The sequence below is a fragment of the Hyperolius riggenbachi genome, chromosome 5 (assembly GCF_040937935.1).
Source record: "Hyperolius riggenbachi isolate aHypRig1 chromosome 5, aHypRig1.pri, whole genome shotgun sequence".
NCBI classification, from domain to species: Eukaryota; Metazoa; Chordata; class Amphibia; order Anura; family Hyperoliidae; genus Hyperolius; species Hyperolius riggenbachi.
This window is the reverse complement of record NC_090650.1, coordinates 408,614,670-408,758,848: the sequence shown is the minus strand read 5'-3', so window position 1 is coordinate 408,758,848 and position 144,179 is coordinate 408,614,670. Positions and strand designations below refer to the sequence as shown.

At 47.6% G+C, this 144,179-nt stretch overlaps 1 protein-coding gene across 2 annotated transcripts; it reads right to left on the bottom strand.

Annotated features, from left to right (window-relative positions):
• Positions 1 to 48,919: 48,919 nt before the first annotated feature.
• SLC30A8 (solute carrier family 30 member 8) lies at positions 48,920 to 134,454 on the bottom strand. Of its 2 annotated transcripts, none has more exons than XM_068237950.1 (8): positions 134,358 to 134,454; positions 81,599 to 81,789; positions 74,116 to 74,262; positions 69,354 to 69,507; positions 66,044 to 66,230; positions 63,704 to 63,809; positions 59,580 to 59,714; positions 48,920 to 49,700 (listed from the first exon to the last, which is right to left on the bottom strand). In XM_068237950.1, the coding sequence occupies exons 1-8, from the start codon at positions 134,399 to 134,401 to the stop codon at positions 49,555 to 49,557; spliced, it is 1,110 nt and encodes a 369-aa protein (XP_068094051.1). In that variant the 5' UTR covers positions 134,402 to 134,454; the 3' UTR covers positions 48,920 to 49,554. The 2 variants fall into 2 exon arrangements, with proteins under 2 accessions (XP_068094051.1, XP_068094050.1); XM_068237949.1 differs by lacking the exon at positions 134,358 to 134,454 and adding an exon at positions 101,344 to 101,556.
• Between the last annotated feature and the right edge of the window lie 9,725 nt (positions 134,455 to 144,179).

The following is a 144,179-nucleotide window of genomic DNA, read 5'->3' as shown; positions in this document are numbered from 1 at the left end:
ATTATTATTAACCACTTAAGGACCGGGGCTGTTCTGTATGATCTGCGCTGCGTGGGCTCTGCAGCCCGCAGCGCAGATCGTGTGCAAGGCAGGGCGATCAGACTTCCCCCCCCCTTTTTTCCCCAATATGGGGATGACCTGCTGGGGGGGGTCTGATCGCCGCCGCTCTGTGTGGCCGAGCGGGGGGGCTCTTCAAAGCCCCCCTCCGCAGCGATATTGCGCGCTTCCTCCCTTTACCTCCCTCTGTCTTCCCCTCTGATGTGCGCAGGACGAATATCCGTCCTGCGCTGGATAGGATAAGCTTCAGCCTATCAAATCACGGCGATCCACGGCCAATCAGAGGCCGGGGATCGCCGATCTCCGTCACTGATGTAAACAGCGGGGATTTCTTCGCCGCGTGTTTACATTATGCGTGCGAGCCGCAATCGGCGGCTCGCACACTGTTCACGGAGACAGTCTCCGTGAACTGGCATGGACCGTTTCCACGCAAAACCACAAACGACCAGCCGCCGCCTATCGGCGGTAGCTGGTCGTTAAGTGGTTAAACCTTATTTATAAATCGTTAACACGTTACACAAAATAGTGCACATGTAGGGATAAATATAAATATAGCAGATGAGCCACTGAGTCCATATGGTGCTGGAAAAGAGCACACGGGGGAGGAGGGCCCTGCCAAATAGGCTTTAGGAATAGGAATTATGGAGCAGAGTGGTCTGTATGCGCAGATGGGCACTCAGTATAACAAGTTATAACTCTTTACTGAAGAAAATGTGAAGAGATATATCATACACCACCATCAGGATATGCAGCTTACTTAGAACAGAGATCACCACAGAGTACAGGAAATCACAATACCATAGAGATCATTTCAGCACTTTTCATTCACAGGTTGCTGTAGTATACTGTAGTTTTGGTAATAATATTGTTAAATCCAACAGGGAAGACATCTGGCTACCTATACTGAAGGAGGGGGGTGGAGTATATATATGGCTCTTTATACTGTAGGGAGGTCGGCATCCGGATTGGTTGAGATGCTCTTGATCAGAGGGCGGCTGGTGACGGTGGGCCCTGGCCGGTAAAAAGTAGTAATCTGGCCCTGGCTACAGACCTCCATACTGATTAGTTTGCCATACCTGCCACTTGACCCATGTTTCCAAACGCTTGGCGATGTCATAACCAATTGGCTGCACCGAATTTCAGATCGGCTTAAATCTTGGCTTTGCATAACTGTGCCAACCTCACATCATAGACTTATAGGGCTGGAACCCACTAGGAATTGCTGCAGTGCTTTAAATTCGCCGCAGTGCTGTGTGCAGCGTTTCCTCGGATGATTGCGTTAATGTTTCCTGGTGATTAGAAGTAAATTAGTAAACTGTACAGCGCTTCTGATAAGCAATTCACATGTTTTTTCTTTCAATAAACTTTATTATACTTACCAAGTGTACCAATGTCCGGCTTCTGTCCGTAGCCCAGCCCCCTAAAGGAAGTGGTCACAGGCTTCTCTAGGACCAATCAGAGAAGCGCCTGTAACCTCTTCTGCCAGAGGTTAGGGCTACATCCGACCACTTGGTATATATAAATACATTTATTTAAATTTATTTTAAATTTGGGGGGCTCTTCCCCCAGATCGCTGCAAAATCACTTTTCAAAGTAATTTTGCAGCACTACTATACATAGCATTGAGCACAAATGCCCTTAAAATATTGCATGTCCTGCGATTGCGATTAATCTAAATCGCAATTTTACTAGTGGGTTCAGCACCATTTATATCAGAGGTCCACAAACTTTTTCGGTCAAAGGCCAGGTCGGTCAGACTGCTGGGGGGCCGGAACATACATAAAATGATGTTGAAAAACATTACATTGAATCTAGGTATTGATTCCCCCCAGTCATGCCCGGAGGAGACCTCCCAGCAGCAGCCATTCAGCCATGCGTTGCCAGAAGAACATCTTTGTGCACCAGACAGTGAAGCATACCCAGGTGACAACCTACCGTCCAGTTGGACAGCAGTGTCACCTGATGCAGAATTGGATTGGAAGTCAGCGAATGTCTGCTCACTGGCTTCTACAGTATGTAGATGGGTGGTGTCAGCATTGCTATTCTATATGCGGGCCGCTGATATTTAAGGGTGCAGTGGGCCACATCTGTAAGTTATATATTTTGGTTTGGGGGGCCAGTGAAAAAGCTTCGGGGGCCGTGGTCCTTAGTTTGAGGACCTCTGATTTAGATAAATTGACAAAGTGCTTTTGGCAATCGCTGGTGATTGTTGGCAATCCCAAAATGCTGCCAAAAATGCCCTAGTGGGTCCCAGCCCTTCCATTCATACATTGCATATTTTCAGTGGCGTAGCTAAGGAGCTGTGGGCCCCGATGCAAGTTTTACATGGGGCCCCCAAGCACACTATAGATAACAATTGATGCGTCACACCAAAACCTGCCAATGGCAACTACAGTGTCAGAGGTGCAAGAAGGGGATGGGGAACAGCTTGTTAATGATTACTACTATTCAAAGTATCTATAGAAGTTATTATTATGAGCACAGGACCAATAGAGAGCTAATACTGTAGTTGAGGAAGGGCCCTTCAGGGTCCCTCTGGCCCAAGGGCCCCGATGCGGTCGCTACCTCTGCACCCCCTATTGCTACACCCCTGCATATTTTCTCCGGCACACGACACAGGATGGGATTATACCGCTCAGATGATTTGCTGTCCCCCGATGGCCAGCGATATTTCAGGTACTCATTTCCTCATTCCGGTAAATCCAAGGCGGTTGGCGTTCCGGACACATTAAGCTTATTACAAATGATTCACCCAGAGGTTTGTGTTCTCACAGTTATTATACGTTTCTGGTGGTAATTATTCATCTCCTGCAAGAAGTCCTCCCCAGGGGAGAGCAGGGGGAAGCGACCCTTATATAATGCGCAGATATTACTGGTGACAATCTGCATATTCTGTAGGATAGGGGGACAATTTTCTGTGATTTCCAGAATGAGATATTATAGATAATTACATATGCAGCGCTGCTCGGCGCTCAGGTCAGGAGGGCCGGAGAGGAGAAGTAAAAAGCGGGAATTTCACTTTTCCGCAGAGAAAATGTAAAGCTGATCTCCAGTATGTGTTAAGTAACGCTCTTAGGTAAATCAGTCAGAGCAATTAAAGGGAACCTAAAGCAAATGAAAAGTTTCACTTTCCTGCTTCTACCAGCCCCCTGCAGCAGCCCTGTGCCCGCGCCATCACTGAGCGATCCTCCATTCCCCCATGCCGATATTCTTACCGAGTTATTTTCACAAAAATAAATACAGTTTTCTTTGCTGCAAGCGAAAATAAGCTAGAATCAGTGGTGCTCAAATACCCCTTTTAAAAATTCGAATTTGGTCGAATTCGAATAGTAAATTATTCGAGGTCAGTCGAATATTCGAGTCGAATATTTTTTACTATTCGATTCGACCTCGGACTTCGAGCTCACTATTCGAGTCGGTATTCGAGCTCACTATTCGAGCTGACTATTCGAATTGGCCCAAAATAGCTTCCAACACTTGTTTTGAGGGTGAATGATGCAAGAAACATCTTTTTTTCCAAGTAACAACAGCAAGTGATTATGTGGGGATGTTCCTTTAAAAAAAAATGTGGAAAGAGAAGTTGTGTCCTTAATTTGGTTCAGTAGTGTAGTGTTACTGTATATACTTGTTCTTCTTCTTCTTTATCTTTCTTAATCTTCTTCTAGATCTTCTTCTTCTTCTTCTTCTTCTTCTTCATCATCTTCTTCTTCTTCTTCATCTTCATCTTCTTCATCTTCTTCTTCATCTTCTTCTTCTTCTTCTTCATCTTCTTCTTCTTCTTCATCTTCTTCATCTTCTTCATCTTCATCTTCTTCATCTTCATCTTCTTCATCTTCATCTTCTTCTTCATCTTCTTCATCTTCTTCATCTTCTTCATCTTCTTCTTCTTCTTCTTCATCTTCTTCTTCTTCTTCTTCATCTTCTTCATCTTCTTCTTCTTCTTCTTCATCTTCTTCATCATCTTCTTCTTCTTCTTCATCTTCATCTTCTTCATCTTCTTCTTCATCTTCTTCATCTTCTTCTTCATCTTCTTCTTCTTCATCTTCTTCTTCTTCATCTTCTTCTTCTTCTTCTTCATCTTCTTCATCATCTTCTTCTTCTTCTTCATCTTCATCTTCTTCATCTTCTTCTTCATCTTCTTCTTCTTCATCTTCTTCTTCTTCTTCATCTTCATCTTCTTCATCTTCATCTTCTTCTTCTTCATCTTCTTCTTCATCTTCTTCTTCATCTTCTCCTTCTCCTTCTTTTTCAATATCGTCTTCTTCTTCTTCTTCACGTATTTCTCTTTTCAAATTTTTTTTTAAAGAAATGCAGCTATTTTTGAGCGTAACAAATAGCTGGTGGGCGCACGCATGTTGGAAGCGCCATTGTATGTGCTCCCTGGCAGTGGAAACACAAAGACAGCAGGAGGTAAATTCAGCAGCAGGAGGAGGAGGATGAGTGTGTGGCAGCAGGCAGTCAATGAGGCAGGCAGCTCGCCGTGACATAATAGCCCTGGTACCTAGCGGTGATACCAGGGCTGTAAATAAACACAACAGGAGGTCCCAGACAGCGGTCGTGCAGCCCACATTGTGTCCAATACACAACTGGGACAACACAGTTTTCAACCCGGGCACCTCAGAAAAATTAAACCTTTTTTTTTTTTTATTGGTTTTTTTTGGTTTTGGTTTTACAACCAATATAGCTATTGTTTTGACGTAATAGCTGGTGGCAGAGTGGCAGCAGAAGGTAATTCTGTGTACCCTGGCAGTGGGAAACACAGACAGACAGCAGCAGCAGGAGGAATGGAGGAGCAGTGTGAGCAGCTATTGTTGTGACGTAATAGCTGGTGGCAGAGTGGCAGCAGACGGTAATTCTGTGTACCCTGGCAGTGGGAAACACAGACAGACAGCAGCAGCAGGAGGAATGGAGGAGCAGTGTGAGTGTGGCAGCAGGTAGGCAGCGTGACATAATAGCCCTGGTACCTAGCGGTGATACCAGGGCTGTAAATAAACACAACAGGAGGTCCCAGACAGCGGTCGTGCAGCCCACATTGTGTCCAATACACAACTGGGACAACACAGTTTTCAACCCGGGCACCTCAGAAAAATTAAACCTTTTTTTTTTTTTATTGGTTTTTTTTGGTTTTGGTTTTACAACCAATATAGCTATTGTTTTGACGTAATAGCTGGTGGCAGAGTGGCAGCAGAAGGTAATTCTGTGTACCCTGGCAGTGGGAAACACAGACAGACAGCAGCAGCAGGAGGAATGGAGGAGCAGTGTGAGCAGCTATTGTTGTGACGTAATAGCTGGTGGCAGAGTGGCAGCAGACGGTAATTCTGTGTACCCTGGCAGTGGGAAACACAGACAGACAGCAGCAGCAGGAGGAATGGAGGAGCAGTGTGAGTGTGGCAGCAGGTAGGCAGCGTGACATAATAGCCCTGGTACCTAGCGGTGATACCAGGGCTGTAAATAAACACAACAGGAGGTCCCAGACAGCGGTCGTGCAGCCCACATTGTGTCCAATACACAACTGGGACAACACAGTTTTCAACCCGGGCACCTCAGAAAAATTAAACCTTTTTTTTTTTTTATTGGTTTTTTTTGGTTTTGGTTTTACAACCAATATAGCTATTGTTTTGACGTAATAGCTGGTGGCAGAGTGGCAGCAGAAGGTAATTCTGTGTACCCTGGCAGTGGGAAACACAGACAGACAGCAGCAGCAGGAGGAATGGAGGAGCAGTGTGAGCAGCTATTGTTGTGACGTAATAGCTGGTGGCAGAGTGGCAGCAGACGGTAATTCTGTGTACCCTGGCAGTGGGAAACACAGACAGACAGCAGCAGCAGGAGGAATGGAGGAGCAGTGTGAGTGTGGCAGCAGGTAGGCAGCGTGACATAATAGCCCTGGTACCTAGCGGTGATACCAGGGCTGTAAATAAACACAACAGGAGGTCCCAGACAGCGGTCGTGCAGCCCACATTGTGTCCAATACACAACTGGGACAACACAGTTTTCAACCCGGGCACCTCAGAAAAATTAAACCTTTTTTTTTTTTTATTGGTTTTTTTTGGTTTTGGTTTTACAACCAATATAGCTATTGTTTTGACGTAATAGCTGGTGGCAGAGTGGCAGCAGAAGGTAATTCTGTGTACCCTGGCAGTGGGAAACACAGACAGACAGCAGCAGCAGGAGGAATGGAGGAGCAGTGTGAGCAGCTATTGTTGTGACGTAATAGCTGGTGGCAGAGTGGCAGCAGACGGTAATTCTGTGTACCCTGGCAGTGGGAAACACAGACAGACAGCAGAAGGGCAGTACACAGCAGCAGCCCACTGTAGGTGTGAAATGTGTGGCTGCAGGCGACGTAATAGTCAAAGTGAACCAGGCTGGCTTAGTGAGCAGGAGCCAGGAGGTGGTAAAGGGTGGTAAGGCACATTAACGATGGTACTAAGTTCCGGCAGCCAGTTCATGTCCCCCTCTCGCCGACAACAGGGGCCAGGAACTCGCCTTCCACCCACGCCTGGTTCATCTTGAGAAACGTCAGTCTGTCCACAGACTTGTGAGACAGACGTGAGCGTTTCTCGGTGACCACGCCACCAGCTGCACTGAAGCAGCGCTCGGACAGCACGCTGGAAGGGGGGCAGGACAGCACTTCCAGGGCGTACTGCGCCAGCTCGCTCCAGATCTCCATGCGCTTGACCCAATACTCCATGGGATCAACAGGGGCATCGCTGTCAAGCCCGCTGTAGGACCCCATGTAGTCAGCCACCATGCGGGTCAGGCGCTGGCTGTGACCGGAGGAGGATGCTGCTGCATGCATCTCCTCTCTAGTCACTGCTGCCGGAGCCTCTACAGTCCTGTAGAGCTCGTGGCTGAGAGACTGCAGGTCTGTGGGGCGCTTGCTGCTGCTGGATGCAGGCACCTGCTGCTGCCTCTGTGCTGGCTGCTGGACAGTGGGGGTGGAAGGCTGGGGGAAGGCTTCCTCCAAGCGCTCAACAAGGGCCTGCTGCAAGCTCCTTATTTGTTGCGCTGGGTCTCCTCCTGCAGGCGGCAGGAACTGGCTCAACTTCCCCTTGAGGCGTGGGTCCAACATCATGCTGATCCAGATGTCCTCCCTCTGCTTCATCTGGATCACCCTGGGGTCCCTGCGCAGGCACGTCAGCATGTGCGCTGCCATTGGGAAGAGGCGGGCCACGTCTGCTGGCACATCGACGTCAGTGCTGTCCTCCTCATCCTCCTCCTCTGCTGCCTCATCCTCTCTCCACCCCCGCACCAACTCAGCTGCACTGCGCTGATCCCCCTCATCAGCAGCCAGGTCAGGGACCTCCACCAAGTCCTCCTCCTCCTCCCCCTCAGAGGTGGACTGTGCAGCTGCTTGCCGCTCCTGCTGGTCCAAGGCTGCCGCTCCCTGTGCCAGCAAAGCATCGAGTGCCCTGTTCAGCAGAGAAACCAGGGGCACCCACTCGCAGACCATAGCATGGTCCCTGCTCACCATGTTTGTGGCCTGCAGGAAGGGAGCCAGCACTAAGCACACCTGCTGCATGTGCCTCCAGTCATCATCGGGGACGATGGACGGGATGTTGCTGGTCTTGTCCCTTCTCTGAGCTGCGGAAACAGTGGCCAGGGCAAGGTAGTGGTTGACAGCGTGCTTCTGTTCAACCAGACGCTCCAACATCGCCAGGGTGGAGTTCCAGCGAGTCGGAACGTCAATGATCAGCCGATGGCGTGGCAGATCCAGCTCCTTTTGCACGTCTTCCAGGCTCGCACAGGCTGCAGCCGAGCGCCGGAAGTGACGCACAACGTTCCTTGCCGTTTCCAGCAGCTCGTCCATCCCCTGGTAGGTGCGCAGGAACTTCTGCACCACCAGGTTCAGCACGTGGGCAAGACAGGGGATGTGGGTCAGGTTTCCCCTGTCTATGGCAGCAACCAGATTGGCCCCATTGTCGGACACCACCTCTCCGACTCTGAGGCCTCTGGGGGTCAGCCAAATCCGCTCCTGCTCCTGGAGTTTGGCCAACACGTGGGCTGCCGTCAGCTTGGTCTTGCCAAGGCTGACCAAGTGCAGCAGCGCTTGGCAGTGGCGGGCCTTCACACTGCTGCTGAGGCGGGGGGTTTGGCCAGGTGTGGCGGAGGATGGCAGAGGATCGGAGGAACCCGCTGCAGTTCCCCTGACCCTGCGGGGTGGCACCACCCACTGTGTTGCTGCTGCTGCTGTGCCCGCTGCTGCTCTCCCATCCTCACCCCCTTCCACCAAGCTGACCCAGTGGACAGTGAAGGACAGGTAGCGGCCTGTCCCGAAGCGGCTGCTCCAGGAGTCCATGGTGACGTGGACCCTTTCACCAACCGCGTGCTCCAGCCCTCGCTCCACATTGGCCATCACAAAGCGGTGCAGTGCAGGAATGGCCTTGCGGGCGAAGAAGTGTCTGCTGGGGAGCTGCCAGTCTGGGGCTGCACAAGCAAGCAGCGCCCGCATGTCGCTCCCCTCCTGCACGAGCGTGTACGGCAGGAGTTGGGAGCACATGGCCCGTGCCAGCAAGCCGTTCAGCTGCCGCACGCGACGGCTGCTGGGAGGCAGAGCCCTAACCACCCCCTGGAAGGACTCGCTCAAAAGGCTCTGGCGTGCCTTTTTGCTGGCACGGGAATCAGCAGACGGAGCAGAGGAGGCCACTGAGGACTGGCTGCCAGAACAGGCCTCAGTGTCGGCGGCAGGAGTTGCAGAGGGGGGAGGAGCAGGGCGTTTCCGCACTCCTGCTGGTGCTGCTGGAGGAGCAGGAGGGCGGGTGGCTGCTGTTGCTGCTGCTGCTGCTGAAGGCTGTGCAGTGATGGGATTGGTGCCACTGCCAGCACCAGATGCCTTCAGCCTCTGGAACTCCTCATGCTGGTGGAAGTGTTTCGCAGAAAGGTGGTTGATCAGCGAGCTGGTGCTGAACTTCAAGGGGTCTGCACCTCTGCTCAACTTCCGCTGACAGTGGTTGCAAGTGGCGTACTTGCTGTACACTGTGGGCATGGTGAAAAACCGCCAGATTGGTGACAAAAACATCCCCCTACGGCATGGAAGCGCTGCTGCCTGTTTCCCTGTGGTGGTTGGGGGGGGGGGGGGGTCTTGGGTGCGGCTGGTGGTGGTACTGGCTGATGCTGCTGCTGCTGCTGCTGAGCCTGAGACACCAGCAGGCTGTGGGACGCTGCCAATGCTTGCAATGATGCGCCTCCTTGCAAGGCCCACAACCGCATCCTCCTCCTCCTCCTCAGAGCTGCTGAGGACGACATCCTCTGGATGTGTTGGCACCCAGTCTCTGTCTGTCACCGGGTCATCATCATCATGCCCCTCCTGAAACATGTCCTGCTCTGATGATGACCCCCCAAACTCCTCTGCTGATGCATGGATGGGACGCTTGACTGTCGCCACAGTCTTGCTGTCCAATCCCTCCTCCCCCAAAGTGCCCATCAGCATCTCCTCCTCCAAATCGCCAACAACAGCATTCAATTGACTCATCATGCCTGGGGTCAAAAGAGTGCTGAATGAGAGGTCGGCGACTGACGGTGAACTGGCCTCCTCCCCAGACCCTGCTGGGCGGCTGCTGCGAACAGGGGTGGTGGTGGTGGTGGTGGTGAGGGTGGAGGCCTCGGATGCAGAGCTGATGGCGGGCTGCTCATCCTCCGTCATGAGTTGCACCACAGTGTCTGCATCCTTTTCCTCAATGGGACGTTTCCGACCCGGCTGGAGGAAAATGGGAGCAGGTGCTACACGCTGCTGCTGCTGTGTCTCTGCAGCGTGAGTTGCAGATGCTCCTCCTGGGCGGCGCCCAAGGCGTCCACGGCCAGTGGCTATGGGAGGAATGTTAGCCACTGACGCTGCTGCTGCTGCTGCGGAACTGTGCATGGTGGCGCGCCCGCGGCCGCGGCTTGCCACAATGCTGCTCCCTCTCTTCCTGATTCCCTTGCTGCCCTTCCCCTTGCCCAAACCGCGCTGGCTGCCACTTCCAGACATCTTCAATGTTTTGGGCGTATAGACAAAAGTTTTGTAAAAGGGCGGGTGAAAAGTGGGGTACTTTAATGGAGTGGGTTGGTTGGTGAGGTGACTGAGTGAGTGTCCCCTAGTACAGTAAGTAAGTATTAACAGTCAGGAAGTACAACTAGCAGTTACAATAATCAGTAGTAGTAATCACAAGTAAATTTAGTGTGTGTACACTCAGACAGTGAGTGCACGCACGCAGGAGCTAGTAGCCTATGGACACAGTGACTGAGTGTCCTAGACTCCTAGTACGGTAAGAGTAAGTAAGTAGTAACAGTAAGTAGAACTAACTAATAACAATAATCAATCAGCGATCAGAAGGAAATGGAGTGTGGGTGGTGTGTGTGTACACTCAGACAGTGAGTGCACGCACGCAGGAGCTAGTAGCCTATGGACACAGTGACTGAGTGTCCTAGACTCCTAGTACAGTAAGAGTAAGTAAGTAGTAACAGTAAGTAGAACTAACTAATAACAATAATCAATCAGCGATCAGAAGGAAATGGAGTGTGGGTGGTGTGTGTACACTCAGACAGTGAGTGCACGCACGCAGGAGCTAGTAGCCTATGGACACAGTGACTGGGTGTCCTAGACTCCTAGTACAGTAAGAGTAAGTAAGTAGTAACAGTAAGTAGTAGAACTAACTAATAACAATAATCAATCAGCGATCAGAAGGAAATGGAGTGTGGGTGGTGTGTGTACACTCAGACAGTGAGTGCACGCACGCAGGAGCTAGTAGCCTATGGACACAGTGACTGAGTGTCCTAGACTCCTAGTACAGTAAGTAGTAACAGTAAGTAGTAGAACTAACTAATAACAATAATCAATCAGCGATCAGAAGGAAATGGAGTGTGGGTGGTGTGTGTACACTCAGACAGTGAGTGCACGCACGCAGGAGCTAGTAGCCTATGGACACAGTGACTGAGTGTCCTAGACTCCTAGTACAGTAAGAGTAAGTAAGTAGTAACAGTAAGTAGAACTAACTAATAACAATAATCAATCAGCGATCAGAAGGAAATGGAGTGTGGGTGGTGTGTGTACACTCAGACAGTGAGTGCACGCACGCAGGAGCTAGTAGCCTATGGACACAGTGACTGGGTGTCCTAGACTCCTAGTACAGTAAGAGTAAGTAAGTAGTAACAGTAAGTAGTAGAACTAACTAATAACAATAATCAATCAGCGATCAGAAGGAAATGGAGTGTGGGTGGTGTGTGTACACTCAGACAGTGAGTGCACGCACGCAGGAGCTAGTAGCCTATGGACACAGTGACTGAGTGTCCTAGACTCCTAGTACAGTAAGTAGTAACAGTAAGTAGTAGAACTAACTAATAACAATAATCAATCAGCGATCAGAAGGAAATGGAGTGTGGGTGGTGTGTGTACACTCAGACAGTGAGTGCACGCACGCAGGAGCTAGTAGCCTATGGACACAGTGACTGAGTGTCCTAGACTCCTAGTACAGTAAGAGTAAGTAAGTAGTAACAGTAAGTAGAACTAACTAATAACAATAATCAATCAGCGATCAGAAGGAAATGGAGTGTGGGTGTGTGTACACTCAGACAGTGAGTGCACGCACGCAGGAGCTAGTAGCCTATGAACACAGTGACTGAGTGTCCTAGACTCCTAGTACAGTAAGAGTAAGTAGTAACAGTAAGTAGAACTAACTAATTACAATAATCAATCAGCGATCAGAAGGAAATAGAGTGTGTGTTGTGTGTGTACACTCAGACAGTGAGTGCGCACACGCAGGAGCTAGTAGCCTATATGAACAGTGACAGTGAGTGTCCCTACGGGTACAGTAAGAGTAAGTAGTAAGTAAGTACAACTAACAATAATCAATCAGTAATCAGAAGGAAATAGAGTGTGTGTACACACAGACAGTGAGTGAGTGCACACACGCAGGAGCTAGCTAGTAGCCTATAAACAGTGACAGTCAGTGAGTGTCCTACTCCTAGTACAGTATAACTACAATACTATTAGTAAAGGACAGCAGAAATACTGGTATAGATGATGAGAGAAATAAACAGAGGACAGCTGCCCACAGAGGCAAGGCCCCCCTGAGGCCTAAACCTGTAAGCTTGCAGCAGCTGCCTGTCTCTAATGTAACACACAAGCTACTAACTAAAATACAATGTCTATCTAAATAACAACAATACAGGTGTATATGGCAGGTGTAGGTGAGCAAAAACGCTAGGTAAATGAACACAATAGAGCACTTGCTAAGCCAAAGCACAAAGGAGCAGATCTCTCTCTGTACAAGTCTCAGGCAAGCATGGAAAACCCGAACATGGCGGCCGCTATTTATAGGGTAGGGGCTGGCCAGGGTCCCCCTCTGTGATTGGCTGCCGTCAGAGGGCCTGGGAGCCCTCTGATTGGCTCTAAGCACATCAATCTGGGCTATGACGCTATTCGAGCTCGGTACCGAGCTCGAATAGCGCCGGTTTGCTCGAATAGCTCGAATAGTGAATGGGCTATTCGAGTGTTCTCGAATAGCCCATTCGAATAGCTACAGCTATTCGGAGCTCGAATACCGAGCTCGAATAGCTGAAAAAGAGCTCGAATATTCGAGCTACTCGAATATTCGAGCTCTGCTGAGCACCACTAGCTAGAATAATTTAACTTTTTTTCTTTTTTGCTTGAAAAGCTAAAAATGTAGTGTTTTTGGTTTGATTTTTCGCTTCCTGTAAGGCCTAATATGGGGAGAGAGAGAAAACATTACTTGCTATAAATGTTTGCGTTTTTTCGCAAAGCACATTTAGATTATGGCAGTTATTTTTGAAAATTGGTATTTGGCCGAAAATTTGGCACTTGTTTTTTACATTCGCTATTTGGGCGAAAGCGCAAGTAACACTGCTGCTGAACGCGCTCCTGCAAATGTGCAGTACACCCACTAGAACATAACCAACAAGCTCTTGTTGAATATTTTCAGAGGGACCCTGCATGGGAACAGTGGGCTCCAAGATGGATCAGGAAGCCTTTGGACTATCTAGAGAGACTTCCTTCTTCTGAGATAATGATCCATTTTTTTTCTTGATACAGGTGTACTTTTAAATTACCATCTACCCATTTTTTAATGGAACTTGCAGTTGTGTATACACATTCTATATAGCACAGTGTGCTACATACTCTGTGGTTCGATTTCCTGCAGGTATCTCCCTAGGCATCTGCCTACTTTGTCTGTGCTAAAAACAAAACTGCCTGTATACCTCCTTCACTCAACAGAACAGAAATTGTTTTATCAGTGATAAAATGTTTTGCAGAACAAAAAAAAAGTTGGTGGCTAAATTTTCTTTTTCCACGCAGGTTTGTCTTCAGGGCATCACAGGGAGGGACTGCTGTAAGGGGCCCCAATGAATCTGGGACACGGCGAACAGTGCCACAAGCGGGCCACAGCTGCAGTCTGTGTCTGTCCCTGTCTGCCCTTCTGACTGCCAATTAATGTGGTGAGAGTTGTCAGGAGGCTCAAACAGGAGTTACCTGTCAGTTGGTTAGTGATTAAAGTAAACCTGAGAAAAATGGGAGAAAAGGACTTTTACTAACCTGTAGAAATGGCCCGAACGGTTCATCCGGCAGGTAGTTCGCTCGGATATCAGCTATCCGCTACCCGCGGCGGGTGCAGACACATAGAGCGTTCGACCCGCCTTCTATACCTCTTCATTGGGCTAAACTTTGACCCTCTATATTACAGTCAGGAAACACATGGCAGCCATTCAGGCTGCACTCACCCACAGACCCCCGACCGCCCTATAAAAAAGCTGCAGTGTTGGCCATGTTTTCACTCAGCTAATCTTGATATAGTGAGAGGAAGGGAGAGACATTTGGAGATAGGGAAAGCCTTAGTTAGGCTGTTGTTAGCTTGCTCCTCCCTCAATGTTGTTGCTGAAAGCACCCCACAAAAAGCTCTTTTGAGAGCTAATATTCTTCTGATCTGTTTTTTTTTTTTTTGTGTGTGTTTGTGACCACAGACAGGGATAGATACAGCCCTGTCGCAGCTGGGCCTAGTTGCTGACTGTACAGTTCAGCAAGGCCCAGCACGCTCTGTATTACCATTGCATATCTTTTCACTGTATTTGTGATTTAACTTACTAAAGCATAGCTGTCTTTGTGGGTGACACTGCATACATAGAGCACAGACAGTTGCCAGCCAGGCTAGCTGGGATTTGTAGTCCCACACTGGCAGCACACTGTATTACCACACCATTGCATATCTTTTCACTGCATTTGTGATTTAACTTACTAAAGCATTGCTGTCTTTGTGGGTGACACTGCATAGATAGAGCCCACAGACAGTTGCCAGACCAGCTTCGATTTGTAGACCCACACTGGCAGCACACTGTATTATTACCATACCACACACAGTTAGAGATGGCCTGAACGGTTCGCCGGAGAACTTGTTCACGCAAACTTAGCTGGCTCGAATTCGCGGTGAACCGCGAACACTTAGCGAGTTCGACCCGCCCCCTATACTACATCATTGGGCTAAACTTTGACCCTCTACATCACAGTCAGCAGACACATGGCAGCCAATCAGGCTGCACTCCCTCCTGAAGCCCCCTCCCCCTTATAAAAGGCAGCAGCGTCAGCCATGTTCTCACTCAGTCTGCTGCTGTATTAGAGAGAGAAGGGAGAGACATAGGAGAGATAGGGAAAGCGAAAGGAGGTCTGTTAGATTGCCCCTTGCTGATATTTGTTGATGAAAAGCACCCCAAAACTGCTCTTTTGAGAGCTAATGTTCTTCTGATGTGTTTTTTTTTTTGTGTGTGTGCCACTGACACTGCATATACAGCCCTGTCTGTCGGAGCTGGCCCTTGCTAATTGCTGTACTGTGCCAGGCCCAGCACATTCAGTGCATACCTTTCACTGCCTCTGTGTGACTGCACTTTGTATTATACCACCAGCAGTCAGATCAAAAAAGTGTTCAGTACCTCACCTTTATTAAAATGAATGAGGCATGGATCCCGGAGGGCTACTGCCTGCCCGAAGACTAAGTCAGTACCCGCACACAGCATCTCTGCCTGCACGCCGTGTGACTGCCTGCCCCATGACTACGTCAGTCCCCACACAGACAGCATCTCTGCCTGCCGGCTGCTGCTGCCTGCCCAAAGACTAAGTCAGTCCCCACACAGCATCTCTGCCTGCCGGCTGCTGCTGCCTGCCCAAAAACTAAGTCAGTCCCCACACAGCATCTCTGCCTGCAGGCCACTTGACTGCCTTCTCCGCCACCACCAACAGGGTCTAGGACTCCAGGTGGATTCCTGAATTTTTATGGCCGCTGCTGCGAGCAGCGGCTGCTACCAAACATAATAATTTTTCTGGTGCGTGTTCATATTTAATTTTTCTGGCTGCACTGCAGTTGCAACAACAAAACAAAAGGCGTATGCATGTGTCAATTCCCCTTCATGATCGTTACCTTGCTGCGGTGAAGGGGCCTGCGCAATGACCGGGTATATGAGTGTGTTGGGGGGCACACCTGACCAATGATAACAAGGTTGTTGCTTCATTGTGGACAGTTGTTCCGTCATTGAGCTACCTCAGCCCGGCGACTATATGGGCTTGAAAACCGCTATCGCCTGCTCTCTCGCCATGGTGCGCACCAGTCCAGCACGGCCGTCACTACACAAACAGCTGTTTGCGGTGCGTTACACAGTGAGTTTGGTGTGTCAGTGTGAAGCAGAACTCTAATTACACTCCCTGATTGAGGTATACACATGCAAGATGTTTTAAAGCACTTTATGCCTCCAATTTAGCATTGCAATGTGATTTCTACCCTTAAAACGCTGCTCTGCATCAAATCCTGATTATTCCCCAGGACTTTTGGCGTGTATTCCACTCCGCCATGCCCCCCTCCACGTGTTAGAACCCTTGAAACATCTTTTCCATCACTTTTCTGGCCAGAATTAATGTTTGAAGTTTTGAAAGTTCGCCTGCCCATTGAAGTCTATTGCGGTTCAAAAAGTTTGTAGGTTCGCAAACTTTTTCGGAAGTTCGAGGTTCGCGAACCAAAAATCGGAGGTTCGAGCCATCTCTACACACAGTGAGTTTGGTCTGTCAATTTAGAAATGTAATGTGATTTCTGCCCTTTAGGGATTATAACCCGGCTCTGCGTCAAATCCGTAAGTTTCCCCAGGACTTTTGGCGTGGATCCCACTCCGCCACGCCCCCTTCCAGGTGTTAGACCCCTTGAAACATTTTTTCCATCACTTATGTGGCCAGAAACAGTGTTTTGTAGTTTTTAAAGTTCACCTCCCCAATTGAAGTCTATTGCGGTTTGCCTGAGTTCGCCGGCCCGTGGACTTTTGCGGAAGTTCGTGTCCGTAGTCCGCGGACCCAAAATCTGAGATTCGAGCCAGCTCTACTTACCTGGGGCTCCTTCCAACCCCCTGTTGTTTGTCAGCTCCCTCAATACCCTACCGGTCTGATCATTTGTGCTCCTGTGAAGTCTGCAGAATCCAACTGGGTTGCAGGGCACTGCGCATGCACTCTTCTGAGCCGCACCCCTTCTTCATCATGCTACCAAAGATGTGATCATTTTGCGCAAGTGCAGTTACAGGTAGCTGGAAGGGCATTTCAAGAATTACTATTGTGGGAACTATAATAAGGAACACTACCACGGGTCACTGTAATAGGAGGCACTATAGAGGAGGAACATGGATTGGGGGCTAAACAAGGTGACTGTTACAGTAAAGATTTAGCCACGCCTTTTAAAGACCGTGCTACCTGCAATATAAATACCCATTAGCTCCCCTAATACAGGGGTCCCCTGAGATCCAAAAATTATTTAAAGGGCTCCTCCAGGGTGATAAGGTTAAAGGGAAGGTCCAGGCAAAATAAAAAAACAAAATCCACTTACCTGGGGCTGCCTCCAGCCCCTGGCAGCCGTCCTGTGCCCTTGTCGCAGCTCCAGTGGCTCCCGATGCCTTGCGCTGCAGAAGCCGTCAGGATTGTACTGCGCCTGCGGTGGAACGCACAACAAGCCGACCAGGAAGCCAAACTGGCGAGGTTGGCTTCTGCAGTGCAGGACACCGGGAGCCTCCGGAGCTGCGACAAGGGCACAGGACGGCTGCCAGGAGCTGGAGGAAGCCCCAGGTAAGTGAATTTTGGTTTTTTTATTGTGCCTGGATGTATCCTTTAAAGAGACACTGAAGCGAAAAAAAAATATATGATATAATGAATTGGTTGTGTACTATGAATAATTACTAGAAGATTAGCAGCAAAGAAAATATTCTCATATTTTTATTTTCAGGTATATAGTGTTTTTTCTAACATTGCATCATTCTCTAATATGTGCACATTACACAACACTAAGCATTCAAAATTATTCTTTCAGAGCAGTCTGTGAACTAATGACACCTCCTCTGGCAGAGAAAAAGTAAATAGTTAATGAACAGTTGAGATAATAAAAGTCAGAAAACAGCCCTCTCCACGACTTTGAAAGTTGTAGAGATTAATGGCTTTTTTGTATAGAGATAACAACTGGAGTTTCTTAACTCTTCCTGTACTGGAAACACATACCTCCCAACATTTTGAGATGAGAAAGAGGGACACTTAAGCCACACCCCTAATCACGCCCCCATCACACCCCTAGTCACGCATACCATAAAGATTTCATAAAAAAAGTATGTAATTTTATAATTTAAACTACACTGGTCCTTTTTATCCTGGTTAATTTTCCTTCATAGCACATGGAAATAAGAAATCTATGACTTTAAAGGATGAGTATAAAGTTTAGAGTCAATTTAACACATTTTTCAGTAGGTCTGTTCATCAGTTCTGTGAGAGAGACAAATGAGGAGGAAAGAGCGACAGGGCTCCCAAAGAGGGACAGTTGGGAGATATGGGAGAGGGGGACACACAGCATGGCAGCGGACACACAGCATGGCAGGGGACACTGGAGAAGGGGACACACAGCAGGGCAGAGCAGGAGACACAAGAGAGGAAGACACAGAAGGGCAGGAGACACTGGAGATGGGGACACACAGCATGGCAGGGGACACTGGAGAAGGGGACACACAGCAGGGCAGAGCAGGCGACACTGGAGAGGAAGTCACAGAAGGGCAGGGGACACTGGAGATGGGGACACACAGCATGGCAGGGCAGGGGACACTGGAAATGGGGACACACAGCATGGCAGGGGACACTGGAGATATGGACACACAGCAGGGCAGGGGACACTGGAGAGGAAGACACTGCATGGCAGGGGACACTGGAGATGGGGACACACAGTAGGGCAGGGGACACTGGAGAGGAAGACACAGCAGGGCAGGGGACACTGGAGAGGAAGACACAGCATGGCAGGGCAGGGGACACTGGAGATGGGGACACACAGCATGGCAGGGGACACTGGAGAGGAAGACACAGCAGGGCAGGGGACACACAGCATGGCAGGGGACACTGGTGAGGGGGACACACAGCATGGCAGGGGACACTGAAGAGGGGTACTCACAGCATGGCAGGGGACACTGAAGAGGGGTACACAGCATGGCAGGGGACACTGGAGAGGGGGACTCACAGCATGGCAGGGGACACTGGTGAGGGGGACACAGCATGGCAGGGGACACTGAAGAGGGGTACACACAGCATGGCAGGGGACACTGAAGAGGGGGACTCACAGCAGGGTAGGGGGCACTGGAGAGGGACACACAGCAGGGCAGGGGGCACTGGAGTGGGACACACAGCAGGGCAGGGGACACTGGAGTGGTGGACACACAGCATGGCAGGGAGGGGACACTGAGAGGGACACAGCATGGCAGGGAGGGGACACTGAGAGGGACACAGCATGGCAGGGAGGGGACACTGAGAGGGACACAGCATGGCAGGGAGGGGACACTGAGAGGGACACACAGCATGGCAGGGAGGGGACACTGAGAGGGACACAGCATGGCAGGGAGGGGACACTGAGAGGGACACACAGCATGGCAGGAAGGGGACACTGAGAGGGACACAGCATGGCAGAGAGGGGACACACATGAGGCAGGGGTCAGAGCACTTATCAGTTGTGTAGCAAGGAACTGCAGGGTGTAATAAGTTCTGCAGGATCTCTCCTGCACTGTGCAGTCACTGTGACAAGTACCATGCCAGGCAGCTGCACTGATTCACTTGCCTCCTCCAGCAGGTTTCAGCTTCCTGCTTCCTCTCTCTGTCTGCATCATGTGCTCTGCTGTAGTGTTGTCCGGATCATGAACGATTCGGATCTTTGATCCGAATCTATTTTATGAGTCGATCATCCGAATCATCAAAATGAGTGATTCGGATCGCAAAAGGGGCGGGGCCAGGAGCGACACGCCCCCTCTCAGCGGGAAAGCGGGGTCCTGGAAGCAGAGCAGAGATGGATCGCTCTGTTGGAGGGGACTCAGCCTTGCAGGGACAGGTAGAGAGGACATGGGTGCCACTGCCAGATATGTGTAGAGAACACATACTGGCTGCAATGTGCTGCTCATTATAGGCTGGCTGTTCCGTAGTGCTGCACAGTGACCACATTGGAAGCTTTTGGCTCAGCTCAGCACAGCTCAGTAACTTTGCAGACAGTGTGATTGCTGGGCAATTATATAATCCTCCTGCACTCGGCACTAAACAGCTGCACTTATCTTTGGGGAATGCTTTCTTTCACTGTGCGACGTTTTCTTTCAAAGTGTACAGATGAACATATAGGTGAACTATATGTAAAGCATATGACTTCAGCATGTGGGTATTACGTGCAAACATTTCTGCTCTCTGCTCGTCCCTCCTCCCATCTCTGTCCACTCCCTGCCCTCTGTCCATCTTCTCCCCTTCTCTGTGTGCCCACCCCCTCCCCTTCTCCTGTCCACAGACCTGTCCTGCTGTTCATTTCACCCCCGAATGCTTCTGGTAGTAAAATGATCCGAGATTCGGATCAAAGATCCGGATCTCTTCAATGATCCGATTCGAATCATCCGGATCATTGAAAAGATCCGAACTTCCCATCTCTACTCTGCTGGGTCTCTGAAAAAAGGGGCGGAGCTAGACGGAGCTCAGTGTCAGTCCACACAGCCAATTAGCTTCAAGCAAGCCACAAGTGTGTGTGTGTGAGATCAGCAGGCTGTCTCCAGAGCAGGAAGAGAGACAGCAGTTATGGGCATTGAGGCAGAGCAATGTAATTATCCAAAGGGCACCTGGTGTACCTGCTAAAACGGGACTTAAGGAGGAGTGGGCGGGATCCGGGAAGAGGGGGCGGAGCCCGGGATAGTCCCGCCCAAATCGGGACTGTTGGGGACTATGGAAACAATTAGACTGATGTATCTGATCTTAATGTTTTATTTCTTAGCTGTACTACACATACAAATCATAATATCATAATTTTTTTTTTCGCTTCAGTGTCTCTTTAACCACCCTGGCGTTCTGATTAAATCGCCAGGGTGGCTGCGGGAGGGTTTTTTTTAAATAAAAAAAAAACTATTTCATGCAGCCAACTGAAAGTTGGCTGCATGAAAGCCCACTAGAGGGCGCTCCGGAGGCGTTCTTCCGATCGCCTCCGGCGCCCAGAATAAACAAGGAAGGCCGCAATGAGCGGCCTTCCTTGTTTTGCTTAGATCGTCGCCATAGCGACGAGCGGAGTGACGTCATCGACGTCAGCCGACGTCCTGACGTCAGCCGCCTCCGATCCAGCCCTTAGCGCTGGCCGGAACTTTTTGTTCCGGCTACGCTGGGCTCAGGCGGCTGGGGGGACCCTCTTTCGCCGCTGCTCGCGGCGGATCGCCGCAGAGCGGCGGCAATCAGGCAGCACACGCGGCTGGCAAAGTGCCGGCTGCGTGTGCTGCTTTTTATTTTACGAAAATCGGCCCAGCAGGGCCTGAGCGGCAGCCTCTGGCGGTGTTGGACGAGCTGAGCTCGTCCAGACCGCTCAGCAGGTTAAGAAACACTGATCCAGAGACTTCACTCTACTGAGAAAAGTATCCTTTTTTTTCTTTTTGGAAGAGGAGGGGACAGGCTTTCCTGCCTAGGGGCACCCAAATGTCTAGAAACGGCCCTGTGTAAAATCTGTTGGTAAAGGGGAAAACTTTGTAGGCCGGAGATCCTCAGATCTCTTTAAGTAAGCTGAATCAATAACGGATTATAAATGCATTATTGATCAGGGAGCCGTTTGCAGTCAGTTTGGCCTCTTTATCAGTTCCTGTAGCCTTTAATGCGAGGCATCTACCCGTGGCCGGTATTACCACACCGCCCGGCGCTGTACTCTGAATAAACAATCGTATTTGCCGAGCCGCGTAGGCATCGTGTGATTGAAACATCCGCCCAGCTTTGTCTCCCGGCTTCATTCTTTGATAGAATTGTTGCGTAAAGTTTTCTACACTGAAGTCCGGAAAGCAGTCCGTTCTGTTCCAACATCTCCCTCGCTTCATTTTGATGTCTTGACTTTGTTATTTTTAAAAGGTCAACAATTTGTTGATCCGTGATAAAAAAAAGGAAGAAGGGAGGAGAGAGGGAGAGAGCCAGGCCGGGAGCTTGCAGGAATGAGCAGACACTTGGATCGGCTATTGACCGATTTTCTGTGGAGCGTTTAATAATCCCCGCAGTGCTGGCCCCTTCAATGTGCTATCACACAATCGCAGGGAGGGAAGGCAGCAGCTGGGTTTCTCAATGCTTCCAGGTTTTGTTTATTTCTGCTGCTCGGCGCCAATGAGCCTTGCCGCACCGGCAAAATCCTTAAGGAGCCATTGGTGAGAAGAGGGGAAAATTAGTCCATAAGTTGAGTAAAAGTTAAAGGGGAATAGCATTCCAGTAGCAGAGCCTTGTAGAGTTGCGGTACTGACTTGCTGAAGTCAGGGTCACATGGGCCATTAGCATACGCTGAGACCGTTGTTGCTTAAGGACGTATTCGCACAGATGATCTAGGCGTGCAGTTTTCACCGAGTGACCATCACCTCCTGCTGGTGGAGAGCCTCTGAAGTCATTGGGCACCTAATGGGCTACAAATTCAATGGGGCGCATGTAACAAACTGAACGTTAAAGGAGGCACATGTAATGGGCTGCAGATTTCATGGGGCTTGCGTAATGGTCTGCAAATTTAATAGCGCATGTATGAAGAATGTCTCATTTAATGGTGCATGTAAAGTGGTACAAATGTGTTGGTGGAGGAATTTCACGAGATGCACGCATTGGATGCAGGCTGGTATGTGCTTTCAACTTTCGTTACCCGAAACTGATTTACAGAACATTTTCGGTAGCAGTTTGGTGATGAGCCCTGTACAGACACACTGCTGATCTCCTGGCTGGGCATGGGTTATTACGGCATGATTTCTGCTAAGGCTCATAGGCCATAGTCTACGACAGCTGCCGAACAAGGGAGCTGCACATGAAAGAGAGGGGCTGCTGTACATGGATGTTACACATGGAGGAGGGGGCTGCACATAGAATAGGAGAGGGGCTGCTGTACATGGATGTTACACATGGAGGAGGGGGCTGCACATAGAATAGGAGAGGGGCTGCTGTACATGGATGTTACACATGGAGGAGGGGGCTGCACATGGAATGGGAGGGGGCTGCTGTACATGGATGTTACACATGGAGGAGGGGGCTGCACATAGAATAGGAGAGGGGTTGCTGTACATGGATGTTACACATGGAAGAGGGGGCTGCACATAGAATAGGAGAGGGGCTGCTGTACATGGATGTTACACATGGAGGAGGGGGCTGCACATAGAATAGGAGAGGGGCTGCTGTACATGGATGTTACACATGGAGGAGGGGGCTGCACATAGAACAGGAGAGGGGTTGCTGTACATGGATGTTACACATGGAAGAGGGGGCTGCACATAGAATAGGAGAGGGGTTGCTGTACATGGATGTTACACATGGAAGAGGGGGCTGCACATAGAATAGGAGAGGGGCTGCTGTACATGGATGTTACACATGGAGGAGGGGGCTGCACATAGAATAGGAGAGGGGTTGCTGTACATGGATGTTACACATGGAAGAGGGGGCTGCACATAGAATAGGAGAGGGGCTGCTGTACATGGATGTTACACATGGAGGAGGGGGCTGCACATAGAATAGGAGAGGGGTTGCTGTACATGGATGTTACACATGGAAGAGGGGGCTGCACATAGAATAGGAGAGGGGCTGCTGTACATGGATGTTACACATGGAGGAGGGGGCTGCACATAGAATAGGAGAGGGGCTGCTGTACATGGATGTTACACATGGAGGAGGGGGCTGCACATAGAATAGGAGAGGGGTTGCTGTACATGGATGTTACACATGGAGGAGGGGGCTGCACATAGAATAGGAGAGGGGCTGCTGTACATGGATGTTACACATGGAGGAGGGGGCAGCACATAGAATAGGAGAGGGGCTGCTGTACATGGATGTTACACATGGAGGAGGGGGCTGCACATAGAATAGGAGAGGGGTTGCTGGCCGGAATTTTGGAAAGGCCACAAACATGGGCGTAACTACACATCACTGGGCCCCCCTGCGAAACTTTGGATGAGGCCCCCCACCCCCCTCGCTTTCTGCACAGGAAAACTGAGGACCAGTGTGTTTTCCACATGCAGATAAAAACACTTAAAAACAGGCAATCTATGCTACCCCCAGATCTACTTACCCGGGGCTTCCTCCAGCCCCTTGCAGCCGACAAGTCCCTCCCTCGTTGCAGCTCTGCTCTCAGTACATACATACACACACAGCCGTATTATTTTACTACATGAGAGCACATGCTATATGGAGGAACAATAATGACATGCTGAACATAACATATAGTATTCACTGAAACTATAGCAAAACATTCAGAATGTCACTGATTGATACTGTTATTACGGGATCTTGGACTCAGTATGAGACAACAAGCTCTCTATGAAGCAGCAACAGTAATGGCCCATACTCACGAGGGACTTTTGTCGCCTCAACACGCGGCGCGCGCGTTGCGGCGACAGGTCGCCCGTGAGTATGGGCCGTCGCACGCGCGCGCACCCCGAACTGTCGCCCGCCGCTCTTGTCGCCATGCAATTGAAAGTTTCAATCGCATGGCAACAGTCGCCGCCGCACCTCCGCCGCAACTGTCGCTAGTCCGCGTGAGTACGCGGACTAGCGACAGCAACCTCCATAGAGGTGAATGAAGCTTCCGGCGGGGGGAGGAGGAACGTCGGCGACAGCTTCCGTCTCGCCGCTGGTCCCTCTTCCGCGTGTGTACGCGGAGGGACCTGGAGAGAAGCTGTCGCCGGCCTGTCGCTAGCACGCTCACGTGTGCTGGCGACAGGCCACTTCTGCAGCCCGTGAGTACGGGCCATAAGACCTCAATCTCCACTCTGCTGTGTTGTAAAAGTAATTAGAGGCTATAAGGTCATTAGCCTGTGTGATAAGAATCTAGGAATCCTTTCAGAGTGAAAAAGGGAAAGTCTACAACTTTTTTTCAAAATGTGACTCCTTTGTTTGTAAGGTTGTACATGAAGTCATCAGAACTGCTGCAGTGAGAGACAGATGTTTTTTATGAACCCTAGGGAGCAGGGAAAGTGTACAAATTCCAGAGTGTGTATGAGTCCTTATCTGTGTGGTGGACACATGAAGTCAATATAACAATGGTGCGAGAGCAGAATAGGTTTTTTTCTCTCGGTGCCCTTAGCTGTCAGTCTCTCAAATTTTTCCCCCCACTGGCCCCCTGTGGCTTCTGAGCCTCCCTGCGGAGGCATCCCTTGCAGGGTCTATTGTTACGCCCCTGGCCACAAAGGCCCAGGCCTTGGGTGACTGCTGCTCAGGGCGGAGGCTTGACATGAAAGAGAAGTACTGCTTATGGGCGAGGAGTCTCCAAATAGGGAACAACACATGGAAGAGGGATGCTGCTGCTGAAGGAAGCTGGACATGAAAGAGAGCGGCCAATTTCATGGCTGGAAAAGGGGCGGCACATGGAATTGGAGGGCGGCTGTTATAATGAAGGGGAGACACAACAAAGTTGGCCTAGGGGCAGAAAAATCATAAATGCGACCTTGCAAAGGGCTGATCTGACAGAGTTTTGGAAGCGGGCACATGGGACAAATGTATTTTGGAAATGGCAAATAGTACATGCACTTTAGGGCCCTTTTACACTAGCAATCGCAATCACAAATCATAAATGCCAGCGATTGGGATTGCGATTTTTGATTACTTTTGTTATGCGATTGCGATTTTTCACTTGCATTGCATCATCCCTCTTAAAATCGCTCCAGAAAGTGATTGCAATTTACGATTTGCAAATAGAATCACTATAGTGGAAAATACTTCTTATGATTTCTATGATAAAGTAGCAACGCCAAAGATTTAAAAATCACTAGCGATTTGCGATTCAGTTGAGCATTAGAAAAAGGCTGGACCTGAACTCTTGCACAGGACAGAAGGAAAACACAGAGGAATGCACCCTGTATGTATTTAGAAAGTTTAGCCTGTCTAATTCTACTTTATTTGTGTCTAATCACTAGTTGTAATTTGACTCAATCACTAGTTGTAATTTGATCTCTCACATGTGTCACATGACTGCCATGGCAGAGAGGGCAGATGAGCTCATTTGAATGCACAGGATGTTAACCACTTCACCACTGAGGGGGTTTACCCCCTGACCACCAGAGCAATTTTCACCTTTCAGCGCTCCTTCCATTCATTCGTCTATAACTTTATCATTACTTATCACAATTAAACGATCTATATCTTGTTTTTTCCACCACTAATTAGGCTTTCTTTAGGTGGGACATTATGCCAAGAATTATTTTATTCTAAATGTGTTTTAATGGGAAAATAGGAAAAATCTGGGAAAAAATTAATTATTTTTCAGTTTTCGGCCATTATAGTTTTTAATTAATGCATGCTACTGTAATTAAAACCCATGAAATGTATTTGCCCTTTTGTCCCGGTTATAAAACTGTTATAAAATTGTCCCTATCACAATGTTTGGCGCCAATATTTTATTTGGAAATAAAGGTGCATTCTTTTCAGTTTTGCGTCCATCCCTAATTACAAGCCCATAGTTTATAAAGTAACAGTGTTGTACCCTTCTGACATAAATATTTAAAAAGTTCAGTCCCTAAGGTAACTATTTATGTATTTTTTTTTATTGTACATTTTTTTTTTTTTTTTTTAATTACAAAAAAAAAAAAAATTGGGAGTGTGGGAGGTAATGAGTTAATTTTTTGTGTAAAAGTAGTTTATTTGTATGTGAAAAATGTGTAGGGTGTAGTTTTACTATTTGGCCACAAGATGGCCACAGTAACTTTTTGTTTTAATGCGACCTCCAAGCGTCCTTCCGGAAGCTTGGAGGAAGTACTTGGAGGCTGGGTAAGATCACAATGATCGCACTGCCCATCGGAGAGCAGCGGATCATTGCGGGGGTTAGATCAACGAACGGGAATGTATTTTTCCGTTCATTGATCTCCGGGCGAGCGGGCGGCGGCGTGTTTACTAGCGGCGGGCGGCGTGTTTACGAGCGGGAGCGCGGACAGCGGCGGGAGTGCGCAAAGTACGGATTTCTCCGTCCCTGGGGGTTAAAGGATGGAAAAAGGGACGGAGAAATTCGTACGGGCGGGGGGAAAGTGGTTAATATGTCTGCTTCCATGAAAGCAGGAAGTAGACACACTGCAGATTTACTGCAGGATTTGTATCAGCTGTAACAAAGAAATGTTTTTTGTTTAAAGGTTATTAGGCTGGTGTGCATCTTTTAGCGCAGAGAGGGAGTTCTGAGTACAGGTCTGCTTTAACTAGGAAGCTCATTACAGGAAGTGTTGAGTGGACTGGCTCTCCCCACCTGTAAGTCCTCCCTTCTCTACTTCAATATGGTAGAAGTCACCGTGACAACAGAGCACCTTATCTGCGTTATTTACTGTGATGAGCCCACCTCATCCGGAATATTTACAGAGTAGTCAAGTCATCCCTTCATTATTCATATTAGCGGCAGAGTGATTAAGGATCCAATCTCTGGCCCGCTCCTTCTTTACAGAGTTTGGTTTTCAGCAGACTGAACCGGCCATAAAGAACCAGTAAATTATCTGCTATCAGGAGAATCTTGGCACTGGTTAATGCTAAAGCCTTAATAGGAAGTGTCTCCTTCGATCAGAGAGGAGGGGAGGCGTGTAAATTATACAGGTAGTGTCACGTATTTTACCCCTGACCGCTTCTGTGCGCATTTCATCTGCATGGAAGGAAGCTAACAAGTATCTGATTCATACAAACACAGAACAATAAACTACTGTTCATACACTGGCTGTCACCCGAATAAAAGCAGTAAAAACGGTCAATAAACCGAGGTGGTAAAGATATGAAGGGAACCTGTCACGTCACAAATGGGACCAAACTAGCCAATCTAGCTGGTTTATCTGCTTATATAGTTTCATTTACTACTAGGCATGCTCAATCTGATTTTGCGGAAATGCAATTGGCATTGACACATCGGAATGCAGAAATACTAGTGCGGTAAGCAGATTTTGGTGGAAAATACGCTTACCGATATGTGGTTATTTTAAGCCAATCAGAAGACTCAGAATGAATAAACCAGACAATGTGGATTTAGGCGGAGATTTTGGCGGAAAATCTGCATTACCGATATTCGCTAATTTTAAAGGGGTTCTGTAGGGGGGGGGGGGGGGGATCCGCCGTTCCCTGCCACCAGCACTGGATAATTATTCGTCTGACAAAGACGAGTAATGCGCACTGCCGCTCGCGTCATCGGAAGCTTACTGCGTAGGCGCAGTACGAAGTTTTTTTGTACTGCACCTGCGCAGTAAGCTTCCGATGACGCGGGAGCGAGCAGGCGCGTGTCCACGGCCGCGCAGCCGCAGTTGGACGGCATACCGTGCTAGACCGAGGTCGGCGGCGGGGAACAGTGGATCGGAGGAGGATGGTGTGGGACATTACTGCTACAGGGGGCTGATAGAAGCCCCAGGTAAGTGGCGTTTTTTATCCTCAGCACTCCCTACAGAACCCCTTTAAGCCATTCTGAAGACTCAGAAAGTCAGAATAAATAAGCCAATCAAAGAATGCGATTTTTCAGGGAAATTCGCTTACCGATATTCGGGAATGTTAAGCCAATCAGAAGACTTATAGAGGTAGCGGCAATCGACATTGGTGAAAAGTGGAAATCGGCAGTTTCCGACCATCCCTAGCAACTACCAGTCAAAATCCTCGGATTTCTAGACCCCAAGGAATATACTAATATCGTCTATAATAAACCCCGTGTCCCTGCGTGTGCCTGTCTCTGTGTAGCTGAGTCCGTGCTTTTTGCTACTGCGCATGTGCCAGACAGCCGTTGAGACAGGACGGGGCCAGTGAGCCGGGCAGACGGGTGCGCGCGTGTGCACGCGCTTGCGCACTGTTAAAAGACAGACCTTTTAAAATGGGCTTGGGTCTACTAGTTTCCTTATATTTGATGTGTGTATTGAATCTACCATCTTTTCCATTAAAAATATTATGCTTGATCCACTAAGCCAAATAGCGCAAGTAATCTGCTGTTATTCGGGCTATTTAACCCTGTGCCCCTTAATGCACGCTATAAGCACTATTAGCAGCATAGCGTGCATTATTACCTGTTGTCAGAGGAGCACTCGCTATGCCCAGCCTAGTGCTTGTAGCTTACGCCGGCTATTAGCCAGTAATGGGCACTCTGATCATCCCGCCCTGGACCCCATCGGGTCCCGTAACTTTAAAGGAAGTGATCCCCGCACTCTAATTGGCCCAATAGACTGCCTGTCAAGTGATGTCCCCGAAGGGGTCCAGGGCAGGATGATCATAGCGCCTGCTGCTGGCTAATAGTCGGCATTAGTTACAAGCGCTCACTATGCTGGGCATAGCGAGCGCTCCTCTGACGACAGGTAATAATGCACGCTATGCTGCCAATAGCGCACGTAGCGTGCATTAAGGCGCAGGGTTAAATAGCGTACCTGCAAAATTAGCTGTCTGTGAATTCCGTAAGGAATTCAGCAGCATCTGTAAAAGCCGGATCACCCACAAGGCAGTTGGGCAGGTGCCTAGGGCCTGGAGATATTCTAGGGGCCCGGTTTATGCTAACCCCCAACAAATCTTGCCAATAAAGGTGGCCATAAAGCGTGGGCCCAATAGTAGTTGCTTGCCTAAGGCACCATTTCACGTTAATCCATCTCTGGACGCACAGGGGGGCAGAGGTGGCACACAGGAAGACTGAAGGTGGTACAAGGAGACAGAAGGAGGCACAAAGGGAGACAGAAGGAGGCATAAAGGGAAGCAGAAGGAGGCACAAGGGAACAGAGGGACACACATAGGGGTAGAGTAGAGGTGGCACAGGGTGGCTGAAGGTGGCTCAAGAAGACAGACGGAGGCACAAACACCCTTAGGGGCATGACTTCATTCAGGAGGTGTGGCTTAGCTTGGGGGCGAGCCTTAATTAGGGGCATGGCATCCTCAGGACCAATGGCACTCCAAGCAGTGGCCTGTAAAGCCTATGCCAAAAAACACCCTTCTACTATGGCTATCTTTATACTGTTTTCTGCCACATAAATCTTGCGCAGCTGTTACTCTCATACCGCTCCGCCCGTGCCTGCTGGACCACAGCTCGCATTATCATTCCAGCACTGTAATATTCGCACAACTCATTCCATCAGCGCCAGTCTGTTTATCTCCTCTATAAATAGACAGGCCATACATCTCTCCAGAAAGATAATACACGGTTTGATTGTCAAGGTACGACACTGAACTCTTGACAGCCTTCAAAGTGTTCCCTTCACTGCGGAATAGCGGAGGAACGAGGTAACAGATGGGGTCTGTCCAATCACTGGAGGCAGATGAAGACGTTGAGCGTCAACATGTGCAGGTGCACGTTCTGACCGAAGATGACGGATGATGACCCCCCTCGCCGCCTGGCAGATGCATCAACATAAACATAATCTTGTTTGTGATTTAATTTGAAATTTCTAGCGTCGGAGGGGCTTCCAATGATGGAAATAAGCGTGCTGAGGTCGTGACGCAGAGAGCGTTCCCGGATTTAATGCGCCGCGATAGAGTCTGTCGCTATACGCCGTTTCTGCCCTCACTCCATAAAGAGGTGTTTTTATTTTGTTACATGTAATGGAGTTCAGCGTGTCAGAGACGCCGCGACCGGACGTATTTCCTGAGGTTTTAAGATGTAGAGAAACGAGCGGAATCTCGCCGAGATCAAGCGTTGTGGATTGAAACCGCCACAGCCGTAAACAGACGGCGCGGGGAATATCTGCAGGGCTTACATATCACTTCACGTTACTGTTGTCAGGGGAGCCGGAGTCTGATCGGGGAACTTTGTAGAAAACTTGATGTACTGGAGAGAGTTTAGAACGACGCCACCAGCTAAATGAGGGAAAGGTATTAATCTTACACTACAAACATCTCAGCCGTCCACAAATAAATATAGAGGAAGCTGGAAGAAAATTCTGCTTGAAGTAAAAACTGATCCATCATGATACCTGTGTACAGGGCCGCCTTCAGGGCATCACAGGATGGACTGCTGTATGGGGCCCGAGTGAATCTGGGGCCTGGGGAACAGAACCACACATGGGCCCCAGGCCCCAGCTGCAGTCTGTCCCTGTCTGTCCTTCTGGCTGCCAATTACTATGGTGAGAGGGGACTGGAGTCATCCAGGAGTTATCTAAGTCAGTTAATGATTAAAGTAGACTTGAGACCAATGGAAGAAAAGATTTTTACTTGCCTGGGGCTCCTTCCAGCCCCTGCAGTCCGTCAGCTCCCTCGATACCCTTCTGGTCCGATCCGTGGAGCTCCTGTGAAGTCCATGCAATCCAGCTGGGTTGCTGGGTACTGCACATGCATTGCTTTGGGCCGCACCCCTCCTCCATCATGCTCCCATAGATGCAGTGGCGTAACAATAGGAGCTGCAGCCCCTGCACCTGCTGGGAGGCCCACTCAGGGCCATTTTGGGGGGCAGGAGGGGTTGCAGCATGAGGGGAAAGCGTGGCCATACATCAGCGGGACTGCCCCCCCCCCCCCCTCACTTCGGGCTCTCCCCTCAGCGCGCTGCCCTCCTGCATCAATAAGTGGCAGCAGGCGGCGGCAGGAACACATACCTCCATCCACACACCGGAGGTTTCCGATCTGTAAGTGTCTGACTGTTTAAACAGGAGGTAGCATGAGGCACTAGAGATCAGACCTCCCCTCATACTGCGACCCCTCCTGCCCCCCAAAACAGCGCTTAGTGGGCCCGGGGGAGGGAAGCCCATGCAAATTTTTGTAGGGGGGCCCGGAGATTTCTAGTTATGCCCCTACATAGATGGGATTGTTCTGTGCATTAAGTGCAGTTACAGTTTTAATCAACTTAGCATATTAGGCAGAACCCTTCCATCCATGGTAGTGCAGGAAAAGCGGACACACCGACGGACGTTAGTGTGTTCTGGCCTTTAAAGATTGTGATTTTCCATGTGCGGGGGGGGGCATAGGTTTGCCCAGTATGGGGACCAAAAATTTCTGATGGCGGACCCGCCTGTATATAATTACTTACAGTGGCGTAGCAATAGGGGATGCAGAGGTTGCGACCGCACCAGGGCCCCTGGACCAAAGGGACCCATTAGGGGCCCTTCTTTATCCATCATATTAGCTTGGTTTTTGGTGCTATGCTGGTAATGAGCACATCCATATGTGCATTGCATAGAGGTAATCCTTAACAAACTGTTTCCTTACTCTGATTACGCCAACAGGCACTGCAGCTTTTGGGGCTCCAAAATAATAGAGTGCTTGGGGCCCCATGTAAAACTCGCACTAGGGCCCCAAGATCCTTAAAGGACTTACAAGGCCAAAATCTGCCCCCAAAACGTAAAAAAAGTTAACTACCTGCATGACTTTGTAAGGCACGGAGGACGCCGCCTGCGCCCTCCGTGCCGTTCCGCCTGGTCCCCTCTGCTCAATAGCCCCCCGAAAGGCTGCAACCCCACGGTCCGGGTCGGTATCTGCAGCCTGCATAAAGATGGCCACCGGAGCTGGCCACGGCTGCGCAGTCCGCATAGCCGCTACTGTGGCTGCGCAGCTCTAGGGTCAACCCCCCGATCCAGTAACAGGCAGCGTGGATCGGAGGGGTCTTACAAAGTCATGCAGGTAGTTAACTTTTTTACGTTGTGGGGGCAGATTTTGGCCTCGTAAGTCCTTTAAGGTAGCCATACATCTCTCCACTTGGTAGCCAGTTGGCCATCTGATTCGATAATTATAATCAGAATCGGATGAAAATCTGTGCTGCCAAAAGCATGCCTGATTGACGATGCGACCAATTTTGGGGCGATATTGATTACATGTATTGATCGGACATGTTACAAGATGTTGGCCGTCGTGATCCATTGGGTGCGCGGCGGTAACAGCGAGCGGTATCGGAACGAGCAACAAACCTGACAACCCCCCCCCCCCCCGGCGCTGTTCCCCCTAGTGTATAAATGTGCATGTGTGCCTATACATTATGGTCCTATTCACACCGGGGGATCGCAAAACGCTAGTAAAATCCCAAGCCTTTTGCTTCAGGGATTTTTAATTAACGCATGTTTTTTTATTGAACATTTTCACTATTTTGAAACAATTGCAATTCACATTTCTTTAACATTTCAATAGTGATGGCTGAAAAATCACGAAAAAGCGCAGCATGCACCACATTTTCATTTACCGCGAATCGCCGGCGATCACGGCAGTAAGCTCACTGCCATATACTTTTAATTACACTAGCGCTTTTAAAAGTGCTAGCGATCACTCGCGATTTGGCAATCAGCGGTAAATGACCACTAATCGCGCCAGTGTGAATGGTTCCTAACTGACCTGTGTCAGGCACCCCGCGAAGCCCATCCGTCTTCCGGTTCTTCCTCTTCCATTCCGCGCCTCACTCACTGCCGTTTCATGATTCTGGGGCTTTTCTTTTGGTATGAGGCTCTGGACTCTTGGATCACCCCTTCTAGGGTCACAGGGGGAATTGGGCCTTATTTGATTTTTAAAGGATACCCGAAGTGATGTGACATGATGAGATAGACATGGGTATGTACAGTGCCTAACACACAAATAACTATGTTGTGTTCCTTTTTTTCTTTCTCTGCCTGAAGGAGTTAAGTATCAGGTATGTAAGTGGCTGACTCAGTCCTGACTCAGACAGGAAGTGACTACAGCATGACCTTCACTGATAAGAAAGTCTAACTATAAAACACTTTCCTAGCAAAAAATGGCTTCTGAGAGCAGGAAAGAGATAAAAAGGTGAATTTCTTATCAGTGAGGGTCACACTGTTGTCACTTCCTGTCTGAGTCAGGACTGAGTCAGTCACTTACATACCTGATATTTAACTCTTTCAGGCAGAGAAAGAAAAAAGGAACACAACCTAGTTATTTGTGTGTTAGGCACTGCACATACACATGTCTATCTCATCATGTCACATGTCACTTCGGGTATCCTTTAAGATTTTGGTTTTCTGTTTTTTTGGAGGTCGGAGTTCTCGCAGCTTTATCATCAACGGAGGTAACGTTTAATTATTGATGTTTTTATTATTGACATCAATTTTAACGAGGTCCTAAAAGTGTGTTTAAATGATGTTTTCTGCAGAGGTTGTATTTTAATGAGATAGTTAGCAGGTAATAAAAGGGATTTATGGTTTTGGACAGAGTAATCTGCGCGGGGAGAGCGCGCTGCGGCTCTGAGCTGCACCTTTATTATTATTACTGATTAATAGCTCCAGGAGTTCAACTGTACAAAAGGCAAATAACATCCAATTTCCACAGCTAGAGCTTTCAAATATCAGACGACATGTAATGCGGATCACAGGTGAGGCAATGAATCATCAGGCTTTGTTTAAAAAAAATGTTAAAAAAAAGTGAAGTACCTAAAGTAAATACTGTAAAATGATGCCTCCCATGATGCAGTGCGTCTGCTCTGAGGACTTGTCAGCGGATCTGGGGGAGGAGTCATGCCGTGACATCACCAAACTTTGCTCAGCTGCATGAATAACCTACTAAAGGCACCTGTGTGACCTGGCCTCTGAGGCCCTTACATCATAGCTCCCAACTGTCACTCTTTTGGAGGGACAGTCCCTCTTTGGTTACCCTGTCCCTCTTTTTTCCTCATTTGTCCCTCTTTTACGACTGATCTACAGATCTATGGGAATATATGTATTTTTCTACTGAAAAATGTGTTTAATTGACTCTAAATGTTATGCCCATCATTTACATTGATATATTTTTTATTTTAATGTTAATATGAATAAAAATGAACCAGGATAGAAAGGACCAGCGTGGTTTGAATTATAAAACTATATATTTTTCTAATGAAATGTTTTTGGTATGCGTGACTAAGGGTGTGCCAGGGGCGTGTTCAGGGGTGTGGCTTAAGTGTCACTCTTTCTTATCTCAAAAAGTTGTGAGGTATGCCTTATGTTTGTAACAATTGCTGCCCACATGCTCACACCCCCTTAAATACGGTGACCATACGTCCCGCTTTACCCGGGACACGTCCCGCCTTCGGGGGGCGCTGTCCCAGGCTGCATGAGTCCCGGGAAATGTCCCGCTTTTAGCAGCGGGATGTCCCGGCCTCGGGACTCTGGTCAACGTACATGAACTAACCGCAGCGTCTCATAGACGCTGTGCTAGTTCATTCCCCGCAGCCCCGCTCCAGCAGCCTGCATTGACCTCTGGCAGGCACAGGCAGAGCAGGGCTATGGCAAGATGGCGTCTTGTGTCTCCAGTACAGGGCTCCGCCTCCGGAGGCCATCTTGCCGTAGCCCTGCTCTGCCTGTGAGAGCGGGAGATTGAAGGAGGATCGTCCGGGTGGAGCTGCACACACATCAGAGGCCAGCTGCGTGAGGGGACGTCTTGCCAGGTGAGTAAATGCTTTTTTTCCCAGGTGAAATGTGCCCACATTGCGTACATTTTGTGCTGAAATGTTTTCCCGCAATGTGTTTTTGTGCTGACATGTTTGCCCCATTGCATTTATTTTGTACTGACATGTTTGCCCCCATTACGTTTATTTTGTGCTGAAATGTTGCCCACAATGCGTTTATTTTGTGCTGACATGTTGCCCGCAATACGTTTATTTTGTGCTGACATGTTGCCCGCAATGCATTTATTTTGTGCTGACATGTTGCCCACATTGCGTTTATTTTGTGCTGAAATGTTGCCCGCAATACGTTTATTTTGTGCTGACATGTTGCCCGCAATACGTTTATTTTGTGCTGACATGTTGCCCGCAATACGTTTATTTTGTGCTGACATGTTGCCCGCAATACGTTTATTTTGTGCTGACATGTTGCCCGCAATACGTTTGTTTTGTGCTGACATGTTGCCCACAATGCGTTTATTTTGTGCTGACATGTTGCCCACATTGCGTTTATTTTGTGCTGACATGTTGCCCACATTGCGTTTATTTTGTGCTGACATGTTGCCCACATTGCGTTTATTTTGTGCTGAAATGTTGCCCGCAATGCGTTTATTTTGTGCTGACATGTTGCCCATTGCATTTATTTTGTGGTGTCTGGGGTAACTGTTACTGCATTTATTATTTAATGGTCATAGATGGCTAGGTTTGCTGCTTTGTGGTTACGGTATACTATTAGCATCACACAGTTTCTGCACACCCATGATGCGAATCCGCGTTTGACCACATCATGGTGTAAACACTGCTTTCTTATGCCTCGCTGTTACATCATTACGTTAGCTCCGCCCATAGAATGTCATGGCCACCCCCATTTTTCGGCCCCTTCTTTGCCCCAGGTTGAGCCTACAAAAATCTGGACACTGTACCTTAAAGAGACACTGAAGCGAAAAAAAATGATGATATTATGATTTGTATGTGTAGCACAGCTAAGAAATAAAACATTAAGATCAGATACATCAGTGTAATTGTTTCCAGTACAGGAAGAGTTGAGAAACTCCAGTTGTTATCTCTATGCAAACAAGCCATTAAGCTCTCCGACTAAGTTATGCTGGGAATACACGTTTCGTTTTTGCCTTCGTTTAAACCTTCGTTTCGATTGTGCCTTTTGTCCTTTTCGATCCCGAAATAATCGACCATACGGTTAATATCACCACCCACGGTTTCGTTTTTTTTTTTCGATTCTGATGGTTTCGTTTTTCCAATGATCGAAGGCTGCAAAGAAACGAAACGTAGTACAGGGACGGACGGCATAAACGAATATATAATCGATCTGAACAGCCATCAAGCCTACCAATGGCTCGATTAGATGGATAAAGAGAGATAATATCAAACATGTTCGATCACTAGTCGTTCGTTTTTGGGGTCTATTAATCGAAACTATAATGAGATTATGACTATTTTCACATACGTTTTCAACACTCGATTCGTTTACCGAACGAATCGAAGGCTAAAACGAAGGCAAAAAACGAAACGTGTATTCCCAGTCGTGAGAGGGCTGTTATCTGACTTTTATTATCTCAACTGTTCCTGGACTATTTACTTTTCCTCTGCCAGAGGAGAGGTCATTACTTCACAGACTGCTCTGAAAGACTCATTATGAATGCTGAGTGTTGTGTAATGTGCACATATTATAGAATGATGCAATGTTAGAAAAAACACTATATACCTGAAAATAAAAGTATGAGAATATTTTCTTTGCTGCTAATCTTCTAGTAATTATTCATAGTACACAACCAATTCACTATATCATATTTTTTTTTTTTTCGCTTCAGTGTCTCTTTAAAGGATACCTTAGCCCATAGAGAAATATAAAAAACGTGAGGAGCTGGCATGTGTAGTGAGCTCTCCTCATGCCCACCGCTCCACCCGTTCTCCTCCATCACCCTCGGTATTCATGCAATGTCTCCTCTGAACCTACTTCTGAGTTGGGAATGTCGGAGAATACACGCATCCTTAATCATGCGCCCGCAGCTGGGAGCATTCTGTGCATGCGCGGTACGTACTTGTGACTAAGTATAAAGTAAAACTGTGGGATATCTTAAAAAGTCATTTTTAAGAGAAGGAAGATAGTTACAATTGTTTATCTCATCAGTTTATATTCACTTTCCTTTAAAGAGGATCTGTAACATTAAAAATTCCCCTGAGGGGTACTCACCTCAGGAGGGGGAAGCCTCCGGATCCTATCGAGGCTTCCCCCGTCCTCCTGTGTCCCACTGCAGTCTCGCTGTGACCCTTTGACAGGGCCAGGCCGAGGCATAGGCTGGAGAGGCTCCAGCCTCAGGGCGCAGTGTAGGAGGGGGCGCACAATTCATTCAGCTGTCATTCCTAATTGTGTTTGAAGCAGAAAGAAATAAGAAAAGGGGATACATAGCAGTGACTGCAAGCCAGATAACTAGATATTAAGGTGTTGGGAGGTTGTGGGCCCTGTGGCCCTCTTAGTCTAATAGCAATCCGTGTGTGACGGCTGGGGTGGGAGGGATGGAGGGGCGCACTTTGGTGTCTCAGCCTTGGGTGCTGGAGGACCTTGTCCTGGCTCTGCCCTTTGAACAGCGTCCATGTAAATATTTACCTTCCCAGCTCCAGTGCAGGCGCAGTAGCGGCTCTCGGCTCAGAAATAGGCAGAAGGAGCCGATCCCAGTCGCATCCGCTCTACTGCACAGTCGTAAGTCTGCACCTGCACAGTAGAGTGGACCCGACAGGGATAGGATATTTCCGCCTATTTCCGAGCCGAGTGCCGCTACTGCGCCTGCGCTGGAAGAGGGAAGGTGAATATTGCAAAACCTGACAAATTGTCGGCTGTGCATTCAGTAGGCTGCAGCAAGACCACCACGGGATGGAGGAGGATGGGGGAAGCCTTGATAGGATCAAGAGGCTTCCCCCTCCCGAGGTGAGTACCCCCCAGGGGAACTTTTTTTTATTACAGAGTCTCTTTATTGTGTACCTGTAGTGAGATAAAGTGTCCCAAATGGGTATTTACCTAGGTAGAGATCCAGAGGCTTTTCCCTGTCCCGCTCCTCCTCGGTGTCCCAGTGCTGGGACCCCCAAAAGATGGCCACCAAGTGCTTGCTCGGGCTTCGGCGTAATGAACACGGGCCTGGTTGGGTCTGTGCTACTGTGCATGCGAAAAACATCTGCACATGCGCAGTACCACAGATCCGATCCGATTTCCTTTAAGTCAGAATACAGAATGTACATTCTGCTGGCCTACGAGCGTTCCCATTACACTGCAAACATCCTTCATCCAGGATGCATCCCAGCGCCACAGCGCATTGCATCGCCCCTGCTATGATAATAATCCTATTATATGGACCTGCTTGGTACTACATCATGCGAGAACAGGAAAAGTAATTTATTAAACCGTAATGCTTGCATATTACGGGGAGACACGGAGGAGATTGAAGCGCATTTGCCTGTGATTTGCAGGAGGAATCAGGAGACAATGGTGAAGCTCTAGTAAAACGCGTTGGCACGGATTCTCCCAGCGAGGGGCTTTGTTACAGTTATTAGGCGGCTGCTTCAGCAAATGATTTTTCATCTGATCTGTATGATGCACTCGCAGCACCCTAAACATGAGTTATTGATTCTCGGAGGTTTTAGACTCGCCTTCAACTGCCTAAAAAATAAATAAATGGCATGAAATACGCACCCTCAGCAGAGCATCCTGTCTGATTTAACGGCAAATCGAGAGGGGGGGGGGGGGGGGGGGGGAGTCCTGCATTAAATAAAGGAATGGGGGAATGAAAAGAGACAGTAAATACAAATATCGTTAGAGGCTGAGCTACGCAGACAACAGGAGAGAAAGCCGCTCGTGTGGGCGAGATTGAATCGCGGCTCCTTCCTCTCCTCGCAAGTCTGATATCAGATGGGCAGATAGAACGCTGGAAGATTGATTTCTTAACAGTGGACTGTCTGGCACAGATTCCCTTCCTTGTATTGTGCCGGTCGCCTGTTGTCAATAGACTGATCCTCTGAGGGTACCACCAAACTGTGTTGAAAGGGGCTTGTCTGGTTTAAATCGAGAGGAACATTAAATACGGTTCTGTAAGTTTCACATAAAGTGGACCCGAACTCCTGCACAGCGCACAATGAAAAGTCTTTATTACACATAGATTTGCCAGAGAAATTCACTTCTATGTGTTTGTTTAGCCAGATTGAATTGTCTAATTAGTTCTTATCAGCAACTGTAAATAGACTGCAGGAAAGCTCTACCATGGCAGCTCTGCCCAAAGAATAAACACTGAGGCTTGACTCTTTCAGTGCTCCCTGCAAAAGTGAATCCAAGTTAAGACATCAGGAGCTTGATTCCCAAAAGGGTGCTAACACAGTTAGCACGCCTAAAAGCTGTGGATGTCCAAACTAGGGGGCTAAGTAGTTTGCACGTACAAAGCTGTTACTGATCGCACGTTAAGTTGGTGAGCCCAAAACGCCGCACCATTCGCATGTAAAATGGCTTTTCAGGCTATTTTGCGCACGATTGGTACGACGTTTCGCACGCATTGGTGCGATGTTTCGCGCGCACCGCACAGTGCTAACCTTTGCGCTCATATTAGCACGTGAAGCGCGCAAGGCAACAATATTAGCACATGAAGCGTGTAAGGCAACAATATTTTATTTTGAAATATAGGTGTAATTTTTCCGTTTTTTGTGTCTAGTCCATAATTACAAGCCCTTATGAAGTAAAATAATAGTAATATAACCTCATGACATACATATTAAAAAAAAAAAAAGAAAAGAAAAAAAAAAAGCTGCGGCCCTAATGCAACTATTTATGTAATTTTTTTTCTTTACAAGTGTTGATTTAACAGGAAGTGTTCACTTTTTTTTTGTACATGAATATTCTACTTCCTTTTGTTATGAATGGACATGGTCCCTGATCGGGGTCATGTCCCTTCATTTCAGCCACTGCGATTGGTTAGGGAATCACAGATTTCTGTGTCCTGACAGTACAAGCGGCAGGGGGCCGTGCAACACATTAAAACAACCTGGAGCCGTTAAGAGGCTTCAACAGGACGTTTTAACCGACGGCTTGTCAGTAAGTGGTTAAAACACACCTAAACCCGGGTCAGAAAAGTTGACTTTTACATATCTGGGGTTTCTTCCAGTCCTCTGTAATCTTCCAGGCCCCTCAGTGTCTTTCAGGTCCCCTCCGTCATGCCGCTGTAGCTCCTTATAAAAATCTCTGACCTGGCTGGGTCACAGCTACTGGGCACGCAGTCACTGGAAATGTTCTGTGCATGTGTGGTTGGCAAAAGAATTGTAACCGCGCATGCACAGAAAGCTCCCAGCGACAGGAGTGAGAACCAGGAGGTGACCCAACTGGCGGATTTACCAGACCACCTAGTGGAGGATCCAGGCAGTGGAGGAGGATGGCGAGGCACCAATCAGCCAGAAGGGGGCTGGAGGAAGCCCCAGGTATGTATAATTTTTTTCTATGGTCTCAGGTATACTTGAATTACCTTAACACATGAATAAATTCATATCATATTTGCTGCATCACTTAGATCAGCCTTTCTCAAACTTTTTACCCTGGAGAAACCCCTTTAAATAATTTTTGATTCTCAGGGAGCCCCTGCATTAACGAAGGGAGAGGTGATTTATTTTATATAAGGATTAAAAATGGGCGGGGTTAAATATTTTATTATTGTAACAGTCCCCATTCCATGTTTCCAATGCAGACAGCTAAAGACATCATTTTGAAACTTTCTCAACCTGCAAGCTAAAGCAGCTCACCTCGAAGATCAGGCCCAAATTTACCTCACAGGAGCCTATAGGCACAGATGTTCTGGCACCCTAGACTCCGCCCTCCATGAACCTACAAACCCCGCCGAACTGCACTGCAGGTGTGCTGGCTGTCCTAGCTGTCACTTCTCCCTTACTTCCCTTGCCCGTTATAAGTAGCTACAGGTGCACCTTACGATTGGGTAGCCAGACGTAACCTCAAAATTAAGTAGCTAGAGGTGCCCCTAAGTATTAGGTAGGTCTGACAGTAAATCTGCATCGTGTGTACCTAGCATAGAGCCTCCATGGCACCTCCCTTGTATGGAGTTCTAGAGCCAGTAGGACAAGGACTCCCACAGTCACATCACCTGCACTTTGCTTAACAGGCAAAGGTACTTTTTGTCATTGGAATATAGGAGGGTGTTACATGGTTATATTTGATGCTTTTACCAGAGAGCTACTTTAATATCCCTGAAATAAAGAATGTCCCATGATTCTCTGGGCTTCCTTCGCTACAAGGGCCAAAAGCAGTCTTAGGTAGCCCCCTACGGTCTTTTTGATTATTTTGATGCAGTTTATACACCTGGATTAATCATGATAATCAGTCTTAATCTCCCACTGTAATGAAAGATAAAGACTTAATCAGTCATGATGGTAAAGCAGCTCTTGTTCTATGAAGTGCTGTAGGTGAATTAACTGTTACCGAGCAGAGCTTGTGGCTTAGGGCTCTCAAAGGCATCCACTTTAGATTGAATTTTAGGAAAGGTACCAGCTCATATGCTGTAGCCCTGCCCCCAATGCACACGCTAGGGCTGCACGATTTTAGGAATTAATTGAAATTGCGATTTTTTTTCTCTCTCAAAAACTGTGATTTTCAATGTATTCACAATTTTCTTCAAAACAAGCTGTAGCACTAAATTTACAATGCTCCCAGTATAGTTGCCACAGTATAGGTTAGCCAGGATGGTGCCTCCAGTGTAGGTAGCCACAGCCAGTATAGTTTCACCCAGTATAGGTTATCCAGGATGGTACCTCCAGTGTAGGTAGCCACAGCCAGTATAGTTTCACCCAGTATAGGTTATCCAGGAGGATGGTGCCTCCAGTGTAGGTAGCCACAGCCAGTATAGTTTCACCCAGTATAGGTTATCCAGGATGGTGCCTCCAGTGTAGGTAGCCACAGCCAGTATAGTTTCACCCAGTATAGGTTATCCAGGATGGTGCCTCCAGTGTAGGTAGCCACAGCCAGTATAGTTTCACCCAGTATAGGTTATCCAGGATGGTGCCTCCAGTGTAGGTAGCCACAGCCAGTATAGTTTCACCCAGTATAGGTTAGCCAGGTAGGTACCTTCAGTATAGGTAGCCAGTATAGTTGCCCCCAGTATAGGTTGGCTAGGTAGGTGCCTCCAGTATAGGTATCTAGGCACTTAGGCAGCATAGGTGTAGTGGCGGTCATACTGTAGTAGAGCAGGCATAGTAACAACTTACCTTCCGACAGATCCGATATGATTTCCGATCCTTTTACTGATCACTTCTATGCAAATAGATCAGAAAAACGATCGGAAATCAGATCGGACCTGTCGGAAATGATCTATTCGACCCATCTATCTAACATGAAATTGCATGGTGTGTACTAGGCTTGCGTCTGACTTTTTGATCTAAAGAAGCTGAAACTGTGACTGATTTTATCCAGCAACAGCGCCCCTAGTGGCAGCCCTGTTTTTCTATGTCAGATTAAAGGGACCAAAAAAATCATTTTTGCTCACCTGGGGCTTCTACCAGCCCCCTGCAGCCGTCCGATGCCTTCGCAGTCACTCTCCGATCCTCTTGTCCCCCACTGCCAGCTACTTTCGATTTTCTCAGCATCAATAGGAAAAACAGTTGAGTCAGGCACTGCAGTGATTGCTGTTTTAATGGTGTTTCAGGTTGAAATAAATCACCATAGTTGTATCAAAAATTGTGACATTTAAAAGGTAGGTACAAAACATCATCATCAATGAAAAATTCGTCAAGTGCAAAATTCGTCAAGTGCAAACATCTTGTGCATTCAAACAGTTGCAAGAGGAGGATGTCCTACCATGTCACGTGGTGGCGGTGGTGGGTCCAGGGCAAAAACGGTAGGCTACCGTTTTTGCCCTGGACCCACCACCGCCACCACTTGACATGGTAGGACATCCTCCTCTTGCAACTGTTTGAATGCACAAGATGTTTGCACTTGACGAATTTTGCACTTGACGAATTTTTCATTGATGATGATGTTTTGTACCTACCTTTTAAATGTCACAATTTTTGATACAACTATGGTGATATATTTCAACCTGAAACACAATTAAAACAGCAATCACTGCAGTGCCTGACTCAACCGGTTTTCCTATTGATGCTGATCCAATATGTGTATTCCATTCATCTGTCATGAGCACGCAGTATTTATTACAATAACAAGGTGGCCTTTAGAACATCTCTCCTTCCTTATTCCCAGTGATACGGTTACAGATTTTGTAGTGCCGGCAACCCTTTACTCTTTGAATCGACTTTCGATTTTCTGACAGGCTTGACGACACGTAATCTTCTTTGCCTTCCCGTCCACAGTAGCGTTATTGCACAAGGGAATGCGAAGAAGGAGACATGTGGCCAGGCCTGCGCAGGTGCAGTGAGACTGTCGAACGAAAATGGAAAGTAGCTGGCAGCGGGGGACAGGAGGATCGGAGAGTGACTGCGAGGGCACGGGGCGGCTGCAGGGGGCAGGCAGAAGGCCCAGGTGAGAAAAAACATTGAGTCTGAGCTGGAAAAAAAAATCACTGTCAGACATAGGGCGACATAGGATTGGAAAGGGGTGAGGGGCCATTCACATTCCCCCCCCCCCCCCCCCCCCCAAAAAAGAAAAAAAAAACATGAGATTCTTTGCATGCGTTCTGTGTTTGTGATTTTGGGATTGAACATTCACACACGTTTTTGTGATTTATTTTTTTTACGTGTTTGTGTGCTAAATTTTGCATTGCAAGTTTTCCATGAATACCAATGAAGTTGATTTTGATTGCATGTGTGTGAGAAACTTGCAGGTACATAGGTTGTGGTCCCGAACGCTGGAAAATCTATGTGCAGGGAGTGGCTGAGAGCAGTGACTGACTGCCATTTTGCCACATAATACCTCAGTTTCATTGATACTGTACTAGAGAAGTCAGCCTATCAGGTGACTAGGAACTGGTGATGTCACTGGCAAGCAGCACGAGGGGTTCTTTGTGTGTCTTTCCTGGAAATGCAGCGTACTGCTTGTGACCAGAGACCGAAGCTGCATAAGCTGTTATTTGTAATTGCATTAGCGCTGGCTCAGCACCTTCATTACTAATACTCTGTCAAGAAGCTTAAATAGATTCTTCACTTTATTAAGTCACTGAGCCTCTGGAACAAACAGTTCTGCTGCCTCTACTGCAGGTGTTCCATTTTGTTATTGCTATCACTGGGCCTTAAAGTGTAACTCCGAGCTCAAACCTATAGAACCATCTGAAAGCTTAGTGAGCAGCAGGGCTGTTTTTAGGCATAGGCAAACTAGGCAGATTCCTGGGGTGACAGCTGTAGGACTGGGGAACCAAAGAGGTAGTCTAAGCACATTGTAATTTATGGAATTCTTATAGCCAATTGCTAGTTCTATTAAGTAATTGTTGCAACACTTTGATTTCCAGGACAATACTCTAGCCTTTAAAGCCCCAGGCCGTACATAAACAGTATGTTTATAAAGTGGGAGCATACCCCTTAAAACCATTATTTGAAGGGTGTTCCGTGAGTTTGGGCTAGTGGAATGTGTATGTCTGTGGCTTGTAATAATTTGTGTAACCTTTAAAAATGTATTTTGAAGATTATTTTTTCTATGAAAACTATCAATTCCTTATTGGTATCCACAAAACTAGTTGATGTAGGTTATGATCACCCCCCTTCCATAAATGTACCCCAGAGCCCAAGCCAGAGAGTGCACCGGCTGGACTTATGAGATCACCATCCACATGGGGGGCCCATAGAGTGGCGGGTGTGGAGCTAGCAGCATTTGGTGGCCTCTGTGTAGGGGGTTACACATTGTAGAGGCCTCCCTTCCCTAAGATTCCCCACCCTCCAGCTACCCAACGGGTGCCACTGCCGGTCACCGGGGTTAATGCGCAGAGCATAGAGTCGCATACATTACCCATCTAGCAAGCGCACTATTTATCCTCCTTCCACCAGGCGTCCTCCCGTTTCCATGGCTCCACTGTAGCGGCATCGCTATCTTCATGACACGCAGGCATTGTACGTCACTAACGCAGAGACGTACAATGTCATAAAGATAGCGATGCCCTGCGGGGGAGTCATGGAAACGTGAGGACGCCTGGTGGAAGGAGGACAAATAGCGTGCTTGCTAGAGAGGTAATGTATGCGACCCAATGCTCTGCGCATTAACCCCGGTGACCGGCAGGGGCAGGATCGACTACCTACGCGGGTCTTGGTCCTTCCTTGGCTCAAATTTCGGGGGCAGAGAGTACAGATGGCATTGCTCTTATCTGAGGCAGACACACACAAAAATTTCCACACCGCTGAGCCCTGTGATGATGACACTTTGGTGATGGCTGCCGACGGAGTGTTAAGTGGGGTGCCAGAATCAGAGCCGGAGGAGGAAGATATGTCACGCTTCTGTGCGGAAGCTGAGAAAGATGAGGTGTTCTGTGTTAAATAGTCAACCACGTCCTGACAATCTTGGGAGTTGATGGCATGTGCCTTCTTCTGAGCACTGTACTTTGGGCCAGGGCCGCACGAAATCACGTCAGCACGACCTCGAACAGACCTGCCGGGTGGCCTGCCTCTGGGTCTGCCTCTGCATGTTGTTTTGTCCATATCGGGGGGATGAAGTGAAAAGTATGCACTGACTTGACTAATACAATGTGTGGTCACACAGGTGCAGTGAACAGGTAGCAGTGACTGGTATTACAATACAATGTGCAGCTGTCACACAGGTGCAGTTAACAGGTATGCATGGACCGGTATACTAAACAGCGTGCGATCACACAGGTGCAGTGAACAGGTATGCAGGGATTGGTATTACAAATGTGCAGCTGTCACACACAGGTACAGTGAACAGGTGCAATGACTGGTGGTATATTACACTGCTTGCGCTCACGTAGGTGCACTGAACAGGTTACAGGTATGCACTGCAGTGATCAGAATTACAAATGTGCACCTGTCACACACAGGTACCGTGAACAGGTGCAATGACTGGTGGTATATTACACTGCTTGCGCTCACGTAGGTAGGTAGATAGGTAGGTGCACTGAACAGTGAACAGGTGCAGTGATTGGAATTACAAATGTGCACCTGTCACACGCAGGTACCATGAACAGGTGCAATGACTGGCGGTATATTACACTGCTTGCGCTCACGTAGGTAGGTAGGTGCACTGAACAGTGAAAAGGTGCAGTGATTGGAATTACAAATGTGCACCTGTCACACACATACACAGGTACCCTGAACAGGTGCAATGACTGGTGGTATTAACAATGCGTGCGCTCACGTAGGTATAGGTAGGTAGGTGCACTGAACAGGTGCAGTGATTGGGATTGGTCACAAGAACAAGATTAGCTCTCAAAAGAGCTGTTGAGGGGTGCTTTTTTTGTAATAAGAATCAGCAAGGAGCAAGCTAAAAAGCCTACAAGAGCCTAACTAAGCTTTTCCTATAGCTCTCTCTGCAGCAGCAGCAGCAGCTCTCCCTTCTCTAATTACTGCAGGCACACGAGTGAGTCCAATGCCTGACGCTGCCTGCCTTTTATAAGGGGGGGGGGGCGGGCCTCCAGCTCCAGGAGGGAGTGTAGACTGATTGGCTACAATGTGCCTGCTGACTGTAAAGTAGAGGGTCAAAGTTGACCCTAATGATGCACTATGGGGGCGAATCGAAGTTCCGGAAAAGTTCACGGTTCTCCACGATCGCTAACCCCGGAAGTTCGCCGGTTCCCGTTCGCCGGCGAACAGTTCGGGCCATCTCTATTCAGCTCCCCATAGACGGGAGAGTAACGCAGGAAACTTCCCAAGGTTGCATGCCGCTATCTGCCCTCTGCACACATTGCCGCCAGGACATCACTTCTGCGCAAAGCTGAAATCACTGGATTCAGCACTTCTAATTCCAGAGTCCCCGATGGGTTCCGGCAGAGAAGCAATCCAACCGGCTGATGCGCAGAGAGCTGACATTTTAATGCAAGGAAACGGTCATTAATAGCCACTCATGGCTCAGCTGCTTCCAGGTCTTTTTCTGACATGGACTAGATAAAATGCTGTCAGTGGCATTAAAGAGGACCTGTGCCCTGAATAACAAGGAGATTTTTCTGAGAAAAAATGAAAATGCTCTATAGAGGAACTCCTCTCCTAGCCTACACCAGTACAAACCCCTCCGCAGTCTGAACACTAATATGATGCATAGAGACATGATCAGTGAGATGCTAATAATTCTTTAATTCTTGCTTCTATGCTAATATAATGCCCCTCCCCCAAAGCAAAGGTAGCATGAGTGCGCTGCATGCCCCCCCCCCCCCACACACACACACAAAAGTACAGGTAGCATGAGTGCACTGCCTCCCCTCAGAAGTGCAGCTAGCCTAAGTGCTACCTGCAGAGTGTGACACTTTACCTAATTTACAGGTCCTCAGTCACTCCTCTTTTTAGTACAGCTTATCTCCTTGAGGCTTCTGTCTCTGCATAGCGTGTGACACATGTCAGGAGCTTCAAGGAAGATTGCACAGTGTGTAGCTGCACTGAATAGAGGAGTGAGCACCTGTCCCGCCACTGGAAGTAGGTAAAGTATCACTCGCTGCTGCTGTGCAACAAGTAAGCACCGGAGTGAGCACCCTAGCTCCCCCCAACCCCCCCCACCCCCATGATCGTATTGGCAGGAGTCATAAGGGCTATACCTCCCAACTTTTTGCGATAAGAGGGACGCTTTAAGACACATCCCTCCAAGCCCAAATCACACCCCTAATCACGCCCCTAGTCACTGATACCGGAAAGAATTAAGTTTATAATTCAGACCACAGTCCTCTCTATCGTCATTAGTTCTCCTTCAATTAAAAAAAAAAATGATCCCAATTTAAATGATAGAAATCGCATTTCGAGTTTATTAAACACATTTTTCAGAAGAAAAATACATATGTTCGCATAGATCTGCACATGATGAGTCCTGAAAGAGGGACAAATGAGGAAAGAAGTGAGTCAGAGGGAAAAAGTGACAGTTGGGAGCTCTGCTATTGTTACGCTACTGGCTACAAGCTTGCATTATACAGCAGCTTCTATTGGCATTCATTGCTTCTGTGGTTGCACACTGCAAATTCAACCTTCCACTTCTAACTGCTGTAAGGGCAAAAGGAGGAGGGGACTGCAGAAAAGGAGGTGGCTACATAGTATCATGGCGTGCTGTGGTCCATGGGGTTGCAAAGAGTCGAACACGACTGAATAGCGACTGAACAATAACAACAAAGCATGCAACATAGAGAGTAAAGGCCTATATCCACTAATCGATTAATCGAATGACCACATTTTTTTGTGTAATACTCCGTAACATAGTTTAACCCAAGTTTGTTAAATGATGTTCAAGTGCGCGATAATCGTTCGCTTACAACAACCGTCATGATCATGATGAATCCGGTCATGGACGGTCGCTTTGATCACCACTGACCTTCACACTTATTATTGCGATCTTTCAACGACTCATTTGGACCTGTCGTTGGTTCACACATTCACGATCGCAGAAGCTGTGGTGAGTATTCAACAGGAGACAAGCAAGAGGGTGATATTGGGATGGATGTAGTTTTATTAAAGTAATGTCCTTTACGATTATATCTATGGAGCCAGAGGAACCTAGGTAAGTCAGTGAATTGCCCGGGGTTCCTCTTTAATTCTTCCTAAATATCCAAAAAAGAAAAGTTTTGACTTGAGTCAGGCTTTAGGTCAGAGGTCAAGCAAGCACGCCTTTGTCCTTCTCATTTCATGAGACTTGTCCAAACAGTAGTGCTGCAATCCCGACCCAAGGCCCCTGCAAAGGCTCAGATTTCTCCAGGCTGTGGTGTATCCAAAGGAAAGTAAGGCACCTTCCACTGTACTGTTTTTGTATTTCTGAAAACATTTCACCGCTAGCCAAGTGGCTTCTTCAGTCCACGTAAGGCGAAGTAATACCCAGAAATGTATATACATGAATATTTATTATCCACTTAGTACGCAGTCAGGAGCGGTTCTTCCACGAAGCAACATGAACTATATGCTTCAGGGCGGCAACAATTGGAGGACGGCAAGATGCAGATCCCCTCCCAAAAAATATACCCCTCCTCGCCCTCCCCATCTCCCCCTTCCTAGATGCGTGGTGCCGTTTCACTCAGCTCCTTTCAGCGTTCCAGCAATGGGACATTCAAGCACCCATCGAGCGTCCTGTATCCATGGCTACATGGGTGCTCATGTGACCTTTTAAGTGCTGTCTGGTCACATGAGGCGCCGCTGTAGTCAGAGAGGAAGAAGGACTTCACGTGTTGCAGGTGATCTCATCGCTAATCTCCTGAGAGCGGATACACGGCATCGTAGGGATCAGATGCTGTGGACCAGCAGGGAGGAGATGCTGTCTTGGAGTTGGAGGAAGCAGAGGGAGGTAAGCATAGTGCCAGTGCCTGCAATCCACAGCCTGATGTGTCTGCTTGGTCTGGCTTTGCACACACACGTTTTGGGGGCGTCCTCACAGTGTATTGCTTCAAGCGGCAAAAAGTCTAGAACTGGCTCTGTACGTGGTTATTTGTCCCATCAATGTCAAGACATGACAGATGCACTCTCAATAACCTGCTGAGTAATTCCTGGTTCCAAAAACTCATGACAGAGAGCGAACAGATAATATGGGGCAGTAGATGTATCCCATACACATTGTCTCTGGTCATTCTCTGCAGTGGGATGTTGCGTTGGTTTGGCTCATCCTCTCTTCTCATGGCAGATTGGTGGAAAATGTTGGTCATTCCACTGGCTCGGAGCAGAATACGCACTCAGGATTCTGATCTTCCACTGGCTCCACTTGGATGGTGACCGAATGGAAGGGGAAATTGTCAAACACATTACGTGTGACCTCCGTCAAGATTCTTCTGGCATCGTCTGAAGTCTCTGCAAAATCATGATTGGTTACAATGAATAACAGCCCATAGTGCAAAGCAGCTCAATATAATAGAGAATGCATAAGCAATAAGTTTGGTTGATACCATGTATAAGGCTAACTTAATGGACCACTGTCACAAAAAATTGTAAAATGTAAAATATATGTAATCCCATAAAAATAAGAACCACGTTTCTTCAAAATTAAAATGAGCCATCAATTACATGTCTCCTATGTTGCTGTCACTTACTGTAGGTAATAGAAATCTGACAAAACCAAAAGGTTGTGGATTAGTCCATCTCTTCATGGGGGATTCTACGCATGGCCTTTATTCTTTATAAAGATACTCCCTGAAAATGACTTGTACAAAGACTAGTGATCTAAGCCCGTTTGAAAACGGGCTCTAGGTCTGTCATTACCGTGCGCACCCGCCGGCCTTGCACGCACCCGCCTGTCACGCTCGCATGAAATTATTTTGAAAATAAAGAAAACCCTGAGAATCCCCCGTGAGGAGATGGACTAGTCCAAAACCTGTTAGTTCTGTCAGATTTCTACTACCTACAGTAAGTGACAGCAACATAGGAGGAATGTAATTTATGGCTCATTTTACTCTGGAAAAAAATTACTTCTTATTTGTACATGTAGACGTCTTTTAAATTTTACAATGTTTGAGATAGTAGTCCTTTAAAGGGAACTGAGCACCTGGAAATACATTTTTAAAGTGAATCTCCCCATAAGGGAGGTTCATATTGGAGTGTGCTGTTGAGGTGAGCATCACTACTTCGCTACAGTGTGCAGCAGCTCTGGCCCCTGGCCCATATGGGATGTGCCATCTTTTCCACGGATCGACCGCAGCTGTGCCTAAATGTCAACTTCCCGGCTAAATGTTTTGCGTGCGCCCACCGTACTGCATGATGGGGGATGTAGTATGTGTAGTATCTCTGTACTTACATCCATAGACTACATCTCCTGGCATGCATTGCGGCGGGTGTGTGCATGAAATGCTTAGCCGGGAAGTAAACATTCGGCACAGCTGCGGTCAGTCCGTGGAAAGATGGCGCATCCCATACAAGTCATGGGCCCCTCCAGCAAAACTTTTACAAGGCCCTCAATGTTCACACTCCCTTTCCCTTGGCTACCCTCAAAGACTGGGGGCCCAGCTTGCCATAAAACAAGCATGGCCATCATAATCTTCACTTATATAACCAGGGCTGTGGAGTCGGTACAAAAATCTTCTGACTCCAACTCCGACTCCTCAGTTTATGAAACCTCCGACTCCAGGTACCCAAAATGCCTCCGAATCTGACTCCACAACTCTGACTCCTTAGTCTAATACTTACCAGGGCTGTGGATTTTTTTCAAAAATCATCTGACTCTCGACTCCGACTCCTCAGTTTATGAATTTACCGACTCCGACTCCAGGTACCCAAAATTCCTCCGACTCCAAAGCCCTGTATATAACAAGTAGTAATAAAAACACCTTATCTGAAGGATGGGACCCCCTTACTGGAGGAAGGAAGGGTTAGTAGTTGGGCCTCCTCCCAGCTCTGGACCCCTCTGCAGTTGCATTTGCTGCTCCCCTGTAGTTACATCCCTGCTTCCATGTTGTTATTGTGCCAACAAAATACTTTTCCAAGGAAAGAACATGTGTCTTCAGATCTCCATCGTGATGCTGGTTTTCAGGCTGTGCGCAATTTGTGAAATGTGTCTTTTCTGTCCCAGGTGTGACATCCGGCATCGGAATTCATCTCCACCTGAGTGATTAGCTTGAGCTGCGCAATGAGGAGGAGAAGCGGAATGCTCTGATTAGGAAGTTTCCTCCTCATTTCAGGAAAGCGGAGGCTGATTATTCTGCTGCATCCTGAATATGAACATTCTCGTTACCAATTCTCTACATTCCCCACTTATGACAAAGGGTGATGTGTTCTGGAATAAAGCTGGGGATATTTTTAGGTTTTCCCCTCCTGGGCTATTTGACACCTGTGACTCATAATGTGACTGGAAGGCCTGGTGAGCACACAAGGGTCTCATGGCTCTGCTTTAGTAAACAAATCTAAATGAACAAAATTAAGTCTTCTGGCCTGCAAAGGATTGAGCTCAGGTATTTTTTGTAGAAAATAGTACACAGCAAGATTAAGGCATTAAAGTGTACCCGAGGCGGCATTTGGGGGAGGGAGGGATAGTTTGTCAGACGGTACACAGAGGCATGTTCCCGGGTCCATGAGCATTGTTCTCCCCACTTACCCGGCTCCCACGTGACGTTACTCCAGCACCACTCTGTCAGCACTCCGCCCCCTGCATAGCAACAGAACAGGTTGCTAGGCTGCTAGTGATGCATCTGTCAGCCTCAGAACCCAAAATGTCACCCCCAAGCGTCTATCGAAAAAAGGTGAATAGAAATTCTGTTGCCCAGTAATGTAGATAGTAAAATATTGGTATATAATGCCAATATTTCACTGTGACTAAACCTAAGAGTACTACCCCCCCCCCCCTCGATCGCTCCCCCACCCCGTACAAACTACCTGCCAGACACCTAAGCGTAAGACCCCCTTAGAAACTACCTACCTGATGCCTAACCCGAACCCCCCACCCTCGCACAAACTACCTACCTGACGCCTAACCTTAAGACCCACCCCGCAAATGAAAAAAACAAAACAAAATGTAAGCTTTCAGGAGCCGCCACAGGCAACTATAGAAATATTGGCATTGGGCTGTAATTTGGTTGCCCGATTGATAGAGAATGCTGTACCAATGCCTGCCGCTATTTATCGGGGGCCCAAATTAAGCTTCAATGCTGATAATTCTATAGGCGCCTATGACGGCGCCCAAACTTCCAGCGCTAGCAGGCGCTCAAATTGCCTGCTTTGCACCCCCGCTGGGTGACATTCCTCGTATGGGCCTGAAAAATAAGTACTCATGCAGCCAATTCAGTACACTTGCAGCCAATGGATGCTGCCCCTGGTTGGGTCTATCTGAAAATGGCGCCTGCGAATAATGGCGCACGGTGCTGCCGCTAAGCCGTTTGACGCATATGGCTATTTAACGTTAAAGCCTTATTGCAATTTAATGTTAAAGCCTTATTGTTATTTAGCGTTAACACACAGAACCCTCTCTGTACCAATCCCTAACCCTAAGACCCCCCTGGTGGTGCCTAACCCTAACCACCCCCCTGGTGGTGCCTAACCCTAACCACCCCCTGGTGGTGCCTAACCCTAACCACCCCCCTGGTGGTGCCTAACCCTAACCACCCCCTGGTGGTGCCTAACCACCCCCCTGGTGGTGCCTAACCCTAACCACCCCCCTGGTGGTGCCTAACCCTAACCACCCCCTGGTGGTGCCTAACCCTAACCACCCCCCTGGTGGTGCTTAAACCTAACCACCCCCCTGGTGGTGCCTAACCCTAACCACCCCCTGGTGGTGCCTAACCCTAACCACCCCCCTGGTGGTGCTTAAACCTAACCACCCCCCTGGTGGTGCCTAACCCTAACCACCCCCTGGTGGTGCCTAACCCTAACCACCCCCCTGGTGGTGCTTAAACCTAACCACCCCCCTGGTGGTGCCTAACCCTAACCACCTCCTGGTGGTGCCTAACCCTAACCACCCCCTGGTGGTGCCTAGTGTTGGGCGAACAGTGTTCGCCACTGTTCGGGTTCTGCAGAACATCACCCTGTTCGGGTGATGTTCGAGTTCGGCCGAACACCTGACGGTGCTCGGCCAAACCGTTCGGCCATATGGCCGAACTAAGAGCGCATGGCCGAACGTTCCCCGAACGTTCGGCTAGCGCTGTGATTGGCCGAACGGGTCACGTGGTTCGGACCCGAACGCGCTCTGATTGGCCGAACTGTCACGTGGTTCGGGTAAATAAATACCCGAACCACGTCATATCTCCGCCATTTGTCTGTGGGTTTAGCTTTGGGTAGGCAGGCAGGGTAGTTCGCGCTCCAGCCACGCTAGCCAGGGTCCCCCCTGTCATTGTGTCACTGCTGGGAACAGTAGTACACCGCTTGCTCAGCCACACTATATAGCATTCTGTTTACTGCCACTCTGTGTACCTCGCTCAGCCACACTATATAGCATTCTGTTTACTGCCACTCTGTGTCTGCTGGGAATAGTAGTACACCGCTTGCTCAGCCACACTATATAGCATTCTGTTTACTGCCACTCTGTGTACCTCGCTCAGCCACACTATATAGCATTCTGTTTACTGCCACTCTGTGTCTGCTGGGAATAGTGGTACACCGCTCGCTCAGCCACACTATATAGCATTCTGTTCACTGTTCTGTGTCTGCTGGGAATAGTGGTACACCGCTCGCTCAGCCACACTATATAGCATTCTGTTTACTGTTCTGTGTCTGCTGGGAATAGTGGTACACCGCTCGCTCATCCACACTATATAGCATTCTGTTCACTGTTCTGTGTCTGCTGGGAATAGTGGTACACCGCTCGCTCAGCCACACTATATAGCATTCTGTTCACTGTTCTGTGTCTGCTGGGAATAGTGGTACACCGCTCGCTCAGCCACACTATATAGCATTCTGTTCACTGTTCTGTGTCTGCTGGGAATAGTGGTACACCGCTCGCTCAGCCACACTATATAGCATTCTGTTTACTGTTCTGTGTCTGCTGGGAATAGTGGTACACCGCTCGCTCAGCCACACTATATAGCATTCTGTTTACTGTTCTGTGTCTGCTGGGAATAGTGGTACACCGCTCGCTCAGCCACACTATATAGCATTCTGTTTACTGTTCTGTGTCTGCTGGGAACAGTAGTACACCGCTCGCTCAGCCAGAGTATATAGCATTGTGTTTACTGCCACTCTGTGTACACCGCTCAGCCAGACTATATACCATTGTTTACTGACACTCTGTGTACACCGCTCAGCCAGACTATATACCATTGTTTACTGACACTCTGTGTACACCGCTCAGCCAGACTATATACCATTGTTTACTGCCACTCTGATTCTGCTGGGAACAGTAGTACACCGCTCGCTCAGCCAGACTATATACCATTGTTTACTGACACTCTGTGTACACCGCTCAGCCAGACTATATACCATTGTTTACTGCCACTCTGATTCTGCTGGGAACAGTAGTACACCGCTCGCTCAGCCAGACTATATACCATTGTTTACTGACACTATATAGCAGACTATATAGCATTGTGTGTACACCGCTCAGCCAGACTATATACCATTGTTTACTGACACTCTGTGTACACCGCTCAGCCAGACTATATACCATTGTTTACTGCCACTCTGATTCTGCTGGGAACAGTAGTACACCGCTCGCTCAGCCAGACTATATACCATTGTTTACTGACACTCTGTGTACACCGCTCAGCCAGACTATATACCATTGTTTACTGCCACTCTGATTCTGCTGGGAACAGTAGTACACCGCTCGCTCAGCCAGACTATATAGCATTGTGTTTACTGCCACTCTGTGTACACCGCTCAGCCACACTATATAGCATTGCGTACTCTGCCAGTCAGTGTGTATATTGCTGGGATCAGTAATACTCCACTCACCGTCAACCACTATATGAGCTCAACATGAGTTCCCCAGAGACCTCCGCTGTGAGCAGCACTCCCAACAACAGCAACAGCCAACGCCCCACGCAAGCTATAACATCCACCCCAGCAGCCAGTGGTCAGCAGCAGCCCTCCCCGGAGGAGAACGTTGTGTCCATCAGTCCGTCGCCAGAGCGATTAATGAGGGCTGCCATTGAGGAGATGATGGGGCCTGATGTGGAGGAGGAGGTCTGGCTCAGGCCAGCATCCCAAGTTAATGTTGAGGACGATGAGGGGTCTGTGTCTGGGGATGTTGGGGTGGCAGAGGTGGTGGGTGGGTCAGACTCAGGAGAAGAGTTGTATGATGAGGATGATGATCGGGACCATCTGTATGTGCCTCAGAGTCCGACCCCGGAAAACATGTTGTATCGTGTGTTTAGGTACTAAAATCTGCGTTCCCTCCCAGTAGTGTTGGGCGAACAGTGTTTGCCACTGTTCGGGTTCTGCAGAACATCACCCTGTTCGGGGTGACTATATAGCAGACTATATAGCATTGTGTTTAATGCCACTCTGTGTACACGGCTCAGCCACACTATATAGCATTGTGTTTACTTCCACTCTGTGTCTGCTGGGAACAGTAGTACACCGCTCACCCGCCACTGTATAGCATTGTGCTCTGTGTCACTGCTGACAATAGTGGTACACCGCTCACCCACCACTGTATAGCATTTCTGTACTGCCACTGTACTGCTGCCAGTCAGCGTGTACTTTAAGGATAAGTGAAATGAGGAAGAAATCCGGTGAAAGAGGGAGGGGCAAGGGAAGAGGTGTTTCCCCTGACGGTTCACGTACAGGCCACAGGGGAGCACCCAAGAAAACCCACTCAATACTGCCCATGTTGTCCAGGACAACAACCCTCACAGATCCAAAAGAACAGGACCAGATAATTACTTGGATGACCTCTCAAGCGTCCAGCAGTGGGTTAAGCAGCACCAGCACATCACGCACGAGGTCCGAGTCCTCAGCCAGTTAAAGTCTGGGCTTTCTTTGAAGACTGCACTGAGGATGTTACCATGGCGATTTGCAAGGTGTGCAAGACCCGCCTGAGCAGGGGGAAAAGTATTAACAACCTCTTCACCACCAGCATGAGCCGCCACATTCTATCCAAACATCCCACTCTGTGGGCAAACGCGGCAGGACAGGGTACCACCAACAACACTGCCTCCCTTGGGTTCACCAGACTCACCACCAGACCCGCCTCAGCAGCAGCAGTAGCCCAGCCATTGCGTGGTTCACAACATTCACAAACATCAGACGATGCTGACACTGTCACTTTCCGGACTAGTGCTCTTGAGGTCTCCCAGTGTTCATCAAACACAACAACCAACAGCCCTTCGGTGTGCAGCGCTACGGTTGAGTTGTCTGTCTCTGAGATGTTTGAGCACAAGAGGAAATTGCCAGCAAATGACCCCCGGGCCGTGGCAGTAACAGCCAGCCAGCATAGCCAAGCTTCTGGCCTGCGAAATGCTGCCATATCGAGTGGTGGAGACAAACAGCTTCAAGGGCATGATGTCAGTGGCCATCCCACGTTACGTGGTTCCCAGCCGCTACCACTTTGCGCGCTCTGCAGTGCCTGAGTTGCATGAGCACGTGGTCAGCTAAATAACCCGAAGCTTGAAGAATGCCGTTGCCTGCAAGGTTCACCTCACCACTGACACCTGGACGAGTGCGTTCGGCCAGGGTCGATACATCTCCCTTACCGCGCACTGGGTGAACCTTGTGGAGCCTGGCAGCGATTCCTCACCTGCTACGGCGCGGGTGTTGCCCACGCCGCAAACAGCTGGATAACAACAGCAGCACCTACCTCTCTGACTCCTTCTCCTCCAACGCATCTCAAAGCTGTACCTCATCCGGAAATGCTAACCCAGCACCAGCAGCAGTAGGATCGTGGAAGCAGTGCAGCACAGCTGTTGGCATGCGTCAGCAAGCGTTGCTGAAGCTGATCTGCCTTGGGGATAAGCAGCACACAGGGGAGGAAATTTGGAGGGGAATAAAGGAACAGACGGATTTGTGGCTGGCACCGCTGGACCTGAAACCGGGCATGAAGCTAGACACCTGGCACGAACTGGCAATGTACGCAATAGAGGTGCTGGCTTGCCCGGCAGCCAGCGTTATGTCGGAACGCTGTTTCAGTGCTGCCGGAGGCATCATCACAGATCGGCGTATCCGCCTCTCCACAGAAAATGCAGACCGTCTGACTCAAATTAAAATGAATCAATCCTGGATTGGAAACGACTACGCAACACTCCTGGACCCCAACCAAGTAACATGACCGATGAACATCTGGGATGGTTTAGCGTTTCCGGTCCCTGTTTATTGAACCTCTCATCTGTATTACATTTATGACTGCATGGCGGCAAAAAGCATTGCTGCTATATCCGCACGCTTTTTGTCCTCATGCAAGGCCTGGGTTGTTGTGTCTCACAAAGCGTGGCCTTCTCCTCCTGCGCCTCCTCCTGTTCCATCACGTGTGCTGCTGCTGCTGCTGCTGGGTTACCGTTGCCGGTCCCTGTTTATGGAACCTCTTATCTTTATTACATTTATGACTACATGGCGGTACAAAGCATGCTATCCGCACGCTTTTTGTCCTCATGCAAGGCCTGGGTTGTTGTGTCTCACAAAGCGTGGCCTTCTCCTCCTGCGCCTCCTCCTGTTCCATCACGTGTGCTGCTGCTGCTGCTGCTGCTGCTGGGTTACCGTTGCCGGTCCCTGTTTATGGAACCTCTTATCTTTATTACATTTATGACTACATGGCGGTACAAAGCATGCTATCCGCACGCTTTTTGTCCTCATGCAAGGCCTGGGTTGTTGTGTCTCACAAAGCGTGGCCTTCTCCTCCTGCGCCTCCTCCTGTTCCATCACGTGTGCTGCTGCTGGGTTAGCGTTGCCGCGTGGTCCCTGTTTATTGAACCACTTATCCTTATTACATTTATGACTGCATGGTGGTACAAAGCATGCTATCCGCACGCTTCTTGTCCTCATGCAAGGCCTGGGTTGTTGTGTCTCAAAGCGTGGCCTTCTCCTCCTGCGCCACCCTCCTCCTGTTCCATCACGTGTGCTGCTGCTGGATTAGCATTACCGGTCCCTTTTCCTGGAACCTCTTATATGTATTACATTTATGACTGCATGCCGACAAAAAGCATGTTACCTGTGCAAAGAAAACAGACATTTCCCGCATTTAAAAGACAGTTTTCCCTTTGAAACTTTAAAATCGATTTTCTCAAAAACTATAAGCTCTTTTTGCTAAAAAAATTTTTCCTCTTGTACCCACTCCCAAGGTGCACATACCCTGTAAATTTGGGGTATGTAGCATGTAAGGAGGCTTTACAAACCACAAAAGTTCGGGTCCCCATTGACTTCCATTATGTTCGGAGTTCGGGTCGAACACCCGAACATCGCGGCCATGTTCGGCCTGTTCGGCCCGAACCCGAACATCTAGATGTTCGCCCAACACTAGTGGTGCCTAACCCTAACCACCCCCCTGGTGGTGTCTAACCCTAAGCACTCCCTGGTGGTGCCTAACCCTAAGACCTCCCTGGTGTTGCCTAACCCTAAATCTCCTCTGGTGGTGCCTAACCCTAAACTTGACAGTGTTACATTAAATCCATTCACCGTTTTGCAGTTAAATAACATCTGCAGTTTGGCTTATGTAGGGCGCTATTGATAAATAACGTTACTGTGCACAATAAAGTCTGCTATTTAGCATATGAACGGCACTATTGATAAATAACGTCACTGTGTGCCGTTTTCCATCTTTTTTCCCTGTGCGCCATAATTATGCAGTACTAACAATAAATAGTGATAAGTGTATCTTTTTAATGCGGCGCCTTTTTTATGCATAGGCGCTGTGCGCCATTATTCACTGATCCACCCTGGCCAATAGGGAAGCTGAGCTCACTTTCCTCAGGTACACTTGGCTTTATTATGTCCGCACCAGACTCTGAAGCTGCTGTAAATATGTGATTTCACTGTAGACAACCCCTATGCAGCTTTTCACCAAACGCTCTGTTCCTGTTACCTGGGTTTACTTCCCCAATGTAAGACACTCATTGTCATAAAGTGGCGGCTGCTATTTCCTGGTTCCCTGCAGCCTCTGGTGTGCTGGCGGGCTTCATTGTGCAGGCCAGGAAGGTCACCGCGCCTTATTATTCTCCAATAGAGCGGTACACAGGCCCGGGCCGCCGGAGCTCAGGCCGCTGAAAGAGCGCTGTAGGATTGAATGACAGACGAGGCGCTCGCAGGAAAGAATGCTGAAAAAAAGTGGCTCTATCACACAACAATTGAACTTTTGTTCCCGGAGCGCACACACTTACTGACCTGTGGCGACGTGAGCCGAGAGGATGACTTGGTTCATTGTTAGGGCCAAGAGATGAAGACTGTGGACCGATTTCACCCCATTGACGGCAAGAATGCTCTGCTTCACAGCGCTGTAATTAATCCCCCGAGGAACGCCTGCGGCGGAGAAAGAGGTCCTGTTAGATGGGCGGTCGCCCTTGTGTCATGAATGCAGCACCGGAGATCACAATCTCCAGCCTGACATTAGAGGTCTTTAGAAGAGATGATTAAAGTCAGCCGTCCATGTATAGGTCGCTACATCCCGGTGACACCAGCCGCCCTGTCATGCATGGTACAGGCCTCTGCAAGGCACACGTACATCGCTGTGTTCACCATGTAGATCATCCTGGCGTTTGCCTAATGCAGTGCCGGCTGGGGGCTGGGGACTCAGATCTACATTCTCCAAACATGCAAATCTGCACTGATCCATGGTGAGAAAGACATTCTTAAAGGACACCTGAAGTGAGAGAGATATGGAGGCTGCCATATTTATTTCCTTTTAAACGATGTTAATTGTGTGGCTGATCCTCTGCCTCTAATACTTTTAGCCTTAGACCCTGAACAAAAGGTCACCTCCTCTCACCCTTGCATTCAAGACTTCTCATGAGTATCACCTCTGCTTTGGAACTCTCTACCACAGCCTGACTGTCATGCTTCAAGCCAGGAAATTTTCAAACGTACCCTCAAGGCACACCTTTTCAGACAAACTTATAATAATTTGCCATAACTTGCTATAGCTAGAATTTAAAGCTGACTGCCTCTTCTGCTAACCCCTTTGTCTACTCCCCCAGTGTCTCCACCCCACTACCCTCTAGATTGTAAGCTTGCAAGGGCAGGGACCCCCCAGCCCTTTTGTTTCTGTGCAATTTATCAATTGAACAAGTACCAGTATTAGTGTTGCTATTCAAATTACACATTGTATGCATCTGTACTTGTGTCACTGGCAGAGGTGGGCCTAAATTTCGCATATACAAAAAATTGCATTGAAATTTACAATTACGCATCTTAGCGTAATGCGAAATTTCAGAGAAAATCCTAATTAATGTTCCATGTAATAGTAATATTTAATAATTTTGTGTGATTTTGCATAATTTCGTGCCGACGTTAGCGATTAATAGCAAATCACCCATACATGTTATTGCTACCAAAATTGCTACATATGTTAAGTAGAATAGTGGGTACAAGCCAAAAAAAGAATTTTTTTCAAAAAGACTTTGTAGTTTTTGAGAAAATGGATTTTAAAAATGCAAAGAAAAATGTTTTTTAAACTGTCATTTTTCTGAGTTTAAAAACCATTTTTCTTTGCATTTTTAAAATCAAATTTCTCAAAAACTACAAAGGCCTCAATTCACTAAGCTTATCTCCTGTCTTTAATAACGTTTCTATAGTTATCACCATGGTGATGAAACATGTCCTATTCAGGAAACATTTTACCTCAGGCAAACCAAAAGTGAACTCTTCTGTCTTTAAGTTAACTCTTCAATCCTTAAAATTACTCCAGGGTTCTAGACAGGCTGTTAATTAACTGCGTGTGAAAATAACTACAGAGGAGGTAACGTAAGGAATGAAGAAAGAAGATAACTCTCTCACTGTGTGAGGTAAGTTGTCTCTTGCCTTATTATCTCCAGCATGATCTTAGTGAATTGAGGCCATAATAGTCTTTTGTAGCAATTTTGTTGTACATGGCATGTATGGGGACTTTGCTATTTACTGCCAAAGTCGGCATGAAATTATGCGGAAAATTATGCGAAATTTTAATGCGAAGATTACTAAAGACTAAACAAAATCAATGGTATTTACAAATCATAATTACATATAGGCTAATTGCGATATAGGATAATGCAAAAATTTACGCAAAATTTAGCGTAATTGTAAATTAGCTGATTACGATCAGCACTGTTCACTGGTTGTCCTTATTGTACAGAATGTTGTTGATCTGCTCATGTATCTGTGCTCTCCATTGTTGTATGTTTTGAGCATTTTACAGCGCTACACAATATGTTGACGCTCTATAAATAACAAGCTTGCAAATCAAGTGCTCTGACTTGCAGTTTGACTGGATTTGTTGCATGTTTGTTTCAGACACTACTGCAGCCAAACAGATCAGCAGGACAGCCAGGCAACTGGTATTGGTTAAAAGGATATAAATATGGCAACCACAATATCCCTCTCACCTCAGGCTTCGTTTAGAACAACTATCAAAAAGTATATTTTTTTCTGAAATACTGCTGTTTATGCAGCGACCTTATACACGTATTAAATGAGACCAAAATGTTGACTTTAAGCAATCTGTATACAATATTACCCATTCTAAATGTGTTGTTGTTACTGGCTTCTAGGTGCCACTACTGTCCCCAGGCCGTGTACAAGTAAAAAAGGCGACCTGCAAAAAGGGTGCCAGAGGTAGCCACTTCTACTATGTAATTATGATAGCCTTAGGGCCCGTTTCCACTAGAGCGGATCTGCATGCGTTTCCTGCATGCAGATTCGCATAGACAACACAAGTGGATGGGCCTGTTTCCACTTGTGCGGGATTCTGTGCAGTTTGACGTACAGAAAAAATCTGCACGGCAGACCCATCAGAATTCGCACGCCGCACACCCGCACGCGATTCGCCAGTAATGTAACTAAATAGGAAAACCGCAAACATTTTAGTCTTGCGGTTTTCCTGGCGTTTCCGCGTGCGTTTCCGCTTAAAAACCCATGTCAATGCTTGCTGGCATTGACATGGTTAAAATCGCAACGTGCAAACCATGAGCGATTCCGCGTGACAATCCGCATATAGAAACGGCAACAAAACCGCAACCACATGCGGATTCGTTGCCGCGATTTTCTTGTCGAAATCGCACCGCACTAGTGGAAATGGGCCCTCACTGATATTTTACTGCAACCTAACTCTACTCTCACACTGTACCCCCCTGGAGGTGGCTAACCCTAAGACTTCACCCACCCCACTCCCCCCACCTTCCCTGGTGGTATAGGATGACTGCGAGGGCTGCAAGAAGCCCAGGGTAAGTTAAACTTAAAGAGAGTCTGAAGCGAGAATAAATCTCGCTTCAGACCTCATAAATAGCAGGGGCACGTGTGCCCCTGCTAAAACGCCGCTATAGCGCGGCTTAACAGGGGTCCCTTCACCCCCAAATCCCCCTCGATACACCCGGGGAGCGCTTCCTGGTTGGGGCAGGGCTAACCGCCGCAGCCCTGCCCCACGCGCGTCTGTCAGCGCGTATCTCCGCCTCTCCCCCGCCCCTCTCAGTCTTCCTTCACTGAGAGGGGCGGGGGAGAGGCGGCGATGCGCCGCTGACAGACGCGACTGGAGGCAGGGCTGCAGCCGTTAGCCCTGCCTCCAGGAAGGGAAATTCTGCGACCTTTCTACGACACACTTTTGCGGGGGGTGGGTTGGGGGTGAAGGGACCCCCGTTTAGCCGCGGGATAGCGGCGTTTTAGCAGGGGCACACGTGCCCCTGCTATTTATGAGCTCTGAAGCGAGATTTATTCTCGCTTCAGAGTCTCTTTAAGGCTTAAAGTGGATCCGAGAGGAAAAACTAACTATAACAAGTAATTTGTCTATATATCTTATCTAAAGTTTAGATAGTTTGCACCGCAAATCTAGCTGCAAACAGCTTCAACAGTATATGATTATTTATTCCCGTGATACAATGAGGGCAGCCATGTTCTGTTTATCACATTACACACAGGCAAGCTGATCTGCATCTCCAGCCCTCAGCCTGTGAAAACTTCTCTCCTCCTCCCTCCACCCATCTGCCGCTGAAATCTCTGGATAGTAACCTCCTCCTCCTGCCCAGACTGAGCTCCCATAAGCTCTTGCTAGATGGGTCTGAGAGTGCCAAGGCACTGGAGGTGCTGTGGGCGAGGCTTGTTTAGTTTATAGGGAATTAGGGTATTAAAACAAAACAAAAAAAGTATTTGGCTTGAGGAATGCCCTATAAACTATATGACAGGAACACAATTATGCAATGAGTAAAAGTTGATCTTGGATCCACTTTAAGTAAAACTTTACGCTCTTCTACTACAGAGGACAATATGAACGCTGTACTGCCACTTTGTTTATTGGCCCCCAGGGGGATTTCATGCTATCGCCTCACCTTCCATCAGAACGAGGAGCACATCCCGTAGAATGGTGATGGTGGTGGCCAAGACGAAAATGGAGAATATAAAAGTGCAGATGGGATCGGCAATCTTATACTGAGGCTGCAAAATACAAACACAGATGGATTTTTAAAAATCTATTTCTTTAGTGAGTATAATAAAATCTTTATTAAGTAAACCAATACTAATGACAAGGAACCTTGCTTCTCTTTGGGCCGTTTTCCATTGTATGCGCTTTGCAGATCAGATCCGCAAAGTGCGAGGACACTGACTCTATAACGTAAAGCACAGGTACTCGTTTCCCAGAGTGCCACCCGATTTTAATCTGCTTTGGCTTGATCACAAATGTCGGACTGTCCTGTTGCATTTTTCCTGTGTTTTGCGCTTGTGTTAAGTCAATGAGAGTGCAAGAAAATCTCATAGCAATCTCAGTGTAATGCGATTTTCTTGCGATCCCGCAATCTGTACTGCACATTTTCCCTCTCCGCCTTCACCCCGGTTGGAGATGCAATCACACTGCGAAACCTGCCCAAATGCATGATAATCAGGTTGTGACATATGCAGTGGGTATCACAAGCATAAGATTGTTACGATTTGTAGTGGAAACAGCCCTTAAAGGCAACCTGAGGTGAGAGACGTATGAAGGCTGACGTATTTATTTCCTTTTAAACAATGCACATTGCTTGGCTGTCCTGATCCTCTGCCTCCAATAGGTTTAGCCATAGACCCTAACACAAGCAAAATATACCCCACAGTGAGTCAGAGAAGGCTGCTTATACAGGTACACTTAATGTATCACAGAGCAGCTGTATTGGACAGGAAGTGGCTTGTTTTTTTCTTGTTTTGTGGACCATTAGGCTAGTTTTTGGTGGCTCAGTAGGGTAAACCCCATTTAAGGCCACATTTATACTTTGTGTGCCCCTAGGCCAAGTATGTTGTGGTTCCTCTTCCTTGTGCAGCAGCAGCTCCCATTCCATGTGCAGCCCCCTCTTCCTTGTGTATCGTCCATGTACAGCAGCCCCCTCCCATAACATGTGCAGCCCCCTCTTCCATGTGTATCATCCATGTACAGCAGCCCCTCACATTCCATGTACAGCCCCCTCTTCCATGTGTATCATCCATGTACTGCAGCCCCTCACATTCCATGTGCAGCCCCCTCTTCCATGTGTATCATCCATGTACAGCAGCCCCTCCCATTCCATGTGCAGCCCCCTCTTCCATGTGTATCATCCATGTACTGCAGCCCCTCCCATTCCATGTGCATCCCCCTCTTCCATGTGTATCATCCAACACTGAGGCGCTGAGTGCATACCAGACCCCTAATTGCTTGTACTCCTGTCTGATTGCCTGAGGAAGCGGGATAATCCCGTGAAACGCGTAGCACCTGGGAGTACCAATAAATTGTGATTGTTCTTACCGAACATTGAGTCTTATGCTGGTTCTTGGTTTCTATGGGTGGTGAGTCGTGAATAAGGTATCCCCCCATTTTTAATTTTTGTTATGTTTTTACTCTTTTTGGCGCCTCTGGTTCGCATCCTCATAACAATGTGTATCATCCATGTACTGCAGCCCCTCCCATTCCATGTGCAGCTCCCTCTGCCATGTGTATCATCCATGTACTGCAGCCCCTCCCATTCCATGTGCAGCCCCCTCTTCCATGTGTCTCATCCATGTACTGCAGCACCCCTCCTATTCCATGTGCAGCCCCCTCTTCCATGTGTAACAACCATGTACTGCAGCCCCTCACATTCCATGTGCAGCCCCCTCATCCATGTGTATCATCCATGTACAGCAGCCCCTCACATTCCATGTGCAGCCCCCTCATCCATGTGTATCATCCATGTACAGCAGCCCCCTCCCATTCCATGTGCAGCCCCCTCCTCCATGTGTAACAACCATGTACTGCAGCCCCTCCCATTCCATGTGCAGCCTCCTCTTTCATGTGTAACATCCATGTACAGCAGCCCCCTCCCATTCCATATGCAGCCCCCTCTTCCATGTGTAACATCCATGAACAGCAGCCCCCTCCCATTCCATGTGCAGCCCCCTCTGCCATGTGTATCATCCATGTACAGCAGCCCCCCTCCTATTACATTTGCAGCTCCCTCTGCCATGTGTATCATCCATGTACAGCAGCCCCTTTCTTTCATGAACAGGCACCTTGAGGATCAATTTACTTTTTTCATGTGTTGCTTACTTTTTTCAGCCTCCTCTTTCATATGTAGTAACCCCTCCTTCATGTTCAGGTGCTGCAGCCGCCCAAGGCCCGGGCCATTGTGGCCTTCCAGGAATCCCACCCTGATCCCATTTAATTTACAGCTACAAGGCATTCTTACCTTGAAGTATACGATGAGGGCGCTGATGAGCACACTGACGCTCTGGAACAGGTCTCCGATAACATGGATGAAGGCCGCACGGATGCTGGCGTTGGTCTGAGGCTTGAAATCGGGCACCATATGTTGGTGTTGCTGAATACCGGCGTGGCTGTGACCGTGTCCCGTGTGGTGCAGGACCAGAGCCAATCTATTCATACATCAAGAGAGAAATATCAGTCTGTCTGATCTCAGCACCATATATTTCAGTTTGTCACATTCAAAACCTGACTTCGAAAATAAAAAATATTTACGGAACTTTTGGAGAGTGAGGTAGTGGTTAGAACATTTTGGGGGATTTTAATTGCTGTTGTTTGTTCCATCGCTTCCTGTCCAGATAGGAAGTGAGGAAAGTTTAGGTGATCATACATATACTAGTAGGTAGGAGAAATGAACTACTGTCTACTATACTTTCCAACTTTTCAAGACAGGAAAGAGGAACACTTTTTAGTGCACACATATTTAGGCAAAAGACTTTCCACTACCCAATCCCCAAACACATCCCCACCACACCTCAAGATAAGCTCCCATTACGCCTCCAAGCATACCCTCGCCACACCTCCAAATACACCCTCATCATACCTCCAGACTTGTCTCCACCACACGTCCAGACACACTCCCATCACACTTCAAGATACGCCTCCAGTCCAGACACACCCTCACCACACCTCCAAATACACCCTCAACATACCTCCAGACATGTCTCCACCACACGTCCAGACACACTCCCATCACACTTCAAGATATGCCTCCAGACACACCCTCGCCATACCTCCAAATACACCCTCATCATACCTCCAGACATGTCTCCACCACACAGCCAGACAAACTCCCATCACACTTCAAGATACGCCTCCAGACACACCTTCACCACACCTCCAAATACACCCTCAACATACCTCCAGACATGCCCCCACCAGATGTCCAGACACACTCCCATCACACTTCAATATACTCCCCCATTACGCCTCCAGGCACACCCTCACCACACCTCCAGACATGTCTCCACCACACATACAGATTCTCCACCCCACCACAACTCAAGATATGCCCCCATTACGCCTCCAAGCATACCCTGGCCACACCTCCAAATACACCCTCATCATACTTCCAGACACTCTCATCATACCTCCCTCATACCCAACCCCCAAACACATCCCCGCCACACCTCAAGATAAGCTCCCATTACGCCTCCAAGCATACCCTCGCCACACCTCCAAATACACTCTCATCATACCGCCAGACATGTCTCCACCACACGTCCAGACACACTCCCATCACACTTCAAGATACGCCTCCAGACACACCCTCACCACACCTCCAAATACACCCTCAACATACCTCCAGACATGTCTCCACCACACATACAGATTCTTCCCCCCCCCCCCCCCCCACCACCACAACTCAAGATATGCCCCCATTACGTCTTCAGGCGCACCCTCACCACACCTCCATATATGCCCTTATCATACCTCCAGACATGCCCCCAGCCCCCCACCACACCTTCAGACACTTTCTTAACATACCTCCAGACATGCCTCCGCCAGACCTCCAAGCAGGGCCGGGCCGAGGCATAGGCTGGAGAGGCTCCAGCCTCAGGGCGCAGTGTAGGAGGGGGCACAGAATTCATTCAGCTGTCATTCCTAATTGTGTTTGAAGCAGAAAGAAATAAGAAAAGGGGATACTTGGCAGTGACTGCAAGCCAGATCACTAGATATTAAGGTGTTGGGGAGGTTGTGGGCCCTGTGGCCCTCTTAGTCTAATAGCAATCAGTGAGTGACAGCTGGGGTGGGAGGGATGGAGGGGCGCACTTTGATGTCTCAGCCTTGGGTGCTGGAGGACCTTGTCCCGGCTCTGCCTCCAAGTGCAACTTTACAATACCTCCAGACATGTCCCCACCAAAATTCCAGATACTCCCTCATAATCCTTCAAGACATTGCCCTGCACACAGACAGAGGTCTAAGCAGATGGAGAATGCAAGGGAAAATCTCAAGTCGGACACACTTCTGTCCTCCTAACTTCTAAACTTCAAGAGATTAGAAAAAAAAATCTTATTTGTATAGTATCGTAGCATGTGCTTTCATTACAAGGTGTAACCTGTGGTTTGGCAGTATTCTGTGGATTTAGTAATAGTAGTTGTTCCACCTGCGCACACCACTACTGTGTGACAATTCCTAGAAAGAAAGCACACGGGCTAACATAGTGTAAATCCGTGTAGCAACTTGGAATTGCCCCAAGGCAATATCTTCATACAACAAATGAAGCCAGCTCTACTTCAAAGTTTCATATCCAGGGCCAGATTTTGACTTTTTACCACCCAAGGCCCACTATCACCAGCCGCCCCTGACAGCATCCAGGACTCCAGCTTCCAAGTCCTTCCTTTTCTTTATCCACAGTCAAACGCATGGGCACATCACGTGGTGGGAAGCCAGCCACACACAGAGATACATAATCCTGGATCTACTGTGTTTGCTGAAAGAGCCTTTTCATCCTCTGATCGAGTGCCAGACCGGCCACCCTCTGCTACAGAATATACAAGCTAAGCAGGGTGGCCACACACTGGGCCTGGCTGCTACTGCTAAAGGCTAGTGTCTATCTATGCTTGTGCAGGGTGCAGAAATGGCATGGCCGGCGCCCAAGTCCCGACCTCTGTGAATGTTTGGCAGGTTAACTGCCTATAAAGCCTGCTGCCCACAGCCCGCCCCTTGAATCCTTGTGCCCTAGGCCATGGCCTAGGTGGCCTTGCCAGGTTTATATCACAGTTTTAATCCAATCACATAAAAAACAGCACCATAGCATAACTCTGTATACATGCTGCTCCTCCCGCTTTTATCTGTATGGAGATATTGTCTTGGGGTCATACAAACGTGCTAGAGCCACCTATCTTCTGAGGTGGCAACAATGTGGTGAGCCCCTTCACCATCGTGGGGGGGGGGGGGGTTGTGTCACTTAGAGTGTTGCTGGGATTGTTTCTGTGGACACCTAAGGCACTTTCCTATTTTGCTATTTCTATTCCAAGTTACTACATGGATTTACACTATGTTAACCCGCCGCGTGCTTTCTTTCTAGGAATTGACACACAGTAGTGGTGGTGGTGAGCACAGATGGAGCAACCACTTTTACTAAGACTGCCTTATCTGGAACCTTACATCTTGCAAACCCACTATTTTTTATATGGACAGACTTTGTTGGCTGGAGCAGTGTTATTAGTTCATTTCTATCAGTATTGTGAGGATATTTGCAGTAGGAAGGTAAAGAAAAGACCAGAACTTACACCACATTTGCCCCGAGGGCACAGGCTGATGTCATGAGCATAACTGCCCCATCGATGGTGTAATCCGAGTGAAGGATCCTCTCACACGCCAGATACACCAACACACCCGTCACCACCCAGATCGTCACCATGGACAATAAGGCCCCCACAATTTCTAAAGAGAGAAATAAATGCTAATGGTTATTTGGTAGCAAACCAAACAGGCTTACATAGCACTTCAATCAAGAATAATTTACCCATTTGTTTTTATCAGAGGCTTAGTGTGCAAAATGGAACACTTATTGCCAAATAGTACATGGTCACTGGAGCAGAGTTTGGTCACCAGCATAAATGAAGTTCAAGATATAACCTAGTACAAATTCAACTGGCGTACAGTAAACTGTTCTCAACTCAAAAAGTCAGAGCTTCAGCCACTAGGACACACTCTATAGGCAGTAGCAATGTTAGGGAGTCTTGGTCACGGTCTCCTCACTGAATAAGTGCTGGCTTACTGAACAGGAACAGCTGAGATTCAAACCCAGGTCTCCTTTGTCAAAGGCAGAGCCCTTAAAAAGACACTGAAGCGAAAAAAATAAATAAATTATGATATAATGAATTGGTTGTGTAGTACGGATAATTACAAGAAGAGTAGCAGCATAGAAAATATTCTCATATTTTTATTTTCAGTTACCGGTATATAGTGTTTTTTATAACATTGCATTATTCTCTAAAAAATTGCATCATTCTCTAATATTTTGCAGTTTACACACTACTCAGCATTCTAAATGACTTTACAGAGAAGGCCAGTGATCTTTTGAACTGTCCTCTGGAGAGAAAAAGAAAATACAATGACAGACAGTTAAGATAATAAGCTTCAGAAGACAGAGCTCTGCGACTTTGAAAGTCATGGAGCTCAATGGCTCTTTTGCATTAATAACAACTGGAGTTTCTTAACTATTCCTGTACTGGAAACAATACTAGATGTAACGATTGTGGAATTCTCTCCGTGATCAGCGCACAAGGCGTGCGCTGACACGGCGGAAATCCTCCACAAGCGTATAATTTGCGGGAACCCAGCAAAAGGTGCAACGCAGCTGTAGAGGGAAATTCCTGTCGGCAGGTGGAGCTGTGGAGTGCAGAGGAACAGCTCCTCTGCCCTGCCACAGACGCCAGACAGAAATTGTACGAAGGGAAGAAACGCAGGGCAAGATAGCCCTGAAAGAGAGAGATCAAAGCGACAGAGGGTATGTGTGTCCACCAATCTAGTCGCCACTCTGCGACGATGAACACACAACCATGAAGATAAAGTGAGAAGGCAATCGCCAGAGATGGCGATTGCTAACAGCGACACAAGACCGAATAAGCACAGATGAGGAATGTATGTATGTCCACCAATCTAGCCGCCAACCTGCGACGGTGGACACACAACAGAAGAAACCAAGCGAGAATGCAATCGCAAGAGAAGCGACTGCGGAAGAGAATGAGCACAGGGACAGAATGTATGTATGTGCCCCAATCTAGTCGCCAACCCGCGACGGTGCACATACAACAGCAGATATAAAGTAGGAACGCAATCGCGAGAGAGGCGATTGCCAGAGGTGACACAAGGCTACAGCAAGGCAGAGCACGAGAGTAGCAAAGGCACAGCAAATCATACAATGAGAAGATAAGGAAAATAAGAAACGCTAACTAAACGCGAACACCGCACTCATTCGCAACAGTGCACGCGTTTATGCGCGGTCTCCGCGTGATAAGCACAACAGAGACAAGCACGCCTAACTAACCACCGACAGACAAACATGAAACAGAGGACGCGAGCGCTTGCTAAACGGTTACCTCACCGAGCCTCCAGCAAGCGTTCGTAGCAGACAAGACAGATACACGAAAACAGGAATAAGTGAGAGATACGGATCCACAGCACTAGCGCAAGGCGAGTGCGATCCAGGCAAGACAGATCAGATGAGATAGCTGGTAGCAACCGCTGCTCCAGCTAAACTCCAAGAACAACAGATCAGAACGACTTCCTGTCGACCACCGCTGGGACAGACAATCGCAACAGACAAACAAAAAAGATATGCAATCCTAACTGCACTAGGGAACCTGCCTACAGTGCCTAGTGCAGTCCCAGGAATTACTCTAAGCTAATCTTTAAACAATGAGCAAGGCTGACACTCCAGGAGTGTTTCACAGGACTAACCCTTATGACCAGCCCAGGTCTGTGATATCACATGGCATTTATAGAGCAAGCCTACAAATGATGTGGCTAGGCAATCTGCATGACAAACGTATGCAAATTCCTCAGCAGCAAGCTGCAAAACTGACAAAAGGTCTCTCTTCCAGAGACCTGCAGAATGCAGACCTGAACAGTGGTCAAAAAGCTGCCTGCCTGCGCAGGCAGCCGAGCGGATCCTCACACTAGACTTATGTCTCTGCTGCTAATGTTCTTTTTCTTAGCTGTACTACACATACAAATCATTATATCATAATTTTTTTTTCCGCTTCAGTGTCTCTTTAGCCATTACACTATCCAGCCACCATCCAGAACAGAGTAACCCCCACGCAGCAAGCATTAGGAGTTGAGGTTATTGGGATTTTTTCTACATTAACAGTAACTACAGCTGGAGTGCAGGGAGCGAAGGTGTAAATAATCACAATTTCTGTATTTCTCATGTTTAGTTAAAGGGAAGGTTCAGGGAGTGTGAAAAAAAAATCCATATTCACTTACCTGGGGCTTCCTCCAGCCCATGGCAGGCAGGAGGTGCCCTCGCCGCGGCTCCAGAGGCTCCCGGTCGTCTCCGGCGGCCTACCCGACCCGGCCAGGCCCGGCTGCCAGGTCGGGATCTTCTGCACTCCAATCTGGGCCTCACGGGGGCGCACTGACGTCATCGGACATCCTCCGGGCTGTACTGCGCAGGCGCAGTACTTCTGCGCCTGCGCAGTACAGCCCGGAGGACGTCCAATGACGTCAGCGCGCCCGCGTGGGACTCAGAAGAGCCCGTCGTTGGCTGTCAGAGAGGTGATACTGGCAACCAAAAGAGTGTATTTGTTGTCCCAGGCCATGACTATAGATGGAAAATAGAATAGGTCCAAGTTCTCCAGCTTGTTTGCCACTAGCTGTACTGCACCTAGAACTGTGAGAAGAACTATCAGATTCATTCAGTGTATGTTGACATAAGTTAGATCTGTGTGGGCTTAGTTACAAATGACATCAAGTTACATGTTGTCCTCCAGGTTATTTGCTTCTAGCTGTCCACTGCACTGTGAGAAGACCTGTCAGCTATCGGCTTAATTCAGAGCAAATTTACTGTACTTAGATTAGAACTGTGTGGGCTTAGTTAGAATTATACAGCAAGGTACATGTGGCCCTCCAGCTTGTTTGCTACTACCTGTGCACTGCACCTAGTACTTTGAGAATAACTGTTAGTTATAGTATTCATTCAGTGCAGATTAATATAGGTTAGAACTGTGTGTGCTTAGTAACAAATTACAGCAAGGTAACTGTAGTCCTCCAGCTTGTTTGCTAGTACTAGCTCAGCTGGCTGGTGCATATATTGTATACCCAAACGTTGGAAAATCTATGTGCGGGGAAGGCTGTCCGAGGTTTGACATAGAACTGGGGTTTGTGGCAGTGGTTCCCCTCAGCACCAGAATGCCTCATTGGAGAATCAACTCTGGCAATTTGCCCTAAGTAGCACTGGACACGTTGTTTGAAGGATGACATCAGATTATTGCCAAATCCAGCCATGCAAGTTTCAAGAAGTTGAAAATCATTTGATGGCAGTACAGTCAGTAGGCATGGGCTTCCGAGTCGGAACCCACTTGAATTCATTATTAAAATGCGGCTTAATTGCCTCAGGTGTGTGCATGGGAGACAGGGGGTTACTTACCCAGAAGTCCGTTGGCTTCTATGCGTATCACACGTCTCGCACGCGGCCTATGGGACGCACTGCAAGACTCACTACCGCGCACTTCGTGGAACGCGTCCCATAGGCTGCGATCGAGACGTGTGATACGCATAGAAGCCAACGGACTTATGAGTAAATAACCCAATTAAGGCTCATTTTAATCATGAATTCGAGTGGCTTCCGACTCGGAAGCCCATGCCTAAAAGTCAGCAATGGCAGTAGAATCAACCAACAATATCAGTCTATTCTGCCTGTAAGATATGACCTGAGAGGCAATATTTACTATTAACCCTTTAGTAGCCAATTTATTTAGAGCCTTTCAAGTGTTCTAGGCCAATTTATTTTAGGCCATATTTTTATTTCTTATTTGTTACATTTTCTTGCTACTAATTAGTTCTGTTATAGTGTGTATTTATGACTACTTGTCACTAGGGGGCAGTGTGAGACAATAACAGAGGACTTCTGCTTTTAGTTTCTATTTCCTCTGCTAGCAGAGAGACATCAAAGCATTCCAATAATTTATAACACAACTATTTCTGCCAGCTGACTTAAAAAACAATGCACTATCTCAAACGAGATAATTATTTTGAAGCTGCTAATCGGTTAATGTCTCTGGTATCCAAGTAAAATTTCACATCCTATAACAATACCAAGCAATTGTGCTGATAAATATAAAAATAGATCTCCACTGGGTTGAAATTTCTGATCCTTTTTCTACACAGAGAAATTGAGACTTTGATCACAGGTATGCTGCATGTGTTGCTCAGCAGAGACGGCGAGAAGGTTTCTTTGAGGTCCACATGAAACACAACTGGAGGAATAATGGGCAGATTTCTTACTTCCTGCCATTGTTGATGCCTGCGTATGGCCGCTCTTACCTGCTCTGTACCATCCATAAGTCAGTCTTCTTGTTGCCGGCTTTGAAGACAGCCAAAGGGAACAAAGACTGATGAGGAAGCTAGACAAGTCCACAAAGAGATGGGCAGCATCGGCCACCACAGCCAGACTTCCCGCGATATAGCCACCTGGGGAGAAGAAGACGAAAGTGGAAATTTTATGCCACATTTAGGTAAGACGATGGGTCACCAAAGTGACATTACACTCTTTTTTCACTTAGTGTCCCTTAGTTCAGCAACACTGTATTAGAAATTAAAATTATGAAATTTAGTTATTTAAAGAGTAACTGTCAGGCTACAAAAGCTAATTTAAACCTCTATTCTCCTGTGTTAAACAGTTTAGAAGGAAGCCAAAAAGGCATTACTGAAGGTAAAAATCTCTCTTACATTTGATGTGTGCTTATCAGCAAAGCTGTTATTCCCAAGCTCTTAAGAAGACGCAAGCCGCATACCATACTGCAAAGCATTCTGGGGCTCTCCCCTCGGCTGTTAATGAGAAGTTACAGGGTCAAGTAACAATAGCATGTAACTCAGTCCAGCGCACAGCACTGATAAATCTCCCGGCAGAGTACACTGCAGGAGTCCGCTATTGTTCCTAGCCACATGGCTAATTAATATTCACTGCACACTAGTGTTATTCAGTACGAGCTTTTCTGTGATCAGGAAGCAGGCAGGACATGAAGACACATTTGGCTTCATAGGAGACAGACAAACATGGAACCTGCCATGAGCTGTCAGGAGCATCATTCTCTGCATATACTATATAAAAATTCTGTGAAATCCAAACGAGGACAGTGAAATGCATATGTTATGTAAGTACAGCCAATCTTTAGCTACTGATATATGTGTTTATTTTCTCTGAGACCTTATACCTAACAGCTCCTCTTTAAACCTCGTTGCTACCTGCTCTTATTCTAACTCCCAAAACATGTCTAACATCCATCAACTTATCCATAACTCTAACCATCCCAATATTTAACTACTTAAGAACATCGCTAGTTGAAATCTACGCCCTGTTTTGATGCTGACCTGGGGTGTATATTTCAACTCACCGACGTCGCATGTCCTCGACGGTCTCGGCGATCGCGATGCATTCTCCCCGCCGCAGCCCACTCGCCCTTCCGTCTCTATGACGGCAGAGCCCTGTGATTTCATCGGCTGCTGACCCAGTCTATCAATGTAATCCACTCCCATTGGCTTACAGTGATAGACACTGTCAGGAGTAAGTTAAAGCGGCTCCTGACCGGCTCACAGGACTCTGCCGTCATAGAGAGGGCAGAGTGGGTGGCCTGAGGTTCCCGGCGGTGGTGGCAGGTACGTGTGGCGATATTCCGCGGTGTTCCACCGCTTCCGCCACTTAAGTGGTTAATGTTCAAGTGTGTCCACCCCTAAATTTAACCTTTAGCACTGCCCATTCCAAACTCTAACCTTCACAGCTGCCCATCTCTGACTCCAACCTTCAGCTGTGCCCATATACTGTATAACTCTAACCTTTACAGCAGAGAACTTTCTCTCCAGTATTTGCTCGGTAATGACTTAACCACCCTGGCGTTCTGATTAAATCGCCAGGGTGGCTGCGGGAGGGTTTTTTTTAAATAAAAAAAACTATTTCATGCAGCCAACTAAAAGTTGGCTGCATGAAAGCCCACTAGAGGGCGCTCCGGAGGCGATCTTCCGATCGCCTCCGGCGCCCAGAATAAACAAGGAAGGCCGCAATGAGCGGCCTTCCTTGTTTTGCTTATATCGTCGCCATAGCGACGAGCGGAGTGACGTCATCGACGTCAGCCGACGTCCTGACGTCAGCCGCCTCCGATCCAGCCCTTAGCGCTGGCCGGAACTTTTTGTTCCGGCTACGCTGGGCTCAGGCGGCTGGGGGGACCCTCTTTCGCCGCTGCTCGCGGTGGATCGCCGCAGAGCGGCGGCGATCAGGCAGCACACGCGGCTGGCAAAGTGCCGGCTGCGTGTGCTGCTTTTTATTTGATGAAAATCGGCCCAGCAGGGCCTGAGCGGCGACCTCCGGCGGTGTTGGACGAGCTGAGCTCGTCCAGACCGCTCAGGTGGTTAATTAGGAGTCAATCTGATCATTTGTTCTGTAGCCTGCATTGATTTATATTATTTAATCAGTTAACTTCAGTGAAGTGTAAATATGCATTGAAACTACATCAGAGCAGTCTTATAGTGTTTCATATTCATTTTTTTACTGTGTTTAATGCATTAGCAGGGCTGGATTTGTACTTTTTACCGGCCAAGTCCCACTATCACCAGCTGCCCCTGACCAACAGCATCCAGGATCATTCAGATTCCGTCTTCCAAGTCTTCCTTCATCCACAGTCAAATGCATGGGCACATCACGTGGTGGGAAGCCAGCCTCACACCGAGATACAAAATCCTCGATCTGCTGTGTTTGCTGAAAGTGCCTTTTTATCCCCGGATTGAGTGCCAGATGCGGCCACCCTATGCTATATACAAGCTCAGCAGGGTGGCCACACACTGGGCCTGGCTGCTACTGCTAAAGACTAGTGTCTATCTATGCTTGTGCAGGGTTCAGAAATGGCATGGCCGGCGCCCAAGTCCCAACCTCTGTGAATGTTCAGCAGGTTAACTGCCAATAAAGCCTGCTGCCCATAGTCCGCCCTTTGCATCCTTGCACACTAGGCCATGGCCTAGACGGCCTAGCCAGAAATCCAGCCATGTGTATTAGGGCAAACATGTAACTATGAGTGTAATACCACTTTCAAGAGGGATGGAGATTTTGAGTAGGTAATTATGAAACAACCCCCAGAGCATCTGGGAAGGCACATCATGTGATAGATCGGGCCCACTTCAGTATCACCCTGTTCAACTGGGTAGTCCACAAATCATCCTTCTGAAAGTGGCCACACACCATACAATTTTTTTAAATATCTGTTTAATTCAAGAATAGCAATCCATTTTTCTGACTGATGGTAACATTTCCAAAAGATCTGTACCACACACACACGTGTCCAATTTTTACTCAATTATGATAAAAAATGATTGGAAACTCTGAGAAAATTGCTTTGGTGTATATATTAATAAATTGACAATCCACTACACACCATTAAATTTTCAGAAAAATTGATCAGAAAAATCCATCATTCCCGATCAACTTTTATTGAATAAAATGGGAAATCTGATCGGATTTCTTGCTTGAATTAAAAAAAAAGCTTTCGATTTTGGGGGAAATTTTTATAGAATTGCTGTAAAATCGGATCATTTTATTGTATCGTGTATGGCCACCATTACTCAACCAATATTCCAGCATGGCACATTAAAGTATATCTGAAGCAAAAAAATGATGAAATGATGAATTGCATGTGTAGTACGGATAAGGAATAGAACATTAGCAGCAAAGAAAATAGTCTCAAATTTTTACTTTAAGTTACTGTACATAGCTTTTTTTATACCATTACAGTTTTTTTTTTTAATACGTATTGCCATATTTGCAATTTTAATATCGCACTCGGGCCCATAAGTAATTCACTTTTTCTCCTAGGTGATATTTTCAAAACTTGTTAGTAAAATTACTTTGAAGTCACCAGCAACCAAGAAAGTACTAAACGTAATTTTGACAGTACCTTTTCACCTACTTTTTGGTATTTTTTTTTTAATTGCAGAGTGTTGAAAAGTTATTTTTATAAGGAGATAGAAAATTATCTCCTAGGAGAAAAGACGGGAGAAAAAGTTAATTGCATATGGGCCTTTGTCTACAAAACAAAGCAGAAATAATGAACCCATGTAAATTATCTCAAGCTGTCTCTCACTGTTTCTTGGTTGTTTAAAGAGACTCTGAAGCAGATTTTTGTAACCTTGTTATGCAGCATCTTCAGCATTAAAATCCAGGTTGTATCGCAGCAGCATCTATGCGGCAGAACGAGTATCATGACCACCAGAAATGCCCTAAATCACATGTGTCAAACTCTGGCCCGCGGGCCAAATTTGGCCCGCCGTGCCATAAAACTTGGCCCTCCAGTGCTTTTCTGATTAACATTGATTTTGGCCCGCAGCCACGCTCCCGGCTCCGCCCCCTCCCGCTCATCATCTTTTCTTGCCGCCTATTAATGATGCTTGCGCTGCCCTCCCTCCTGTACTAGTGATAGAGCGTGGCTACGCTTTATCACTCCCTTGCTCCACCCCTGGATGCGTCTGGAGGATGGGCTCTCTTCCTCCTTGGCCGCCGCTCCATTACCTCCTGGAGTCGGCGGCCTGTCCTGCACTGAAGTCCGCTCCCCTGATCCTGTTCGCCGCCAGGCATGCAGCACAGGAATCAGCTGTGACGGGAAGACAGCAGAGCGGCTCCGTTATAATAGGCGCATATAAAGGAAGTACTTCCTGTATACGCAACGTTATCTGGGGAGCCGCTCTTCTGTCTTAGCGTCACTGCTGATGGCTGTGCTGCATGCCGCGCCGCCAAGCATGGAGCGAGGAGGATTGGGGGAGCGGACTTCAATGCAGGATGGGCCGCCTACTCTAGGAGTGAAATGAGTGGCGGCTGGGGAAGAAAGGGGAGGCTAAGGCTGGCTACCTACTGGGGGCATTTACCTAGCTAACCTATACTGGGTACCTACCTAGCTAACCTACACTGGGGGCATTTACCTAGCTAACCTATACTGGGTACCTACCTAGCTAACCTACACTGGGGGCATTTACCTAGCTAACCTATACTGGGCACCTACTTAGCTAACCTACACTGGGGGCATTTACCTAGCTAACCTATACTGGGTACCTACCTAGCTAACCTACACTGGGGGCATTTACCTAGCTAACCTATACTGGGCACCTACCTAGCTAACCTACACTGGGGGCATTTACCTAGCTAACCTATACTGGGCACCTACCTAGCTAACCTACACTGGGGGCATTTACCTAGCTAACCTACACTAGGGACATTTACCTAGCTAACCTATACTGGGGACATTTACCTAGCTTACCTACACTGGGGACATTTACCTAGCTAACCTACACTGGGGGCATTTACCTAGCTAACCTACACTGGGGGCATTTACCTAGCTAACCTATACTGGGGACATTTACCTAGCTAACCTACACTGGGGGCATTTACCTAGCTAACCTATACTGGGGGCATTTACCTAGCTAACCTATACTGGGTACCTACCTAGCTAACCTACACTGGGGGCATTTACCTAGCTAACCTATACTGGGTACCTACCTAGCTAACCTACACTGGGGGCATTTACCTAGCTAACCTATACTGGGCACCTACCTAGCTAACCTACACTGGGGGCATTTACCTAGCTAACCTACACTAGGGACATTTACCTAGCTAACCTACACTGGGGGCATTTACCTAGCTAACCTACACTGGGGGCATTTACCTAGCTTACCTACACTGGGGACATTTACCTAGCTAACCTACACTGGGGACATTTTCCTAGCTAACCTACACTGGGGACATTTACCTAGCTTACCTACACTGGGGACATTTACCTAGCTAACCTACACTGGGGACATTTACCTAGCTTACCTACACTGGGGACATTTACCTAGCTAACCTACACTGGGGACATTTTCCTAGCTAACCTACACTGGGGACATTTACCTAGCTAACCTACACTGGGGACATTTTCCTAGCTAACCTACACTGGGGACATTTACCTAGCTTACCTACACTGGGGACATTTACCTAGCTAACCTACACTGGGGGCATTTACCTAGCTAACCTACACTGGGGGCATTTACCTAGCTAACCTACACTGGGGACATTTACCTAGCTAACCTACACTGGGGGCATTTACCTAGCTAACCTACACTGGGGGCATTTACCTAGCTAACCTACACTGGGGGCATTTACCTAGCTAACCTACGCTGGGGACATTTACCTAGCTAACCTACACTGGGGGCATTTACCTAGCTAACCTATACTGGGGGCATTTACCTAGCTAACCTACACTGGGGACATTTACCTAGCTAACCTACACTGGGGACATTTACCTAGCTAACCTACACTGGGGGCATTTACCTAGCTAACCTACACTGGGGGCATTTACCTAGCTAACCTACACTGGGGGCATTTACCTAGCTAACCTACACTGGGGGTATTTACCTAGCTAACCTACACTGGGCACCTATCTAGCTAATCTACACTGGGGGCATTTACCTAGCTAACCTACACTGGGGGCATTTACCTAGCTAACTTACACTGGGGACATTTTCCTAGCTAACTTACACTGGGGACATTTTCCTAGCTAACCTACACTGGGGACATTTACCTAGCTAACCTACACTGGGCACCTACCTAGCTAATCTACACTGGGGGCATTTACCTAGCTAACCTATACTGAGTCCACCTATGCCTGACTAACTTATACTGGGCACCTACCTAGCTCACCTATACTGAGGGCATTTACCTAGCTAACCTATACTGGGGGCATTTACCTAGCTAACATATACTGGGCCTACCTATGCCTGACTAACCTATACTGGGGGGACCTACCTAGCTAACCTACACTGGATGCACCTATGCCTGACTACCTTATACTGGGTGCACCTAGTCCTTGCTACCTATACTGGGGGCACCTATGCCTTGCTACCTATACTGGGGGCACCTATGCCTTGCTACCTATACTGGGGCACCTATACCTGGTCACCTACCTACCTATACTAAGGGGTGTTTTGTTTTTTTCCACCACGGCTATAGCATTCAGGGGCAAATTGTCAGGTGATGTGAGATCATTCTAAATGGGGGGGGGGGGGGGGGGGGGGTAGAGGGTTGGGTTTAAATATGACTGTTAGCCCTCGACCTGGTCTAAGTTTTTTATTTCGGCAATCTGTCTATTTGAGTTTGACACCCCTGCCCTAAATAGAGTCTTCGATCGCAGAATTTTCCTTCCTGGAAAACACAGAGCTGTGCACAGAAGCTCTGCCTCTTCTCCAGTCAATCTCCGCCTCTCCCCGCCCCTCTCAGTGAAAGAAGCCTGAGAGGGGCGGGGAGAGGCGGAGATCGGCAGAGATTGACTGGTGAAGAGGCAGAGCTTCTGCGCACAGCTCTGCCTCTTCTGAGCAGCAAAATCTGTGACTGAAAAGTCATGGAAGCTATTTAGGGAATTTCTGGGGGAAATAATATTCGTTCTGCTGCGGGGATGCAGCAAAACGACCTGGATTTTAATACTGAAGATTCCTGCATAAAAATAAGAGGTGAAAAAAAAAATCTGCTTCAGATTCTCTTTAAGTGGTTCACAAAACAGGACTGTATTCGACCCAAATGGGTCGAATAGCACAGAGAAGCTCTTTTGCATAGATAACTACTGACGTTTTTTAACTCTTCCCGTACTGGAAAATAAGACTTTTCTTTGCTACTAATGTTCTATTTCTTAGCTGTACTACGCATACAAATTTTTATCTCATAAGTTTATTTTCACTTCAGGTTTGCTTTAAGCAGTTATAATGTTTGTGTTTCCAGGAAGGCGGAGCCTCGCTTTGCACTCACCGGTGATTTCAGCCACGATGAACGTCAGACAAATGGCGGCAGCGATGCAGAGCTTTTTCCTGGCCAGCCGGTGCTCGCTCTGCCTGGCCTCGAAGGCCTTGGAGTTATTGTTGTGACAGTGGTAAGCGATAACGGACGGGCGCCGCTCCTCATCCTGAGGCTTCTCTTTAGCGAAGATCCTCTGCTCTCCGCTGTGCGAAATAAGCAGATAAGTGGCATTAAAGCCCAATCCCATCTGTCTCCATCAATTTGTCAGCTCGGTAGGCAGAGAGCCCCAAATTATTCCTTTTATGTGTCAAATGAGGCTTCTGGAGTTTTATAATGCAAGAATGAAAACTTTCCTGTATAAGAACATTATATATATTTTTTTTAAAATAAATGAATTTTTAACACAAAGTGTTCTCAGGATCTCATTCCGCTGCTACGGCACAAATGACTATTAAAGTCGTACAATGGCAAAATCTGTGCTTTACTTGTCACCAAGGATGTGATCAGGACTGAGGATTTCCTGCTGCGGGTCTTTTACATCTTTATAAGGCAGAAAGGAGAACTTTTTCTAATTCTCATTGCCTATAACTTGCATGAAAGCAATACTCCGGGTAACCCTGGTTGCAGTTACAATGGACCACCCGGGCAGAATGAAAAGACCACTATCGCCATAAATTGTAAAATTTAAAATACATGTAAAAAAATAAGACGTGTTTCCTCAAGAATAAAATGAGCTATACATTACTTTTCTCCTATGTTGGTCAGTGTTGTCTGTGTCTGCAGCCAGTGCAGAGACATCTTGGGTTTGGTTGGCTGCTGGCTCGCTGGCTGCAGGGGCGTAACAATACACCCTGCAAGGGATGCAGCGCAGGGGGGGCCCAGAAGCCACAGTGGGCCCCGTCCTAAGAGACTGAGAATTAAGGGCAGGGAGAGAGAAAAAAAACTTTCTGCTCTCTGCACAATTGTTCTAATGACTGCATCTGTTCAGCCAGTGGAATCACACAAAGTTTTGCAGACAAAGATTTGTAGACAGTCCCTATTCAGTGTTCTGCTGTGTACTGTAGTCAGGGCATCAGGGGGGGACAACTGACACTGCAGTGCCCCTGGGCCATGGGCCCCCCAAAAGCAATGGAAGGGCCGCATGTGCTGGCTACAGGCCTGTGGCTCACTAACCAGCACACCGCGTTCCAGCACTGAGAGAAGAGTGACATCAGCGCTTGAATATGCGGACTTTCTATACTGGGGCACCACCTATATCTGGCTACAGGCTACCTATACTGGGCCGCCACTTATACCTGGCTACTTATACTGGGGCTGGAACCACCTATACCTAGCTACCTATACTGGGGCACCACCTATACCTGGCCACCCATACTGGGGCACCACCTATACTTGGCTTGTTAATTGGGAACTACCTGTATTTTGCTAGTATTTGGCTCCACCCACTACATGCCATGGTCACTCCCACTTTTTGCTGCATCACGCTGTGCATGCTGCTTTCTTCAGTGTCAGAGCCATGCACATTTTTCGCTGCAGCGCACTTCTCGCATAGACATGGGGTCGCTAGTGGGCGGGTGCAGCAACCAGTGGGTGGGCCCAGGGAGGGGGGCCCAAGCCTAATGATGTGTGAGGGGCCCCAAAATTTCTGATGGCAGCCCTGACTGTAGTGATGCTAGAAAAGTCTGCAGAGCCAGTTCTGCTCCATCAGAGATGGACTGAGTGAGTGTAATAAGCTGAGGCTGGGAGCACACTCGTCTTTTGGTTTTCTGTATGCTTTTTCTGTACACCATGTGCGACTATATGTGTGAAAACTTGCACGTTTTATCACAGAAGATAATGTAATTGATAGAGAAAATACTCCCAGTGCTTCACTGCTGTCTGTTTTTATTTACATGGGGAAAACACATTCAACTGGCAGGGGGGGGGGGGGGGGGGGTCGTCGGGAGGGGGCCCCATCCAAAGTTTATCACGGAGGGGCCCAGTGATTTCTATTGACACATCCCTGGCTGGCTCCGCTAGCTCTACTCCTCTGTCTGCTCCCCCCTCCACAGTTGCACTTGCACTTTCCTGCCTGCCTAGTCGGCGCTCCTCACTCACCATCCCAAATACAGGAATCCATCCCTGAAACTGATGGTGAATGTGTGCGGCCATACACTGGCACTTATTCGACCTGAAGAAGCGGCTTACGCCGAGACACGCGTTGTGACAGTACTGTTCGCATTTAATAAATGAAATCATATTCAATCCTGTTATGATTTATCCTCCTATTTTATAAAGAATACGTGTCATCATATAGACTGTTTTTATTCGTTTTATAATTACATAATTTCTCTAATTTGGCGCCGCCGCCTCCTATCATCCAAATTCACCCACTATACCTTACCTAGTAGGGTTTTCGTCCTCGCTTATTTAGCGAGCCGAATATTTTTTCATTTGGAGCTGCGACCAAGACCCTGCAAGAAAAGGCCGAGTGGGGACGGCACTTCCCCATCCGCGTACACGAGTGGTTGCCTCTTTGAAGCAACCCATCTTTGTGAGTATAATTGCACCAGAATTAGCTTACCCAGAACCAACCAAGACGCTATTACACCAGATCGGGCTCCCGGTGGCCGGGTGTTTTTTGTTTGTGCCTCTTCAGCTTCGACACATGACTAGGAAGTGAGCGCAGGAGGCTGGGATCTGAGGCGGCAAGCGTGTGAGCGGTACCTGGGACTTCAATTCCGCTGCCTGTACAATGCCTTTTGACCTACGTCTCTTGTGAGTGCACTTTGTGAATTTAAAAAAAAACTTTTTTATTAAACAATTTTAGGCTATGTGGAGCTTCTTAGTTGTAGTGCCTATGTGACCCTCCATCGCAGCAGTGTCTGTCCTATGGCGATTTGTGCACACAGCAGCCTGTCCCCCCCCCCCCCCCCCCCCCCCCATATGCTATTGAACCCTACCTTAGGATCTGTGGAGGCCTCAGAGGGTGAGTGTGGGTAAAATGGGCGGTGCCCACGCACAGAGGTGATAACAGAGAGTGAAGAATTCACACTGGATTGGTGACGGTTAACTGAATTGGAGCTGGTTACGCTATGTCCTTGCCTTGTTTTCTTTACATGTGACGTGTTGGCTGGAATATATAAGGAGATTGATCCTTACCTTGGATGGTATCAGCAATACTGCCTATCATTGGACTAATCTGGAGTTTCTCCACCTTTGGTGATGTGTGACTTTTCTCTTTTGATTCAGCAGTTGAGCGCGGTCATTTTCTCTATAGTGACTTTTTACAATATTGACAGATTTTGTTCTGACACGCGCACCACGTTTTTGTAATTTTGTTTTATCCATTAGTGCATAGTATTATTTGCTTTTAAATTTTCATGAGCTGCATTTGTAACCCCACTTGTGTCAGCGTTTGACACGCAGTGGAGTTACCCAGCAGCAAAAAAACTGCAGCCACGCTTAGGTTGATTCAATAGGTAGTCCCCTCTCCACTACCTGTGCAGAGCGCTAGCAGGCATCCGCTGGTGCACGAGAGCAGTTGAGAGGCAGTGAATTTAAATCCTTCAGCCTCCCATGTGAAAGATTTGTTAAAGTCCTGAATTCTTAACCCTTACAGTGCGAAAACAGAAAACAATGAACACAGCTTACCCCTAAATAAAACTGGGACTGTACATATACATGTTTATCTTATCATGTCACATGTCATTTCAGGTGCCCTTTAACCTCCTTAGCGGTATGCCCGACACTGTGTCAGGCATACCGCCGGCTGTCCCCAGGAGTCCCCCATAAATAATTAAATGTCCCAAATGGCTGTAAATCCTCTAGCTAGCACTAGGCTAGCTAGTAAGAGTGTCAGGCACCCTTGGATCCCCGCTGATCCCCCCGTTTATATACTATACCCCCCCTGGATCCAGCGATCGCGCAGCCTCCCGACACAGCTCCGGTCTCTCTATGGGGAGGATCGGGTTTGTGCATGACATCATCTGCGATCCTCCCCATAGTGAAGACCGGAGCTGTCCGGGGAGGCTGCGCTGATTGCTGGATCCAGGCTGGGTAACGTAAAAACGGGGGAGCGGCGGAGATCGGGGGTGCCGGGGACTTCTTCTAGCTAGCCTAGTGCTAGCTAGAGGATTTACAGACATTTGGGACATTTATTTACTAATCTTGCAAAAAGTGACAAAACATCCTGAGCGGCGTAACGCTCAGGAGGTTAACGGGGACAAGCACTGATATAAATGGAAGCAAAATGGGTCCTAGTCCCTTTACAGGCCTCAAACGGGGCTGCGTTAGCGTAGGTAGGAGCGCCGCTGTTCTCCGCAGATACCGCAACACCTGGGCTGCTTTCCAGAGGGAAATTTCTGATTTACAGCTGCGGGAATAAATCACAAGCAGGAAACAATGAAGAAGCAATCAGGTTCTATAATTAGCATCCCGAGCGCTCTCCGCCGTCTCGCAAACTCACTCATTAAGAAGTACAGATAGGTAGAAAAAGAGTGATGTGTACTATTATGCTTTAGAAAAGGAAAAGACAAACATATTTCCACTTCAATCAGTGTAAAAAAAAAAGAATTAAATTGACGGCGCTAATTTATGACACCTGGTTGCCGGGCAGGACGGCGGTGATGCCTCCGGGTTACGCTGCTTTAGTTTAATGAGAACGTTTATAGCACGGCGCTGCTCGACTCCGGCTGTTTTTACTATCTTATCAATTAAAAGCCTGGAGATATTAAAATAAATATGACAGGGTTGTCATTATCACCTTGAGAAGTCACTTGCTAGCTCTCTGCCAGGTAACCTGTATGAGGGTCTCCTAGCACGGATTAAGTCATTATGTGGATAAGCTGTGTGAATAGCTGTTTAGTCAGTAACAGGACATTTTGGCACCTGCAGTAAATGGAAAATGTGGGCGCCGCCACTGGCACTAACGCAACTAGGTGCCTAAGCGGAAATGTGGGCGCTTGGTAAAACTCATTGTTAATATCATCATTTATTTATATACTGTAGTAACTCTGTTATTTTTCCTATTGTGCTACGGATTTGCAGGGGGGAGGGGGGCGGTTAAGGTTAGGTGCCAGGAAGGGGGGTGCGCCTGGGACGGGGAGGTTAAAGTGGATCCGGGATCAACTTTTACTCATTGCATAGTTGTGTTCCTTTCATATAGTTTATAGGGCATTCCTCAAGCCAAATACTTTTATTTTGTTTTGTTTTAATACTCCAATTCCCTAGGTTTGGCATCAGGAAGGGGGGTGCACCTGGGGGGGGAGGTTAAGGTTTAATGTCAGGAAGGGGGTTGCGCCTGGGGGGAAGGTTAAGGTTTGGTGTCAGGAATGGGGGTTGCGCCTGGGGGGGAGGTTAAGGTTTGGTGTCAGGAATGGGGGTTGCGCCGGGGGGGGGAGGTTAAGGTTTGGCATCAGGAAGGGGGGTGCACCGGGGGGAAGGTTAAGGTTTGGCGTCAGGAAGGGGGGTTGTGTCGGGGGGAAGGTTAACGTTTGGGTCAGGAAGGGGGGGGTTGTGCCAGGGTAAGGTTAAGGTTTGGCGTCAGGAAGGGGGGGTTGTTCCGGGGGGAAGGTTAAGGTTTGGCGTCAGGAAGGGGGGGTTGCATCTGGGGGGGAGGTTAAGGTTTGGAATCAGGAAGGGGGGGTTGCATCTGGGGGGAGCTTAACATTTGACGTCAGGAATAGGGTTTGCACCTGGGGGGGGGGGAGGTTAAGGTTTGGAATCAGGAAGGGGGGTTGCATCTGGGGGGAGGTTAAGGTTTGGCGTCAGGAAGGGGGGGTTGTGCCGGGGGTAGGGTTAAGGTTTGGCGTCAGGAAGGGAGGTTGTGCCAGGGGGAAGGTTAAGGTTTGGTGTCATGATCATGTCTGCAGCGTTTACTGCTGGCTGCAGTGGTATTGTAACCCAAGCAGTTCTGATGTCATTACATACATTTTCTTGCATAGTTTGGTTTGCACTTAAACTAGTTGCTGATTCCATCTGCAGTCGCTCTGAAGTTAATGACAGTTTAATATGCTTTTGTGTAAACAAACATTGTCTGCTGCAATGGAGGGGCAATCCCTTTCCTGCAGGCTGCATATCATTGTCTGCCTTTTCCTGCTGTCAGCCTGTGATTAATTACCATTCACTTGTGTGGGAATCTGCAGGTCTGCTCCCATTGGATGACCTCAGTATAAAGAACTGCTTCCTGCAATGCTTGATGGGCTACCATAGTCTCAGATTCAGTCTGTTACTCTGCTCGTGCCCCACCTCGTTCCTGGTCCGTGTGGACTGCGCTGACTCCTGCGAAGGGGTCAGCGAGTCCTCCTAGTTCTGCTCTTGTTCTAGAAGTTGTTACTTTGCTTGTCTTGTGTCATATATTGGTTCATCGCCAATATATACGCATACTTGCACGTTTATTATTTTCCTTGTATTCGTGTTACGTTGATACATCAGTGTCGCTGATATATACGTACACGAACTGTTTATATCCTGTGTTCCGTTAGTCAGCGTTCCAGCACGCTGAGCTAGTTATCCTGTTCCTGGTCCTGTTTGTGGATTGCGTTCATCTCTGCGAAGAGATAGCGAATCCTTCTGAGTCTTGTTCCCTGTATTACTCCAGTCTTAGTCAGAGTTCCTGCTTATGTCATATATCGGTTCATTGCCGATATATACATATGTTAGTCAGACGTTACAAATAGTTTCATTGATAGCTGTAATTGTAATACGCTAGGAAATCATACTTATTGTATATTTATCTGCGTTACGTTCATCTATCTTGATCTTGCTATTTCCTGACTATCCTGTCCTGTCTTTGTGAGGCACGCCATTGCTGCAACGCATTGGCTGCCTCATTCCAGTCTGTTTTATTGTGGACGCTTGCTGTCACTAAGTAGTGGCTAGTTAAGCAAGCGTTCACTCTGTCTACCTGTCCTGATCTCCTCAGTCCTGGTTTATGCGCTCAGCGCTACTTTGCGCTGAGACGTTATTACGAAAGTGTTGTTTGTGGCTGTTCGGATCTGCACCGGCTCTGTGCACCACAATCTCCTATTGGAGTCAGTCCTCCCCTCCACTAAACTGGGGATATCCTGATCCCTTGTGCTGGTGTGTGTACCTCCTTCACGTCAGCTTATGTGTTGTATGCTGACTGTGGAGATTACACCTCCAAGCTTAACATTATGGTAGCCCCATTACCAATCCCTATTGTGGGGGGAATTTCCAGAAATTATGACACTGTTTGTCAGGGGTCCTGCTCCTTTAAAAAATTTGAAAAGCTTGGTCCTGAAGTTACAGACAAATTTATATCAGAATTGGTTAAAGTTCTGGCCAATCCTGACTTTCGGGCTTCTGCAATTTCTACCTGGTCTGATTGGATCGTTTGTGCTCTTTTTAAGGGCAAACTTTTTGATTGGGCAATCGATGTCTTAGATCACACTCAGTTTAGACAAAGTCCTTTGCAATTTATAGCTTTTGTAATTCACAATTGGTTGCGCATAGATCCATTGCCTTTTCCTCTTAATGAACTCCTGGCAGCAGGCCAATCAGCTGCTCCTTCAATTGCTTGCAAGAATGAGCAGCAAGCAGAAAGTGTTACTGATAATTTTCCTGCAGCTTTGAATAAATCACCAAAAACAGCAAGGTCAAAGGCAAAACGCAAACGTTCTAAGAAACGTGTCCAATCTGCAGAATCGTTATCTTTAGCGACTGCGCATCAGACCTGCAATGAGATTCTGCCATTAACAGATAATGAAATTCAATTGTCTTTCAGGGGAGTTAAATGGACTTATGAAACTACTAATGAACTTTCATCACTGGCTAGGGAAAATAAAGATTTTTGTTTAAAAGAATTATCTGAGTACGATTATGAGGATATATTACAGAGTATTGAACAAATCAATCTATTCGTGCAGCAAGAAAAATTTGCATACACTACAGTCCAACACTTGCTACAGGTATTGGAGATCCTTAGGAATAAGAAATCTGCCAATCGCCTGCTAAATAATCCAATGTATGTTTCTGCCAAAACCACATTTGCAAACTGTGATCTGCCTGTTAAGTATGCTTGGAATCCTCCATTTGAGAAAGGAGAGATGGAAGCTCTGGTCAATGAATGGAAGAATGATTCAAGTTCATTTTGTCAATTTTACAGTGCAAAAAGTGAATTACCGTATATACTCGGGTATAAGTCGCAAAATTTAGGACTGATTCAAAGTAAAAAAGTGGGGGGGTCGACTTATAGTCGCATAGTCCTAAATTTTGCGACTTACAGCCTGAGTGGGGTGAGGGTGTGTGTTATGGATGTGGGGTGTGTGTGTGTGGAGGGGTTACTCACCATCCATCGCTGGGCGCAGTGTCCTCTTTTCCTCTCTTCTCCCTCACTCGCGCGTCTGCCCCCTTAAGAGAGATGGTCCGGCTCCCGATGTCACATGACGTCGGGACCGGAAGTTACCGCGCGAGTGGAGGAGAAGCGAGCAGAAGAGAGGAGACTGCGCCCAGCGGTGGATGGTGAGAGGAGACTGCTGCAGCGGCGGGGAAAGCGGGCATGGAGGCAAACATCCCACCTTCCACAGCCTCTATCCTCCATCTACTTCCTCTCCCACGCATCCCCTTGTGCTGATACCAGCGTCTCCTGTGATGATGTCATCACAGGAAACGCTGGTATCAACGCATGGGATGCCTGGGAGAGGAAGTAGATGGAGGATAGAAGGTGAGATGTTTGCCTCCATGCCCACTCTCCCCACCGCTGCAGCCTATACATGGGGGCAACTGTACTGGCTACCTACCTATGCTGCTGGCAACTATACTGGCTACCTACCTATACTACTGGCAACTATACTGGCTACCTACCTATGCTACTGGCAACTATACTGGCTACCTACCTATACTAATGGCAACTATACTGGCTACCTACCTATGCTACTGGCAACTATACTGGCTACCTACCTATACTACTGGCAACTATACTGGCTACCTACCTATGCTACTGGCAACTATACTGGCTACCTACCTATACTAATGGCAACTATACTGGCTACCTACCTATGCTACTGGCAACTATACTGGCTACCTACCTATACTAATGGCAACTATACTGGCTACCTACCTATGCTACTGGCAACTATACTGGCTACCTACCTATACTAATGGCAACTATACTGGCTACCTACCTATGCTACTGGCAACTATACTGGCTACCTACCTATGCTACTGGCAACTATACTGGCTACCTACCTATACTGGGGGCAACTATACCTGGCTGCCTACCTATGCTGGCTACCTATACTGGAGGCAGATACCTGGCTGGCTTACCTATAGACTCTATAGACTTACCTATAGACTTATACTTGAATAATTGGAAAAATCCACCTTGTGAGGGTCAAATTTTGGGGGTCGACTTATACACGGGGTCGACTTGTATCCGAGTATATACGGTAGTATTGAATGCATGCATTAAGTCTGCCTATAACCTAATAAAGACTGGTGTGTGTGGGTATGACCTTGTGGCTCCATTGATCGATGTGTGGAAAATGATTTTGGACGATTTTTATGCGATTCAATCAGTTGATACCAGGGAAGACACACTGTCAATTGGAGACTGTCCCACTTCTCCAGTTACTGAGTCCCTGCCATGTCTTGTGAATGTTCCTGTAACTCCACCCTGTACCATGGATAACTCAGTGTTACTTCCCAGTAAAACAGAAGCCACTGATACTTTCTTAACTTTGCCCTGCACAAATTTCTCAGCAGAGAATCCAGAGGTCCTGCTGACTTCTGAGTCCAGCCTAGCCAGTACTCATGAGTCTTTGTTCAGTGAAACAGACACCAGAAAAATCTTGCCTGTCTCTGCAAACACTTCTGCAGAAATTACCTGTGTTAATAAAGTTCAACTCCTGTCTGATCCAGCAGATGCCAATAGATGCACTACATCAGTTTCCGAGTCCCAGCAATCCTGTCCAGAAACCTCAGAACCCCAGCATCTGAATTTTCCAATTTCACAATTGAATGGTGATTTAGATGCGCAAACATTGTGTTTTGATCTTCCTGTTTCTACACCTCACTCTAGCTTCGTGAATAACTCAGAGCGTCTGCTATGTGAATCCGAAATCGCAGAATTATTACCGTGTTCAGAAAATGTTCCAGTAAATTTGCCCTGTACCATGAATTGTGCAGTAGATCTCTCCAATGAAACTCAGGTCACAGAATCATTATGCTGTCCAGCAGGTGCTTCCATGGTTTTGCCCTGCAATATGGACTGTTCAGTGATCCTGTCCAGTGAAGCTGTGGTCACAGAGTCTTATGCTTCACCCAGTACTTTGGATACTTCAAACCCTCTAGCAGAGGAGTCTGAGGCACTGCTTACCTCAGTTGGTGTTGCAGTAATATTCACTTGTCTAGCAGCTGTTTTGGAATTACAGTCTGCTCTAATAAAACTTGATGAATTTCTGCCCAGCGAAGCAGAAGCCATTGAAATATTGTCCTCGTCAGCAAGTGTGTTAGATACCTTGCCCTGTACACAGTCTGATTTAATCAATGTTGTTGAGTCCCTCTCCAGTGTTGTAACAGCCGAGGAACTCCAGCCCTGTCCTCTGAATGTTTCAAAAGTCTTGCCCTGTAACATGGATAATTCTGACTCGCTGGAAAAAATAATAGAAATCTCAGAATTTCAGTCCGGGTTAATGAGTGTTTCTGAAACCCAGCCCTGTATCCTGGAAAATTCTGGTTCTCTGGCCGGTGTGGCAGAAGTTCCAGAGTCCCCTTTCTGTCCAGTGAGTTACTCAGTTTTGCCTAGTTCAGTGGGGATTGCTGCACTACTGACTAGTTTTGCAGCCCTTCATGAGCTCCAATCCAGTGTATTTGATGAGTCTCTGTCTAGTCCAGAAGAAGTTATGGGAACCCTGTCTAGTTCGGTGCATACATCAGAAGATTTGTCCTGTCTTGTAAATGCCCCTGAACATGATTTGTTAATAACCTTGCTGGAATCAGAGACATCTAAGTCTGATCCTGCATTTTTTAGTGAGAATCCAGTAACTGTGAAGTCTAGTCATGATGATTTTTTTTTGCCCAGTCCTGGTTTCGGTCCTACCTTGACTGACTTTGAGGTTCGCAGTTCCTTGACATGCCCAGAAGTCTCTCTTGTGCCGGTGTGCCCAGGTGTGCTTCGTATGCCAGAGTGCCCAAGTGTGTCTGTGTTGGCGTGCTCACACGCTTCCCTAGTGGAGACATGTTCTGATGTTGCCAGTTGGCCTGCATGCCCGGAGATGGTTCTGGTCCCTAAAAACCCTGATCTTGATGTTTGTCCTTGTGATCCTGACTCTAGAGTTGCCCTGGGTTCCATAGGGGTTCTTGATGGTTCTCCATGTGAGCCTAAGGGGCGTTCTGACCTGTGGGGATCTCTTTGGAGCTTCCAAGTGTTCTGGGAGATCTCTGAGGAAACTTGTCCTGGTACCTTGGACTGGTTCAATGGTGGGTTTTGTGTTGGTAGGGACAGTTCCGGTGGGCATTGCAAAGGCTTTGGCGTTTTTGGACAGTCCCGGGAAGGCGGTGGGTATCGCTCAGAGAGTTTCTGGGGGCTTTTTTCTGGAAGTCGTGGTTCTGATGGGTATCACACTGAGGCTTGTAGTGCTGACGGGCATGGTTCTGTAGGTTCTGGTTCTGATGGGTCCAGTCTTGTGGGGACTGATTCTGGAATTTGGTCTTGCCGGGCTGTCCCGGTCATCATGAATTATCAGTCAGATTGTTTTGTTGGGAATTTCAGTTTTGAAAAGCGTCTGGTATCCGCTTTTAAGGGGGGGGGGGGGGGTAATGTTATGATCATGTCTGCAGCGTTTACTGCTGGCTGCAGTGGTATTGTAACCCAAGCAGTTCTGATGTCATTACATACATTTTCTTGCATAGTTTGGTTTGCACTTAAACTAGTTGCTGATTCCATCTGCAGTCGCTCTGAAGTTAATGACAGTTTAATATGCTTTTGTGTAAACAAACATTGTCTGCTGCAATGGAGGGGCAATCCCTTTCCTGCAGGCTGCATATCATTGTCTGCCTTTTCCTGCTGTCAGCCTGTGATTAATTACCATTCACTTGTGTGGGAATCTGCAGGTCTGCTCCCATTGGATGACCTCAGTATAAAGAACTGCTTCCTGCAATGCTTGATGGGCTACCATAGTCTCAGATTCAGTCTGTTACTCTGCTCGTGCCCCACCTCGTTCCTGGTCCGTGTGGACTGCGCTGACTCCTGCGAAGGGGTCAGCGAGTCCTCCTAGTTCTGCTCTTGTTCTAGAAGTTGTTACTTTGCTTGTCTTGTGTCATATATTGGTTCATCGCCAATATATACACATACTTGCACGTTTATTATTTTCCTTGTATTCGTGTTACGTTGATACATCAGTGTCGCTGATATATACGTACACGAACTGTTTATATCCTGTGTTCCGTTAGTCAGCGTTCCAGCACGCTGAGCTAGTTATCCTGTTCCTGGTCCTGTTTGTGGATTGCGTTCATCTCTGCGAAGAGATAGCGAATCCTTCTGAGTCCTGTTCCCTGTATTACTCCAGTCTTAGTCAGAGTTCCTGCTTATGTCATATATCGGTTCATTGCCGATATATACATATGTTAGTCAGACGTTACAAATAGTTTCATTGATAGCTGTAATTGTAATACGCTAGGAAATCATACTTATTGTATATTTATCTGCGTTACGTTCATCTATCTTGATCTTGCTATTTCCTGACTATCCTGTCCTGTCTTTGTGAGGCACGCCATTGCTGCAAACGCATTGGCTACCTCATTCCAGTCTGTTTTATTGTGGACGCTTGCTGTCACTAAGTAGTGGCTAGTTAAGCAAGCGTTCACTCTGTCTACCTGTCCTGATCTCCTCAGTCCTGGTTTATGCGCTCAGCGCTACTTTGCGCTGAGATGTTATTACGAAAGTGTTGTTTGTGGCTGTTCGGATCTGCACCGGCTCTGTGCACCACAATCTCCTATTGGAGTCAGTCCTCTCCTCCACTAAACTGGGGATATCCTGATCCCTTGTGCTGGTGTGTGTACCTCCTTCACGTCAGCTTATGTGTTGTATGCTGACTGTGGAGATTACACCTCCAAGCTTAACATTTGGCGTCAGGAAGGGAGGTGCGCCTGGGGAGAGGTTAAGGTTTGGCATCAGGAAGGGGGGTTGTGCCTGGAGGGAAGGTTAAGGTTAGGTGTCAGGAAGGGGGGGGTATAAGGAATCTGCCTTTGTCTGCTGAGAATTTCGCCGAGACCTGGGCGGAATCCGCTGCTTCCGGGTCTCGGCGCTTGTTCCCCGCTGATGCTGGGTTACAGGCCGCACATTCTGATAGGCGGAGGGCGCGTTCTAAGTACGCCCTCTGCAGAGGCAAACAATAGTCACCTGACTCCGGTCAGCTGTCAGCTGACATTACAACTGACACCTAGACAGGGCCTTGCTGTGTGATTGGATGTGCGGAGTGTGGCCGGCCACTGATTGGATGGAGAGTTGTAGTTAAACCTGCAGAGTGCTCCCAGTCATCGCCCGTGATAAGCATAGCTTTGTCTAGTTGCTGGGTGCGCGCTTCCTTGTTAAGATTTGCTGGATATTGACCTTGGCTTGTATTTGACTATCTTTATCTGTTGTGATTAACCTCTGCTTGATTCCTGGAAACTTTTACCTGCCGCCTGGACCAACCTCTGCTTGTTACTGGATACTCTTGCCTGCCGCCTGGACCGACCATTGCATGTTTACTGGATACTTCTTGCATGCTACTTGAACTAGATGATAAGTATACTCCAACTAATCCCTGTCAGTCATTTGAACAACTTTGCATGCAGTCTCATATGAACTATATCACATACTGTCTGGAGCATCCATTGCCTGTCGATTAACGTTGCATGCAGACTAGTATGAACTGTGTCATAACTTGCATCATCTATTACCTGTTGAATAACACTGCATGTAGACTTGCATGAACTATCTCATAACCTGGATCATCCATTACCTGTTGAATAGCCCTGCATGTGGATTGCTTGATCCTTCTCCTGCTACTTGAGAATCTGCACTTGCCATCTCTGCCATTACTGACAAACAACACTAATTGCCTCATCCTTCTGAACCAAGGTAATAACCCTGTGTGATACGGATGAACTATTGAACTGTGTTACTAGCCTCATTAGAACTCTATCAGGTTATTCCTCTCTTCTTCAGTCTGTATGCCTGGCACGTAGAGACCTGGGGGTAACGTAGTCAGGAGAAAAACAACGTGTCCTATTCACGTGGGGGCTTGTCTATAGGTGAAGACGTGGGACGAGCTCAGAGCCACGGTAATAGATTAAGGCATAGGGACGATAACTGAGTGGGGACATAACTTGTCAAGCCTTACAGGGGGTTGCGCCTGGGGGGAGGTTAAGGTTAGGTGTCAGGAATGGGGGGTTAAGCCTGGGGGGGGAGGTTAAGGTTTGGCATCAGGAAAAGGGGGGGGGGGGTGCTGACTAAATAATGTATAACTGAATACATTATAAAAAAAAAAAAAAAAAAAAACTTCATTTATTTTCACTATACAGTAATTCCTCTTTAGTAACTTCTTATATAGAAAAATAAAATTTGCTTAAAGTAGACCTGAACTCTTGCACTGGACAGAAGGAAAACATAGAAAAATGCACCGTGTATATATTTACAGAGTTTATCCTGTCTAAATTCCCCCTCATCTGTGACTAATCACATGTTGTAATTTGATCTTCCAGCTGTGTCAGCTGACTGCCACATCATAGCAGCTTATTGGTAAACACAAGATGTTAGCAACATGGGAAGCAGGAAATTTGGGCACATGAGGCAAGTGGACAAAAAGGGCGCCGGCAGATAGTGAACAAAAAGGGTGCTGCCCATTCATTGTTTGATGGGCGCCGGTCCGGACAGGAAAAAAGGGCTCCCAGAGATTAACGTTTTCTAACTGCCCTTGTGATGATTTAAGTTTACAAAATGCGCCCGTGACGAATAACGTTTACAAAGATACTAAACATATCTATCATATTTAACTAAAACGTTATTTAACATTTTATCCCTTACTGTTTGTAAAATATTATTATTCACATAATAAAGAGATCAGTAAGTAAATTGTAATATATTTTTTTACAGTCATTATTTGTAAAACATTATTATCCACACAATAAAGCAATCACTAAGGCGGGTTTTAGGGTTAGGCACCACCAGGGGGGATTTAGGGTTAGGCTCCACCTAAGGGGGATTTAGGGTTAGGCACCACTAGTGGGGTGTTAGGGTGAGGCACCACCAGGGAGGGGGTCTTAGGGTTAGGCACCACCAGGGGAGATTTAGGGTTATGCACCACGGGGGGGGGGGGGGCTTAGGGTTAGGCACCATCGGGGGGTCTTAGGGTTAGGCACCACCATGGGAGATTTAGGGTTATGCACCATGGGGGGGGGGGAGTTAGGCACCATCGGGGGGGGGCTTAGGGTTAGGCACCACCAGGGGAGATTTAGGGTTAGGCACCAGTGCACCACCAGTGGGGTCTTAGGGTTAGGCAACACCAGGGAAGTCTTAGGGTTAGGCACCACCAGGGGGGTTTAAGGGTTAGGAATAGGTACAGGGAGGGTTCTGTGAGAGACTAGGGTTAAGTTTAGTTGTAGTAAAATGTTAGTAATATTTACTAATGTTTTACAACAGTTATTATGAACGTACTTATATTTTTCTTTTATCGTTAGAAACAATATTTTCAGATTTTATTACATGAAGAAATTATAAATGAAGGTTATACACAATATTATATAATTATAGCGATTATACATATATTATCGTTTTTTAACAAACGTAATTAGAAGTTTTAAAACAGGGAAGATTATCGTTTTCACAATTAGCGATTTCATACACATTATTAAATGTTTTTTAATTTGCAAAACATTATTGTAAACAAAATACAAAACAATGGGCTTGATTCACAAAAGAGTGCTAACTGTAAGCACAGCCGTTTTTGCGCGAATTTTCGCATTGCGCACGATCGCAAATTTCCGCGCGAAACGATAATGTTTTCGCGCGCAAACACGAATTTTGCGTTTGCACACGAAAATGTTATCGTTTTGTGTGAAAATTCGCAATCGCGCGCAATGCGAAACTTCGCGCAAAAATGGCTGTGCTAACAGTTAGCACTCTTTTGTGAATCAAGCCCAATATTTTTATAAACGCTATTACCGCTTATCATTTACACCATGCGCCCTTTTTTCCCCAATGCCCTTTTTGCATGGACGCGCATCATGTCTGCTTCCATGAAAGCAGGAAGTAGATCCATTGCAGATTTATTGTAGGATGGGTATCAGCATAGCTCTCAACAGTCCCTCTTTTGGAAAGACTCTTTGGGAACCAGATACTTCTGTCCCTCTTTCTTGCTCATTTGCCCCTCATTGTATAAATCTCTGTACATCTATGTATTTTTCTATGGAAAGTGTGTTTAACTGTCTCTAAACTTTATTCCCATCAAATAAATTGATATACTTCTTATATTCAAATATCACAATGAAAAACCAGTGTGGACCCAAAGAGGACCAGTGGGGTTTGAATGATGAAACAACATCTTTTCTTTTGATTCTGAATTTCATGTGATATGCATGATGAGGGGTGTGGTGGGGGCATGGCTAGAGGTGTGGCAGGGGCGTGATTAGGGGTGTGGCAGGGGCATGTTTTAAAGTGTCTTTCTTTCTTATCTCAAAAAGTTGGGAGGTATGGTATCAGCTGTAACAAAAAAGTGTTTTTCATTAAGGGTCCGTTCACATCTAAAAGTGAGTGATTTTCCCGCAATGAATGCAGAAAAATCACTGGACACTGCAGCGGTTTTGGAGCGATCGCGATTAGCGGTGCTATGCATGCTAATCGTGATTGCTAATCGCCGGCAAACCGCTGCATGTAACACGTTTGCGGTTAACGCTAACCACAAACGCGTCAGTGAGAACACTGCCATGTGTTACATGTTGCAGCGGTTTTAAAAAAAAAAGGCTAGCGGTTTGCCTTGAACGGGAATCGTGCGATTCTCGCTTAAGTGAGAACGGGCCCTAAAGGTTATTATGCTGTTGCTTATCTTTTACAGCAGAGAGTAAGTACAGGTTCCGCTTTAAAGGGGTTCTGTGGAGCCTATTAATAACAAAAACCTGACACTTACCCCGGGGCTTCTATCGGCCCCCTGCAGCTGTCATGTCCAGTGCCGTCCTCCTACGATTCTCCGTCTCCCCCCCGCCAGTCCCAGTCTAATTCTTCCAGAATTAGAACTGCGGCTGCGCGACCATGGTCGTGCGCATCGTCGGTATCTTACTGCACAAGCGCAGTACAAGAAATCTTCGTACCTCACCTGCGCAGTAGTAAGCTCCCGATGACGCGCACGTGAGTGAGCACTATTTGATCGGGCCGGCGGCGGGGAACGGAGAAACGTAGAAGGACGGCGCGGGACATGACAGCTGCAGGGGGCCGATAGAAGCCCCAGGTAAGTGTCAGGATTTTGTTTTTAAAGGACACCCGTGGCGAAAATCAACTATTGAAATAAATGATTAAATCAATCTTTCTTCTCCTAAAAATGACTTTTTAAGATATTCCACAGTTTTATTTTATGTTTAAATCTAGTTTTTAAGTTTTAACTGTTTTATTGTTTTTTCTCAATGACACATTCATTGAAATATGCAAGAACTAAAAATCTATGACCCTTTTTATCTCTTTCCTGCTCTCAGAAGCCATTTTCTGCTAGAAAAGTGTTTTATAGTTGGAATTTCCTATCAGTGAGGGTCACACTGTAGTCACTTCCTGTCTGAGTCAGGACTGAGTCAGCCACTTACTTACCTGATATTTAACTCTTTCAGGCAGAGAAAGAAAAAAAGGAACACAGCACAGTTATTTGTGTGCTAGGCGCTGTACATACCCATGTCTATCTTATCATGTCACATGTCACCTCGGGTATCCTTTAATAGGCTGCACAGAACCCCCTTTAAGGTGCCAGTTTGATGCAGAATCACAGCAGATTACTATCAGTGTCATATACTGGCTTCACCATGTTCAGGCAACTAGTGTATTCAAGCAGATAAAACCCTTTTTCTAAATTAAAAACAATCCATTATTAAATATTTACAAAACTTTAATTTCCTATTGTTACACTTTTTGGTCGCTCTGAAACTGCTTGAGTGTGCTAGTTTCTTTTATCAACATGTAAGGAGGTTTTTTTGTTGTTGTTGGTTGTTTTGACAAATTTTCAATAATTTAAGAACATAATGATTTATTCCCAGCATTAATTTTTAAATACTCTGTTAAATATTTTGGAACAAAGTAGAAACAGCCATAAAAGGGTTTAGCTGTTTCTGCTGCACTTTGGAGAAATTGTACTGACACAAATGAATCCTCTGCTGAGAATTATCAACCATACCCAAACAAAAGTTAATAGTTAACTACAGAAATACTTTGCTGAGGAATCAAGGGAAAATTAGTTCAACACTGTTTTCCAACCTGGGCCGAATTTCTGGAAAGGCCTCAAAGGCCCTGGCCTTGGGTGGCTGCAGCCCAACGGGCGGCTGGACATGAAAGAGGGGCCGCTACATATAAAAGAGGAGGCTAAACATGGGGAGCAACTCATGGAAAAGGGAAACTGATGCTCAAGGGAGCTGTTCATGGAAGAGAGAGGGGCTACATACACATGGAAGAGGGGGCTTTGACTAATCCCTTACTTGCTGGGGCTTGAATGTGTTTTTTTTTTTTCTTGAGTAAGTTAGCAGAAAAGTTAATCAAATAGGGGCTTATCTCTTTTTCTTCCTTTCTGCCCATTAGGCTCTCTCTTTTGTTACATTATATGTCTCTCTCCTCTGTACCCCACCCTCTCTCTGTCTCCTTTATTCCCCCCTCTCTCCTCAGTAACCCCACCTTCTCACTCTCTCTCCCCTGTATGCCCTCCTCTTTCTCCTCTGTATCTTCTTCTCTCTCCTCTGTACCCTTCCTCTCCCTCTCCTGTGTACCCCCGTCCTCTCTCTCCTCTGTACCTCTGCTCTCTCTCCTCTGTTTCCCCCTCACTCTCCTCTGTACTCCTGCCACCTATATCCCTCCCCTCTGTACCCCCATCCTCTCTCTCCTCTGTACAAATGCTCTCTCTCCTCTGTTTCCCCCTCACTCTCCTCTGTACTCCTGCCACCTATATCCCTCTCCTCTGTACCACCTCTCTCTCTCTTCTGTAAACTCAGTCTCTTTTTCTCTCCTGCTCCTCTGTAACCCCCTTTCCTTCTCTCCTCTGTACCCCCAGTCTCTCCTCTGTTCCCCGTTCTCTCTCTCCTCTGTAGCCCCGCCACCCTCTATCTCTCTCCCTCTCTTCTGTAAACTCTCTATTTCTCTCCTGCTCCTCTGCTACCCCCTCTCCCTTGCTCTGTACCTCCCCCACCCCCCATCTTTACATAATGTGTACCCAATTGCCTAAACCAGAATATAGGACAGCAATGCTAATAATCCTGAGACAAGTTTTAGTATTATTTTTAAATGCTTTCATAAAACAGGAATGCAGTTAACGCATAATAGGGGAAATTAGTTTCTAGGGTCTCAGATTTTGATCCCAATTGTGTTGACTGTTGTTCCCTCCAAGACCCCAAGAACACACACCAGTAGGTTAATTCTCTTGCCAAAATATTCCCTAAAGATAAAAACACATTAAACTTTGACCCCCATTAAGAGTAAAATAGCGCTTTTTTCAGTGGTCTTTGTAAAGTTCTATGGAGAATGCGTTATTAGCACGATACTGATTTCTAAAATAAAACACTAAAATCACAAGTTGTTAGTAAAGTTTGGTTACCTGTCAGTGGTCAGCGAATACATTTTCGTAGCCTTGTCGTTCACCAGATAGGCTTTCTCCAACCCCTTCATGTCGATCATGAAAACTAAAGAGAAAATTTTCCTCCAGGGACTACTTAAGGTAAAATAGAAACTTGTAAATCCACCATGCTTGAACAGGTTTTCCAATTTCTGACCGGCCTGTTCTTAGAGTATGCAGGGAAGGGTATGAGATATTTCTGGTTTGGGATCAGGTTGTGCAGGCATTCCTCCCAAATACAGCAAGCAGGTGTTTCTAAACTGCCTCCAGGAGAAGAATGCAGGAGGTGAGGAGGAGCGGGCTCTCAGCCCAGACAGGGGAGTGCAATTAAATCTGTCTTTGTTTGACCAGTGCAGCGAAGTATCAGGACTTCTTCTGCCTCACCACACAGCAGAGAACAAAAACTCCTGACCCATTGAAAACTGAGCCTCATCTCAGGGAGGACTGAATGGCTAATGTATAACATCACTCAGGAAAACAGTCATTAATAGGATGAATAAAAACAGGCAAAACAGGGGCCTCAGTCTTTTCATTAAAAGACGACACAAACATTATTTTACCTTTCAAATGTGGACGTTATCAATCCAGATCCTGAGTACTTTATATAAACTTGAGGTACCTACACACATGCAATAATCGTCAGCCGACAAGACAATCGTTCTGTGTGTACAGTGGCCACGGATTGATCCTGCTCAGGCGTTGGAAATCATTAACGTGGTATAAAACGCAGCATTTCCTCTATGGTCCTTTCAAAAATTATTTACCGCATAAAATCTACTACCACAACAAAAATTGTAGCAGAACAGCATTCAAACAGTTAAACACAGCACTACAGCAGAAAGCTCCTTGCTTCAGTGGGCAGCTTCTGGTCACATCCGAAGAGGTTATTTTCTTTTGTTTACATTCCTTTGTCAGATGCAATTAGCAAACAGCCAGCAGGGTGCTGAAACTAAAGTGCACTGAGCTGGGAAGCAGAGAGAGGTGAGAAATTGTGACTACATATATTTTAATATATAAATACAGCAGCTATGCGATAAAATGTAATGGCAGCTTTCAGAGTGGATAAACTGTACTTTGGGAATTTATTTGTAGACAGACAATATTACTTGTGCACAAAAGCAAATAAGATAACTGTATGGGTAATAAAAAGTAGAAAAACACATTTTTATTGAATGTTAGGCCACATACACACATCAGACTATAGTCTTTTGAAAATGAAAGATCACAGACCAATCTTACCACCCTTGATGTAGTATGAGAGCCCTACTCTACACAGTCTTTTCTATGGAGCTGAACTCCCCATCAGACAGAAATCTTTGCAAGATGCTGCACACACGGATGCTGTACAGACACAAAAGATCAGTATCTGCAAAAGATCTGTTCCTGCCAAGAATCCATTCCTGCAAATTGCAATGATAGTCTATGAGATCTGCAGATCCTCATCAGGGCCGGGCCGAGGCATAGGCTGGAGAGGCTCCAGCCTCAGGGCGCAGTGTAGGAGGGGGCGCACAATTCATTCAGCTGTCATTCCTAATTGTGTTTGAAGTGGAAATAAATAAGAAAAGGGGATACATAGCAGTGACTGCAAGCCAGATAACTAGATATTAAGGTGTTGGGGAGGTTGGGGGCCCTGTGGCCCTCTTAGTCTAACAGCAATCAGTGAGTGACAGCTGGGGTGGGAGGGGTGGAGGGGCGCACTTTGGTGTCTCAGCCTTGGGTGCTGGAGGACCTTGTCCCTGCTCTGATCCTCATACACACATGATTTAACTGACATTCATCTGCAGATCAGATCCACCAGGATGGATTTTCAGATCTGCGGATGACTGCTTGATCTGCAGATGAATGTCAGTTAAATCATGTGTGTATGATGATCTGCAGATCTCATAGACTATCATTGCAATTTGCAGGAATGGATTTTTGGCAGGAACAGATCTTTTGCAGATACTAATCTTTTGTGTCTGTACAGCATCTGTGTGTGCAGCATCTTGCAAAGATTTTTTTATGATGTGGAGTTCAGCTCCATAGAAAAGACTGTGTAGAGTATGGCTCTCATACTACATGAAGGGTGGTAAGATTGGTCTGTGATCTTTCATTTTCCAAAGACCATAGTCTGATGTGTGTATGAGCCTTTAGATTTTTATCCCACTTTAACCACTTAAGGACCACAGTCTTTTCGCCACTTAAGGACCAGAGCTTTTTTTTTCGATTCAGACCACTGCAGCTTTAACGGTTTATTGCTCGGTCATACAACCTACTATCTAAATGAATTTTACCTCGTTTTCTGGTCACTAATACAGCTTTCTTTTGGTGCTATTTGATTGCTGCTGCGATGTTTAGTTTTTATTATATTCATCAAAAAAGACATGAATTTTGTCAAAAAAATTTTTTTTTAACTTTCTGTGCTGACATTTTTCAAATAAAGTAAAATTTCTACATACATTTTTGTCCAAATGTATTGTGCTACATGTCTTTGATAAAAAAAAACAAAAACATTCAGTGTATATTTATTGGTTTGGGTAAAAGTTATAGCGTTTACAAACTATGGGCCTGATTCACAAAGCGGTGATTAGTCAGTTATCACGCCCTCCAATATAGGGGTTGCATTCATACACATATCCAAGCAACAACTGCATCTAACACACTGAAATGGGGAGAAATACATTAATTCAAAGCATTGTATTCCACTGAAACAACCACATCCATGCCTACCGATGTATAAAATTAAGCACCTAGGCATGCAGACTACTACTACTACTACTACTACTACAAAATAGTATAAAATAATAAGAAGGCAAGTGTTGACTTTCCTTCAGGTTAAGAAACTGATCGATTTATCATGAATTTATTTATGAAAATTATTTTCAGTCAGGTATTTTCAAAGACAGCAGAAACAACAACACGTTTCACAGCCTAGAGGCACTTCTTCAGGTGCAAATAAGTGCTCTGGGTTGTCCCTAACTGCTGCAGCTGCTTATAAATTGCAAACGCTCTGCACGCAGCATTTTCCCCTGAACGAGAATTGCAAAATGCAATTGCCACAAAATAGCCGAAAATGTGCGCTGCAAAATTTGCGATCCGAGTGTGAACCAGGCCTAAGCCAACTTAAGTGTGCAGTTATCATTGCAATAAACCCTTAAAGGGGAACTTCAGCCTAAACAAACATACTGTCATCAAGTTACATTAGTTATGTTAATTAAAACAGATAGGTAATATAATCTCTTACCCACCCTGTTTTAAAAGAACAGGCAAATGTTTGTGATTCATGGGGGCTGCCATCTTTGTCATGGGGGCAGACATCTTTTTGGTTGAAAGGAGGTGACAGGGAGCAGGAGACACAGCTCCAACTGTCCTGTGTCGTGATAACCCCTCCCAGCTGCACGCGCTAGGCTTCAAATGTCAAATTCAAAATAAAAAATTGCACCAAAACAGCAGAACGAGAACAACAACATCAGAAGTCCCATCATGCTTTGCACAGCATCAGGGGGAAAAAAAGCCTGTGCAGTTTTCTTCTGTGCAGCTAAAAATGAGGCTTGTATAAGTGTACAAAGTTCTAATGCTGTGAAACTGTTAAAGAAACACAAAGCCTTTTCAGTGCTGCTGGGTCGATTTTTAGTCCGGAGGTTCACTTTAAAGGTTAAATAAAGCTCGGATACGCTGTGGTTTAGCAGCTGGTCTCCTGTACCCGCCACAATCTGCTGTGTTCTGTATACTGTTTGCATTTCCAGTTACGGGATGTTATGTCATCGGATTGGATGTGTTGGACTTGGCCGCTCTCTGTGTGCTGCGCTGATGTAATGTAAGGCTAGAGTAAAGTCATTGAGAAAAGGCCTCTTGGGAATTTTGTGGTTGGACATAGGGGTATACTATATGTGGTACTGCTGTTCTCTTTAATTGTTACAGGGCTGTTCTGGAGCTGTCACTAGGGAAGGATAACTGAGGCTGTGTCGCTGAGCAGGTGTGGGAACTCGCTGTAAGGAACTCACCTGTCAGCGGTTCCAGCGCCGGCAGCTCAGTAAGCGAAGCGCGGCCGCGATCTTCCTCATCCAGTGGCATCCCCGGCACCCCTGTGTCCCTGGGCGGGCGCGCGTGGCTCAATTGGTTGCTATGGGTTGGGCCGGCCCTGGGCGGGGTTTGTAGGATTTAAACCCCTGCTTCGCTCTCAATCACTGCCCGTGACAGCAATCAGTACGCTGGTGCTGGGCACTCTGTCTCTGTGATATTATTGCTTGTTGCTAATTCTAGTTAGGTTATTGAGCTATATATATATGCAGACACTGCCGATATATATATACTCCCGCTAGTCCCGTATTTTGATTATTGTGTATGACTTTTGCTACTCCTTGACCTCGATTCTGTCTCAACCCTTTGTACCTTAGCCATCTGACCACTTGTGTATGACCCCCGCCTGTTAATGACCATGCCTTTTGCCTCAGCCTATTGTACCGTAGCCATCTGATATTCCGTGTATGACCTCAGCTTGTTAAACGACCTAGCCTTTGTCTCAACCTATTGTACCGCTGCCTTCTGATCTCTCGTGTATGACCCTAGTTTACGATTGACTACGATTATCTGATCCTCTGTGTATACGTTATACCAAGCGTGACACTCGCTCACCTTTGATTGGCAGCTGTGAGAGTGGGTGGGATTCCTGGCAGCGAATGGACGTGGAGCTCCCCTCACACCTCAGGTGTTATTGTCAAAGTCTCTCACTTTTCTGTCAGGCAAGCTGGGATCCTGTTTTGTCTCACGGGAAAGGTTTTTATACCCTCTAACTTCGCTCACCACTGTAGTGGGTAAAATGAATTGCAGCAAAACATGAGGAAAGATTCAATAATAATATTTATTGAGCTACAATCCTGTTATAATAATTATCTAGGCTTGCAGAATCATAGTTTAATGGTTAGTAATTATTAGTAAGCATGCATCAACCTTTCTTTACCAAGTGTTGTAGCACTAGCAACATCACCCAAGGAAGAGGGGACTCCGTCAATCCTCCGTAGGGGAAAACACCTGGCGACACAATCCATCACCTCTGTTGGTCTTAGCAAAAGTCCCGGAGTCCAGGCGTTTTCCCAACCCAATTATACTCCCTAAACCATAACACACGCAAGCGCATATTCGGTCGCTGTTGTAGGCGCGTGATCACAGTACAAATCTATGCTATCCGCTTTTGGGCAATACAACACAGCCAAGCGTGAACACCTCGTGTCCAGACAATGGTGTAAGGCTTGGTGGTGTATTCTCCACAGTCAGCATGCAACGCATGAGCTGACGTGAAGGAGGTACACACACATTAGCACAAGGAAACAGGCTATCCCTAGTATAGTGGAGGGGAGGACTGACTCCAATAGGAGATTGTGGCGCACAGAGCCGGTGCAGATCCGACAGCCACAAACAATACTTTCGCTATAACGTCTCAGCGCAAAGTAGCGCTGAGCGCATAAACCAGAACTGAGGAGATCAGGACAGGTAGACAGAATGAACGCTTGCTAGCTAGCCGCTACTTAGTGACAGCAAGCGTCCACAACAAGACAGACTGGCATGAGGCAGCCAATGCGTACAGCGATGGCGTGCCTCACAAAGACAGGACAGGATAGTCAGGAAATAGCAGGATCAAGATAGATGAACGTAACACAGACAAATATACAATAAGTATGTTTTCCTAGCATATTACAATTACAGCTATCAATGAAACTATTTGTAACGTCTGACTAACATATGTATATATCGGCAATGAACCGATATATGACATAAGCAGGAACACTGACTAGGACTGGAGTAATACAGGGAACAGGACTCAGAAGGATTCGCTATCTCTTCGCAGAGATGAACGCAATCCACAAACGGTAACAGAACAGGATTCAGAAGGATTCGTTATCTCTTCGCAGAGATGAACGCAATCCACAAACAGAACCAGGAGCAGGGTAACTAACTCAGCACGGGTGATCACGATACGCGCAACCTACCAAAACGTGCTGGAAAGCTGACTAACTGCACACAGGATATAAACAGTTCGTGTACGTATACATCAGCGACACTGATGTATCAACGTAACATGAATACAAGGAAAATAATAAACGTGCTGGTATGCATATATATTGGCAATGAACCAATATATGATGCAAAACCAGCAAAGTATCTTTAGAACAAGAAACACGATCGGGGGCTGAAGCAACAGCAAGACAGGCTTAAACTGAAGCTATGATAACCCGACGAGTCCTGCAGGTAGCAGATCTTTATACTGAGGTCATCCAATGGGAGCAGACATGCAGATTCCCACACAGGTGAATGATAATCAGTCACAAGCTGACAGCAGGGAAAGGCAGACAAAGCTATGCAGCTTGCATGGAAAGAGATCAGAACTGCCTGAGCTGCAGCACTACTACTTCCAGCAATACCTGCTGCAGCAGCGATCATGACAAATGGCTTTGGCCTTCATGAACCAGATAAAACCAGTTAGGACAGGATAAAGGTGGAACTGCAACGTAGTTATGCTGGCCTGAAGTTAACTCCAGCTCGAGGGTAAAAAAAAAAAAAAAAGAGAGAGAGAGGGAGAGAAAGAAAGAGTAGGGAAGACAGAGAGAGAAAGAGCAGAGATGAAGAAGTTATAGAGAAGGAAGGGGAGAGGGAAGGGATGTGGGCTCAGTAGTAGCAGGAAGTGATTAGCGCGGTGTAACAAAGAGTCTCAGTCTTGGGATGAGCCCGGCACAGAGACCTGATGATGTGTCTGCTCAGCAGACAGGATCCCCTTCTGTAGTCAGCAGTAATTACATAGCTTTCTGTCAGCGCCTCCACGGTAATAGCGCTAATCACAGCGAGGAACCTGTTAGAGCCGTTCCCAGCGCCTCTCTGCAGCCACACAGACCTGAGGACTGCACATTGCCGAAACACACATAACCAGACATCAGCCCACCCCTGACTGCCTTATAGCGGTGATAATAATAAATACTAGAATATAAAACACAAACATTGCGGAGACGTTTCACAGGCTGCTGCCCGTTACTGGGAAATGGAGAAGCAATTGTTTAAAGGGAATGTCCAAGCAAAATAAAAAAATGAGTTTCACTTACCTGGGGCTTCTCCCAGCCCCATGTAGCCATCCTGTGCCCTCGTAGTCACTCACTGCTGCTCCAGTCCCCCGCCGACAGCTTCCTGACCTCGGAGGTCGGCAGGACGCATTGCGTACATACATTTTTACGCATTCCCGCTAGTGCAGGAACATTAACACATACATTTTGACGCATTACTGGTTCAATGCGTAAAAATTTACGCATTGACCCAGTAACACGTAAAAATGTATGTGTTAATGCTCCTGCACTAGCGGGAATGCGTAAAAATGTATGTACGCAATGCGTCCTGCCGACCTCCGAGGTCAGGAAGCTGTCGGCGGGGGACTGGAGCAGCAGTGAGTGACTAGGAGAGCACAGAATGGCTGCATGGGGCTGGTAGAAGCCCCAGGTAAGTGAAACTCATTTTTTTATTTTGCTTGGACATTCCCTTTAATTAAAGCGTATGGACCTTTTCCAAGTTTTTATGCATATCTGTCACTCATTCTCCACCACCTGCAAAGACTAAAGCGGATCTGAACTCAAAATTTCCTCTCTGCTCTAAAAGATAAGCAACAGCATAATAACCTTTCATGAAAAAACATTTCTTTGTTACTGCTGATACAAATCCTGCAATAAATCTACAGTGTGTCTACTTTCTGCTTTCATGGAAGCAGACATAAGGGTTAACATCCTGTGTTTACAAATTAGCTGCTCTGAAGAGCCGGCTAGCTAACACAGCTGTGAGATCAAATTACAGTGGTGATTAGTCACAGATGAGGAGGGATTTGAAAGGCTAAACTCTCTAAATACATACATGGTGTATTTCTCTATGTTTTCCTTCTGTGCTGTGAGAGATCAGCTCACTGAAGATGACGGTATAATATTTTCCTCAGAAACGATCATTTGATGAGATTTGCGGGATCACAAGTAATCGGAAGGTGATTATCGATTGTTCCCATAAATAGGTCTATTACAGTACATTCCTGTCTTCAGGTATGATCGCAAAATCCAACATTCTGATAGACAAGATTCTGTTTTCTAATTAACCATAGAATCATTTCACAACGATTTTCTCCACATACTGCATGGCTTTCTGTACAATTCAATCATAAAAAATGATTGCATCTAAGGAAAATATTGCATACCTCCCATACTTTTTGAGATAAGAAAGAGGGACACATTAAGACACACCCCTGGCACACCCCTAATCTCACCCCTGTCACACCCCTAATCTCACCCCTGCCACACCCTTAATCACACCTCTGCCACACCCAGGGACGGATCTAGACCAAGTTGCGCCTGGGGCAAGGTCAGGCTTTGGCGCCTAAAGGTCAGGTTTTGGCGCTTAAACTGCCATTCCCCATCCAGTTTTGGCACCTAAAGGTCAGGTTTTGACGCCTAAAGATCAGGTTTTGGCGCCTAAACTGCCATTCCCCATCCAAATTTTGCCGCCTTTTGAAGAATTAAACAAACTGCGCCTGGGGCAAGAGACCCGCCTGAACCCCCCCCCCCCCCCCGCCCCCCCAGATCCGTCCCTGCCACCCCTAATCTCACCCCTGCCACATCCCTAATCACACTCTTGCCACACCCCTAATCTCACCCCTGCCACACCCCTAATCACACCCCTGCCACTCTCCTAATCTCACCCCTGCCACACCCCTAATCTCACACCTGCCACACCCCTAATCTCAGTACATGGCAAGGAAATTAACAGTGCTACTTAAAAACAGACAAGTGCCTACCTGCAAAAGAGTGCAAGCCCCACTTGTTAGGATTTAGTTAGTGTTAGGTCCCCTCCCATGGAGGATTGACTTCTTCGCAGTGGGAGGGACGAGTACTTAATAGGTTGCATGCAAGTAGGGTTGCCAGGTGTCCGGTTTTAGACCGGACAGTCCGGTTTTTGGCCGCTGTGTCCGGTGCAAAAAGGCATGCTAAACCGGACAATTAAGATGTCCGGTTTTATGCCTTTTCCGGCGGCTGTCAGTATTGACAGCCGCCTGTAGCAGGAGGAGAGCAGTGCAGTGGAGGGAAAGCGGTGGGCAGCGGCGGAGAAGGGGGCCATCTCCCCCCCTTCTCTCACCTTAGATGCTTTCCGTCCCTCGCTGTCTCCTCCGATCTGTGTGTGGCTGACTGGCGGTGGCGCTTGGCAGCGGGCGGGACGTGTCGCTCCATGCGCCGGCCGGAAGTTCTGGTGCCGCAGCCGCTGCTCTGGTCTGCATCAGACCAGAGTAGTGGCAACTCATCCCGTGCGGCGCCTGCGACGAGACCAGTCACCAGACGGAGGAGACACGGAAGGTAAGTTCCGCCCCTCTGCCAGCCACCGCACACACCGATCGGAGGAGACAGCGAGGGAGGGAGAGGACCCTAAGGTGAGCGAAGGGGGGGGGAGATGGCCCCCTTCTTCACCGCTCTCCCTATTCTCTGCGCTGACTGCTTACCTCCTGGGGGGGGGGGGGACACACACCTGCCTACATATACTGGGCCCATATACACCCTGGCTACATATACTGGGCCCATATACACCCTGGCTACATATACTGGGCCCATATACACCCTGGCTACATATACTGGGCCCATATACACCCTGGCTACATATACTGGGCCCATATACACCCTGGCTACATATACTGGGCCCATATACACCCTGGCTACATATACTGGGCCCATATACACCCTGGCTACATATACTGAGCCCATATACCGCTGGCTATATATACTGGGGACATATTCCCCTGCCTACATATACTGGGGACATATACCTCTGGCTACATATACTGGGCACATATATCCCTGGCTACATATACTGGGGACAACTGGCTGTTTGTCATTATGTGCAGTTACTGGTGAAAAGCTGTCTCTTATTATGTGCATTTACTGGTGAAAAGCTGTCTCTTATGTGCATTTACTGGTGAAAAGCTGTCTCTTATGTGCATTTACTGGTGAAAAGCTGTCTCTTATGTGCATTTAGTGGTGAAAAGATGTCTCTTATGTGCATTTAGTGGTGAAAAGATGTCTCTTATGTGCATTTAGTGGTGAAAAGATGTCTCTTATGTGCATTTAGTGGTGAAAAGATGTCTCTTATGTGCATTTAGTGGTGAAAAGCTGTCTCTTATGTGCATTTACTGGTGAAAAGCTGTCTCTTATTATGTGCATTTACTGGTGAAAAGCGGTCTCTTATTATGTGCATTTACTGGTGAAAAGTGGTCTCTTATGTGCATGTACTGGTGAGGACAGTTAGTGACATGGCTATGTACTCTGTAATGTGCTGCAGAAGATGTCAGTGCGATATAAATACTGTAAAAAACATTTTTTAAAAAGCCCATTGCTTAGCCCCACTCTACATAAAAGTGCGCTTCTGACTCCGCCCCTAACTCCACCCCCTGTCCGGTTTTCTCCATCAGCCGACCTGGCAACCCTACATGCAAGCTGTTACAGAAACCAACATCCTCCAGTGGTAGACAGGTCATGTATATGCTAGGTGTGTATTTTATCCCACAAGTAGGGCTTGCACTCTTTTGCAGGTAGGCACTTGTCTGTTTTTAAGTAGCGCTGTTCATTTCCTTGCCATGTACTAATTTAATTTATTTTTGGTAAGATGCTCCCACTTAACAGCTTTGCTTTTGGTGTATATGCAGAGCTTCTGTTTGGGTTCAAGGTGCGTTTGCAGTTTCTGGGGTGGCTCAGGGCACCTCTGATTCGAGGCCATTCGGAGGTGGCCTGGTGATGCGCTGATCCACCTTTTACACCCCTAATCTCACCCCTGCCACACCCCTAATCTCACCTGTGCCACACCCCTAATCTCACCCCTGCCACACCCCTAATCTCACCCCTGCCACACCCCTAATCTCACCCCTGCCACACCCCTAATCACACCCCTGCCACACCCCTAATCACACTCCTTCCACACCCCTAATCTCACCCCTGCCACACCCCTCATCTCACCCCTGCTACACCCCTAATCTCACCACTACCACAAACCTATTCTTAGACACTGGAAAAAAATCAGAAGTAAAAGAGGAAGCTTAAAAATTCCGACCACACTGGTCCTCCTCACTATCATCATTAGTTCTCCTTCAGAATCAGAATCAGAATCAGAATTTATTTCCGCCAAGTACAACCGGTGGGTTGTACCCGGAATTGGTTTTGGCGCATACAGGGTCGTTGATGAAAAACAAGAAAAATAGCACGATTAAGCATATACATACATAGACATGGGACAAGCACACATAGGACAACATTACAGCTTGTGTGTACAATTAAGCAGAGCGTCGTGTACAGGTAAGCATGGTACAAACGTATAAACAATAAAGCAAAAATAGAAAGCAAAAACAGAGAACATTACAGCATACACGTACAGATTAACGTAATACAACCAGAGCAAAACGTACACTGATAGCAGGGACAGAAAAGAGTGGGACTGGAGGAGCAGCCTGAGAGCTGATCTGAGCGCTGCCATTTTCGGCACTGGACGCTACACAGCGACACGCTCCAACAAGACAGGTGCTCCGAATGTCCACGAAAAAGTAGAGGAAAGTGATGGAGGCGGACAGCAGAGTGTCCTGGTAGAGACTGAGTGGATAGAGAAGGAGAGAGATAGAGAGAGAAGGGAAAGCTAAGAGAAAAAGCGGAACCAGAGGGAACCAGAGAGAGAGAGCCCAAAGCGAGAGGAGAGAGGCAGAGGCAGGGACCTTTTTGTGCTGCAGATTGAACACCCCTGGTACAGTCTGTTATTCAGTCCCAAGATGTCCATATGCTGGTGGTTGCAGGCAGAGGGGGCCCAGTGATGATGGTTGCTCCACGTGGATTGCGGCAGCTGTTCAGGTCGATCAGGCCCAGGCTGATCAGGGCAGCAGCCATGTGCCCCCTGGATTGTTGTGGTCTCCTGAGTGTGCCCGAGGTGGCTTCCAGGCAGCGGTGGTGTGCGACACAGAGGCAGTGTAGTGCCTGGGCCCATGGTCGCTCCACGTGGGTGGCGGTGGCCGCTTCAGCTGATTGGCCCTTTGGTGTCCTGGCAGTCGCGTGATGCTACTGCGTGCCGAGAGGGAGCAGCTCACCGACGGAGATGTGGCGCGGTGAACGGATGGCCTGGCTGCGGGGCTGCAGCAGCAGATGGGCTCGCAGTGAGCGGATGGCGAGTGGAGGGGGACGGCCCCCTGACGGCCACCGATATCTGACGATCCCGGTGCACCCCTCATGCGGCGTCCCGGTCTCCTGGCAACAGGCGCAGTGGCCCGCCTCCTCAGCCTGCCCAGAATGCAGAAATCGGGCCGGTGGAGTCCCCGCGCGACCTCCTCGCTCACAGATCCCGGCGGACGGGGTCCATGCGGCGTGTGCTAGAGTCCATGAGGTCAGTTCCTCGGCAGCAGAGCGGCCGAACAGCCGATGCCAGCCTGCGTGCACGTCTGTGACCCCTGCATCTCACTCGGATGGAGGCTGTTGGTGAGAGCAGGTGGGAGAAATTTAAAAGAAAAAGAAGAAAAAAACATCATCATTTTAACATTTAAAAAGTAATATATCAATTTAAATTATAGAAATAACATTCAGGCCTTGTTCACATTGCGTTCCACTCGCGTGTCCGTCCGCAGTGGGCTTTTTTCGAGGCGTTTTTTTTCCCCATTCCCGGCGCTTGGGTGGGCGATTCATTTTTGTGGTTAGCGTTTTTCCCAAGCGTTTTGGTAATTTACTAGTACCTGACGCAAGTCAGGAAGTGAACTCTTTGATTCGGAAAATAATACAATGTATTTATTCTTAAAAACACGAATGCACAAAGCGGTTTTACGTTTCTTCTATACCTTCCATTGAGGCAAAATCGCCTCAAAAATGGCTCAAGCACCTCTTTACAAAGCGGAACGCAAACCAGCCGCTCATATGTGAACTATCTCATAGAGAATCATTGTGTAAGCACTTTCAGGGCGATTTTGAAAAATCGCCCACTCTTAAAAAATAACAAAAACGCCTGCATTGTGAACGAGCCCTCAGAGTGTGTTAACCCTCCTGGCGGTCTAAAAAATTCCGCCAGGAGGCAGCGCAGTAGTTTTTTTTTTTTTTTCTTTCTTATATCATGTAGCGAGCCCAGGGCGGGATGACGTCACCGACGTCACCGACGTCGGGACGTCATTGGGAGTCCTGATCCACCCCTCAGCGCTGCCTGGCACTGATTGGCCAGGCAGCGCACGGGGTCTGGGGGGGGGCCGCGCAGCGCGACGGATAGCGGCGATCGAGCGCAGGGCGGCGGTGATCGGTGTGCTGACGCAAAGCAAAAAAAAAAAAAAAATAAGCAAATCGGCCGAGCAGGGCCGGAGAAAACCTCCTGCGCGGCTTACCCCGAACTACGTTTGGGGTTACCGCCAAGAAGGTTAAACACATTTTCAGTAGAAAAATACATACATTTACATAGATCTGTACCTCATTCCTGAAAGAGGGACAAATGAGGGAGAAAGAGGGACAGAGGGAGAGGGACTGTCCCTCCGAAAGAGGAACAGTTGGGAGCTATGATAGTGTACTGTTAACAGGGCCATTTCTTGGGCAGTGCAGGCAGACCGGCAAGTAGAATGAGCGCAGGCAGAAAGACATAACGGATAGGGAGCTGGTGGCGTGCAGCGCAGCCAAATGGAAGAAGAAAGAAGATTAACAGCACAATCACCTTCCTTGACTCCTCCTGGTCTGCCTGCGTCAGATGTCAAGTCATCATCACGTTACCACCGCGTGATGAAACCTGGTGTCCTGTAGTGGTACTGCAGGCTGTCAGTGCGCAGCACCCATGGAGGAGTTGGCTTTCCGGGCTCTCTTCGCCTGTGTAGTTTCCTGGTCGCTGCTTCCTCCTGGATGAGCGGCTGGTCACTAGTAAGTAGGCAGATCTACTTGTGACCTGTGGCTGTGTGACTGTCGCTAAAGAGTAAGATTTCGCGAGTTCACAGGGGTGGGGGGGAAGGTAGCGCAATTTTTACACCCTCACCCTGGCTGCAATTTAGCCTAGAAACTGCCTTGACCGTTAATAGGCACCTTGAGGTTTCATACATGCCTATGTGGATTGATGCCGACAAGGTTTGTGACTCAGTCTCTAGGTTGACAGTTTGGGGCACATCACTAGTCTGCTATGGAGGGGGTGGGCAGATGGATGCACGAATAGATTGCTTCATGTGTGTGTGTGTGGGGGGGGGGGGGGTTAAGTGGCGAGAACCGTGTGCTCAGGGGGGTAATAGCTTGAGAAGATCACATTCAAATCTGTATGTGTGTGTGTGTGTGTGTGTCTAGTTAGTATAACACTCACCCCGTCACGGCGTCACCACAAGTTTCTTGGGGGTTACTAGTTAAAGGAAACCCGAGATGAGGGGGATATGGAGGCTGCCATATATATTTCCTTTTAAACAATACTAGTTGCCTGGCATCCTGCTGATCCTGTGTACTTATACTTTTAGCCATAGACCCTGAACAAACATGCCGTAGATCAGGTACCAGGATTTTGACTCAGACACTACTTACCGTAAAACTCGAAACATTTGAATATCATCCAAAAAATCATATCAGTAATGCTAACATTGGTATAGAGCTTTTCTCCTGTTGGACTCAAAGCGCTCAAGAGCTGCAGCCACTAAGAGCGCACTCAAGGGGCCACCCTGCAGTGTTAGGGAGTCTTGCCCAAGGACATCTTACTGAATAGGCACTGACCCTAACCAGGGTTCAAACCCTGGTCTCCCATGTCAAAGGCAGAGTCCTTAAAGAGACACTGAAGCAAAAAAAAAATATGATATAATGAATTAGTTGTGTATTATGGTTAATTACTAGAACATCAGTAGCAAAAAAAATGTTCTAAAAAAAATTATTTTCATATTTTTATTTTCAATTATACAGCTTTTTTTTTATAACATTGCATCATTCTCTAATATCTATTATTATTATTATTATTGATCTATAAAGCGCCAACATATTCCGTGGTGCTGTACAAAGTAAGAAACAAACATGGGGTACATAATACAGACAATGGTGTACACTAATATACAAGATACATAATTAGTGACAAAATACAAAAAATGATACAGCATACAGAGTACAAAATACAGAATTGGTAATGACAGTGATAAAAGTAACATGATGAATAAAATGTATCATGATTTCCAAGACACAAAAGGGGGAGAGAGCCCTGCCCTTGCGAGCTTACAATCTAAAGGGAATGGGGGGAAACAAGAGGAGGGTGTAATGATCGCTGCTGCAGCAGGTGTTGCTGGAAGTAGTAGTGCTGCAGCTCAGGCAGTTCTGATCTCTTTCCATGCAAGCTGCATAGCTTTGTCTGTCTTTCCCTGCTGTCAGCTTGTGACTGATTATCATTCACCTGTGTGGGAATCTGCATGTCTGCTCCCATTGGATGACCTCAGTATAAAGATCTGCTTCCTGCAGGACTCCTCGGGTTTCCATAGCTTCAGTTTAAGCCTGTCTTGCTGTCGCTTCAGCCCCCGATCGTGTTTCTTGTTCTAAAGATACTTTGCTGGTTTTGCATCATATATTGGTTCATTGCCCATATATATGCATACCAGCACGTTTATTATTTTCCTTGTATTCGTGTTACGTTGATACATCAGTGTCGCTGATGTATACGTACACGAACTGTTTATATCCTGTGTGCAGTTAGTCAGCTTTCCAGCACGTTTTGGTAGTTTGCGCGTATCGTGAGCACCCGTGCTGAGCTAGTATCCTGCTCCTGGTCCTGTTCGTGGATTGCGTTCATCTCTGCGAAGAGATAGCGAATCCTTCTGAGTCCTGTTCCCTGTATTACTCCAGTCCTAGTCAGCGTTCCTGCTTATGTCATATATCGGTTCATTGCCGATATATACATATGTTAGTCAGACGTTACAAATAGTTTCATTGATAGCTGTAATTGTAATACGCTAGGAAAACATACTTATTGTATATTTGTCTGTGTTACGTTCATCTATCTTGATCCTGCTATTTCCTGACTATCCTGTCCTGTCTTTGTGAGGCACGCCATCGCTGCAATCGCATTGGCTGCCTCATTCCAGTCTGTCTTGTTTTGGACGCTTGCTGTCGCTAAGTAGCCGCTAGCTAGCAAGCGTTCATTCTGTCTACCTGTCCTGATCTCCTCAGTTCTGGTTTATGCGCTCAGCGCTACTTTGCGCTGAGACGTTATAACGAAAGCATTGTTTGTGGCTGTCAGATCTGCACCGGCTCTGTGCGCCACAATCTCCTATTGGAGTCAGTCCTCCCCTCCACTATACTAGGGATAGCCTGTTTCCTTGTGCTGGTGTGTGTACCTCCTCCACGCCAGCTCATGCGTTGCATGCTGACTGTGGAGAATACACCACCAAGCCTTATATTATGAAAACCCCATTACCAATCCCCATTGTGGGGGGGATTCCCAGAAAGTATGACACTGTTAATTATGGTTCCTGTTCCTTTAAGAAATTTGAAGAACTTAACTCTGAAACAGAAAATGAGTTTTTCTCTGAATGTGCCAGGTTCCTGGCCAATCCCGATCTCCAAGCGACTCCTATTTCAACCTGGGCACTCCAACTAAGTTATATTTTGTTTAAAGGGGAATTATTCCAGTGGGCATTTGATGTTCTCAATCATTCCGATTTGAAAGAGAGACCGCTGGAATTTCTAGCGTTTGTGATCCATAACTGGTTGCGCATAGATCCATTGCCTTTTCCTCTTAATGAACTCCTGGCAGCAGGCCAATCAGCTTCTCCTTCAATTGCTTGCAAAAATGTTCAGCAAGCAGAAAGTGTTACTGATAATTTTCCTGCAGCCTTCAATAAATCACCAAAAACAGCAGGGTCTAAGGCAAAACGCAAACGTTCTAAGAAACGTGTCCGATCTGCAGAGTCGTTATCCTTAGCGACTGAGACCTATAATGAGATTCTGCCATTAACAGATAATGAAATGCAATTGTCTTTCAGGGGAGTTAAATGGACTTATGAAACTACTAATGAACTTTCCTCCCTGGCTAGGGAAAATAAAGATTTTTGTTTAAAAGAATTATCTGAGTATGATTATGAGGAGATATTACAGAGTATTGAACAAATCAACTTATTTGTGAAGCAAGGAAAGTTTGCATACACTACAGTTCAGCACTTGCTACAGGTATTGGAGATTCTTAGGAATAAGGAATCTGCCAATCACCTGCTAATTAACCCAATATATGTCCCTGCTACAATCATATCTGCAAACCATGATCTGCCTGTTAAGTATGCTTGGAATCCTCCATTTGAGAAAGGAGCAGGGCCGGCCCGCTCATGAGGCGGGGTGAAACATTTGCCTCAGGCGGCAAACTTCTAAGGGCAGCACCCGCCCGGGGGAGCCGGCTGCCGAGCCAGAGGGGTAGCGGGCAGGTCGGGGGTATTGGGCCTAGCGGTGGGGAGGGGGGTCCGACCCCCCCTCCCTCGCCTGGGTCCCCCGATCTGCGCTCCCCTCCAGCCTGTAATTAGGAAGCTGCTGCCAGATCGTAAGAGGCACGGGCGGGGAGGACTCACCTTTTCCGCGTTCCAGCGAGCGCTCCACTGACGTCACTTCCTGCATCGCCGTCCACTTACAATACAGTGGGCGGCGATGCAGTAAGTGACGTCAGTGGAGCGCTCGCTGGAACGCAGATAAGGTGAGTCCTCCCCGCCCGTGCCTCTTACGATCTGGCAGCAGCTTCCTAATTACAGGCTGGAGGGGAGCGCAGATCGGGGGACCCAGGTGGGGAGGGGGGTCCGACCCCCCTCCCCACCGCTAGGTCCAATACCCCCGACCTGCCCGCTACCCCTCCGGCTCGGCAGCCGCCCCCCCCCCCCCCGCACCCACGGACGGGGGGGGGGGGGGGCGGCGGCAGCAGCAGCTCTCTCCTAAATTTGCCTCAGGCGGCAAAAAGTCTAGGGCCGGCCCTGGAAAGGAGAGATGGAAGCTCTGGTCAATGAATGGAAGAATGATTCAAGTTCATTTTGTCAATTTTACAGTGCAAAAAGTGAATTAGTATTGAATGCATGCATTAAGTCTGCCTATAACCTAATAAAAACTGGTGTGTGTGGGTATGACTTTGTGGCTCCATTGATTGATGTGTGGGAACTGATTTTGGATGATTTTTATCTGACTCCGAATTCGCAAATTTGGCGTTCTGACCCGCCTGCTTCAGCACCTTTTGCTGATTCAGCAGGTGATTCGGAGCTCTTTTTGTGTGAAATTGAAGTTCCTGCAATTCCACCCTGTACCATGGATAACTCAGTGTTACTTACCAGTAAAACAGAAGCCACTGATACATTCTTAACCTTGCCCTGCGCAAATTTCTCAGCAGAGAATCCAGAGGTCCTGCTGACTTCCGAGTCCAGCCTAGCCAGTACTCATGACTCTTTGTTCAGTGAAACAGACACCAGAAAAATCTTGCCTGCCTCTGCAAACACTTCTGCAGAAATTACCTGTGTTAATAAAGTTCAACTCCTGTCTGATCCAGCAGATGCCAATAGATGCATTACATTATCTTCTGAGTCCCAGCAATCCTGTCTAGAAACCTCAGAACCCCAGCATCTGAATTTTTCAATTTTACAAATGAATGGTGATTCAGATGCGCAAACATTGTGTCTTGATCTTCCTGTTTCTACACCTCGCTCTAGTTTCGTGAATAGCTCAGAGCATCTGCTATGTGAACCTGAAATCGCAGAATTATTAACTTGTTCAGAAAATGTTCCAGTAAATTTGCCCTGTACCATGAATTGTGCAGTAGATCTCTCCAATGAAACTCAGGTCACAGAATCATTATGCTGTCCAGCAGGTGCTTCCATGGTTTTGCCCTGCAATATGGACTGTTCAGTGATCCTGTCTAGTGTTGGGCGAACAGTGTTCGCCACTGTTCGGGTTCTGCAGAACATCACCCTGTTCGGGTGATGTTCGCGTTCGGCCGAACACCTGGTGGTGTTCGGCCAAACTGTTCGGGTTCGCCCGAACGGCTCATTGCCTGGCCGAACAGGGCCCCTGTTCGGCACGAACAGGGCCCTGTTCGCCCGAATACTGGCCCCCTATGGGGTCGCAGGCATAAGGGGGGAGCATGCCCCGATCGCGGGGGGGGGGTCGGAAATTCCCCCCACCCCCTCCGCTAGCGCTCCCCCCTCTGCCCGCTTCCCCATTCAAAAGTTAGGAAGTGAAACTGTACCTGTGCGGCCGGTAGTGGGTGACTGGCAGTGGGCGGCACTATGGAGAGACTGAGGAGGAGGAGGAGTCCGGAGAGTGACGCGTTGAGGGAGGCCGGGCAGTGGGCGGATCAGCAGTAGTACGGTACTACTGCTGATCCGCCCGCTGCCCGGCCTCCCTCAACGCGTCACTCTCCGGACTCCTCCTCCTCCTCAGTCTCTCCATAGTGCCGCCCACTGCCAGTCACCCACTACCGGCCGCACAGGTACAGTTTCACTTCCTAACTTTTGAATGGGGAAGCGGGCAGAGGGGGGAGCGCTAGCGGAGGGGGTGGGGGGAATTTCCGACCCCCCCCGCGATCGGGGCATGCTCCCCCCTTATGCCTGCGACCCCATAGGGCCCCCAAAAGCGGGATGTTCGGGGAGTTCGGGGTTCGGCCCGAACATGCCGAACATTGCGGCCATGTTCGGCGAACTTTCCCGAACCCGAACATCCAGGTGTTCGCCCAACACTAATCCTGTCCAGTGAAGCTGTGGTCGCAGAGTCTTATGCTTCACCCAGTACTTTGGATACTTCAAACCCTCTAGCAGAGGAGTCTGAGGCACTGCTTACCTCAGTTGGTGTTGCAGTAATATTCACTTGTCTAGCAGCTGTTTTGGAATTACAGTCTGCTCTAATAAAACTTGATGAATTTCTGCCCAGCAAAGCAGAAGCCATTGAAATATTGTCCTCGTCAGCAAGTGTGTTAGATCAGGGGTCCCCAACCTTCTTGAGCCCGGGGCCCACTATCCCGACCAAAATTTTCCCCGGGGCCCCCCTGGGGGGGGGGGGGGTTGAGTGGGCGTGGCTAGTGTCGGCGGCAGCAGCCCCCCCTTTTTTCCCAGATTCTACAGTATAGCAAGTACAGTTTCCACAGTATAGCAAGTCCAGTTACCACAGTATAGCAAGTACAGTTACCCCAGTATAGCAAGTACAGTTACCACAGTATAGCCAGTATAGTTACCCCAGTATAGCAAGTACAGTTACCACAGTATAGCAAGTACAGTTAGCCTAGTATAGCACATACAGTTAGCCTAGTATAACAAGTACAGTTACCACAGTATAGCAAGTACAGTTATCCCAGTATAGCAAGTACAGTTACCACACTAAACCAAGTACAGTTAGCCTAGTATAGCAAGTACAGTTACCCCAGTATAGCCAGTAGTTACCCCAGTATAGCAAGTACAGTTAGCCTAGTATAGCAAGTATAGCTACCCCAGTATAGCCAGTAGTTACCCCAGTATAGCAAGTACAGTTAGCCTAGTATAGCACGTATAGCTACCCCAGTATAGCAAGTACAGTTACCACAGTATAGCAAGTACAGTTAGCCTAGTATAGCAAGTATAGTTACCCCAGTATAGCAAGTACAGTTACCACACTATAGCAAGTACAGTTAGCCCAGTATAGCAAGTATAGTTAGCCCAGTATAGCCAGTAGTTACCCCAGTATAGCCAGTAGTTAGCCCAGTATAGCAAGTATAGTTAGCCCAGAATAGCAAGTATAGTTAGCCCAGTATAGCAAGTATAGTTAGCCCAGAATAGCAAGTATAGTTAGCCCAGTATAGCAGGTATAGTTAGCCCAGTATAGCAGGTATAGTTAGCCCAGAATAGCAGGTATAGTTAGCCCAGTATAGCAGGTATAGTTAGCCCAGAATAGCAAGTATAGTTAGCCCAGAATAGCAAGTATAGTTAGCCCAGTATAGCAAGTATAGTTAGCCCAGAATAGCAAGTATAGTTAGCCCAGTATAGCAGGTATAGTTAGCCCAGTATAGCAGGTATAGTTAGCCCAGTATAGCAGGTATAGTTAGCCCAGTATAGCAAGTATAGTTAGCCCAGTATAGCAGGTATAGTTAGCCGAGAATAGCAAGTATAGTTAGCCCAGTATAGCAGGTATAGTTAGCCCAGAATAGCAAGTATAGTTAGCCCAGAATAGCAAGCATAGTTAGCCCAGTATCGCTGCCCCAGTGTCGCCAGTACAGTTAGCCCAGTGTAGCCTCTCCTCTCTTCCCCCCGCGCGGCCGCCGCTCCTGTTACCTTACGAGCGGGCAGTCGCTTCCTTATGTTCCCCATAGCTCCTCTCCTCTTGCAGCACCTCGTATTACAGCAGCGCTTCCCGCGCGGCTGCTGTAGGAAGGGTAGGAAATAGGGCAGCGGCTTCCTGTAGCGGCGATCGCCGTTACCATGGGAACGCTGCCCCGCCTCCTTCCCTCCTTACAGCAGTCGCACAGCAAGCGCTGCTGTAATACGAGATGCGAGAGGGGCCATGGGGAATATAAGGAAGAAAGCGGCCGCCGCTCATAAGGTATCAGGAACGGCGGCCGCTGGGGGGAGAGGGAGAAAGGCCAGATCCGCCGCGGCCCCCCAGAAATCTGCCAACGGACCCCCAGGGGGCCGCGGCCCCCAGGTTGGGGACCTCTGTGTTAGATACCTTGCCCTGTACACAGTCTGATTTAACCAATGTTGTTGAGTCCCTCTCCAGTGTTGTAACAGCCGAGGAACTCCAGCCCTGTCCTCTGAATGTTTCAGAAGTCTTGCCCTGTAACATGGATAATTCTGATTCTCTGGTCAAAATAATAGAAATCTCAGAATTTCAGTCCGGTCTGATGAGTGTTCCTGAAACCCAGCCCTGTATCCTGAAAGATTCTGGTTCTCTGGCCGCTGTGGCAGAGGTTCCAGAGTCCCCTTCCTGTCCAGGGAATTCCTCAGTTTTGCCTAGTCCAGTGGAGGCTGCTGCAATACTGACTTGTTCTGCAGCGCCTCATGAGCTCCAATCCAGTGTATTAGATGAGTCTCTGTCCAGTCCAGAGGTAGTTGTGGAGTCCCTATCTGGTTCAGTGCATACATCAGAAGATTTGTCCTGTCTTGTTAGTGCCCCTGAATCTGATTTGTTACTGACTTTGCTGGAATCAGCGACATCTAAGTCTGATCCTGCATTCTCGTGTAAAAGTCCAGTAGTTGCGAAGTCTAGTCATGATGATTTTTTTTTGGCCAGTCCTGGTTTTGGTCCTGTCTTGGCTGACCCTGAGGCTCACAGTTCCTTGACATGCCCAGAGGTTTCTCTTGTGCCAGTGTGCCCAGATGTTCTTTGTGTGCCAGAATGCCCAAGTGTGTCTAAGGTGTTAGCGTGCTCTGATGCTTCCTTAGTGGGAACATGTTCTGATGTTGCCAGTCTGCCTGCATGCCCAGAGATGGTTCTGGTCCCTGAAAGCCCTGATCTTGATGTTTGTCCTTGTGGTCCTGACTCGGGAATTGCCCTAGGTTCCATAGGGGTTCTTGATAGTTCTCCATGTGAGCCTAAGGGGCGTTCTGACCTATGGGGATCTCTTTGGAGCTTCAAGGTGTTCTGGGAGGTCTCTGAGAAAACTTGTCCTGGTGCCTTGGACTGGTTCAACAGTGGGTTTTGTGTTGGTAAAGACAGTCCCGGTGGGCATTGCAAAGGCTTTGGCGTTTTTGAACGGTTCCTGGAAGGCGGTGGGTATCGCTCAGGGAGTTTCGGAGGGCTTTCTTCTGGAAATCATGGTTCTGATGGGTGTCACACTGGGGCTTGTAGTACTGATGGGCATAGTTCTGTAGGTTCTGGTTCTGATGGGTCCAGTCTTGTGGGGACTGATTCTGGAATTCGGTCTTGCCGGGCTGTCCCGGTCATCATGAATTATCAGTCAGACTGTTTTGTTGGGAATTTCAGTTTTGAAAAGCGTCTGGAATCCGCTTTTAAGGGCGGGGGTACTGTAATGATCGCTGCTGCAGCAGGTGTTGCTGGAAGTAGTAGTGCTGCAGCTCAGGCAGTTCTGATCTCTTTCCATGCAAGCTGCATAGCTTTGTCTGCCTTTCCCTGCTGTCAGCTTGTGACTGATTATCATTCACCTGTGTGGGAATCTGCATGTCTGCTCCCATTGGATGACCTCAGTATAAAGATCTGCTTCCTGCAGGACTCCTCGGGTTTTCATAGCTTCAGTTTAAGCCTGTCTTGCTGTCGCTTCAGCCCCCGATCGTGTTTCTTGTTCTAAAGATACTTTGCTGGTTTTGCATCATATATTGGTTCATTGCCCATATATATGCATACCAGCACGTTTATTATTTTCCTTGTATTCGTGTTACGTTGATACATCAGTGTCGCTGATGTATACGTACACAAACTGTTTATATCCTGTGTGCAGTTAGTCAGCTTTCCAGCACGTTTTGGTAGTTTGCGCGTATCGTGAGCACCCGTGCTGAGCTAGTATCCTGCTCCTGGTCCTGTTCGTGGATTGCGTTCATCTCTGCGAGGAGATAACGAATCCTTCTGAATCCTGTCCTGTTACCGTTTGTGGATTGCGTTCATCTCTGCGAAGAGATAACGAATCCTTCTGAATCCTGTTCTGTTACTGTTTGTGGATTGCGTTCATCTCTGCGAAGAGATAGCGAATCCTTCTGAGTCCTGTTCCCTGTATTACTCCAGTCCTAGTCAGCGTTCCTGCTTATGTCATATATCGGTTCATTCATTACATATGTTAGTCAGACGTTACAAATAGTTTCATTGATAGCTGTAATTGTAATACGCTAGGAAAACATACTTGTTGTATATTTCTCTGTGTTACGTTCATCTATCTTGATCCTGCTATTTCCTGACTATCCTGTCCTGTCTTTGTGAGGCACGCCATCGCTGCAATCGCATTGGCTGCCTCATTCCAGTCTGTCTTGTTTTGGACGCTTGCTGTCGCTAAGTAGCCGCTAGCTAGCAAGCGTTCATTCTGTCTACCTGTCCTGATCTCCTCAGTTCTGGTTTATGCGCTCAGCGCTACTTTGCGCTGAGACGTTATAACGAAAGCATTGTTTGTGGCTGTCAGATCTGCACCGGCTCTGTGCGCCACAATCTCCTATTGGAGTCAGTCCTCCCCTCCACTATACTAGGGATAGCCTGTTTCCTTGTGCTGGTGTGTGTACCTCCTCCACGCCAGCTCATGCGTTGCATGCTGACTGTGGAGAATACACCACCAAGCCTTACAGAGGGATAGTATACGATAAAATATATAAAGGCAGTGTGTTTTAGGAGACCTAGTAGGAGTGCAATTTGGTCTTAGGACAAAGGGAAGTGGGAACTGCTAATATCTGCAGTTTACACACTATTCAGCATTCTAAATGTTTTTTTACAGAACAGGCAGTGAACTTTTGACCTGTCCTGAACTGTTCTCTGCAAAAGAAAAAACAATACAGTTAAGATAACAGCCTTTAGAACACACTTTGAAAGTCGTGGAGCTCAATGGCAATTTGCATAGATAACAACTGGAGTTTCTTAGCTCTTCCTGTACTGAAAACAAATGTTAGACTTATGTATCTGCTCCTAATGCTTTATTTCTTAGCTGTACTACACATACACATCATTATATCATAATTGTTTTTTTAGCTTCAGTGTCTCTTTAAAGTGACACTGAAGCAAAAAAAAAAAAAAAACTCATGATATAATGAATTGGTTGTGTGATATGGATAATTAATAGAACATTAGTAGCAAAGAAAATATTCTCATATTTTTATTTTTAGGTATATAGCTTTTTTTTATAACATTGCATCATTCTCTAATAATTGCAATTCCCACAATACACTCAACATTTTAAATGATTTCACCGAGCAGGCTAATGACCCTTTGAACTTTTCTATTCAGAAAAAACACATAAAGAATAAACAATTAGAGACAGTTAAAATAAGAGCTTCAAAATACAGTGCTGTCCACACTTTATAAAGTCACAGAGCTCAAAGAAGCTCCTTTGCATAGATAACAACTGATGTTTCTTAAAGAGGAACTTCAGCCTAAACAAACATACTGTCATTAAGTTACATTAGTTATGTTAATTAAAATAGATAGATAATATCATCTCTATTCATGATGGCAGCCTTCTTTTTGGTTGAAAGGAGGTGACAGGGAGCATGAGACACAGTTCCAACTGTCCTTTGTCCTGAGCACCGCTCCCAATTGCTAGGCAACGTGAATAACAACATAGGGAAACCCCATCATGCTCTGCACAGCATTTCTTTGATGGGTGGAGCTTAGCTAAAAATACAGCTAAAAATGATGCTTTGGTAAGAGAAACAAAGTTCTGATGCTGTGAAACTGTTAAAGAAACACCAAGCCTTTGTAGTGCTGCTGAGTAGATTTTTAGTCTGGAGGTTCACTTTAAAGAGGAACTCCAGTGAACATTTTACTGTTGGCAGGTGATGTAGCTGCTGCATGGTTTTTGGCAGTTTCCCACAAAAATTGAATTTTTCTTGTGGAAAGGGTTACTTGTGGGAGGAGTTTCACCACAATATGAGTCATACAGCGCCCCCTGATGGTCTGTTTGTGAAAAGGAATAGATTTCTCATGTAAAAGGGGGTATCAGCTACTGATTGGGATAAAGTTCAATTTTTGGTCGGAGTTTCTCTTTAACTCTTCCTGTACTGGAAACAATATGAGAATCATATCTTTGCTGCTAATGTTTTATTTCTTAGCAATACTACACATACAAATCATTATATCATAAGTTTATTTTCACTTTAAATTCCCTTTAACCAGTACACTGTCCCACTGCAGTACAACAGTAATTCTGAACCAGACTGAGAGACCATTTAAAGAGGAACTGTAAGCTGAAAAACAACTCCTTGCCAGCAGATAGCCTATACCCACTTTATAGGGGAAACCCCAGTATTTTCTGATATAACCCAGCATTTTGCTGGTATGTCACCTTTAATAGCTAAGCCACGCCCCCTCAAGAGCTAGATCTGCGGCAATATATTAATTAGCCGTGTGCGCACTGCCTTCTGGGTAGTGATATCACTGGAAGCTTTTCCTGCAGTTTGGTGGGGAAAAAAAACTTTGTCCTCTGCTTCATCAAGACAGGACATGTGCACGAGGCAGAGGAGAAGTTGTTTCTGCAGCCCTAGCAATGATCATCCTGCTCAGTCCCTCTGAAGATGCCTGTCAGCTTACACTGTCCCAGCGTGGAAGTGATCTTATCAGCAGAGTCGGACTGGGACACTAAGGGCCCACCAAGGAAGTTTCAGCCTGGGGCCCACCCCCTCTCCTCCTCCCCACAACCCCCCCAACCCCCCCCCCCCCCTCATTTTGGGCTCACATACACATGTACTCTAGAAATTTTGCATGACTTTATGGTAGGGAATAGATTGTGAGCACTTCTGAGGACATTCTCCAATAGGAACATGTACACATGTGGTGAGCGCAGCGCGCCGCAGCAGAAATAAATGGGTGTCGCCACGCACTGGAACATCGGGGTGGTCATGATGAGTCATGGGCTGACTTGAAAAAAAAAAACACAAAATAAGTAGCGGTGTTATTCACAGAGATTAGGTCCGACCAGATACATTTTAGATAAAATATTCAAGTAGTCAAATGGCAGCAGATTTTCAGACAAAATGCAATCAGATTGGCGGCAGATACCCCCACAAAATGCAATCAGGTTGGCGGCAATCCCTGACTCCCTCTCCACAGTCCTGACTGTGGCTGGGCCTAGGCTCAGTGGGTTGAGTGAGCCTCCCCTCCCCGTCCCCCCAACACTACACACACACAATTTGTGACACAAAGGAGCCCACCGTGTGTGCACCTGACCTGAGGGCAGCTGAGCTGACTGGCAGCGTGGCAGGTCCTGGCGGGCGGCGGCGGCCGTCAAACAGTGTGTGGCTGTGAGCGGCTGCCTCTCCCTCAGGGTCCTCAGAGTGTCCAGGCTAGGGCCAGGCGTTCCCACTGCGGCGTCTCCAGCCAGGCCTCTGTCAGTCTGTCTGGCGCCAGACGGTGGCGTGATGCGGTGCGGATGGAGGCGGAGCTTGTTGCCACAATGATGATGCCTGCCTCTTCTTATGGGCCTCCGGCGGTGCGCACGGCTAGTGTGATGACATCAATGGCGCAGGCCCGGACGCAATGGGCATCCGCAGATACACTGGAAAGCATGAGGGTCACGTTGTGAGGCGCGCTGTGCGCGCTGCGCCGAAAAACGGGTGTGACCATGGACCAAAATGTGGGTGTGGCCCTGGGTGGAGACAAATTTTCATGAACTTAGCAATGTGGGACATTAGATGAGGACAGTGGTGGCGAACCTTTTGGAAGCCGAGTGCCAAAACTGCAACCCATAAGTCACTATCTATCGCAAAGTAGCAACAGCAATTTAAACTAAATACTGTACAAACGTTTTAACTCATACATGAACATTATGGAAAATTCCAAGTTGAAAATAAACTGTGAAGATAAACAATTTCATCCATCCTACTCCTGAAAAATGTATTCTTTTTTTAGAACCTCCCAGTTTTATTTTCCGTTTTAAAAAGCTAAAAAAGTAGGTTTAATGCTATTGTCTTATATGATGATGATTCAGCTTTTCCCATAGTCTCGCAGTTAGCAATCATGTGACCCCCAACAAGACAAATTCAGCAATCATGAGGCCCCCAACAAATCATGAGGCCCCCAACAAGACAAATTCAGCAATCATGAGGCCTCCAACAAGACACATTCAGCAATCATGAGGCCCCCAACAAGACAAATTTAGCAATCATGAGGCCCCCAACAAATCATGAGGCCCCCAACAAGACATTCAGCAATCTTGAGGCCCCCAAAAAATCATGAGGCCGGCCCCAACAAGACACATTCAGCAATCATGAGGCCCCCAACGACAAATTCAGCAGTCATGAGGCACATATATTTCACATAAATAGGCAGAATGCCCCCTTAATATGGTAGGCACCTCTCACCTGGCTTCTCAATTCTCCTCTACTGGCTGCTGTGCCTGGCAGTACTGTTTTTGGCTGGATTGGGGATGACGTGTGGACTGAAAGGCCTTGCGGTGATTGTCAGGAACCTGCCCGCGGCACGCCTGCGTATACGGTTCCCGACTGCGGGTTTGACCAGATCAAGCGGGGAGCAGCCTTATTCGAGCTAAAACAAGGCTGGGACCCCTCAGAACACCTCTCACTGCCACTACCACTAGCTGTTCGCTAGACACTTCCACTCTGCTGTCGAGTCCTCAGCGCGCACTCCGCGTTTTCGTATTCGGGTCAGCTTTGCGCTTAGGCCGAATACGGGAACGCGACGCACCCACACGCAAACACAGTTGCAATCTTACACTGTAGTGCAGCAAAAACCCACTAACAGTCATTCCGAACGATACTGTTAGCCACTCTGCTGTCGCTACTCGCACTGGCGTTTTTCGTACGTTGGGTCAGCTGCGCGCTTTAGGCCAACGTATGACAAACGCCCCCACACACAATGCAATTACAATTTCATATGGTAGTGTTGCTCAAGCATACAATTAGGCATGGACTATACACAGTTGCACTTCAATCTCTTCTAGGCTATGAGTGTTAGTTTAGCACAGCAGAAGTCAAGCTTATTAAATAACGATTTAATATTCCATAAAAAACGTGGAACAATGCAGAACAGATTATATACAAAAGATTACAACAAATAAAATAAAAAGTTACAAAGATAAAAGTTACAAAAATACACACAAAGAGATTTTGCTTACCAAAATAAAAGGGGAAATAAACGTACCAGCGTACCGATTTGGCGTTGTTGCGGGAGTACGCACTTCTGGTCAGGAACCAGGTTAGTTCTAGCCGTGTGAGCTACCTCCAAGAACTAGAAGTTGTGGCTATCCTAGCTGCGGTTTTATACTGTGCGATACGCCTGGAGGCTGCAACTTCCTTGGGGAGGGGAGGAACTAGTTTTTAATTAAATCTCAGACATATTCCATTTCCAGGTAAAAGTCTATACATCAAAAGATTGTGAAGTGAGGCTTTTTTCAACTCCAGGTGAGAACTTGATTAAGGCTTCCTCCCATTATTTCCTAGCATCAAAGCTTTCCTGTCTCAGCCCTTAAAGTCTGCAGAGATTTCCAACCCCCTTCCAATAAATGTAATTTACAGGGTATCGTTTGCACCTCCACCAATAATTCAATTTCCAGTAGGCTGTTATGTACATTTCAAACCTTCAGGTGTCAGCTTCCCCCTGTCCCCAAGACTCTGGCAGGCTTGCCTTGTATAATGGGACAATGGCTGACACCAGACTCAAAAGCCATGCCGACCAGCCTATTCTTACTCAATTGGCAGCTAATTAGCAGTAGACACAGTTTCCCCTGCTGGACAATGGGGCAGAGGTAATGGACATCTACATACAGAATTACATTAGACTTCAGTTTACTCTGGCCAGGTGACCAATTACTCCCAAGCACAATACACATCTGAGGTTTTACCCAGTAGACAGAAACAGGACAGAAATATGTTCCGTTATTATCCTTAACCTTATCAGCCTCATAACTAGCGGCTATATTCCTGACACGCCCCCTCTTCCAGATGGCGCTGGCAGATGATTCTAACGAATCATCCTGCCAAAGCCTACATTGATGGCCGGGCCAGGTGGGATAACCCTTTAGCTTCCTCAGGAGGGTTCCCCACCTGTCAGTTAGCTCCAAGCTACAGGACTGGAAAGCTAGGTCCGGTTGCTGCAATGTGTCGTTGCCCCTGGCAACCTGACGTAACCACCCATGGGAATGAGGGTCAGTGACGACCGTGAATTTGCAACCATAGAGACAGTGCTGCAGCTGGGGAAGGGTTCCCACAGTCGCTACACGCACTTTCTCTATAGTGGTTTGAGCTATCTCTCGGTCCCTTTGGGGAACGATTATCTGCCAGTCCGCCTCCTCCACTTCGGACAGCTCAGAGGGAATAACTTCCCAGAACCCTCTCAGCCCGCCAAGCTGGTGACCTGCTGGCTAGCCCCCTGAGCTCTTCCAGGCTGCTGTCAAATCGAACAGCCCCAGAGAGCTCAGTGCTGCCTGTCACACATTCCAGGAAGGCTGCAATTAATCCCAAGCACAATAAACATCTGAGGTTTTACCCAGTAGACAGAAACAGGACAGAAATATGTTCCGTTATCATCCTTAACCTTATCAGCCTCATAACTAGCGGCTATATTCCTGACAGTGATGCTGTGGCTGGGCTGGCTGGCGATGATGCTGTGGCTGACGGTGATGCTGGGCTGTGCTTGGCTGGTTGATGTAAATGCTGGCCTGACTGGTGGTGATGCTGTGGCCTTTTTGACAGTGATTCTGGGCTGGCTGGCTGGTGGTGATGCTGGGCTGGCTGGCCTGGATAGTTTAGGTAGTGACAGGTGCCCCCTAGTTCAGGTAGCTCCAGGAGCCCACCAGGTTAGGAAGTGACAGGGACCCCCCCCCCCAGTAAAGTAGTGACATGGACCCCCAGTAAGGTAGTGACAGGGGACCCCCAGTTAGGTAGTAACAGGGGACCCTCAGTTAGGTAGTGACAGGGACCCCAAGTCCAGTTAGGTAGTGACAGGTGCCCCCAGGTTAGGAAGTGACAGGGACCCCCCGTTTAGGTAGTGAGTGACAGGGACCCCAAGTCCAGTTAGGTAGTGACAGGTGCCCCCAGGTTAGGAAGTGACAGGTGCCCCCCAGGTTAGGAAGTGACAGGGACCCCCATTTAGGTAGTGAGTGACAGGGACTGCTAGTCCAGTTAGGCAGTGACAGGGACACCCAGGTTAGGAAGTGACAGGGACCCCCATCTAGGTAGTGACAGGGACCCCAAGGTTAGGAAGTGACAAGGACCCCCATTTAGGTAGTGACAGGGACCTCCATTTAGGTAGTGAGTGACAGGGGCACCCATTTAAGTAGTGAGTGACAGGGCCCCCCAATTAGGCAGTGAGTGACAGGGACCACCATTTAGGTAGTGAGTGACAGGGACCCCCATTTAGGTAGTGAGTGACAGGGACCCCCAATTAGGTAGTGAGTGACAGGGACCCCCAATTAGGTAGTGAGTGACGGGGACCCCCATTTAGGTAGTGAGTGACAGGGACTCCCATTTAGGTAGTGAGTGACAGGGACCACCATTTAGGTAGTGAGTGACAGGGACCACCATTTAGGTAGCGAGTGACAGAGACCCCCATTTAGGTAGCGAGTGACAGGGACCACCATTTAGGTAGCGAGTGACAGGGACCCCCGTTTAGGTAGCGAGTGACAGGGACCCCGTTAAGGTAGCGAGTGACAGGGACCACCATATAGGTAGCGAGTGACAGGGACCACCATTTAGGTAGCGAGTGACAGGGACCACCATTTAGGTAGCGAGTGACAGGCGCCCCCGTTTAGGTAAGGAGTGACAGGGACCCCAGTTAGGTAGTGAGTGACAGGGACCCCCATTTAGGTAGTGAGTGACAGGGACCCCCGTTTTGGTAGTGAGTGACAGGGGCCCCCGTTTAGGTAGTGAGTGACAGGGACCCCCTTTTAGGTAGTGAATGACAGGGACCCCCGTTTTGGTGAGTGACAAGGACCCCCGTTTAGGTAGCGACAGGCGCCCCCCCTCTAGCCACCGCTCCCCTCACCTTGCAGCCAGCAGCGTCAGTCAGACGTCGATCAGTGCGCGACCCGACCAGTAAGTGCAGGCGCCGGGCGCACCACGCTCTATATACGGAAGTGATGTCACTTCCGCATATCAGTGCGGTGTGCTATATCCTAGCGCCCGCACTATTGGTCGCCACCTGATCGAGGTCTGACGCGGCTAGAGGGGGGAGGGAGCGGTGGCCAGGGGGGGGGACAGCAGGCGGCCAGGGGTAGGCAGCCGCCTGTTTTTGCCATGTGTGCGGCTGCCCATGCCGGCGGCCCTGATAGGAGAGAGGGGGGCCCTCTCAGGTCATGTGACTGTGACGTCACAGCTGTTAAAGGGGGCCCACCAAATTTTTCCTCTGTAGTTTGGTGGGTCAGTACGAGCCTGCTTATCAGACACTCCTCCTGCAGCTGTGTCTGTAGTGTTTCTGCCCCAGTCTGCCTGCACGTCGGGTGAACTTGTGAGGCATTCAGGCAGACGGAGCAGAGACACAGGCAGTGCTACAGGATCTGGGCTGCAGAAAGAGTGCTGGCAAGAGACTTCCATGCATGGAGGGTGAGAGTTACACACTCCGCTGATCTGCAGTTCTAGACTCTAAAGGGGAAGAGGTTTAAGGCTATCAGGTCTGTAATGGGGAGGAAGGGAGGGCACAACTAGCAGCATTTCTTTACATGTGCTGATAGGAGGCTTGTCATTTTCCTCCTGTCTGTTTCCACTCGTGCATTCTTCTTTTGTGTGTGTTTTGATGACATCTCCCTCCACAAACATTGCCTCGTTCTGCACCCTCCTGCTTGGCACTTGTAGAGTGTTACAGGCTGCTCTTTCTGTCTCTGCACAGACTGTTTCTCCAGCTACAATATGGGTGGTCAGTGCAGACGGAGCAGTGCTTTTCGGCGCTGGTAGATTTGGGCGCAGCCGGCGCCACCATAGGTTATAATGGGAATCACAACTGAGCAGAGCTCAGTGAGTAACTCCTATTGCAGCGCTCAGTGAGTAACGTCGGCACCGTCAGAAGACGGAGCCGAGGTTGCTTAAAAAACACAATAATTCGGCCTCCAGCAATCGCTGGAAGCCAAATTATTTCATTCCCCCACTATCCATGGCGGCCTGGAGGGGGAATAGTAATCAACACGGCCAGGACTTGTGCAGCAGCAGGATCAGCCATATACAGGCTGTATCCTGCGCCCAAGTCTACCGGCGCCGATTTTATATGTATGCCAGTGCAGAGAAAGGAGACACATAAATTAGGAGAGTGGCAGGTCACATAGGTGGCAGTGACATGCACTCTGAAAGTGTTTGTGTTGTGCATAAACTACAGCAGGCATACAGTGCTTTTCTATCATGACAGGTTATAGACGTAGCACTGATTCATGTGTGCTGTACAAAGAAAATACATACTGTTTTATGGACAGCATGGTGGAGTAGTGGTTAGCGCTCTCACCTTGCAGTGCTGGGTCCCCGGTTTGAATCCCAGTCAGGTACCATCTGCTTGGAGTTTGTATGTTCTCCCCGTGTCTGCGTTAGTTTCCTCCGGACACTCCGGTTTCTTCCCACACTTCTAAAAACATACAGATAACTTAATTGGCTTTCCCCTAAAATTGGCCCTAGACTATGATACAATACACTACACGATATAGACATATGACTATGGCAGGGATTAGATTGTGAGCCCCTCTGAGGGACAGTTAGTAACAAGACAATATACTCTGTACAGCGCTGTGTAATGTCAGCGCTATATACATAAGTATATAAATAAGTATTTATATATGCTATATATGTTCTAGAATGGATGAGACTGACCCTTTTACAAAGACTGCTGAATTGCTTGTTTGTTGATCACATCAGCCCCGATTTGCCGCCTGCCAGTGCAATTAGAGTTCAATTTAAAGCGGAACTGAAAATTAACAATGTCCCACATCGGTCCTCAACGATCCTCCATTCCCCCGCCGCAGTGCAGTTGTAAGTCAATGGCAACTGCACCTGCGTGGCCCAGGCCACATGTATCCTTGTTCGCGTTTCTGTCCGCAATAGCACCCTGCGCAGTTGCAGAACGCTATTGCAGACGGGAATGCAAACAAGTATACGCTGGCCAGGGCCGTGCAGGTGTAGTTGCCATCGAATTACAAGGCGGCGGAAACAAAACTGCACCGGGGCGGGGAAAGGAGGATCGTTGAGGACCGGCATGGGACAGGGCGGCTGCAAGGGGCTGGCAGAAGCCATAGGTAAGTGAAACTCCCTTTTTTTTGGTTAATCTTCAGTTCCGCCTTAAATTGCACCATAATGTGCACAATGCGCCCTCACCATGGTAGCCAGATGTGCCCTACTTCCTTAACCCCCCCAGGTATGGGCGCCTCCAATATAGGTAGCCAGGAATAGGTGCCCCCATTATAGGTAGCCAGGAATAGGTAGTATAGTATAGGTAGCCAGTAGGCTTGCTCATCACGACCTGGGCGGAGAGCGGCATTCTGGGTAATTACCCCGCTGCATCTACCCGCTCAGCTGGAGCAATTAGAGATAATTTGACTCACGAGTAACCACTGTGGTTACTGGTGATTAATCCATGATGAGCAAGCCTAGTAGCTAGGAATTGGTGCTCTAGTATAGGTAGCCAGGCAGAGGGGGAGACACAGCGGCTGAGGAGGAAGTCATCTAATACTCACTTCGCCGGGATCCACATGCTGCATGTACTTACTTCTGCCTGTTCTTGCGTTCCATCTAACAGTAACAGCGCCCCCTAAGGGGCACTGGTAGGGCCCTTTTCCACTTGCAATCGCTAGCCTTAGCGCTAAATGCTAGCGATTGCGATTCAGCAAAATCTTTTTTTTTTTGCCGGCGATAGGGTTTGCGATTTTGCTATGCACTGCACGGCATAGCAAAATCGCGGCAATAATCGCTCCGCTTTGCGGTTGTGTAAAAAACGAATCCCGGTAGTGGAAATAACCTACCGCGATTCCTATGTTATTTAGCAAACCCTATCGATTTTAAAATCACTAGTGATTTGCGCTTTTGTGATTAAGCAAACGCAATCGCGCTAGTGGAAAAGGGCCCTTACTGTGAGATGGAACACAAGAACAGAAAGAAGTAAGTACATACAGCGCATGGATCCCGGCGAAGTATTTGACCCCCATAAGCCGCTGCTCGTTCGCCCACCGCTGTGCCCTCTTACGTAGGACGAGTGGGCCCCTCAGGGGCCCCGGTCGAACATGTGGCCCCTATGCCTGTGTGCAACCATAATACCATGCACCAGTTTTTCTTCCTTCACTTAGTTAACAGTTTTAGAACTTTCCCGTTAGATAGACAGGTTTTTCTGATCGATTTTGCATAAGAGTGATCAGAAAATCGATCAGAAAAAAAAATCGGAAATCAGATCGGACCTGTCGGATAATAAATTCAACCCATCTATCAGGCAGGAAATTGCATGGTGTGTACCAGGCATAAAATGAGGGGGAGGTATATGCTTTTTTCCAGATTAAGGGCTCATCCACATTGCGTTGCGTTTTTTGAGGAGTTTTTTTCTCTCCTCCCGTTGGCGGGTGGGTGCTGCGGTTTTTGTAAAGCGCTTTTTCAGAGCAATTGCGTTTTTTCACTCCCTGACACAAGTCAGGAAGTGAACTTTGACCTGGAAAAGGATAAATACAATGTATTTATTCTTAAAAACCCGAACGCAATCGCTGCACAAAGCGATTTTGTGAACGTTTTGTGTTTTTCCTATACCTTCCCATTGAGGGAAAATCGCCCCCAAAATGGTCCAGGCACTGCTTTGCTGAACACACAGCGGCACGAACCGCACTGATATGAACACTCTCATAGACATTCATGATTGCACAAGCGCATTGGGGGGGGGGGGGGGGGGGGTTTAAAAATCGACTGCGCTTGAAAAAAGGCAGAAAATGCCTCTAATATGAACGAGTCCTTAGTGGGGAGTAATAAAACAGACAGCATATTTCTATGCCCCACCCTCTAGGCTGAACACTCACAGTTCAGAAACAGACCTGATCTGCTTTCTCCTCTATTCCTCGTTCATCACAATAAACCACCCTTTTTCATTAATTTACCCTGCTGCAATTACTGCTTACAAACTACTTTTAGCCTCCTTCAGCTAGTTCTCTACCTGCACTTCTCTCCACACATGCATTGGGCGCCTTCAGATGACATCAGTCAGTAAAAAAAAAAAAAAAAAGGTGGTGACAGCCTTTACTGTACAACAGTTACAACTGCTGTAAAAAGATGTCGTTCATTTCATTGCGATAAGTAATGATAAAGTTATAGACGAATGAATGGAAGGAGCGCAGAAAGGTGAAAATTGCTCTGGTGCTCAAGGGGTAAAACCCCTCAGTTGTGAAGTGGTTAATGACAATGTAGCGTATTAAAACGTCATGTTTGAGCCTGTTAACAGCAACATGATGTTTTAATACATTGCTCGTTCCCGCCACTGGTCCGCACGTGTGTGCGCCGCTCCCCCCCCCCCCCCCCCCACTTGTAAAAAAAAATCAGTTTAAAAAAAATACATAAATAGTTGCCTTGGGGACTCAGCTTTTTTAATCTATATTTTATAAGGGAAAATTACTTTTACTTCACTACATAGGGGCTTGTAATTATGGGTAGGACAATAAAACCCCCAGAAAAATAACACCTACATTTCAAAATAATATATTGTCGCCATACATTGTGATAGGGACATAATTTAAACGGTTTAATAATCGGGACAACTAGGCAAATAAAATGTGCCATTTTTATCCACAGGAGAACGTTTAATTTTAAAACTATAATGGACGAAATCTGAGAAATAATGATTTTTTACCATTATTTTCTTATTTTTCCCATTAAAACGCATTTAGAATAAAACAATTCTTAGCAAAATGTACTACCCTCAGAAAGCCTAATTGGTGGCAAAAAAAAAAAACGAGGTATAGATCATTTTCTTGTGATAAGTAGTAATAAAGTTATTAGGGAATAAAAGGGAGGAGCACTGACAGGTGAAAATTGCTCTGGTCCATTAGGGTAAAAACCCTTGGGGGTGAACTGTTTAAGTAAAAGGACAGGGGAAAGATTTTCATTTCTGTTTTCACCAGAGCTCGATGGATAACAGGCTGATTTGCTGCTTGTTATTGGAGTATATTATGTTTGTGTATTATTGTATACTCGATAATTCAGTTTATGGTTAATCTTCACTTGTGTGGCATAAACAACCGCCAACTAATTAGTCTCAATTTTCACTTTATTGAGATCTCTATATATTTATATGCTCATGATTTGGTATGAGTCTAAAGTTGCCTGTAGTCGCTTGAAATTTTATGTTGTTGTAATAAAAGTAATTGGTTGAATTTATATTTGTTATCGGCTTTTAGTGGCTTCCTTCTGCACAGGACTTTGACGAATGTTGCTCAAGACCTTTGTGTATTCAGTTTGTTGTCTTATTTGAAAACATCTTATTCATTGCTGTAACTAGAAACCACTGGGCCCCCCCTCCTCTCCTCTCCCCTCAAAACAAGCAGGCCAGGTGGGATATAAGAAAAAAAACACAAAAGACATACCTCCAGTATAGGTAGCCAGGTATAGTTGCCCCCTGTATAGGTAGCCTGGAGTGGGGAGCAGTGGGCACATACAGTCGCAGACTCCCTACTCCCTCACCTCGGGCCCATCACCGCTCCCCATGAAAAACTAGAGCAGAGGCCGGGCAAGGAGACTCACCTCACTTCTGTGTTCCATGCGCTGGATCATCATGCACGCCGGTCCTGATCAGCGGAAGCAGAGAGTGAGCGGCGGAGACAGAGAAGACTGGCGTGCGTGTAGATCCAGCGCATGGAACACGGAAGTGAGGTGATCCTCCCTACCCGGTGCTGCTCTAATTCTGGAGGGAGGAGCTCTGCAGGGCCCGAAGTGAGGGAGGGGGTAGTTAGGCCCCCTCCCCTCAGCTGTGTGTGCCTCCCTCTTGCTGTTCCCCGCCCATAAAAACAGCCCAGCCCTCGCCCCCCCAGACTTCTCCCCCGGGGCCCCTCTACCCCCGCAGTTGCATCCACTGCTGGGGTGATTGTTACACTACTGGTCTTCTTGCTACCATGTTAAAAAGCACTAAAAAGTGAGAAAAATAAATTTATATTCATATTATTGACAATGTGCAAAAACATCTGCAAGGCCAGGGTAGTATCTAGTATCTAGACTATTGAGCTCCCAGGGTAAGGAACTATAAATTTCCGCTTCCCCATAGATTTGGGCACACTATTGCAATGCGGGAGTCAGAGGTGCCCCACAGTATTAGGTAGCCCCCAATATAGCCAGCAAGCGGTGGCCCCCAATAACAATTCGATGCAGCCCCCCCAGTGTAGGTAGCCACAAGAGCCCTCAGTGTGGATTAGGCAATCAGATGCAGCCTCCCTAGTATAAGATGCCCCCTATATAGGTAGCTAAAGAACCCCCCCCCCCCCCCCCGTGTAGGTAGCCAGAGAAACCTCCCCCCCCCCCCCTTCCTAGGGAGCCAGAAATACCCCGTTTAGGAGCAAGGCGAATTATCATAATGCTCCCGATGCGCACTCTGCATGCCCCCTCACCACCACCACAACGTCCCGGGCAATGTCCCACCTCACCTGCCCGTAGAAGCAGGCAATGTGTTACACGACCTAAAGGATAGTGTCAGCATGTAAGTACCTTCATTTCATTCACAATCCAGCCAATCCGAGCGGCGTGAGTCTCCTCTGACGTCAGCTGACCTGCCTTTTACCAGCATAAAGGTCCTGTCTCCGCGCGCGACAACGACCCCATGAGTAACAGACAGTGCCGTCCCCGGCGTGCTAGATGCCGGCGGAACGGATGAGGCCTCAGAACAGGGAGCAAAGGCGGCTGCGGGTACCCCCTGTGTGTCCGCAGCCGCAACACCTGCGGACGTTACATCGATGTTGTTGCCTTTCTCAACCAGTTATATGCACTTTACTACGTGATTAAAGCTCTTGAACACAAAATTCTGCACTTTTTGGAAAATTAAAGAGAAAAAGTATTTTTGCAAATGTTTGGTTTCCTGTGTTTTCAGTATATCCCTGATTATTAACTAGTTCTTGTTGTGGTGCTTGTGGTGCACCTACAGGGATTCTTTTTTGTTTTTGTGCTCTCCCAATACATAACTACTAAATATTGTCTGTAACCTAAATTTATAAATGCAATAAATAAATAAATAAATAAACATGGCAGCCTTCATATCCCTGTGAACCCTAAAAAGTCAATAAGATTGCACAACTTTGAACGCTGGTCAGCTGTGTCATTCAGATACTCCTGAAGCCTCAGTGATCAGTAGAGATGTCGCAAACCTCCGATTTTCGGTTCGCGAACGGTTCGGTTCGTGTAAAAGTTTGCGAACCGCAATACACTTCAATGGGGATGCAAACTTTGAAAAACAGAAAAAATTATGCTGGCCACAAAACTGATGGAAAAGATGTTTCAAGGGGTCTAACACCTGGAGGGGGGCATGGCGGAGTGGGATACATGCCCAAAGTCCCGGGGAAAAATCTGGATTTGACGCAAAGCAGCGTTTTAAGGGCAGAAATCACATTGAATGCTAAATTGCAGGCCTAAAGTGCTTTCAAACATCTTGCATGGGTATACATCAATCAGGGAGTGTAATTAGAGTTCTGCTTCACACTGACTCACCAAACTCACTGTGTAACGCACCACAAACAGCTGTTTGCGTAGTGACGGCCGTGCTGGACTGGTGCGCACCGTGGCCAGAGTGTAGGCCGTGGCGTTTTTCAAGCCCATATGGTCGCCGAGCTGTGGTAGCTCAATGATAGAACAACAGTGACTGTCCAGCTGATCAAATTTGGTCTGACCACAATGAAGCAACGACCTTATTATCTTTTGTGTGCCACACCCACCCGAGACACTCAAATAGCCGGCGGTCATTGCTTCATTGTGATACGCAAGCCCCTTCACCGCGGCAAGGTAATGATCACGAAGGGGGATGGGCACATGTACATGCCTTTTGTTTATTTGTTGCAGCTGCCCGCAGTGCAGCCAGAAAAATTAGGCAGGCATGTACACGCACCAGAAAAATTAGTGTAGCGGCCGCTGCTAGCAGCGGCCTTAAAAATTCAGGAATCCGCCTAGAGTCCTGGACCCTGTTGGTGGTGGCGGAGAAGGCAAGCGGCCTGCAGGCAGAGATGCTGTGTGTGGGGACTGACTTAGTCTTCGGTCGTGCAGTAGCCTTCCGGGATCCATTCCTCATTCATTTTGATAAAGGTCAGGTACTGAACACTGTCGTGACTTAGGCGACTTCTCTTCTCACTAACTATGCCTCCAGCTGCACTGAAGGTCCTTTCTGACAGGACGCTTGCGGCAGGACAAGAGAGAAGTTGTATGGCAAATTGGGACAGCTCTGGCCACAGGTCAAGCCTGTGCAACCAGTAGTCCAAGGGTTCATCGTCGCTTTTCGCAGTGTCTACATCCACACTCAAGGCCAGGTAGTCGGCTACCTGCCGGTCCAGGCGTTGGTGGAGGGTGGATCCGGCAGGACTATGGCGAGGAGTTGGACTAAAGAATGTCCGCATGTCCGACATCACCTTGAGATCGCTGGAGCATCCTGTCCTTGCCTGCGTGGACTTGGGAGGAGGAGGGTTACTGCCAGTGGTACCTTGATTGCGTTGTGCAGCCACATCACCCTTAAACGCATTGTAAAGCATCATCGACAGCTTGTTCTGCAAGTGCTGCATCCTTTCCGCCTTCTGTTGAGTTGGTAACAGGTCCGCCACTTTGTGCCTGTACCGAGGGTCTACTAGCATGGCCACCCAGTACAGGTCATTCACCTTGAGTTTTTTGATACGGGGGTCCCCCAACAGGCTGGACAACATGAAAGAGGACATCTGCACAAAGCTGGATGCAGACATACTCTCCATCCCCTCTTGCTCTTCCTCAGTGACGGGACGCAACTCCTCTTCCTCCCCCCAGCCATGAACAATACCACGGGAACGTGGAGCAGCAGAAGCCCCCTGTGACGGCTGCCGCGGTTGTTCTTCTTCCGCCGCCTCTTCCTCCTCCACAGAAACACCTTCCTCATCACCATCATCAGAGTCTGACTCCTCTCCTTCCCCACATGACTCCTCTTCTTCCTCCTCCTCCCCCCTCTGTGCTGCCGCAGGTGTTGTGGAAACAACGGGTTCGGATGTAAATCGCTCCCACGACTCCTGCTGCTGTAACTGTTCTCGTTCACGCTCCTCCACAGCTGTATCCACCACTCTACGCACGGCACGCTCCAGGAAGTAGGCGTAGGGGATCAAGTCGCTAATGGTGCCCTCAGCGCGACTCACCAGTTTGGTCACCTCCTCAAAGGGCTCCATGACCCTGCATGCATTTCGCATCAGTGTCCAGTTGTTTGGCCACAACATCCCCATCCTCCCAGATTGTGTCCTTGTACTGTAATGATACAAGTACTGGGTGACGGCTTTCTCCTGGTCTAGCAGGCGAGAGAACATCAGCAGGGTGGAATTCCAACGAGTCGGGCTATCGCAAATCAGGCGTCTCACCGGCAAGTTGTTTCTACGCTGAATGTCCGCAAAGCGTGTCATGGCCTTGTAAGAGCGCCTGAAATGCCCACACAACTTCCTGGCCTGCTTCAAGACGTCCTCTAAGCCTGGGTACTTGGACACAAATCTTTGCACGACCAGATTCAGCACATGTGCCATGCAGGGTATGTGTGTCAGCTTTCCCAAATTCAACGCAGAAATGAGATTGCTGCCATTGTCACACACCACGTTGCCGATCTCAAGCTTGTGCGGGGTCAGCCATTGCTCCACCTGTTTGTTAAGAGCAGCCAGGAGAGCTGCTCCAGTGTGACTCTCCGCTTTCAGGAAAGACGTGTCTAACACTGCGTGACACCGTCGTACCTGGCATGCAGCATAGGCCCTGGGGTGCTGGGGCTGTGTAGCTGGAGAGGAGATCGCGGCACCAGCCAAGGAGGAGGAGGAGGATGACGACAGCGAAGAGGTGGTAGCAGGTGGAGAGGAGGTGGCTGGAGGCCTGCCTGCAAGCCGTGGAGGTGTGACAAGTCGGTCTGCTGCGCAGCCACGTACTCCCTGCTTGCTGCCATCGGTCACCAGGTTGACCCAATGGGCTGTGTATGAAATGTAGTGGCCCTGCCCGTGCTTGGCAGACCAGGCATCCGTGGTCAGGTGGACCCTTGACCCAAAGCTCTTCGCAATAGATGACACCACTTGCCTCTCAACTGCACGGTACAATTTGGGTATGGCCTTTTGTGAAAAATAATTGCGGCCTGGTATCTTCCACTGCGGTGTACCAATGGCCACAAACTTACGGAAAGCCTCCGACTCCACCAGCTTGTATGGTAATAGCTGGAGAGCTAATAGTTCCGCCACGCCAGCTGTCAGACGCCGGGCAAGAGGGTGACTGGCAGACATTTGCTTCTTACGTTCAAATACTTCCTTCACAGACAGCTGGGTACTGCTGTGGGCAGAGGAGAAGGAACCACTGAAGGAACGAGGCGGTGTGGAGGAGGGTGGCTGTGAAGGTGCAAGGGAGAAAGCGGATGAAGACGATGCACCTGAAGTAGGAAGAGGAGAAGGAAGGTGGCTGGTCTTTTGTATGCTGCTTTTCCTCAGGTGTTCTTGCCATAGCTGTTTGCGCCTTCTCTTCAGGTTCCTTCGTAAGGCACTTGTCCCTACGTGAGAGTTGGTCTTTCCACGGCTCAATTTTTGCTGGCAGAGACAACAGATCGCTTTGCTCCGATCTGAGACACACATGTTAAAAAATTTCCAAACCGCTGAGCCCCCCTGGGGTGATGGCACTACGGTGGCATCAGCAGCTGACGTTGAAGGGCATGTTGGCTGGCTGTCCATAGCTGTCGATACATGGCGCCGGACACTGCCCCCAGCTGTTTCTGAGGACGAGCTCCCTCTGCTTCTATCATGGAGTCGTCTCCTCCTACTCCTCTCTGACTCCCCCTCTGAACTGTCCCCCTGGCCATCTCCTCTACCGGGAACATATGTGGCATCCGTATAATCGTCACCATAATCCTCCTGCCCAGCTTCACTTTCCTCAGACACCTCCTCAACTGCACCAACTTCAGGTGGTTCATCATCCCCCTCTCCTCACACGTTACGTCCATACTATCGCCACCTAACTCAGACGTATGAGGTGGTGTACCTGCACCTTCTTCTTGTTGTTGCAGTAGTGGCTGGGAATCAGTGATTTCACCACCACCTCCAAATAACTCCTGCGAAGTGTCAAATGCAGCTGATGTGGTGCTTGTTGTAGCGCTGGTGGC

What these genes read in the sequence shown, in the direction of transcription:
- SLC30A8 (XM_068237949.1), bottom strand. Translation starts at nt 101,423, where the DNA reads ATGATCGACATGAAGGGGTTGGAGAAAGCCTATCTGGTGAACGACAAG. An exon ending in CCCTCATCGTATACTTCAAG is followed by an intron (nt 63,810 to 66,043) that starts GTAAGAATGCCT and finishes TGTATTTTGCAG; the next exon opens with CCTCAGTATAAGATTGCCGA. An exon ending in CTCGGCTCACGTCGCCACAG is followed by an intron (nt 49,701 to 59,579) that starts GTCAGTAAGTGT and finishes ATGATTTTGCAG; the next exon opens with AGACTTCAGACGATGCCAGA.